Raw genomic sequence first — 144,179 nt, forward strand, 5'->3', positions numbered from 1 at the left:
TTTGTAAAAAAAAAAAATAAATTATCTTGCTTGGAAAAAAACAGGCAATAAACAGGACACAGGTGAATTTATGAAAAGACAAACAAAAAATTAAGCAAAATTGGTTTGGTCTGTGCATACTTCTACTCAATACTACTCTGCATTGCATTTCCTCTGTTTCTTTCTGCATATAAAGAACTACATTATATTAGTCTGTAGCTCTTTTGGTATACATGCTTCTCCAATTGATCATACATTGGCAATGTCCCTTTCTTGTGTGCTCATATTTTGTAAAAAGACAGGATTTACATTACATATATGCATAAATAAGTATAAAATCCTGCAAGAGCTGGAAAATTATTTGGTATGCCAAAGAATAGGATGTACCTAGGACAAAAAAGTTCTACTTTTATTTTTGTCTGCTGTCCTTTCAAATACCTGTCTTCAGAAGATGCATTTCTGGTGTCTGTATTGCTCTAGATGATCTGATGTGTTCTGTGCCACATGAAAATTCCAGCTAAATACCACTGATAGAGTCTTGGGAAATCATGTTCATGTCTTGGAACTATGCCAGTGTGTTGATAATACCCTTGAGACAATGAAAGTATTGTAATAAAGAATGATGAAGGCTGAGATGATAGGAAGTGACTTTCACCATCTCACTGTCTCATATTCCTGATGTAAGACGCTTGCCAAGTGAAGAGAAATCTTATTAGAATGTGTTGAAACGTTGTATTTGGAATGTCAGGATAGCAAGGGTTCAAGTCAATGTGGGCAAATTGAACCTCATTTAATTCTCGGCCATATAAGATCACAAATTCGTAAGACAGAATCCACATAAGTACCCACCTTTCTCTGGGTATATACTGCAGAATTTATAAGAGGGAACTGGCAAGACAAGTCAGATTGAAGGCATCCACTCACTTCTATCATGAGGTTTGACAGCCACTTGAGCATGAGCCAACACTGTGCCTAGGTAGCCAAGAAGGCCAGTGGCATCCTGGCTTGTATTAGAAATAGCATGGCCAGTGAGAGTAGGGAATTGATCAGCATTTGTAAGGCTGTGTGTTGCATTCGGTTTTTGGGCTCCTCGTTACAAGAGGTATATTGAGGTGTTGGAGTGTGTTCAAAGAAGTACAATGAAAATGGTGACAGATCTAGAGCACAAGTCTTATAAGAAGCATCTGAGGGAACTGGGAATGTTTATTCTGGAGAAAAGGAGGCTCAGGGGAAGCTCCACTCTCTACAACCACCTGAAAGAAGGCTGTAGTGAGGTGGTGTTCAGTTGATTCTCCCAAGAGGCAAGTGACAGGGTGAAAAGAAATGGCCTGAAGTTGTGCCAGAAGAGGTTTAGGTTGGATATTAGGAAGAAATCCTTCATAGAAAAGGTTGTCAGACACTGGAAAAAGCTGCCCAGGAAAATGGTGGAGTCGCCATCCCTGGAGGTATTTGGAAGACCTGCAGATGTGGTGCTGAGGTACATGGTTTAGTAGTGACTTGTCAGTGCTAGGTTAGTGGTTGGACTTGATTTTTCAAGTTCTCTGCCAAGCAAATTGATTCTATGACAGTCATAGAAAAGCCAAAGTTTTTTTTTTTTTTCTTTTAGACTCATAAAAGTGTAGGAACTGGTGTTCCCCTCCACAATGGCCTTTCTTGAGGGAAGAGTGCCCAAAGCTCTGCCTTCTACCTGCTTGCCACAGGGCAAAGCTGGTGGTTAGCTCCATCAAAGGCTGTAGATATGACCATGTTCTAAGTTGACTCCATGTTAATTGCTAGGGCTAGAGGGTGAAGCAAACCACTCAGGAATTAATACAAGGCCAAGACGTGCATTCTACTTAATCATACGTGCTTGTGTTGCTGCATTGTATGGCAGTGTGTTAAATTGCTTAATTTACCTGTCTGTCTTTGCAAGTAGAATCATCTGAAGTAGTGAAATGTTAAAAATGTAGTCTTTCAAAACATATGTAGTTTTATTAATAAAGAATAAATGTGTGTGAGGGCTGGTACATGTCAGCTGCTTGAAAACATTGCTTTGCTGGGTATTCAGATGATTATCAATAGATAAAGGGACTCAATTTTTAGGTTTAATGTGAAAGATAATACATGCACATCTAGGATGATTTGAACCAGGCTGAACTTGTTATCCACAAGATTTATGTTCAAAACTAATTTGTGAAACTAGCGTAATACTTTTCTTATACAAAGGAGGTGTGGTAGTAAAACATAAGGCCAGCTGTGATGTAGCTAAAGATGTCAAAAAAGACTAGGCATCTCAAAGCTTGCCAAGTAAAATCTGAAATTCTGTAGATTTTAAGCAAATAAGAATTCCATATGCGTTTTTGATTTAAGAAATATTTGTATTTTGTCAAAAAAAGTTAAAACTGGGTTCTTATTATGCAGAAGGCACGAACTCTTCAATGAGTTCTTCGAGACAAGCATTTTAAATTGAGAGCAGGCTGTGGTTTTTTTTAAAGTTAATTGTTTTTCATACACAGAACATAAATTTCTGTGTAAGACCGAAGTACGTACATGCCCACAGAGATGAAAGACTGGAGAGAGATATTAGCATTCTAAAAGTTTATTACCAGAATGGGGAAGATGCTAGTAGACTCTCTACATTCTGTTCTGTTTTGGACTGCAGCGTCTAGGAGCTGCATAAAGATTTGTGCTGGTTTTACAACATTTCCTCCAAAGTAAGTTTCCTGGAGGGAAAAATGTTACCTAATGCAACTTTTGCAGAACTGATATAACCATCTAGAAAGGCTCATGTGTTCTGAGGCAATATAACAATCCTTTAAACTGGGTATTAGAAGTAACTGATGGCTAGAAGGTTTGTTGTGGGGTTTTCTGTATGGGGATTTTTCTGATATTTTATTTTTTCATCAGGGTATGTAGGTGGTATGGAATTAAATATTTTTGATTAGATAAATATCCTAGGCTTCAAAGTACCATGAAAATATAAATTGTCAAAATAGGGCTTTTTAAAACACTGAACTTGGAACATTATGGAGAACAAGCAGAACTACAGAAAGGTAGAGGAAACAATGCTAATGTAATGGGAAAAACAGAACAAACCCTCAACTTAATATAAATGGTCAAAGATATATAAGAAAGATGAGATATGGAGTAAGATCAAGAATGAGGATATGCATGCAGGAGCAGGATGTACTGATCTTTCAGCCAGAATGGGGAGGGTGAGCAAGAACTCGTGAGTCGTTTTTGGCACCTCTGCAGATGGACAAGGACAGAGAAAGTGCATGTTGCACGGTACAGCACTGACAGGTCAGGAAGAAAGAGTACATGCTGTGCGTGGCTCATGATGGGAACCTCCTGAACCTGAGAATGCAAGCTATCTATAGTGAGCATAACCATGTTCTTCTCATGACATTTGTCAATCTCATCCATCAATTTATTTGGTTGTGTGCCTGCTCTCAGAGGTTATGTGAGTGATGATGCTAGAATTTACTGCCTGTCTTTTAAATCTTAAATGACCTCACTTATCCAACTAAAAATACTTATATCAGACCCTTGGCTCTCTGCTCAAGAATGTTGTCCCTTGCCACGTGGTTCTAGATTATTGCTTTCTATTCAGATCAGTGTTACTGTGGCAAGAAACTATGTGCAGCCTGGCCTGGGAACTCTGCTTTTTACTCGTGAGCAAGAGTAAATTGTTATAAACCTGCTACTAAGCATGTGTAAACTAATTTGAAGAGTCTTGTTCACCTGGGTTTTTTATATCTGTAATCTTTAGGTACATTTTGCTTGACTTCATGTTTTTGTTTAGTAGTCTTCTGAGTGATTCATACAGCACATAGATTAGTACAGTTTAGGTTGTTTTTATAGCCCCAGCATTTACAGTCATAGAAAGAAATAGAAATAATAGATGGTAGAAATACAATGGTGGTGTGTTCCACCAAAAAAGTAAAAGATTAAATGTCTGAGGACCATCTTGTCCTGTAATTCTAGGTCTTTATCTAGAAATCCAGGGATGTTAATAGCATCTTCATCAGGTTCTCTGTAACACTTGCAGTTAAATACCTGTAGAATGTAATTAAAAAAGCTTTAATTGGTTTTTAATTTGTTACAATTATCCAGAAAATTAGTTTATTTTGTCTTGGCCCATTTATTTATTTATTAAATTTTCAGTTTCCCTTTCAGATTCCCCCTCACCACCTCCCCAGTGCTCCTGCCAGACCATTGCCTGCATCTTGCTTTTGGGTCAGTTCCACCAATTGACTTGCCAGCATAATGGGGTCATGAGACTCTGCCAGTGATAAAACCATGTTTCTCCTAATCTGATAACATCTGTGAGGTTAAGGTGTGCTTTGCATATCATGTTATCTAATTTTGTCAGTGGTAGGTTGACTAAATACTAGTACATGTTTCAAAGATATCACATAAAAGTGAGATTTTTCAGTGGAAAATTGGGAAAACAGTCAACACATTGTTTCTAGGAAGATAAAATAAACTTCTTGTCATGAATTCCTGATACCCTATGTGCTCTGTATGCTGCTGAAGCTGATTTTACAGCGGGGCTGTGATTTTGCTCTTCAGGTATTTATCTTTGCAGCACTATTAAGTATTAAATACATACTCTGCAAGCACTGTTGTAATTAACTGATGAGGATTATTACATTTGGAATTGTTGCCAGGCAGCTCCCCTCTATGTTAACAGAAGGCAAAATGAGTCTGGCTGCTAACAAGCTCAGCTGATTGCTTATATGGAGGCTGGGAGTAGATGGCCATGCTTGTTTCTACTATAATGGGTTTTGTGTAAATGTGAAAAATACCTGAACTCAGAAATTGAGAAATCCTGGATGTTGATTGATAGAAATATGCTAATTAAAATGTATGTTTAATATTTAGTGGGAAAAGGCTGAACTGTAAATGGCGGTTCAAAAATGAAAATAGTCCAGACTACGATCCATGAAGACACATGGTCTTTACTCTGCAACCCTTATATGTCAGATCTCAGTGCGAGTTATAGCAACATAGCAACACATAAATTACACATTGGTAAATTCACAGAATTGTTTAACTGGGTGACATGTAAACATGAGTAGCACTTAATAGCTGAGTCAGCTTAATATATGGGTTTGCCCTTTCACCTTCATTTAGGTGAAAAGGCCAATTAAAAATAGAAAAGAGGGAACATTATACCATTAACAGTCTGGCTAACTAGGAGGCAAGTTTAATGTCACATGTACAATAGTCACAGAGGGAGCAGGAAGAAAAGCTCTATTTGATACCTGTAGGTATAGCATAATTCTGTGTACAGGTACCAAAAGTAAAAAGGTGGCTCATGGATCTTTGCTCATGTAACCAAGCATTTTCAGGCCCAAGTCAGCACAACATTGTATGAAGGCACCTAACTAATCTAACATCTCTGCAAGGTGCTGTGCTGTGCTAACGAGTCATGTTAGCTTTCTTAGTTCTTCAGAAATGCAGTAATATGTTTCTTTCATGTTCTACAGTAATGCTATGAACATGATCTATTTTTGTCTTGCAATGTCTGGTATTTTACCTAAAGATCTCATTCCTAAATGTGGGATTTGTCTCCCTTAAAAAAAGGCTGAAAAGTGATCTATAGTTATGAAAGTAATGCAGCTATCAGGTCGTAAATTGTGAAAATTCACCTCTTTGGAGCTCTTGGCTTTTTGTAATAACATCTCTCTCCTGTTAAATAAACCTACTGTTTCCTCCTGCAGAGACCTTTTTCTTGGAAAAGTAGAACTAGCTGATGTAAGAACATCATGACCTGGGGGCATCTGACTGCTTTTGAATACCTGAAACTAACAACCAGACACAGATGGAGTTTATTACACTGCTTAATCAAAAACTAGCATGCAAAACCAACATATGAAATGACTTGCTAAATGAAGAATTGCAGTCTTTCCTTTTTCTTTCTAAAAATGTGATGTGTTGCATAAGAAATCTAGCTCTTATTTTTAAAGAATAAATTGCTGCAATGAAGTGTAGAACATGATTTCTTCTCTGTACACAATCTGGATAGCACTACAATTAAAAAAAATGTAAACAAGTCACTCTTTAAAACTTCACTTAGAAGTCTTGATAATATCTACAAAATATCCCAAGAATTTTATCATTGCTTCCTGTTCTCAAATGAGACTTTTTCAAACATGAGATACTAATAAATGTCATTACATGGCAGAAACATATTGATTTCAGAATAAGTAATAAGCATCTAGAAAGCTATTTTCAGCAGTATTTTATTAAACTGCATGGATTGCATGTACTTTTCACACAGTAAAAAGATTAATGGGAACAAAAAAGGATTACATAGAATTTGAAAGCTGACAATGATGTAGTGATGGAATTTCTTTGGTTTTGAACTATTTTTTTTTTTTGGTTTTACCTGAAACAGTTATAAACTGAATTTTAATGTAGATATTGATAATTTTTGTGCCCAAAGCACGTATCCCCAGTATTTGATAGGAAATGGAACAGTCTATGCTTTGTCGTCATGATGAATTGGACAAGAAACAGCATATAAATTACAAGAGACAAAGTTAAAAGTTCAAAGAGCAGAGAGATGAAACACCTAAGAATGCTCAAAAATCTGTCCAATTTCAATCCCCAGAAATTTCTATGGAGGTGTTAAATGACATCTGCAAAGAAAGGGAAAAATGATCCAATAAATTCTCTTCTAGCTCTGTCATCTATGATTTCTTAGCTCAGACTGTGTAGCTGTGTAGCCTGAGGTACTCATGTAAATCACTGATGGCTTTCTTTGTCATAAATGGATGGAATTTTGTGTATTTGTACATGTACAGACACATCTATGTATCTCTAAGTGTGTCAAATATATTGCTAAATGTGATTTCACTTTCTGCAGGAGTTACTGATTGTTACCAACAAGCATGTCGTCAGTAGTGCTGCCGTTTTACCAGAGGAGGCACAAGCACTTTGATCAGTCCTATCGCAGCATTCAGACAAGATATGTACTTGAGGAATATGCAGCAAGAAAGTAAGTGCCATGGTTTCTATTTTGACTTATCTAGTTCTTAGAATAAGGATATTTATCCTAAACCTTTATCTTCAAAAGTTGTGCTCTGTTCAGAATGACAGTTTGCTGATTCTTTCCATTGAGATGCTTCTTTTTTACAGTGTCCCTATGTAAACATAGCTAGACTTTCTAGCTCTGTTGCAACTTGCCTACACAGACCTTTCAGCTCAGGATCTGTTCTGTTTGTCACCTCCAAGTTGGAAAAATCTTTGTTTTTAGGCTCCAATTAAAACTCTGACTTAGGAAAAATTGGCATGAAATTTATTGTAAATCATAGAAACGAGTTTTTACCTATTTTTACACATATGACATGAGGATTTTCCTTCTCCTTGAGTTAGCTATTCCTAATTATAGTTTTTGTCATTCTATTACTTTTTTTTTTTTTTTTTAATTAAGGCTTTAAATTCTCTTACATTTTAACCACTAGATACATGTTCTTTGTATCTCAGAGTCTGGAGCTGTGAATCTTAGTTGCTTGAGTATCTCTGTCCTCCCTCCTCAGCAATTAAGATACCTAGTTAGCTGTGTAGCTTGTGCAGCTTTCACAGGGGAAGAAGAGAATTTATACAGAAATTTTTGTGCAGAACAGAAAGGCAAGACTATTTAGAAATAGGCAAAGTTATTGGGATTCTGTGTGATTTGAGTACCCTCGTGGTTCACTGAAATGTTATCAAAGCACTTGAGTGATTGGAGACTGAGATAAGTATAAATTTAATAGAATCGAATGAAATAAAAATGCCTGATGGTCCCCAGTGACAGATGATGAGCATTAAACCCTGAAAGGATGAGAATCAATACCATGGTGCACTCTGTGAGGAATGTAAAGTAGGTTTCTCTTCTTCCTCACTGAACAGTGCTCAGTCATGGCATTCTGCACAGTTAAAGTAATTACTTTGACTTTTGTGAGTTCATGTTTTACCAGAATTGCTGGGTTATAACAATGTCTTTTATATTTGAAGGGCTGCTTCCAGACAGGCTGCTTATTATGAATCACCTGGCTTGGGAAAAACGACATGTCGACTCTGTGCCAGGAGAGCACGTACCTTGGCTCATGAAGCAATGCAAGAATCCAGGAAAAGGTAAAGCACTGCTGGTCCCATCTGACCTGCGTAGTGGCTGTGGTCCCATTTAGTATTGCTCTTTTGCCAGGGCCCTTTTCAGAGCTGACAAGACTAGAGGCTTCTCTGTCACTGATCTTCACTAATCTATTTTGGCTGGAATACTAAATGACTGAGTATTGCTTTCAGTCTCATATTTCAACTTGGAGTTGTTCTCCTAATCCCCACTCTGACCCCTGAACACAGCTCTAAAACCAAAATAAATTAGAATCTGCCTGCGATCCAAAATGCATTTTTGAAGAGGTCTTCTGTTCTTTTCGAAATTTCTCATTCAGATCAATTTAAACATTTTGAGGTCATAATATCAAGAGAACTTACTGTCACGTCTCTGTTACAGCCTTGATATGAAGTCCTATAGTAAATGTGCTGGTGGTAATATTCCCCTTAGTGAATTTACTGTTTCTTCTCTGTTGTGCTCTACAGTGATTGCACCAAAGACATAGACAATTTCTACTGCAAGAACAATGTCTTGCTTGTAGAAAATGTGTTGCAAAAAACATATACATCCACATGATCCTGGTACTTTGTTTGTTTTGAATTATATATGCTGGAAACAGAATGTTCTAGGAAAATCAAACCAATCTGTATAATCTATTTAAAAAAAAAAATCTTAAATTTTATCAATCTCAAGCTGACAAACCCAAAACCAACCCCCAAAAAACCCATAGAAGATTAAGGCTAATAGTTAAAGTACACTTAAATGGTGCAAAGAAATATTTTAAAAATACCAGATAAAGAATGTATTGATCTTCTGTTTACTGAACTTCATGCAAATCTTCTAATTTACTTCATGGCATGTTGGGCTTGCCATATTCTATAATGATAGCCATGATAGGAATGTCTTATATTCAAGTGCCTTTTTTTTTGTCATGTGGACAAGACACACGCTAGCATCAGGTGCTTGCTTGAATCAGTATGAATACAGGACCTTGGGATAGCTCCTCCTAAAAACATTCACGAGTTGAATTTTTCATAGGAATTCTGAAAAATCTATGGAGTCCGATTTTCAGGATACAATCCACAAATTTCTCTAAACGTTGTCTTTTCCTGGTAGTTTCTATAGTACTTCCCACTCATCATTATCAGAGACAGCTTTTTTTGGCATGAAGCAGTTCATCAAATCCCTCTGAACAACTCGGTCTGTATCTTTCAGCTGACAGAGCCCTTGGAGCTAGCAGAGCTTCCCAAGTGCTAGAGCCAAGGGCAAGAAAGGTCCAAACCTTATCAGGGTGTGAACAGGTACAGAACATACCCACACTCCGCTGCCTTCTTGTATCCATGGGAAGGGAAATTAGGGGTCAGAAGCAAGCCAGGCAGGTTCTTGATCTCAGTTACCAGAAGACTAAGGCAGTGGGGTACCACCTCAATGTGACCTTGCCAACTTTCAAGATCTGAAGCTTCAGTGCAATGTATATAGGGGAAAAGAAAATGAAGGAAAATTCGTATTAATTTCTTGTGTTCATTAGGACAGGCAGATAACTCTTGCTGATACAGTTTCAGAGCCCTCAGTTACTTAAAGCTTCATATTGGTTACTCTTACCTGGTATTTTTTTCTTGTCCTACAGGACTCATGAAGAAAAGACTCATGCAAGTGAAGAGAAAAGGATCCGTTTTGCCAGTGAGTTGTCTGCTTTGGAAAAAGAGATACACACAGCCAGGCACCGTGCTAGAGAACATCTGGACAAACTTGCTGTACAAAGGATGGTACAGTGCTGAACCTTTTTGTTACTATCCAAGCAGAATTATAAGACATACTCAAATTTAAACCCATGTTTCAATTGCCAATAATGATTTAACAGCTTTTAATTTAAGAATAGATCATCTACCACATTTGAGTCCAGTGCTAGATGCTCTAGATACTTTTCCCATGTTTAATAGGTAGAAGAAAATATGGCTCTGGAAAGGCATGCTGTTGAAGAAAGCATAAGTCGAGCTCCTGAAATTCTAGTGCGCCTGAGGTCTCACACTGTCTGGGAAAAGATGTCTGTGAGCCTCTGCTTCACTGTACAAGGATTTCCCACCCCTGTTGTACAATGGTAAGAGACTGGCCTTTCCTAGCCCTCTAAAAATGTTGTTAAGCTTTTTTCATTTGGAAGCTATGGCATAACTGATAAGTGTCACATACATAATGGCTATGTTAAACCCCCTTTATAATCCTCATAGATGTGCAGGATTGTAGCAGTTGATACTGCAGGGGAAGGAGTGGGTGGACAGCTTGCTGAATTCCCCTGAGCAGTGTGAGAAGCAAACTTGAATATTTCAGAAGCCAGGCTGTGGAAGGCATTCCATTCTTTTTGGCCATAGAATTCCGTGATGATGAAGCTACTTTCTAAGCCTGGGCAAACCTGCACAGCACCATTGCTGTCATGAGTTGTGTCTGTGTTCACTCTGTGTCAGCCTCTGTTGAGATGGACATGAATGGAACATCCCTGAAGCTTCCTTCCTCTCCAGAGAAGTGCTGTCTGAGTATCTGAGAGTCCCAGGCTGGACTGGATCTAACCTCAGGCACAAACCTGTTGCTGCTTCTCTTGTTTGTGCTGAAGTGCTTTACTGTGATCCAAGACAAAGTTTGGTTCCTACCTCATGCCAGGGGCAGTGGACTCTAAAGTTCAAGTTACATGCCATCTTCTCTCTACCTCACTCCCCTGCTCATCTGGTTTGGGTGCATATCTCACTTTTTTACTGCATTGATAGTCCCCCCCTTGCTTTCACAGCTCAATGTATCTATCCATAATCACAAGAATACTCTTTGTAAGCAAAGGAGACTCAGAAAAAGTGCTGATCATAGTAAATGATAACTGGATGCAAAAATCTAGTGAATTAATGCAGTGAATAGTATCTGATATTAATGAGTTAATTCTTTTCTTCATTGTCAGGTACAAAAATGAGGAATTGATTACCCCTGCAAGTGATCCAACAAAGTACAGAATTGAAAGCAAATATGGAGTACATGTGTTGCATATAAACAGGTAGATTCTTCTGGGGAATGCAGTTTTTATACTATACACAAAAGTGTTTTTTTTTTTAATATCAAATAATTTAAAATTCACACAAAGGCTGCAAGAGTTGTTAAATTCAGCACGCTCCTCTCTTGGTACTCACATTTAGACTAGAGAAGGTTCACTAAGTATGTGAATATTAGATCATGAAAAATAAATTAAAATTAGGATTTTCTATTATTTAACTGCAGCAATCTACACAAATATAGAAAAGAAGAGCAAGTAGCTGAAGTAATCATCAAGTTTCTTTTTTATTAGAATTACATCTCAGCATTTAAAGTGGAAAAATGTGTATTTCATGTTTTTTGCCATGATGAAGCTCATTGAGGTAAGCAAAACATTTAGCTGGTCAGGGTAAGGATATCTAGTGACCAGCGTTTATTCTATTATATGTTAGATTCTGCTTACATTTGATCTCTACCTTTTTATTCTCCAAAAAGTACGGAAATGTGAGTTTATTTACTAGAAAATTAAAATATTCTAATTTAATTTTATTTTTTAAAATTATGTTAATGTTGTGGTATAGAAAATGCCTGGGTAAAATGGCTTCCAAAAATTAATCCTGTACTGTCCCAAGCAATCGCAATATTTCATGTTGTATGTGTCTTGGTACAAGCTATCAAACCTCAAAGAATAATGAGAACATGGCTGTGGTATTTAAAAAGAAAATTAATATCTAGAACAGACACACAACCTGCCTTTTTAATTCCCCTGAAGCACGAGCATCAGCTGTGTTGGAACAGCTGGAATTTTTGTGGCTAACTCTTGGTTAGCCAAATATCTCATCTTCTACCCTGTCTCCGTCAGTTAGCAGTGGATGCAGCCTTGAGCACAGACTTGAAGCAATAGTGAAGAAAAAAAGTGCATCATTCCTTCTGCTTTTGGGAAGGACTACTTACCTTTTGTCATCCTGCAACAAAGTCCGGCCCAGCTGTTTACCTTTCCAGAGGTCAGGGTGGGAGAAGCATCCCTGAACAGAAGCTGACAGCAAGAATTACTGTTATTGCTTCTAGGGAATGTTTCTCAAGGAGTAGCAGTGCTTATGAATACTTTTAAGATACTCATAGCCTTCTACTTCCAGGCCAAGGATAACCTGCCGACTGCTCTCTTTATTTGTGACATGTCTCAACTCAGCTGATTCTTCCTATCAATATATGGAGATAAAACCATAAGGTTAAAAGATAAAACCAGATTTTTCTCCTGCAGTCTTCTCCCTTATCACAGATACAATGGAAAATGCCCTCTTTTGGATGGTGTGAGTGATGGTCAGGAGATGAAACTTTGGTCACTTCTTGCCAGTGAGTGATTGTGGATGTGTTTATTCTCTTGGTTGGTGTCCAAGAGCAACTGCTTGGTGAATTCAGATGCTGGCTATGTAGTATGTAGGTTCCTTCAGTGACATTTTGGAAATAAATGGCTTTTTGAAGAAATAAGAATCAGTGTTGATGCTGCCTTCTGAGCATCTGTAACCATTAGGCTAAAGAACACTAATAGCTTATATCCCCTTGGTGCTTTTTTTCTCATTCTTGTGGTGGTCATTAGTCATGTAGACATCATCCACAATCATCTTTGGGAGTGCTCAGACCCAGTCATATTTATTCAGCCATATCACAGAGTTAGTTGTTTGCTCCCACATCAACCCATTATCATGCACTGTTTACTAGTCCCAGACCTGTATGCATTCACACAGGCTCCCTTGTGTTCTACCAAGCTGCCATCTTCAGGCACTGTTGCTCCTTTTCTCCTTCATTCTGTCTGGCAGTGTGGTGTCTTTGCTACCTGAAGATGTCTATCTCATTTCCTCAAGGTTTCCCTTCTCAGCTTAAAATATTCCTAAGGGGATTGTAGACCCAAAATTATGATTTATTTACCATAGAGTTATAGATTTTATTAAATTAAAATTTCTAACCTTAATTATATTTCTTTATTGTTAATCTGTTTTATTTCAAAACTTGACAAACAGCTGTATTTTTCTGTCCCAAAAGACAGGAAATAAACATGCAGGAAATGGAAGAATGGTTTGTTAGTGTCTTACTAATAATAGGTGTTTCTTGTATTGAAAACAAAGAATGTACAGCTAGTGGTTAAAATACATGTATTATTCACTTTTTTATACAAGCATGTGTCAGTTAACTCTGGATCTTCCATACATATCTTTGTGCACATATATTTGAAGTATTATTTTTATTCTGGGAACCACTGGGATTTTCTGCCTATCTAGTTTTGCTCTCTTCTCAGCTGTTCATACCGAAGTGCTGAGCTGATGTCATCTGATCTGCAGCCACTCCGAATGGCTTTGGAATTTCTTGGCCAGTTTTCTTGGTGCTTCAGTGTAGCTCAGGGAGTGAACTTTCCCTTCTGATGGAAGCATGATATTTATTCCTATGAGTATTCCTTGACACCAGTGGAAAAATTCTTGAGGTACCAAACCAAAACGTCGCCTTGTACTCTAAAGTAGTAACTGGACGCAATTCCATCCCCCTCTTGTTTGCTGTCTTCCAGGGCCCATAAGCCTAACAGTAACTAGATCATTGTCACTTCTGTCTTGTTTTTATGATCATCTGTGCTCAATTTACCATATTTCCTGCACACATTCTGTGCCACCATTATCATATAGTGCTTCTTTCTTGCTCCTTTTAGGCTTCTTGAATTGGGAGGTTGAGCTTAAGGTCTCCCCTGAGCAGTAAAGAGAAGGTGCTGGAGTTTCATTTTATTTTTGGCACAGCTCATAATTATAGGAGAAGATATATGACCCGCCTGCCCTGGGATACTGGTTCATCCCATCTTTCATCTCACTTCTGATAGGTGATTCAGACTACACTGTGAGGAGTTCTCTGAGGGAAAGCTACTGGTAGTTGAAGTGGTTGATACATGTCTGAGAATGTGAGGGTTAGTTTAAAATCTACTTCATCCCACTTAATTTAACTATGCATAGGCACATAATACAAGAAAAGATTTCTGTGTCAGAGGTAGTCAAGATAAGGGTGCCCCACTGCTTTGTAACACAGCTGCAAAGTGTTTTCTGCTTTAGCATGTATTTTAGGGATTAAAAGTCATAATGTTTTGAATATCTTAGCTACTACTATTTGATTTTCAACTGTTTTTTGATTTTTGTTTACTATGATGTCTCCTTAAGTGAATCACTTTGCTTTATGCAGTTGTGAATGACTATGCTACATTACCTGTTATACTGGCTGGGGCATAGAGGATGCAGCAGTATTGGGAACTGAATGGGGACATTTCTGACTCCTGTCCCTGCATGCACAGGCAGGCTGGATGGTGGAAGGAGCAGGGAGGGGTGTCTGATTTTCCAAAGCTCTGTCAGAGTGATGTGGCTATATCTCACCTATACAATGCTTAAAGTTTGACAGCACTTTGTCTTTTATTAGGGCCCTCTCTCTTTCCTGTTTCATGAAGTCATCTTTTAATCAGAGCCTTTAACTGCAGCAGAGGTTTGTGGCTGCATCAGTAAAAATGTGTGGCAGAGCCAGCAGAGTGCAGTGTAGTACCTACTGCCAGTAGGCAAAGCCAACCCTCTGATCAGGGGTCTGCTCCTCAGTAGCACTAGCCTTTCTTTAGAAAATAAAATAAAATAATAATAAAATAGCTTAAAAATTGAATGAACCTTGTCTTTTAACTGTCCTCATTTAACAAACGATGCTGTGCAGCCAGCATAGTGCTATTTTAGTTTGATTAGGCACAAAAATCTTGATCTAATTTAGTCTGCAGCAGTAGAGGGTGAAGCCTCTCCTGTCTCCTGCTGTAGGTAGGAGCAGAGCAGAGGCATTGCAGCAAGGGCAGTCCTCTGGTGCAGAAGATACATCTTTTGTGTGGGTTTGATGGGGTGGTAAACTGCAGGGTGTCACAGGTATGCAGGCAGCAGACATGATGTACTTCTGCTCTTCTTTTCTAGCTGAAATGCAAACTACAGCCCCCACATGAAATAGTCTGTGGTCTTCTGACCTGTCAGCCACCATCCCCTATAAGCTGCAATAATTGGGAGATTGAGGAACATCTACCTCTCAACAGAAGTCTCCTCTCCAGTAAAAAACCAAAAACAAAACCAAAAACAAACCAACAAAAAACCAAAAATCCCCAAACCCAGCAACAACACTTAAACAGATAAAAAGAATCAGTTAGATTCAGTTTGACTGGAGAATCAGTACATGAGATGGTAATTCTGTAGAGTATTTCCATGTTTTCAAGTCCCATAGCTGTAACATGGAAAAATTTAGATTCAAAGGAGGCAATTTTAACTCTGTAATTTACTATATTCCTTTCCTTATTCTTGACATGCACTGAACTGTGTTCTTATTCAGGCAAAACTTTTATTTTACTCTTAACTCCTGTGTTTAAATCTACAGTAGGCAAATAGACGAATATATATATTTTAAACAGATGTATCTGTCTGGGGAGCATTCCTCATGCAAACATTAGTACTTCATAACCTCATGTGGATTCAGGGCAATTTAATTTTCACAAAAGTATTAGTATCTTGGGACAGATACAGATCTGCACTTGCTTCATACTATCTAAATGGACTCTATGCATATTTTATCTGACCTTTTTCCATTATGATCCAAGAATAACTGTTGGAGAGACCACACCTTCACTCCTGGGTACTTCAAATACTGTTTCTAACTGGTTTTGATTCAATCCGCTTTACAGTGCAATTTAGGAGACCTGTGGATGCTAGAAAAAGCCTAGAAGTAGATAACTTCTAGGATAGTTCTCAGTTTGACTGTTCTGGCACGAAGGGGAAGTCAGGACCTTATGTGACTTTTCACCTTGTCCAGCCTTCTTCAGAGTGGGTATTATATATACTATCTAGCTCTTACCTACTAACTCCATACACTTCTAGTATCAGATTTGAAGGGATTCCACTGAATACTAGGTTTTCTAAGATGGTTTGTTTTTTCTCCCAGAGAGCAGAGTTAGAGATCATTGTGAGGAACTGTGAAATGCTTTCAAATCAATGACTTCTAGAAGATGGGTAGAGTTGTTAGGACCTCTTAAAGAGCAGGAACTGCTTGGCCTGACAAAATATTACCTGTATGTTCATAGTAACTTTAAGTACCTTGTTTCTCTTTACAAAACCAAAGGATGTTACAATAGAGTGTGGTCACTCATGTGGTCAATCATTTGGTCAGTAACTTCTTGCTTTTGTTCTTCCTGAGAAAATTAGTTGTCCTTCCATCACTAACTTTTGTCAAATAATTGCTTTCAGATATTGAACTTCAGAGACTTAAAAAAATGACGCTTTTTTGAATCTCCTGCCTGTCCTAGAGACTTTTAGGATCTTAATCTGTTTTATTTACCTTGCAGACCATCATAAACAGGAAAAGCTCATAATTTTGCTGTTCCTTATGAGAACAAAACTGAGGGTATAGAGATGAGCATAGATATACTTTTATTTGAAAAGTTAATCAGGTATTTGCCATTCTGCTTCATTTTAAGAAGACGATTTTATTTTCTTACACCTCTGAATTTCTGATGCTTTGAATCAGACTAGCACACACTGGGGCATTGTATTTGCTCAGAATACATGTTGCTATAGTTTCTGGATTATTTTTGTGCCACCTGCAGTTAATGATAAATCACTTTTCAAACTCTGTTATTCTTACAGAAATGAGTTTTTATTAACCTGTTCTGCTAGAAAATGAAACAACCCTGAGAGCAGATGAAGACTATTTCAAAGTGGCAGTCAATGAGAGCTAACCTCAGTTAAGATTTACAGATATAACAACAATTAAATCTTGGAGTACTAAAGTTGGTTTTGATGGAAGTGAAGGAGCCTGAAGTAATGCTTTGTTTATATGAGGGAATGGCCTAATCCAGCAATGGTGGGGCAGTGTTCATCACTCATTTATGATAAGGGTGCTGTGTGCTAAGTTATTGCCAGTGGAGAGATGGATCAACAGTTCATCAGCAAACTCAGTATGACTCCCCCAGCACTTGCCTGGCTGGGTGTAAGTGTGCACCATCCTCCTGGAGGGTCTAGCTCACCCAGGAGAAACCTGGATAGGATGGCAGAAAAACACTGTGCACCTGCATAGTCTTTGGGCAAGATGATGAGCAGCTGGGAGGAAGGCAGGAAGCCCTTAAAGGACACGTATCTGGGGACCAGGCCTGCGTGGTATATTATGGCATATACATTCAACTAGTGGTAAGGAATGGCTTTAGTGGAATCTGCCTGACATAGTGAATTAAAGACATCCCCTGCCACAGCAGCCTTCTGGCACTGCTCTTCAGAGCAGGATTATCAGGACTTCCAGGCTGTTTTCTGGAAATCCCTCACTGTTTCCTGAGCTGTCTGGGAACATTTTTGGTGAGCTGCCACACACCAAGGCACGTCAAGGGCTGTTCTAACACATCAGCACTAGGGTGACGAAGATTCAGTTTCTGGGGACAAATGATTTAATTCTGTTTAACTTACTAATATGCAATGCATGTTATACACTATACACTATGTACTATTTACTGAATATACTATACTTACATCTAGTTAAAGTAAGGATGTAGTGCAGAGTGCTGAGAACGTTTTACAGTTCCAGTACAGTTAATTCTACAATGCCCCTTCTTGTAAGAAATGTTTGAGATGCCTCATTTGTTGTTGCCTTATTTTGTTATACTGAGACACTGTGCTGGGTTGTGATAAATGTCTGAACTAGGTACATTTAGGTGTAGAGACATCAAAGCACGGCTTGGTAAAAATGTCTGTACTGCAGTTTTACCTTGCTTTTGGCTTTTCATCTCCTAAGTGTTAAATAGTGTTAAACTGGGGTAGTAAAAAAACCCTATGTTATTTTAAGAAGTTAATGTGAGAACTATTGTCAATTCTGACAGCTTCCAAACAAGTCCAGAATCAGTTAAGAACATTTAAAAAAAATACTTATTGAAAACAAACAAGCTTAATAATATTGAGCCTAATATTTAAAAGCTTCTAAATTGTTTTTCAGATCTTGCCTGTCCAGTCTGTAATAGGGTGCTTAAGGGCTTCAGATCCAACTATAGACCTTTTGATTAAGTGGCCTAATTTTAGGATTTACCCCTGTCTTTGAAAATTAGTTATATGATATACTTTGTGTTTTACTGCATTTTGTGAAATGTGTGGCTAAGAAGTTACCTCTAGGAGGAGCTATTAGTCCTGTGTGTTTAGTCAGGTAAATCTCAATTTAAATGAGTTTTCATCAAGTTGTGTTTTAGACCTTGCAACACAGATAGTATTCTTTTTGTGATATGACATTGTCCAGAATATATACAAGAGCTGAAAATAGGTCTTTGATGTGCCTGTCACAGGTGCTACATACCCCCAAATTGGCTTTATCTTATGCAATTTACAGCAAACACTTTTACGTATTCTTTTTGCTCCCACATGTGGGATATATGCCCTCTTAGAAGACAAGTGCAACCAGATTTCCATCCCTTTCATCTGGCAGTTGCCAAGAAGAGGCAAATTTGTTCTTCTGAGAGGAAACTTAGTACATGCATGCAGAACATTGTATCTCTTCACTGGAAATTTCTGAGTGGCCTCCTTTAAATGCACTACTAAATGAACTATGCTGGAAGCAGGCTTTAATTGTGTGTATTTAAAACAGCACTCTGATTAGCTGATGGCTCAAAGTAATAGAAATTCCAAGAAATAATAACTAAGCTTGAGAGTCATATTGTAGAATAGTTTACTAAAGGAGAAGTTCATGAAAAAGCTCTTGAACTGGACAAATAAAAGGTTTTGTTCATTCAAAACCAAAATAGTTTATTTCATTAGGGTTATAATGAAATATAACCTAATATTTCATTATATTAGCAAGTTTCTGAAAACAAAGTAAATTCTGATTTTATTTTTCTTCGTTCAAGTATTAATTCTGAAATGTGTAATTGAAATATTCTCCATTTTCCAAAATTGTTTCTTGATCTAGACTAAGTTCTCTCATCAAAACTGAGGATCTACATTTTACAAAAAACCAAGTCCAAATATGATAAACTTTTTTCTAATTAGTATTCACTTAAATTGATTAGAAACACAGCAAATATGCTTATCTTAACTATAAATTTAAGAAACTGCACTGCAAATATATGTATTTATGCATAGTTTAGTTTGCTTCAATTTTATGTCAATAGTTCTTTTTACAGACCCCATTTTGAATAAGTAAAGAACTGGGACGTCGAAGTTTGTACCTATATCTTAACACTTGGCCATATATTTGCTAAAGTAACTTCCTTTTCAAGGAAAGATGTAGTAAGTGAGACAATCCATAACTGGGTCCTATTATGCATGAAGTAACTTTTTTCCATGATTTTTCCTTATATTGTCCTTGCATAATAAATATCTTTTCTCACACATGCACAAAAATACATATCAAGACAAACCATTTATACCCATAAGCAATTTCAGACATTTTCCCTGGTTTTATGTGCTTTCCTTTGCCTAAGAGATTTGAGAGAGGCAAAAAAATGCCAGTATCTTCCTGGGGGGAATAGCCATAGAAGGAGGAATTTCTGTAAGTATCTCATGTAATTCTCTTCCATGTCTCTTTCTTAAAATATGTGGCAGAAGGGCAAGATGGATTAAGAAGGTTACATATAGAAAGAGAACAGCCAACCTGACATCCTCCAACAACCTGCTTTGATCACTCTCTAAAGGTCATTTACAGTTTGCTCAAGTTAATGCAGCCTGTGTGCTAAACTGTGATAAAACTTCAGTAAAAATCAGTACCAGCTTTCTGAATGTCTTTAATCGACATCTTGTACCGTGTGACACCAGTAAAGAGCTTTATACAAGTTCCTTGGTTTGTAATTTCAATCAGTAGAAGAATTTGTATTTCAGAGAATCATCTGTTTTCCTCTTTCTCCTTTCCAGAGCTGATTTTGATGATTCTGCTACCTATTCAGCAGTTGCAACAAATGTGCATGGACAGGCATCAACTAATTGTGCTGTGATTGTGAGAAGTAAGTCCTACTTCGTGATTAAAACAAGAAATAAATATGATGGTCATGTCATTGAATTTTTGTGGTATGTTCATTTGTAGGATTCAGAGAGGATGAAGAGCCTCATCCAGCTGGCATAATGCCCTTTCACTGTAAGCATTTTTTTTCTTATATAATTTATGCACTCTTATCAGAGTAATGTTTTACAGATGAGAAAATTGGATGCTTCCGTCTTTTGGCTTCACTTTCTAAGCATTCAGTTATAATAGGAGCTGTCCAGGTGCTTTGCTTCCCCATATACATTTCAAGATCAGCATACAGTGTAATAGAGAGATCCATTCCCTGTTCAGATTGGACAGTAATCTGTTGGTGCCAAGTATAATTTATTTACCTAAGAATGTTTTCATTTTCTCATGCACAGTGCCCCTGTCGTATGACATTTGCTTCACCCACATTGATGTCCAGTTTCTGGAGAAGTTTGGAGTCACCTTTGCAACTGAAGGTGAAACACTGACCCTGAAGTGTTCTATGTTGATCACCCCAGACCTGAAAAGACTACAACCTCGTGCTGAGTGGTACAGAGACGGTAAGTAAGTACATTGAATAAAAGCTACCTGGAAAATGCTGGAGGAAACACTGAAGGCACAGGTGCTGACATGCTTAGAACATGAGATTCTTGGGATTACATTTGGAATAGAGAAGATAAATATTTCTAGTTAGAATTTACAGACCTGCACTCTTTCACTTAAGTGACTTGGTCAAACTTTTCTTGACCACACACTTACAGCATCAGGAGGTAATCTCCTATGATCTAATAACACAATAGTTAGGATGTTCACTAACTAAGTGAAGATCCAAATTCAATCCCTAGGTCTGTCTGTGATTTAGAAGTGAATTCTGTAACTACTGAGCTGAAGGGTACTCACTGAGCAGTAAATTAACATTCAAAGTACTGGTGTGTGTAGGTATGGACCTTCACTCCCATCTTGCTCCAATATTTATTGTGAGGTTTATGTAAAAATCAATGTAAAGTATAGTTGAGAAATAATTCTAGGAGCCATGCCCAAAACACATACCTTTGCTCTTCTGTTTAAGTGCCATCCATGTTGGTAAGTTGTTTTTTTCTTGCATCTTTACTCAGTGGAAAAAATGCTAATCCAGGTGAATCAATATCAACATAAAATACTGAAAATAACATCACTGAAGCATATCACATATTCTGGTAGATGGCACACAGTCCCTACACAAGTAGTGTTTGTTCACCACACCAAAAAAAAAAAAAAGTATCAAAATAGAAAATTAACTACTTAAAGTTTAACAGATAGATGTTTATTGTTGGTATTTAGATCACTATTTTTTTTCCAACCACAATTTCTATGAATTCTAAACTAAATATTCTGCCTGAGGATTTAAGGAAAGCCTTGCTTATTTGTGAGTTGTGGGATCTTCTCCCAAAAGGACTATGTTTGAGAATGATGCACTCCCAAGGTTGCTGTTTGAACAGGTTCCAGTCAAGCTGGCAGAAATTCCCATACCTGGCAAAATGTAATGCAGAAACAGTAAGATTAATAAAGGAGTCAAGAAAATTCAAGGTTAGGAAGATCAGGCAAAGGATGCTTTTATTGCTGTTAGTTATGCCTTTTGATTTATGTGCGTCATAATTTTACACAGATTTACATTTTTCTCTCTGTGGATACTTCGTTGTGAATAGCCTAAAGTCTAAGGCTCAATCTTGAACCCAGATTCTGTTCCCATTGAAGTGTACAGGTATTTATATTCATTATAAATAATTGCTCACCTCACTCTGAGGTGAACCATGAATTTCGATTGTACCTTTATTTCATCTCCTATTTGGCCCAGTTTCTCAAGATGCCAAATCTCTGAAATGTTGGGTTTGGAATGGCAGTTACAACAATCTGCTGCTTTTCAAGAGATGCCTTCTGTTGCTCCACTTTTCATCCAATATGAATTTTTCTTGCATTGTGGATAGGTGACCAAAAGCTTATGGCCCTCACGGTTTAACCTATCATAATGCAAAGATAACTCCCTTTTGATATGTAACAATATTATACTCTTTGTTTTCTCCCTTATTTCATTTAAATTTACCTTTCCCGTGAAAACCTGAGATGAAAAATTGGTCTCTTTAAGGCTAATAGGCCTTTAGTAGTAATTCAGGTATGCTTTCACCCCATTATTCTACTTATCTTACAGGAAATAGGATGATGCAAACAAGCTTAGATTTGTCCTTTATTCCATGTAAATGGATCACAATATTTCCAAGAGGTTTACAGGTGTATCCACTGGCAGAACTTCTTCCCACACACAGTAGGAATTCATGCACTACATTATGTGCTACAGTTTTCTGTGTTGAGTCTCCTGAGAGCTGGAGGCACTGCAAAAATGTAAGCAAGGAGAAGGTTAATAAATTGTTCTACATCTTGTGCTTTAGGCGTTCTGGGGTTTTTGAGATGCAATACTTATTTCTACTCTTGTGTTAAGACAAACTGTATTTTTCCTAAAATTTTTCAGTTTGTGTTAACTGAATAACAACTAAAGCCCTGAGACTGATACGTACGATTTATTTCTAACAATTATACACAAGGGAAATATGTGTTTATCCAGCATTAATAAGCTTCACACAAGTGAACCTCACTAAGAATGTCTACTGGAGTCCCAGGGGCCTGTAAGTCAGCTGAATCAAATCCTCTAAAGTAGGTTGGGATTTGACAGACATGGTTATGATGTTTATAATACATGGCCACCTAGACAATTTCAGAAACTGAAAGAACTGAATCTAAATACCTCAGGAATGTATATCTAATCTGGATATGAATTCAGCTAGTAACAGAAGCTTTCAGTTACTGATATCTAATGTAATATAAACATTACAATGTTATATGCACCAGCATTCTACAGTCATTTATGTTGCAATCTAGAAGAAAATAATTGAACATAGAGGAGAAAATCATGAATACAGAATGTAGCTGAAACTTTTGCAGACCAAAATACATGATGAAAATAAACTTCAGTGTATAGTATATCCCTCTCTTTATATGACTTTTCAGCAGAGTAATGTTTTAGGGAAATTATCTCATGTACTGAAAACAGAATGTGAGTCTTGAGTCACACTGCCTCTGAGGGTTAGTCTCCTGCAGGATCATTCTTCAGTAAATTCTGGGAGAAGTGGCAGAATGTAGCACATGAATAGACTGGAAATTGGACTGCAGTACTGAGATCTTGTAACTGTAATATTATTGTGACAGAAGGTGCAGAAATACCTGTTCTCATCCAACTTCTGAATACATTTGTGGTCTTCAAAATTTACTCCTCCTTGGCTTGTCTAGAAAGTCATCCCTCCAGTCTGCATTAAAAAAGAGAGCTCCTGCTTCCTTCAGGAATCTAGTGGGTATTTGGACTTTTGTAAAGGAAAGTTTTTCTGCTTTTATGGAACACAACTACTTCCAGTTGTACCTTCTGGTCTCAGCTACACATAAAGGGTGGAAATGGATGACTCTGGTCTTAACAGACAATCCAGGCTTGCCTACAGTTTCTATATATTCAGACTAGAGTGTCTACCATTTCACTCAAGCTTGGAGTCTAAATAAGTGACCTGCTTTTCAGATGCTGGTCGCTCAGCCTTGCTTTTTCTTCAGGATTTTCCACAGGACTTCTGCATTGGTTAAAGTTTCTAGGTGAAGGCATTTTCTAATTTCATTTAAACTGCTTGATGTCTCTTTACACAAAGTCTCATTGCCTTTGTGACATGCGTGACAGAAAGGGAGCATGCAGATTTTCTAGGTGAGGATCTCATGGGAAGGAATGTGACTGAATTAACTTTGTATGCCTCTCAGAAAACAACTGTTTGCTTAGGTGAATAAGTAATTTACTGCTCTAAATTTTAGTAGTGTGTCTTTCACATGTTTTATCTGGCAGTGTGTCATTATATTACACCTTCTTATGCAATTCAGCTGATGAGAAATCTGATTCTTTTGCAATTGTCTGGTCCAAAGTGTATTTAAGCAACAGAATGATACACATTTGTAGATATCCAGCTCCTTTAAATACAGTTCTCCTGCATTAATTACAATAAGTTAGGGACTTAAAAAGTAATCCAATCAATTATTAAAAAGGGTGATAGGAGGTAGTCCCTTGACTAGCATAAAATATCCTGCTGAACTTTTTGCTCCATTTTCACTAAGCAATTGGATTAATTTGCATTAATCATGGGTCACCACCTCTCACCTGTGAGAGATTCAAATTTAATTTTATTCACTGCTCAGCAGGTATGCATTTAAGATTTAAATTTGGTATATATCTAAAGCAGTCTTCTGATTAAACTGAACTCTGGTCTTTAAACTTGGAGAAAGAAATCAAGTAATCTGACATTTGACCTGAACAGGTAGCAGCACGTATTAAAAATGAAACAAAGTTCCACCTTGCATTCATTATAGTATATGGCAGGCTTTAGCGTTATTGTTTCAAAATGTGGATATTTTTCTTTGTCAGTGTTGGAAAATTACAGTGATAGAAAATCTGTTGCTGGCACTGCATAGGGTAGTCTGAGACTTCATAATCTCTAAAATTCTCTATCAAATAAGTTTAGCTGCAGATTACTCTGAGTTCTCACAGCACCAAAGCACCATCACTGCATAAAGCTGGCATAAAGGTTAGTTTGTAGCCCTCATTAGCTCAGAGTTGCACCAGGGCTAGGTTGTTCTGGCCACCGTAGTGATGTGTTTGATGGAACTTCTCTTCCAGACGTGCTAATAAAGGACTCCAAGTGGACAAAGCTGTATTTTGCAGAAGGCCAAGCAGCTCTTTCCTTTACCCATCTGAACAAAGATGATGAAGGTTTATACACCCTGCGCATGGTTACAAGAGGTGGAGTGAGTGAATACAGTGCATACCTGTTTGTCAGAGGTAAACTTTTCATCTGTCTCGAGGGGAAATTAAAAAGAGCAGAAGAAATGTTAGTTTTATTAAACAACCTGTGGTAGTTTTAGGCTGTAGCTTTAAATATTTTTCACAGATCTTGAACAGAAAGTGGTAAAATGTAAATAAATCTCTGTTGGGTACAAAAAGGAAAACAATCCGTTGGAGAGATAACAAACATAAGTTAGTAATGAAAGCAATCTTTCTCTCTTCTTGCTTCTTTGGCTCTAGTTGTTGCTTCTCCTGGCTTTACTGACGTTGACTGCATTGCTTTTGTTGTGACTGGTATTAACAACAACTTCTTTTCTCTTTCTTTTGTCCCTTTTGTGTCCAACGGGTGTAAGGAGGGGAGTGGGGTGGGAGAAGCTAGCATCTCCCCTGGTTTTTGGCCAGGGGTGTTCTTGTGATGTTTGTCAGTTGTAAATACCTGTAAATATAATAAATACTGTATATTTTGTACATATTCATTGCATTTCATTGTATATTGTAGTTTTGCTTGTAAATTCAGCTTCATTTGCTTCCAGCTTGGCTAGTCTGGCAAATTTTATGTTGGAGGGAATTTTCAACCCTGCCACAATAACCCCATGAAGTAACTGCAGTAAAAAAGAAATTAATCCTTCTGGTATTTCATAGTAATTTGATTTATTTAGTAGTTTGCTAGGAAAAAAAAAAGTCAACTTACAGGAATGGGGAGCTTCCAGCAAAGCAGGCTTCTGAGGGTATTTTCTTGTGATGAAACAGCTTCATTCTTTCTTTGCTATCTCTTTCCTTGGTAGGAAAGAAACATCTTTGCATACTAGAAGTCATCATTGTGATGGTTTTAGATCTAAAGATTGATAACTGTTAATGAGCCTTGTTGGGTAGTCTTATATCCTGTGCCTGGTCTTAGGAAGAGGTATAGAAAAAAAACAAAACCAACCACCAAACAAAAGGAATTTGCCCACTATGATACCAGTCACAGTCATCTCAATAATCAGATAAAAGAAGCAAAGTTAGAAGTTAGCTCACTTATAAAAGGCAGTTTTCACAAGGGATGTGGTGAAAAAGAACTACATTTTCCTTCACATTTACATACACAACTCTCAATGAAGTGAGAGTGAGCTTCCACATGCACCTCTGAGCAGAACTTAGCTTTTGCTTATTTTCAACTTTCAGTGAAAAAAAAATCTGGCTGAGAAATTATCTCTTAATAACACTGGACAAGAGCTTTGGTGGCTAACTGGACTATGCTAACTGAAGCCGTTGGAACCATAGTAATTTTAAACCTTGTTCTTCTTGAAAATGTATTGGAACATATGTGTCTTGCAGAAGTGTCATCCAGACAGTTTGTGTGAAGTGGAGTTGCTGAGATCATTTACCTTACAGGACTTTTGCAGAGGCTGCATCAGCTTTTGCAATGCATCCTCAACAAGTCACTCTGTCACAATTTTCTAACTCTTTTTATTTCCCAAAGACCTTCTAAGAAAGAAATTACCCAGGTGAAAAAGTCCCACTAATACATAACAACTTTCCTAGAAGTTTTCTGCTGTAGTGATGGGTCAATTTTTAGGTACCTCTCTTCCATTTTATACTATGTTTGACCTCCTAACTTGCACAGGACTTGAGCTATGTCCTCTGGATTCTCTTAGGGTCCTCTGTTGGCCTTCAACTTGCCTTTTTAATTGTGGGCTGTGATCTGATACTGAGTACCAATATCAGCTCAAGATACTTGATTTATTTTCTTCGACTACCTGTTCTTTACTGAGTACCAGTTCTTTACTCTGATTAGTAAGCCCCTGAGACACAGCTTTCAGTGGGAAAGAGCATCAAAACCACATGGGGTAACTTGGCTTTTAATTGTGAAAAAGCCTAAACTGCTTTTCTGCTTTCGAAAGTACTACTGAACACTTTTATCTGTGTGGTATTATAGACATCATGGGCCTGATTTGGTTAATGTATTGAATTACTGTGTGATTAAATCTTTGGGCTTCCATTCATATACACGAATAGCACAGTGAACTGAAAATCTTCTCTTTTATCTTTATAATAGATTTCAGAGAAGTCAGACAAATCTGATTTATTTTTTGTGATCCAGATGCTGATGCACTGATCGCCGGAGCACCAGGGGCCCCCATGGATGTTAAATGCCATGATGCTAACAGAGACTATGTTATTGTTACCTGGAAACCACCAAACACAATCAATGAGAGCCCGGTCATTGGATATTTTGTTGACAAGTATGTAAACATTGGGCTGTGTTTTATTTTGTTCATTACTAAAAACATGTGTATAATGAAGAACGTAAATTACCATGATATCCTTCGGTATGTGAGTTCTTTTAGATATATTTTTACGGACTCAACACTGGAATTCAGTTGCCTACTGTTAAATTACTAGACTGTTCCCTGGCAAACTTTTAGCCTAGATGATCTAGTGCCTTCCTAAGTAATTCTGGGCATAGTCTAGGATTTAGCAATGGCCAGGGGCCATTCCCAATACACATTTTATCAAATGCTAAAAATGTTTAATAGTATAGATGTGGCCAAATCAGAGTATGAGCCTGGGTAATTTTTAATTATAGATGCCAGAATCCATGGACATCTTGAATCAGTCTCTAATCTGTATACTACAAAATCTGAATTCTAAGAGTTATTTTGTTATCTTTTTATTTCTGCCTTAACTGTGCTACATCAGAAGCCCATGGCATGGGCTTCTGGGAGCCTGGTAGTTTATATCAGGATGGTAATCCTCTCTCCTCCTTTCTCCTTTGCACTTTGCTGGGGTTTCACCTCAATGCAGGCAGCTGGGGAACAGGGGCTCCAAGTGCTGTTTTTGTCATGTCTCTTCATCTAAAACACGTGCTTGTTGCTTGTAGCCAGAGCAAAACATCCGATCCTTAGTGTCTGAAACTGCTAGTCAGCAAAAACATTACCAAAATGTATATTGCTCTACATTTAAAGCAACATTTGCAACTCATTGCTGTTTGCTACCCTGTAATCTGGTGTAGTTGAGTAAGAACTGTCTAGTAATTGGTGGAAAATGTTGATTTATGAGTGGGAGTCAGTATGAATAAATTACCTTACGCCCTGAGGGCTCTACTGTTTGTATCCAATTTGTGGAGTGCATAGATCATGAGACTATTTCACCTCTTTTGTGTATAAACTGCTCAGCTAGTGCTTTTGACATTTTGCTTGGATTACTGCAGTGCCAAGGATCATGACCCTATTTTTCCTGGTACTGTCAAGGCAAAAGACAATCTTCTCCACAAAAGTTTGTAGTAGTAGGACACAAACCAAATATGTACATACAAAGAAGCCAGTATGAGGACATTACTATGCTTCTTGATGACTCCTACACTCTGTGTCCCAACCATTGTTGGAGGGAAAAATGCAAAGATGCTTGCTTTAAAATATAAGGAAGCAATAGAAAATATTAGGTGAATGTTGCAATTTCAGCATAGTCTGTGGAGATGCATGTTGAAAACTGAATAAGTAGTTCTTCAGAAAACAAGGAAGAAAACGAAATGAAAGCTAAGAGAGTTGAAAAGGTCAAAAATCATGCAAGAAAAATGACCTTTGCAGTTGCAGTATGAATAAATATGAATTAAAAGGGAACTGGTTGTCTGATCAAAGGAAAGAGTGTATAAAATGGCTTTTGTTAGAGAGGGGTATGGTTTAATTCCTCAGCTTGGAGAGGATGACTTCTGTGATTCTGACTTGATGCGTACCAGATGATATATATTTATTAGGTTATACTGATAAATACTGTCTTCTGCCACTCCAAGATGTGAAGTAGGTTTGGAAAACTGGGTCCAGTGCAATGATGCTCCTGTGAAAATCTGCAAGTATCCTGTGACTGGTCTGCAGGAGGGACGGTCTTACATATTCCGTGTAAGAGCCGTGAACAGCGCTGGCATTAGCAGGCCTTCCAGAGTCTCTGAACCAGTTGCAGCTCTTGACCCTGCTGATCTGGAGAGAACACAAAGTAGGTTATTCAAGGCTGAAGAGATGTTGAATATTTGATTTAAAAAAAAAAAAAAAAGGTCTTTATTGTGTAGGTAATGTAAGGAGAAGAGTTTGCTTCTTCCTTTGACTGAATATCTCACCAATTTCAAGGTGGGGGATGTAGTTGGAATGACAAGGTTCATACAGACGATTTGACAGGACCTGGGAACTCTCTTTGCTATGGCTGATTTTGCTTAGCCTTGAACATAGACAGTCATTATTACAGAGAACAATGTTTTCAGAAGAGTTAGCCCTAGAAGCTTGTGTCATTTTTACTGGGAGATGGGCCCTCAGATTCTGTAAACTTCCATGTGTGTTGGTAGCAACTTTTGAAAAAGCTATTGCATGCCTGTTTCAGTTAAAAAAAACAACCAACCAAAAACCACGTGTCAATTCACTATCTTACACGCTCTCGTATTTATCCATGTCTTTTTCTCCAAGTGAAGTGCTAGTAGTGTCACAAAGTCCCCGTGGTGCAGGCTGAGGGGTCTCTGATATAGTGACAGAAGGAAGAAGCCAACCTATCTAATGTACAAGCTCTTTCTGAAACCTGGTCTTCTGCTGAAGGCCACTGCAAACTGCAGAGAAACCTTATGAGAGCTTCTCCCTGAACAGAGTAAGGAGGCTTTCCATGGGGAGTACTCTAACTGATCTAGCCCTGTCCTAAAGCCATGTAGAGAGTCCATATATTGTGTACTTGCACATTTTCTGTTTAGTGTGTTCCTTTTACTCACAGGAGAATTAAACTTGTTATAAAGACTGCAGACTGGCCCAATTTTGCTTCTAAGTCTAAGCTGAATATGCTGTTTCCATCAGCTTTATGGTTAATTCCTATAACAAAATTTCTGCCACATTATTGAATCCATCTCCCGTGACTCTAATTCTTGCTTTTTTTAGCATATCTTTAAATAGTCCTGTCTTATCATACTCTATTTTCCTATGAAAGGGAATGAACCAGTGTACGACTTTGAGTTTTCTCCATCTGGGGAAAGATTTAATAACAAGTTTATAGAAATGAAGGTATGTGGGTTTTTGAAACAGGTGATGAGTAATGATTTGCAATGTTTGTAAATAGACTAAACCAATTCAAGAATCTAACTGAATATTTTGATTAACAGCTATTCATATGGATGAAGGGCGAAAGATTGTGATCAGGAAGGATGACCTTGAAGGTAGGTAGCATTTCTATGATTTCATTCTATCTGTTTATATTCCAGGAATATAGCATTGTAATTAGAAACACAGTTTGAGAAGGAACCTAATATGGAAACTTCATACTAATAAATAAAGATATACTGCCTTGCAAGGCTGAGAGAACAGGAGTAAAAGGTGGGGTGTAGAAGGTCAGAGAACATAGCACTAACAGCACTACTTCCATTACGTCAGAATCACGTTATAGGATCAGAATACAAATGTATTTTGTCTCTTACTTGTTTGGCTTCACAAAATGCACTTTGCTCTCAGGGTTTCCTAAGAATTATCAGAAGCATCAAATGGTTACTCTGGCATAAGCATGAATAATTCTTTTTGGATTTCTGTTACTTCAATGTGTGTATTTTATAAAGGAGTATGAAAATCCAAATGCCATTGTTTATATAGATCGTTACTTTTATCTGTAAGGTTGGAGACCATTTCTGAATGATCTCATAGATCGTAAATGGATTTCCTTTTTTGCACCAGATGACCTTCCATTCTGGGAGAGCAGACTGTACTATCATAGGATCATAAAAACATAGAATTGTTTTGGTTGGAAAAGACCTCTAAGATCATCAAATCCAACTATCAACCCGAGACCAGCAGGCCCACTAAACCATGTCCTGATCTGCTATGTCTACATGTTTCATGTGACTCCACCACTTCCCTAGGCATGTTCCAATGCCTGACCTCTCTTTCAGTAAAGAAATTTTTTCCTAAATTTCAATCTAAAATTGTCCTGGAGCAATTTGAGACCATTTCCTCCTGTAATATTTTTTAGTCACTTGAGAGAATAGACCAACACCCACCTCATTACAACCTCCTTTCAGGAAGTTCTAGAGATCAACAAGGTCTCCCCTCAGCCTCTTCTTCTCCAGACTGAATAACCTCATTTCCGTCAGCCCCTCCTCACACCACCAGTTCTCCAGACCCTTCACCAGCTTCATTGCCCTTCTCTGGGCATGCTCCAGCACCTCAATGCTCTCTTATAGTGAGGGGCCCAAAAGAGAACACAGTATTTGAGGTGCAGTCTTGCCAGTGCTGAATTATATCATGATAGGTTGTTATAAATTATGCCAGCTTTGGGCTGTCCAAGGACCTAGGAAAACATGTTGAGTTTCAGTTATGTGAAATCTGCTGGAAATCTTTTGACTTTATGCATGTGTGAAGGATTAGAGACTATAGCCTGGAATGAGTTGTCCAGGGAGGTGGTAGGGGCCCCATCCCTGGAGGTGTTTAAGGCCAGGCTGGATGAGGTGTCCCTGCCCATGGCAGGGGGGTTGGAACTAGATGATCCTTGTGGTCCCTTCCAACCCTGACTGATTCTGTGATTCTATGATTATTGTAATTTTCTGTAATTTTGTTAGCAGTTTTGTCTTGAACTCGGTGGATTCATGTGCCTTTCTTAAAGAAAAAGTGTATTTGCAGGAAATTCAATGGAGAAAGCACTAAGAGAAAATAAATTTCCTTTGGATATGCCAGTTTTCTTCAATTAAATCTGAATTTGATTGTGAAGTGTATATGACGGAATAACTTCAGTGTGCATTTTGATCATGGTTGGCCGTACAGATGTTTATAAACTGTTAAAACATCATTTTCAGGAGTTAAAGAATATTATAGAAACATTTGGTTGTTTTTTTTTTTTTTTTAATTGTGAAATCCTGAGCATTTAGAGGATATATGCTCCTTGATAACCTGAGAAGTGGCAAAATATACCTTAAAAGAACAAAACTTTTTGTTTTCTCCATTCTCTATATGTACATATCTGTTGAGTTACTATTTCTGACCTATTACCAAGTGGAAGCTTGTTCAGAGCTGTGTAGCTATGCCTGCAGTGCTCCATCATAGGTTCAAGCTTCTCTTATCTGGAGCTGCTTTACACCATTGTACTTCCTCAGACAGTGAAACCAGCTTCTTTTCACGCTGTAGTAAGTAAGTGTGATCTCAGAGGACCGTGTTGAATTCCTCCAGCTTGGCCCAGGGTATGCAGGTACCACCTCACGTTTCTGGTGACTCTGTAGAGTGAGTGGAGAGAGGGATTTGTTCAGGTCACAACAACTGGTGGAGTCACCAGAGGGCTGGTGACATATTTTTGTCTCTGATCAACAGTTTTTAGAAGTGTTTTAGGCTCTATAGCTGGTAATACCATCACGCTACAGGATACATTGTTAACAAGTTCTGGGTGGTTTTTTTAATGTATTTCTTTTCTGCCCTAAGTTGATTTTCTCCTTACTCTACTTTCTTTTCACATATCGCCTTCTAATCTAATTTATCATAATAACCGAGATCTGTTTTGTCTTTGATCAAAAAATATCTGTTTGAATGTAATGAGCAGGTTTTTTTCCCTGTGGCATTCTGCCTAGCAGATAGAAGTAATTCAAAAGTGAAGGAAGTGTGAAAATGCACAGATTTTCTGGGGGTGTGTTTAACTTTTATTGAAAAAAATAACAAGCTTTCAATAATGATCCTTAATTTCTCACAGTGTAGTTGAAGGGAGCAAGAGAACTGCACATATGATCTCATAACTCCTAATAGCTGAGTGCTGCACAGCAGGACGGAAGTTCAGAAAGATGAGCTGTAGCATGAGTGCTGACCCAGGAGTTAATCTGTTGAACACTTTGCTATGTTTATTCCTCTTCCAGGACATGTTCAGATTCCAGGTCCTCCCACCAATGTACACGCTTCAGAAATCAGTAAAACATATGTTGTACTCAGCTGGGATCCACCTGTTCCCCGTGGCAGGGAGCCACTGACGTATTTCATTGAGAAGGTACCGTACTGTACAGTGGCATTCATTGCTGTGTGCAATTACCTTCAATCCATTTTTAGAGCTACAGAATGAACAATAAAACTAACACTTTCTGAGCTCTTGTAGGATTTGGTAATGGGATGTTAGAGAAGCATGGACAGTCAACTGTCTTATTACGTGATTTAATGAGCACTGAATTTCAAAGCCTTGGGAAAAGGATGCCCCTCTGCTATTTGCTTACTGCTCTCTGAAATAAGAACAAACTACATGTGTAAAGGAGTAGTTTAATGGGAAAGAAACATCTTAAGATTTTGCAGTCATACAGGCAAGACTGGCAGTCTGGAGCCTGCCTGTAAGAGAAGTTTCTGGTATTCCTGCAGCAAAGCAAGGAGTAATGAGTGTCTCATAATGTCAACCTCATTTTTCTTTTTGCAGGCACCCTCTGCTATATTCTGACATTTCCGATCTATTCCCTGTAAGGTGAGAGGAGAGGCAGATGTCTGTTTCAGGTTCACTGCTCTCTGGTAGTCTCCATGACTGCCTTCCTCTTCCCTTTGACTTGATAGGGGACTTCAGTGATCCCAGTAGGAGAGGTTTCTTCTCACATCTAAGCTAAGATAGCTACTTAGATACATCGATGTCTGAGACAGTTTCCTAAATTAAGTATGTTGGATTGCAGCCAGAGGTCATAATCTTTCCTCCTTGCTTGAAACTTTACTCAGTAAGTAAATTGGGCTTCACACCTGACCTCTAAAACTCTACCATGCCAAGCTATACTTAGTTTTTATGAATTATGCCTCTAGCATAGGCCCCCTCTTCATGACCCACAAAACACTAAACTGTCCATAAACCAGCCACATATTCAATTTGTGTCTTGAATATTGTGACAGATTTTTTCCAGTGCATTTTCTTTTTCTTCTTATGTCTGTTCATTACATTCCTCCAAAGTTAAATTTCCAACCAACCATTTTGTCCACATGATTCCGCTTTTTGCAGCCCCCATCTTGTCTTTTATTTCTTAGTCACATCAAAATTTCCACTTCAAAAGACCTTTATAACCCATCTCTACATTATTTCTCATCTACTACCTGCTGGATGTTGGACCAATAGGTGTAAAGTTACTGGTTAACATTTCCAGCAAGCACATCCATTTCACAAACTCCACCACCTTTCACATTCTAAAGAAGTAATGAAAATCTCCATAGCAATAAGCATCTAGTTTTCTTTCTATATAGTAGAATAATGTGACTTCCTTATACTTATTCCCAGTTGCATACATCTGCTTTTATCTATAAGATATATCAGCATGCTGAAGTAAAGATTTTGAACCAGCTCTAAGCATGAAAATTCCTTGTTCTTCCCAGAATAGGCAGAAATAGCCTAGATAAAATCTCATCTGTATATTTCCATTGAGTGGACACCTACAATTGGATAGTTGAATTTCTCTCTTAAGTATGACTTGAAAAAATATACTTACCTGCTTGTTTTTCAGATATAGCTTTATACAGCTCAAGAAACAGTATAGAGCAATGACAATGATGAACAAACAAGTCTTAATTAAATGCCAAACTTCCTAAAGGAAAGTGAGAATGAGGAATAAAAGGTTATTATTAGAAAAATCCCAAAAGTTCGTTATACTAATTAATACCCAAATCTAGAATCTTTTTGCATATAAATAACTCATATATGAATGCTTGATTTTTACTTCCCATAGTCATCTGTTAATTTAAAAAAGCACATTTTCTAATTCATTTCAAATAAATTGAAGTCGTGAAGGATAAAATGCATTTTGGAAGGCATCAAGCAACACAAAATGGAAAAAAGTTCTCTACACTGTAGAATAAATTGTAATGTTGATTCTTTCCTCTGTGACAATAAAATGCAACAATTAATGTTTTCCATACCAGAAGGTAAAATATGTGGCAAAATTATGTTTATTTCATGTTTTTCATCTTTTTTATTATGAAAAAAATAGATTTTTTTTTTGATAACACTAGGCAAGTTCAGCATTTATGAAAAGATTTTGATGTATGGGCTCTACCTGTTTATATTGTTATTACTTATCTAAAGCAGACCTCATTATATACAGGTTATTTTCCAAGCACCCAAGAACCACTGCTTCTTCTCTAAGAAGTTCACAATCTACTGAGTTTTGCTCCGAGTATTTCTGTTTCAAAATGTAATATACAATTAATCTGTATGCACCTTTCTGTGTTTGAAGGGATTTTTTTTAAAGCTGTTTACTTGTCACTTAGGTTTTTCTAAAATTGCTGCAAAATTCCATGACTAAATTTTTGGGTTTGGTCAACGGTTTATCTGTGAACCTAACAAACAGCAGAACTCTCTCAGACTGCTGGTTTGCTGGCTCTCTTCCATGTAGAGTTGTGATGATTAGCTCAGCTGCTCTATTGAGACTATTCAGAAGTAATTATTTCATTTGATGAAAGCTGTGGGAGATATGACCTTATTCAACAGAATACGTAAAGTAGTGAGTCAAGTAACATCGCCCTACCTACTTTTCTGCAAAGTTTGGATTCGGACTTGTTTGCTTCATGACAAACCTTTGTGTGCTCAAGGGAGCTTTGCAGGACATGAGGGTAATTCTTTTGGGACCAGTCACAGCTGACAATCATGGCCCTAACTGAAGGCTAGCTGTATGTACAGGTGTGAATACACCTGAATTGAAATGTAGACAGGTAGGGAGACAATGAGGTATTAGAGTTTTTTGTAGAGTAATGAAATGCAGGAGCTATGTGAATTTGCACATGTTAAAGAGAGGCTTTTCAGAGCGGTCCTTCTCTTGTAGCTCTTAAATAAATTCATAGCAGGATACAACAATGCAACATGTTCATTTTTTTGACAGTTCACAGAAGTGATTCACAGATTTTTTTTTTTTTTTTTTCTTTTGTAGTCTGTGGTTGGCAGTGGAAGTTGGCAAAGAGTCAATGCTCAGGTTGCGGTAAAATCTCCTCGCTATGGAGTGTTTGACCTTGCAGAAGGAAAATCATATGTTTTCCGAGTCTTGTCAGCAAACAAGCATGGAATCAGCGATCCATCTGAAATCACAGAACCTATTGAACCACGAGATACCGTTGGTAAGGCATTAATATTAAATACAATTGATATTTTACAAAATGGAAATAAACAACTCTCAGTTTAATTACACTACTGTAATTACAGTAGTAGTAATCGAATTGATTTGTATTCAGTACTATGAAGGAGTTAAAGACCAAGAGGTTAAATTTTAGAAAAAAAGTAAAATTTTCCTAATGATCGTGTCCTTGCTGAGACAAATAATTACTAAAAAGTTAAATTAATTTTAGTTATTTATTCTTTAGAGTGCTCTGTTAATGGAACTTGTCAGAAATAGGACAGTACAGGCTAATCTGTAACTTAGATAATTATATTATCTGGCTCAGGTAATTATATACTACTGAATTCCCTATAGTTTCAGCTAGATAAGGTAGCCTTTCCTTCATTTTTTAGTATTCTAAGTTGAAAACTACAGCTGGTACAGAACTCCTGTGGTATGCAGATGAACAGATTTCAGGGACGTGGGAAGATACATCTCCATATTTAGCGGTAACTTTCCAAATGAAAATTAAGTGTTTTTATCACTTAATGAAGATGAAGGGCCACATTCAAAAACGCAAGTGTAAACTTAGGAAGTAAACCAAATACTGGTTTTGCAGTTTTGCAGATGTCACATATAACAGCCTCATGTATTGACAGCTATCACCTGAAGAGCGTATTTGTGGGAAATAAAAAATATTTACAGTATCTGATATACCATAGTTTGCCATAATTTTAAAAACCAGAATCGAACACCTTTAGCTTGATCGGTAACTACACACGGTGAAATGGATTTGATGTCTCATTAACGCACATATTTAAACTAGTCAACATTTCCCAAGGTAGAGAAGAAAAATACTGCATTTATTTCACTTAGTACAGAAAATAGTCCATTCCTTAGGGTTTAATGCAAGATTTCTGAATGAGTTGTAGCTAAAGCAGAAAGCAGAAGATGCTGTTTTAAAGAGAAACTGCATGAGTATTTTCAGAGATGAAGTTTACTACCTGAGCTAAAATGCATTAGACACACATGAATCTTTTTAGTGGCCTACATATAGCACCATTTGACTATCCTGAGAGTAGCTGAGACAACTTCATGGGGATGGCAGTCATAACACAGGAATTATGCCTAGCTTTCTCTCTTGAGCAGAAAATAGAGGTCTGATGGGGTATCCTATTCCTAGGCTATCCAAAATGACAATTAATACACCATTGAATTGAGTGACAAAAGAGAATTCAGGTTGAGATTAACATCTTAAAGTAGGGGTAAGGACAATGTCCACTCTTTACTGGATGTGGAAGGGAATATAGTAACAAAAGATGAGGAAAAGGCAGAGGTACTTAACGCTTTCTTTGCTTCAATTTTCAATAGTAGGATAGGTTGTCTTCAGGACAGCTGGCCTCCTGAGCTTGCAGGTGGAGACAGGGAGCAGTATAGTCCCCCTGTAATCCAGGAGGAAGCAGACCAGCTGAGCCACTGGGATCCCCACAAGTCTGTGGGACTGGATGGGATCCATTCTAGGGTAATAAGAGAACTGGCAGAGCTTGCCAAGCCACTCTCCATCATTTTTCAACAGTCCTGGTTCATTGGGGAGGTCCCAGATGACTGGAAGCTGGCCAGTGTGATGCCCATCCACAAGAAGGGCCAGGTGGAGGAGCCAGGGAATTAACAGGCTTGTTAGCCTGACCTCACTGCCAGGCAAGATTATGGAACAGGTCATCTTGGTTCCAGTTCTGGCCACTTTAGTCTAGGGGGATGGATATAGAAAACTGGAGAGTTTCACTGGATGGCAACCAAGACAGCCAGGAGACTGAAAGCTGTGATCCATGATAGGAGGTGGAGGTAGCTGGGTTTGCTTAGTTTGGTGACTCGCAGAGATGAGGGTGCCAAACTAGTCTGAGCAATGCCAGATGACAAAAAAAAAATCCAGTTTAGTGTTGGTGATAATCCTACTCTGAGTGATAGGTTTAACTAGATGATCTTCAGAGATCCCTTAGAACTGATATGTTTCTGTGAAATCTATCTAAGTTTAGTTGGACACTTAGCACTTAAACATTTTCTTTAAGTTGTCCTGAAAAGTTGGTCTTTTCTGAATTGAGGTTGTCCTTAACTGACTGGAAGGTAGTGTTTCTTAATACTTGTGATATCATACCTCTACAGCTTACTTGTATTTCTTACTAATGCAATAGTGCTAAGGGGGTATAAGCTATGCATAAATCTCTTATTGAAGAGAAAACATTTGAGGGAGAACTTTTGGGAAATTTTATCAACACTGATACTTGAAAATATGTTCTCCTCTTACACACTCCTCAAAGGATCTATATAAAATCAGACAAGTGGTGAGTTTCACAGCTTAGACTAAGTTTACTCAAAGTAAACAAATAGAAAAATAAATATATTTATGTAGCTCATATATATAGGCATCCAAACTTATAGTGAAACAAATATATTAAAATATATATCATATAGCAACATTAACATTGTAGGAGAAGTCACAGCTGTAGTGACTAAATACAAAAAAAAGTATGGAATATTGCATCTATGTTGGCTTACTCATATTTTTATGTATTTTATAGCAGTATATGTTTTCTCTCTTTTTCTTAGTTGTCCCATCTGCACCTGGTCGGGTTGTGGCCACAAGGAATACAAAAACATCCGTTGTAGTTCAGTGGGATAAACCGAAACAGGAAGAGGCTTTATATGGCTACTACATTGATTATTCCGTGGTGGGATCCAATCACTGGGAAGCTTGTAACCATAAACCCATTAAATATAACAGGTATTGACAATACTTCTGTATTTTTAGGGAGGTTTGAAAACTGCAAGACTGTGTTATGTCAATTTATGTGCCAAAAACCGTTACTGTCATAGAATGTAGATGTTAAATATAAAGAAAAGCAATCTGCAGATTCTCAGACTAAGCTATGCAGATTGCAGGGCAGATCTTCTTTCTCTTTCCCTTCTTATCTCTGCAAGGAAGATTCCATGACTTTGAGTTGTAGAAGCATCTTCTACAGACATAATTCTGTGTGTCTTGGACATGAGTAAGCATAAAATAAGTGCCTTAAAGTGTGAATTATGTTATGGGGTAAACAGACTGATGCACATGGGGAAGGATATAAGGAGGAGGGGGAACTCAGAAGCTTTCCCATGGTCCACGGACATCAGGGCAAAAACGCAAGTTATATCTGCTATAAGCATCGTAGGGAAAGTGCTTTGGCTGTTGACACTACTGTGCAGGAAATCCTATCCCAGAAACATGAGGGCTCCCTCACCTGCTACATCTCTGGAAAAAAGACAGCAGCTCCTGTTTCTGGTTCCCTTCTCAAAACACTAGACCTGTCTGCATTTCTGATGATTTCTAATCACTCCTGAAAATATATTTCATTATGTGGCTCTTCAAGTAAGTGCCTTTGTGACAATCATGCTTAATTCTGTTGTAATCTCTCACCCAGTGCAAAGTGTAGACATGTAATTTAGATTTTCCTGTGAGTATATGACAAGCACATCATGTTGTTTAATATATTTTGTCAGTTATTGATTTTTAAGTGACTTTGTATTTTTCTGAATCTTTTCATCAAGGAAATTGATCAAAGAAAAAAGTAGAGACTACTTCTTGGTCAAAAGAATTTAGAGAGCACAAAAAAGAAGAAAAAACCCAATTCATTTGTCATATGTCAACACAGGGTAGTTCTGACTAGTCTATCTGCTATAATAATTACCTGCAATTCCAAATCAAAACTAAAAAGCTATTTTTGATAGTGACTATGAAAGTACAATTAAAAAATTTTCCTAGACTAGTTCAGAATTTAGCAAGTTTAAGGAACTATACTGACTTATTTCAGTCTACCTGGTAGATCAGCACTAGCAGTTTGACAAGTACTGTGACCTTTGTTTCAGTGTCCTATGCAATTGTACTGCACTACATCATATTGTTGTATTATGATTTCTCTCTTGGAATTATTTTTCTTTGTGGAGCACTCATGAAGCTGAAGTTTTCTTACTGTTGCCAAGAACAGAATGGTTCCTCTAAAATATGTACTAATACACGATGCTGTTTTCTTAACCCAGGTTTGTTGTTCATGGTTTGGAAACTGGAGAGCAGTACATCTTCCGTGTGAAAGCTGTGAATGCTGTAGGATTCAGTGAAAACTCACAGGAGTCAGAGGCTATAACAGTACAGGCAGCCCTTAGTAAGTGTGATTCTATGCAAGTCGACTTCTTTTCTTGAATGAATTACACAGTTTTAGCAAACAACTGCTTTGGTCTCATTTACTGCAGCAGTACCTTTTCCAGCCCTTCAGTGCTGTCTATGCTCTGGCACGTGGCTGTTCTAGAGAAAAGTCATTGAAATATTGAGTCAGATTCTATGACCAGGTTGCCTTCTGCTCTGTGGCTCCAAGAAAGAAACTGTAAATCTTCATTAAGTTAGACAAGGAGCTTCTGGGTGATCTGAAGTAGTGCAAACCAACTCAGCACAAAACAGGAAACTAAATTATTGTGCAGCTGAACCAAACAGAAAATTCCCTTTGTTTACTCCAGGTTGGAGCACAATGTACCTCCTTCGGTAGGTAACTGGAAAACAAAATCTCAGCACGAGAACAATCCATTGTGCAAACTTCAGTGGGAATGATACATTCTGAGTGAAAAGCTGGATAATTATTTAGAACAGAAAATACACAGATCTGGGCTGCTATGGTCCAGTTTTCCTTTCTGCATAGTTTCAATTTCACACTGAAAAAACTTAAATGCAACACTTTCCCCCCACTTGAATGGCCTCCGCCTGTGGGAGATGATCACTGATAGACATACTTGTCAGAAATAATGTCTGTAAAAGCTTCATAAATCAAAATGGCTATTAGAAGATAAATTTAGATGAGATGTGATTGACAAACTTACTCTATTTGTTTTATTTTTTTTAGGATGAAGTGTGTGTCATATCTATCACCCTTATATCATAAATGCACCTGCACTTTTGATTTTTGTCACTGTGTTTTCAAGATGAGAGTTGTATGGAGTATGTCACAAACACAGAGCACATGTATCATACACACAGTTAATGGGATCTGGAAGGCTTGTGTCCGTTTTGGTAGCCTTAACAGGAATTTAGCAGGACTGCTTATGGGTGACTTACATTAGCATGGATAGTGTTATTTTAAGGGCATTTATAGGAGTTTGGTGTGGTCGTTCATATGTACCAAGAAGTGGTAATAATTGAAAAGGCCATTCTTTATGGCTTTCTGGGTATAACTACATTTGAAAAAAAGAACAGAAGGCCAGATCTGCTGATTTCTACCTGTTTTCATGGTAATCAGTACTACAACTACAGGATCAGGGGCTGTATTAAGGGCTTCTGCTAACGTATTCTCTTCTAAAAGAGATAAGTCATATTATCTCAAGTTATGTTGGTAATTCAGCTGAAACTATCAGATACTTATGGGAAGGAACTTAGTACTGCATGCAGCACAAACAGGGTCATGAGAGGAGTATCTTCAGGCAAGCTTTCATGAACAGATGGTAAACAGTGCTTGTTAGTAGTAGGGATGTGAAAGTTCAGGAAACTGTTTTCTGATCTCTAGGAAGATGCCTGGGTGATGTTTCTGCTTCTGCTGCTAGTAAACTCATGCAAGTGAACTGATGATGGAAACGTCTTTTCTGTATCAACATAAATTAAACTGGTGCGTTACCATTTCCATACCAAAGATCATCTATTCCACCTTGTTATCTCCAGAGAGCACAGCACACTAGGCAGACATTTCAGAAGCTCCACATTTTATATTTGGAAATAAAATTAATGTTGATTAGCAGTTTTACTTTGTTACCAATATGTAGCTGATAGCAATATGCTGCAGGAAAAAAACAAAAACAAAAAACAACAACAAAACGCAATACAGAAAACACTAAACAACTTCTATGCTGCAGTGGTTTAGACTCTGTCCTAACTTTCAAAATACTTTTCTCCTTATAGCTTGTCCATCATATCCTCATGGTATCACGCTTTTGAACTGTGATGGTCATTCCATGACCCTTGGCTGGAAAGCACCAAGGTTCTGCGGAGGTTCACCAATCCTTGGTTATTATATGGATAAGCGGGAAGCTAACCATCAAAACTGGCATGAAGTCAATTCTTCTCTGATTACCCAGACAATTTATACGGTTGGTACATCTTATTTTTCTCAAGTTGATTTGTACTGTTTCTTTGGTTTTGGCAGAGCTCTACTTCCCTGCAGAAAAATACTTAAATACTTAATATAACAATTTTAATAACATGCAGAGAAAAGATTGAAGCAGGACAGACGACCATGCTGTCTGTAGAACTAAAGATTCATAAATTAAATAGAGACAGGCTGAGAACAAATGGAAATGTCCCTGTTCTTACTCTCAAAATTTGCCTTTAGCTGGAAAGTGAAGTAGATTAATAAATGTAGCATTATGCCTTATCGTCTCCTTTCTAGCAAACCAGAGTGATGGTTTTAGTTTTTAAATAAATTACTTCTGGTTGTGCTTACAATGTATTCGTAGTTTCTTGAAAGAGAAAATGTTTGACATGAACTTCCATGAGGAAAGGTTAGGAAGATAGGAAATAGCAAGTAATTAATCAGTCTGATGCTTGTTAAAATAAATTAATCAGATTTTATTCCCAAACATTTCTTAGAATTATTTCTGCAAGTCAGCAACTTTCCTATAAACTCTGGGCAGAAGAAAATGTTTAGCAGATATTTGACACTAAAGTAGAAAATAATGCTGGAGATGAGCTCAGGAGGAACATTTTATTCACAGAAGCAGCCAGCAATACTCATCTTGTGAGTTTATAGCTGGCATCTCTGGCAGAGTAGATGGAGCAGGTAAGATAGGCATGAAAGTCCAATGCTAAGCAATGTTTTCTAGATATTTTTCTTTTTTAAATGCATTTGTAGACAAATGAATGGTGTAAATGAATGGGAAGCCATTCAGAGTTTAATGAATTGGATATTTAAGTCTCAGTCCTGCCAGTAACTGTGCCTGAAGGTGCATCTTCATACACTAGCCTGAATGACAGAAATCTGAAATACTGATGGGAAATAAAAGCAAGACAGTTTTTAGCACCACAGAATACTTTACAACATACTGCAAGCAGGGAAGGCAGTGAGATATATATCATGGCTCTGGGAAATCATGAAAGGTTTAACTCTCTCTTGTGAAATAATTCTATGGGAACCTCACAAACATTCTTTCCCTTAATTACCTAGGATTTCTAAAACATTTTGCAGGCTGAACTGTTATTATCTCTTTTAAACCATACTTTATGTCTGTCTTTCTTCAGGAAATTCTGTCTACATTGTATTAGTGCCTGACTTTTCCTAGCTTACCTTGTTTGATATAGTGTTGTATTTGCTGCTACCCTATCATGTGTTTGTCAACATCCCATCATATGTTTCTTACCATTAAAAACATCACACCCAGATATGCTTTTATCTGGCATTTCCCCACAAATATAGCTCATTAACTCATGAAAATCTAAAACTCTTTAGTATTTCCACTAGAAGTTGTACCTTCAGCTGCCTCTTGCTCTTGAGACATATGATTAAGTATAAATTTTGGGAACTTAGGTAGTGAATTGAGGTGCAGAAAGCTTATGTGTTATACTGTATTTACCTCATCCAGAAGTGAAATAATGGAAGAAGGCTGCTATCATGAGGTGCTCAATATGTCAAGAATCTCATGCCTTGTAGCATGGAATCATAGTGCTTTGGGTTGGAAGGGACAGTGAACGAGCCATCTTTAACTAGATCAGGTTGCTCAGAACCCCATCCAACCTTCACTTTCCAGGGATGGAGCTTTTGCTAATTCCCATGGGCAACCTGTTTCAGTGTTTGATCCCCCCCACTGTAAACAATTTCTTCCTTTTATTTTGTTTAAATCTACCCTCTTGTTTAGTTTAAATCTACCTTATCTTAGTTTATAAGCATTACCCCTTGCTCTTGTCTACCTTGCCCTCAAAATCAGAAATGGTGATGTGGTGATGAATTTGTTAGGTAAGTCAGGGTTCATTTACTGTGGATGTTTCTGGAGATATAGCATAGCTTCTGGTCATTCCATTTCCAGTCCTTCCTCACTTTGTAATGGTAAGGTAATATTAAGAGGAAGACCCATACAAGCTAGAAAAAAAATACTGTGAGAATCTTTCCTAGAATTATGCCATCACACTGCAGAATTAACTTGATTGGCTTTTTCTTTAGTTTCCTGTTGTTTTTCTTCCCTGTTCAATCAATGACCTCTTTAGACCAGCCACCATTGGAATGCTTGCTTAAGAGAATAGGTTATGAATAACCATTCAAAAGCAATGAAAGAAGGTATTTCATGTTGGAGCACTCACTTATAAGTATCTGCTAGTAGTCAATCATTGAATGGGCTCCCTAAACCTTTACTCTAACCTTTTACAATGTCTCGTGCCAATATATTTAGCACTATTAGTCGTTGGGTGATGTGGCTGTAACCCAGCAGCACAATGTAGATCTCTGCAGTGTGTTTGGTTTAAGAGTAAAATCCTTCCTCCAGCACAGCACTAAGATCTAATAATTAATCAACCAATGCTTATTTTTAAGCATTTAATTTACTAAAAGAATATAATTCATGACTTTTTATGAATTGAATTGTTTTCTCAAAAAAGGTAGAGGATTTGACAGAAGATGCCTTCTATGAATTCCGAGTTGCTGCTGCAAATCTGGTTGGAATAGGTCAACCTTCAGATCCCAGTGAGCATTTTAGGTGTAAAGCCTGGACTATGCCAGAGCCTGGTAAGTCTATTAGTTTCTCATTAATTTCAATTCGATATAGCCTCCTTAAAACACAATCAATGTAATTATTGAGCCAAACTCTGCTGGATGTCTTTTGGGTGATTTCTGCCATATTATTTACTGAGATTGCTGTTTCTTCCAAGATCTTTTAAAAGTTACCTCCACATCCCCATTGATGATATTGAATGTCCTGGGAAGTGGATGACCTTTACTTAGTTTACTGAGATTCTCCTTATTTTATCGTCCATATCATCTTAGAGCAGAAACTATTCAGACTTTAGTCCATGTTTTTATCTCTGTCAGTCCTTCACCCCCAGCTCTATAAGCTCCACTTCACAATCACCACCTGTATAATATAGAGGCATCTCTGAAACCATAATTGCAGTCTATTAAGAATATTCATGTAGTTTCAGACTCCAAAACTATGGTTATACATTTTTGGTTATAAATAAGACAGAGCAGGTGTATGTTTCTTGCCACAGACACACAGAGCATAGTGTAGCTCACAGTTTACAGCTGGAGTCTCTGAGCCTCAACCACCATGCCCTTGTTCATGTGTTTTCCCTAGATTGTACTTAGGTGTTACCTGAAAGATTATTATTAGCCAGGTGTTAGAACAAATGTGCTAACAAACATAGAGCAGGAGTGACTCTGCACTGCTTCTCAGTTTAGATTATCTGTAGTTTAGTGGTGTAGATTTAGCTGAAGACTGTTAATTGCAAGTAAATGTTAAGTAAGATATATTTTAAATTCAGGACCTCCAACGAAAGAACCCAAAACTTTAGTCTACCTATGTGAGCATATAAATTTGTGCCTAAATGTTTGACATCAAGGGAACTGATTCTCCTTAGTAATGGTTGAGCTCTGTAAATAAACTATGGAAGGGTATTTGAAGGTGCTTTCTGCTTATTTCATAACACACTTGTTCATACCAAGCAACAATTTTGTCGATAACACAATAATCACAGAGTGCATCAAATTGGAAGGGACCCTCAAAGGTCATCTTGTGCAACCTGGTGCAGTGAGCAGGGACACCTCCAAGCAGATCAGGCTGCCTAGGGCCACATCAAGTGTGATGTTGAATGTCTCCAGGGACGGAGCCTCAACCACATCCCTGGGCAGCCTGTTCCAGTATTTTGCCACTCTCATTGTAAAGAACATCCTCCTTATGTTTAACCTAAATCTACCCGCTCTAGGTTAAAACCATTGTCCCTCATCCTATCTCTACAAGCCCTTCTAAACAGTCCTTCCCCAGCCTTCCTGTAGGCAACGTTGTTTCTGTTGTCTGGTACTGATTTGCCTTAGAGTACTAGCGACAAAGTCATAATGAAAACACAAGTGCATACTACCTTAATACATTTCTACCTTATTTTTCCCAGAGTACTTTAAAATCCTACTGTCTTGTTAAATCAAATTCTACTTATGACATTGAGCTTCGGTATGCAATTAAGGATCCATTTTAATCTTTTTTTTTTTTCTTATGTGTCATCAGGAGGCTGTCTGACACCTACTCACATCTGTTTCATGCCTAAATGTTCATGTTATTTTCTCAGCAAAGAAATAAAAGAAGTCCAAACCCTAAATCTGTTTTTTAGTGATTTCAAAAGGCAGGATTAGCATAAGGCAGCAGGAAAAATTCAGTTTTCTTTTTTATGTTATACATGAAAAATAGTTCTTGCCTGGAACGAGAAACAATTCAGCAGGATCAGGGAATCATTTACTAGGAAAGACTCTCAATTATACTCTTATTCATCTGCTTGCCTATGTGCAGTGGGCAATACCTATTTAACTGACAGATTTTTACCCACAAAAAAAGTTCAGGTTCTTTGAACAGTGTCTGTTCCTAATCTTATGATTACATTTTAAAAGTTTTTCTAATAAACCAGTTTGTTTCTTGTCTATAGCACACAAGCTGGAGACATTATTTGAAACAACCTTTTTTTTCAGTGCTGGGCAGAGAAATGGTAATTTCACCTCTCCCACAAGTATTTGCCTGCTTACAAATCCCCTTCTATTTGTCTTTTTAATAAAGCACAACACTGTTATACTAAGTTCCAGATTTATTTCTTTTTAATTCTCAGATTTGTTTCTGTAAAACAGCCTGTCAGAGAGTTGTTCTCCATGTTTTCTAGCTAAATTCTTCTGAGTTCATATTTCTCAGTTTCTGGAATTAATGACTTGGCAAATCTGTCAGTAGCAAAATGTTTAATCTCCTGACCTTAACTTCGTTTGTGTTAATAACATTTTCTTATGGTCTTGTAATATTTCGTATAAATGTTTCATCAGTGGAACAATTATTTTCCTTAAAAAAAGTATTTATGATTTATACTCTCTACAGTGTTTATAGAACATCACTGAAATTGCCTAGTGTGTAAACAAGCAAAGATTATCCTTCATTTTAAATTACACATAAAGAAATGAAATAAAAGGCACTTTCAGGAAACAAAGAGAGTGAATTTCCATTTTCATAATGAACAATCCATCCTTTCTACTCCTTGGCTGGTTATATTGTTCTCATTATGAAACTAGTTGGACAGAGAGTATCAAATTCTTCCTGCTCAGCAAAAGCCACCACAAGCAACCCCCTCACACCAAACTTGTTAAAATATTTCACAAGCACTTTTTAGAGTATGTTTTTAAAGTACAGCTTAGCAATAATGAAAAGAAATAATTGATATTTAAGGCTGGAAAAAGAGGTTGACCCTTTTCCCTGACTTTCTAAAGATACTGAAGACTAATGTAATGTGTCTGTAATATACTCCAAGTGTCAATGAAATATTCGTTCACCTTTTGATACGGAAGGGAGATTTCCTTAGAAAGGCCAAAACCTTTTACAGGATTTCCAGTATGAGTGATGGATTTCTCACTCAGAGCCCATAATTATTTCATCTTTCTGCAGAACTCTAGTCTTACCTATCTATGTGAGCCTCTATGAGTTAGAAATGATAGCTAATGAATTATTTTACATGACTTTTAAACAGATGAAGCCCATGGTCTCAAAATAGAATGTATTTCATTGCACATTTTCTCATATGGTGAATCTGCCAGTGGAATTTGAGTTATCTGTGAATATACAGACATTTAGGTTGTGATTTTTAAAGACTGCTGAGAGAAGGCTTTAGGTTCCTTAACAATTACAGTCTTTCCATGTAGTATTTATCCTCATAAGGTCTGAAACAGATACTTATGTTGCTTTTCTGAAATGTGCTTATCCACTATGGAGAAACACTTTTGCGCTGTATTTTTTTTTTTCTCCTGTGTGTTTGCTGAATATTATCCTTTACAAATTTCATGTTCACTCATCACTGGGTAACATCATGTCAGCTGGAATGACAATCAGGATTATATGCCAACTTTTTCTACTCAAATTGTGAGACATGTTGAAGGGAAAAATATTATCTTGAATTGGACTAAACTGACAACACTGAGAAACATCCCTAAACTTGAAGTACTTTTAGATTTCCTTATTCCAAATTTAGACCAAGCTTCCAACTACAGAACTTGGATGAATGTCAGTTTTCTTTCATGGGTGTGTTCACCATAGTAGTATGATAGACCTTTTTATAATCTACTGGTATAAATAAATATCAAGAGTATAATAAAAAACCAAATACTAGAAATTGAATGACATTGGAACAGTTAAGTGAAGGAGAAGCAAAATGTGGAAGGGAGAACATAACCTGGTATCTGCAAAGGTGTGAACTTTCACTTACTCAGAGCATTAGGATGTTTTGTTGTAAATAGTTCCCTCTTAAGAAGTTCTTCTTGGCTATTGTTATGCACCTCACAATGAAAAATTATTTGGAAGCCTGAACCAAAGTCCATTGGTGCCAGTGGCTTTTGGATTAGTCTGAAGGACCACAGTTCATTTAAATCAACAAAAGATAACCCTCCTGATGCTGATGTATGAACCTGAGTCAGGCTCAGTAAAGCAACTTTGATGTGTGGCTGGTTAGCTAAATAATAGACATGAAACCTCTTTTGAGGTTTGAAATTTTTTACCTAGATGGATTTTCTACCTGAATAACATTGCCTTAAAATGGTGAGATCTAGCTAAAATTGTATGCTTCAGAATACTAATGCCACTCACTGCATAAATCAATTACGACTGTATACAGCCATGGAGGGGGAAATGACCTAAACACCACATATACTAAGTTTGTTGTAAAGGATGAATTTTATAAAAGCAAACACTCAAGACAAAATTCAAGGGGTGCATTTCAGCCCTACAGGACCAGTTTGCAAAAGTTTCTTATATGGAAGCGAACTTCCAATAACTGAAATATTTTTAGGTCCTGCCTATGATCTGAACATTTGTGAAATCAGAAGCACGTCGCTGGTTCTTCTGTGGAAAGCTCCTGTGTATGAAGGCAAAAGTCCTATTACTGGGTATTTAGTAGACTATAAGGAAGTAGATGCAGAAGACTGGATCACAGCTAATGAAAAACCGACTTCAAAGCGATATTTTAAGGTAACGTTTTCATTAATGTTAACTCAAAACTGAGTTCTAAATACATCACATGAAGTATAACAAAGATGTGTATTTGAACTTAGGCTTTTACTAACGTCTTCAAGTACAAAAGAGCTTAGACTGTTTTTTACGTTGGCCTTTGCTTTTTGTCTTGTTCAAGGTCACTGATTTACATGAAGGTCATACCTATGTTTTCAAAGTTCGTGCAGTGAATGATGCTGGGATAGGCAAGTCATCTGAGATATCTGAACCAGTGCTTGTCGAGGCACGGCCAGGTAGTAACTATTTTATCTCCTCTGCTTCTAAAATATTGAAATACTTAGAAGTGAATTTAATCAATCTGGTTTGATATTATAACACAGGTAAGCATTTCAAGACTTAAGAAGCTCTTAGCTTTAAACCTTAAAGAAAAAAAATCATGTGGATACACAGGGAGTGTCAAGACTTTTTTGCTTTATTTGCTGCAGTAAATATTCGATAATTTAATTTTATTCTCATGAACCAAGATGCTACTTCCTGTGACTGAAAATAAATATGAAAACACATTCACTAAAGCTTTGAGTAATAAGAAAATTAATTTACTTTAATTTTTAATATCTTGTCACTTGGTTTTGTTTTATAGTATTCTTTTTTTTGGTGTAAAGTAAGAATCTTGCTAGTATGTGATGCTAAATCAGCATATGGCATAAACATGCATTCCAAGTAAGATCTGTATCTCTTAGTTAAGGTGGACAAGACTTTCATGGGCTTTAGCAATTTTTAAATTGCAGCTTCAAAAAGAAATGCAGCCTTAACATCTGAACTGATTCCTATTTTGCAGGAACAAAAGAAATCTTTTCAGGTGTGGATGATGAAGGTAATATTTACCTGGCTTTTGAGTGCAAAGAAGCTACAGATGCATCTCATTTTGTATGGGGTAAATCATATGAGGAGATAGATGATTCTGATAAGTTTAAGATTGAAACAGAAGGAAATCAGTAAGTCATGCCAAGTCTATAAAATTATTAGATATTTGTCATGTTAAAATTCTCAATACATGAGAAACTTTGCTAATTATGTATCTCTTTATTCTTGTTTATAGATCTAAGCTGTACTTCAAAAATCCTGATAAATCAGACTTGGGAACATATTCTATCTCGGTTACTGACACAGATGGTGTTTCATCCAGCTTTGTTATGGATGATGAAGGTAAGGTCCTTACTATCTCAACTCTTCATTTTATCACTTCAGCTGCACTAAGAATGTAAGGATGTTGCTTTAACAAGATTTGAATACATTGGGTTAAATTATTCTTTAGTTTAAATTTACACTAATATTGCTTTATTTCATTGTAGCTATTTGTTTCATTGGAATTGCAATGAAATTGCTTCACTCTAGCTTTGGTTTACCATTGAGTGGTGCTAAGGTAAAAGGCAAAAGAGGGGACTTTGCTATTTTTAAAGAGCACAAAAATTATTTTGGCAATTTCCCAGTCCACAGATTGATTGCTATGCCTATTTCCTTAAATATGAAAGTTCTCTCTACTTACCTCCTAAGTAATTTAAGGAGGGAAGATGAGTCTGAGTGTGAGTCTGATAGAAGACAGAACTTTCATTACAATGTGAACCTCAAAGTGAGAGTTGGAAATAAAACCACGTGCAGCCACAAAAAAAATACAGTTCTCCAGGACATGGATTGGTTATGTGGAGTCTTAGTCATTACCATTGTTGTATTTTCTTCTAGGGAAGCTAAACTTGTAATCCTTTTAATTTTCCAGTGGATACTGTAGGAAAAGGCATATGCATTTGATCATGAGAACTTCTCATTGTCCTAGTTTTGAAGCATCATTCAGAAACCCATCTGTAGGTCTCGACACCAACAGTCCTGCCTTTGAAGGCTTTTTTTTTTTTTTTTTGTTGTTGTTTTAGAACAGCATTGAACTTGTTTCCCATCCCACACTTAGACCATACCTTCCCTGGTCATATCTCTCACTCAAAATTATGCTTTTATTTGTAAGGAATCCCTGCACAAGAGTTAGATTTTATATCTGGGCAATAAAACCCATTATTTCACTGCCCATTTAATTCCTCAAATGTTATAAATTCCCAAATAATTTTACTAAATCCTCAACCATGTCATAAATCATCACTAATTTCTTCTGGCCTTCTGATTCACAGGTTACCGTGAATTCCAAATTTACAGATAATGTTCATTTTCCAAATCTTTAGTAAAAATTAAGGCGCTAAATAGAGTTAGTATGAGAATCCAACAAATTGATGTCTAGACTCTCTTGCAGCCTTCATAAGGATTTAGTGCACTAAACAGATCTTTCTGTACCCTCTTTGGACTAATCTACACTCCATTTTGTATTCTGCCACAGTAAAACAAGGTCAGAAAGGAAGTCATCAGATCATGCTCTAGAAGCTATTGTCTCCCATCTTTCATTCGAATCACATAATCTAAAATAGTTTTTGTTTCTTGTTTAGATTCTTAAGTTTCTTAAATCTTATTTTTCAGTCATTTTCTGAAGAAAGATGGGTATTTCATACAAGACTTGAGATTATCTGCTGATATGTACCTTCTTTGTATTTTCTGACTGTATTTTTTTTAGATAAATTAAAGCATTAATGTTATATTTTTCTTTTTTTTTTTTTTATTTCAGAGCTTGAGCGTTTGATGGCATTAAGCCACGAAATAAAGAATCCAAGTAAGTTGAAGATCTGAATCTATTTGATACTTCTAGAAGGAATATAATTGCATACTAATGACTAGAGTTTCAAAAAGGTTCTTCCTGAGACAAAGGCAGCTTCTTTTTTTTCATAGGACATCTCTCTTCCTTAAATTTCCATTAATTTAGAGGAATCTTAGTTTGCATCGAATAAAATCATCACTGCCTAGAACTCTTCTCAAGTTTAGATTTTATAATAGGTTAATACTAGTCAATTCCTTAATGTGTAAAGTATAAACTGGAAACTATTTTTTCCCTTTGAGAAATTCATGTAAAACTCAGCCAAAGACTGCATTAGATGTCTTTTCTTTGCATAAAATGTATTCTATATCCAGCATTACACAAATAACAGGGAGATATTAACGTTGTACTAGATGATCCTTTTTCTCACAAGGATTCATGCATTATTGACTTTTGATTGCTTTTCTTTCTGCAGCAATACCTCTGAAATCAGAATTAGCTTATGAGATTCTTGATAAAGGAGAAGTTCGTTTCTGGATTCAGGCTGAAAGTTTATCACCAGAGTCTACCTTCAGATTCGTTATTAATGACAGAGAAGTGGAAAATAGTGATGTAAGTGCATGTTCTGAAAACACCTGAAAGAATTATCAGTCTTTAACCTCTAGTTCTTTTGCAGCATAAATTTCCTGTTGCAGAGTGAGCTTATTCAAGCCAAAAAAAGAAAGTCAAGTATAACCCTCAGAAGTTTGTGTTCATTTTGGGTAGCTAGATGGCCAACAGCCAAAACTGACAAGAAATTAGACTTGGACCACCCAGAGATCTTCTGAGGCTACTCCTCCCAGTTTTACATTACATTCTGGCAGGCACTTGCCAGTGAAGCAATGGTCATAGATGTAAAACTTTTAGATATCCCTTTTATTTTTTTTTCCCCCCAAAGGTTTGGCCAAGACACTAAATGGGCATTTGAAGGGCTACACAAAGATAAAAGGGCAGGCTACCATCTTGCTGCATTTTAATAGCTCTAAGGCAACATTTCACAAAAAGTGACACAAAAAAAGTGGTCAGATTGGGCTGAGAAGAAAGCAAAGGACATGCCTTTGCTGGGCTGGAGTCAGGTTCACAAAGTGTAGGATTGGAAATATTGTTTTTTCTCTGTGAGGAATCCAGCTTTAATGAAGTTGTTCGAAAGGTTTGGTTTATTCACAAAGATACAAAGCCTGGTCTTGGCCAGAGAAGCTTATGAGCATTTTTATGCCATAGAAGAGCATTTACTTGAACTACAATATTGAGAAGTGGAAGAAGTGTTTCTGAGTAAAATACTTCCCTGGTTTTCTTACTTTAAAAAACAATAAAACACAACACTGAAAATTTAAATATTACTGACTAGGATATATTGAAATTCCAATATTATGTCTCAGTAGCTTTAGAGGAACAGAAAAAACTATTTTTAGTTTGCTTATGTTTTGCAAGTTTTGACATCAGAGAGAATCTTGAAGTGGAGCTGCATTATTTCACCTTTTTAATTAGTAACCCACAGGTGACATTTACATTTGGAGACTGATGATATTTTTGTGGAAAGTCACATAAAAGCCTAGTATTTATGGTGCTCATAAAATCATTGAACTTCATCTTGCTGCATAACAGCAATAGTTAGAAGCCTAATTACACTCTAAAACCTGCCTGGAGACTGGGTTACAGTCACTGAACATGTTCAATAGACCGTTATGCTGGTGAATTGTAGTCTGAATCTTGACATTGGCTGAAGTGATAAATTTTTTTCTTCTAGGTCCTAATAAGGAAGAATTTTGGTAAGATTTCAAAATAATCTGAAAATGGAATGAGCTGGGCCCCATTTAATCAGCTGTCATTTTAATCTTTTAATACTTTTTTTCCTTTATTCAAAAGCAAGCAATAATACTACAAAATTTCAAGTGTGATAAAGGATCACATTAAAACATACATCTTGTTCTTCTGTTTCTGGCAAATCTCAATTTAACACTCTCCCTGAGAACTCATGAAATGAATGCAAGTGTTGTCCTTGACTTCTGTGGGCAAGAGACTGAGAATTTGCATTTGCACTTTTTGATGGTTGGTGAAGTCTAAAACATTTTAACCTTCCTGGCCCATCTCCTCGGCTCTTACAGATGAACTCTTACTCAAGTAGTTTTTCTACATAACTTCCCTATTAATTAAGTTTTGTCTTAGTATTTGACATCGAATCTTTCTTTGAACTAAATATGGCAAAGTGCATGTGCAAATTACATGAGCATTTTCCTCTGTTATTTTATATGAATGCTACACCTCAGTCTCTTCCTTCTAATTTATTTAATAAATTATCTTAATCATTCTGTTGGCTAGTGCTTTGTTAATTCCATTATCTTTTCTCTGTTTTCATTCTTCAGTTATCCCATTAAGATTTAAACTAGTGCTACTCATGTATTTGGAAGCACTCGTAATGAATGATTAACATCTTGACTATATCTATGCTATTACTGGCTTGTCCAACAGTGAATCTGTTTCAAGGATGGCTGGGAGATGTCCCTCAAAAATGAAGCAGATTTATCAGCGGGATCAATCCAACTAATTTTGGTCTTGTACTTAAAGATTCTTCCACTTAAGGAAGTGATCCCAGAGAGTATGTGTGGGTTTTTTACTATTTTTTTCCCCTTCCATTTCTCTTCCCATTTTCCAAGATTATCTACCTGTGGATTTAGGCACCTTTTTCTATCTCTGGAGTCCAAAAAAAAAAAAAGATTAATCCAAACATTCTTTGTCTCCTTTTAACAGTAACAGAGTCTGTAGTAATTTGCTTCATAGTACTTGTTCTAGGTGGTGACATTTACCTTCCTGTCCCATCATGAACAGAATAGTAAGTGTGTGATATCCTTGCATAAACTGAAAAATATTCAGTCAAGTAACTTCTGTAGATTGAAAACACTTTAGAAATTTTTAGTTGAGATTCCAACAGCACTTTAAGTGGGACACACTGTCTTCTTGGTTGTTACTCACTGAACGAAAGAGGATGTTACTTTAATATGAAGTGGTTGTATCTAAAATTGTAACTGCAAATTTGAAATATACATTTTGCAAGTATTGTCCAAGATTTGCTTGCAATTTTCTATTTTCTTGACAATGCATGCCAATAATTTATTATTCTGGAATACTTAATAGAAAGCAAACACAAAGGACACAAACAGTGAATAACTTTAGATTTGAGCTATTTGTTTTGGGGTATTCTGCAAGCAGAATATAGAAGTTTTGACAGAATTCTGGTTTTAACTTTTTTTTTCCTGGACTTAGTTGATTTTTTTAATTCCTAAGAGCTTCCTTGGTTTTTCACAAGTTACTGTTGTCATGGTCTTGCATTTCAGCATTCTTTGAAAAGAATACCTAGGATTAAATGAACAAATTATTATACTCTCCCTAAATCTCCCTTTCTTTAGTGAGAAAATAAGACCAAGTACTGAGCTGCCATATGTGTCTCAGGTATTTAATACTGATGACTTTGATTTGCTAGGAAGCATTTATTTGAAGACCCACATTTGTGTCTACAAATGTAATACCCTCAGATATTTCTGGACTCTGCTAGGAATAGCGCTTCAGCTTAGCAAAACTCCTTGTTCAATTTAAAGGCTGGCTGTGTAGTCTCTTCTTCAAACATGCATGGTGCCATAAACTATTACTTTTAAATCCAAACCTGCTGGATTATGATGACTCAAGGATTCCAAATGCAGCTGCACACAAAGGTTTATATCATCACTATACACAGAATTTATCATCACCAGGATCTTGCTGTGCAAGAGTAAATACAATCACAGCCTTGTTTCCACAGTTCACAATGAAAACTATATGAAAAACACCGTGTGGAGTCAGGGATATAAAATGTGATTAATTCAATAGAAAATCATAAACAGTTTACACTATGCTAAAATTATTTGTTCATTTCAGAGACATAAAATACACTGTGACCGTTCGAATGGCATTATAGAAATGGTGATGGAGCAATTTACAATTGACAATGAAGGTACCTACACAATACAGATTCAAGATGGAAAGGCCAAGAACCAGTCTTCATTAGTTCTCATTGGAGATGGTATGTTCACTGAAACTTTGATTCTGATGAAGAAATGAATTTCGATTTCTGTGAGTACTTTTGTGAGTAGTCCATTTTTCATTTATCTTTTCTAAAATTTAGCATTCAAAGAAGTTTTGGCTAAGGCTGAGCTCCAGCGAAAGGAATTTCTCCGGAAGCAAGGTAAGACAGTGAAGGTGTCTTTAGGCCTAATTTTCAGCTAATGATGCATCTCTAGTGAATAAAAAGTGCTTCCAACTTCCAATGATTGCATTAGAAGATGAGTGTATTGCAGTTTGAGGAGATGTTAAACTCTTGGTGGATCTTAATTTTCAATATTGTCATATGGTGCATGAAAATTGTGACAGAACTTTCACTCAGTAAAGAAATAGTGGAGTCGTTACAAGAGATTATCTTTAATCAATATTAATGAGAATTGTGCCTACTATAGGTTCTGATCCCACAAAACATTTCAGCATGTTTGACTTTAAGCATATAAATTGTCCCTTCCACACAACTGATTGATGAGTAGACAGCATAGTGCCAGGCAAGGAATATTAAAAATCTTGTCCTCTGATTCCTGTCCAGGTAAAATTCCAGGAACAAAATGTGTATTTGCTGCACAGTTTATATATAGTTGTATACTTCTCAATATTGTTTACAGCTGAAAGTAAGAATTACTATAAGCTACCTAATTCAGAATTCTGTCCCCGTGAAATCCTTAAAAAAAAAAAAAAAAAAAGTGAGCTTTAGTTTGTAGTTTGCACTTTTAGGATAAAAGCAATATTATTATTATTATTTATTGCAAATAGCTTATGTAATATTCTCTACACAAGTAACATAGTTCTGCTTTCTGGAGGGGTGGATTTGTTAACATAGATTTAGGAAAGAATTTATACCATTTACAGCATAAACTCTAAGATGTTTCAGTTCTTAAAACTGAAAGACTGGAACTTGGTTATCTCCTAGTTCTGGATATTGCAGTTATGGAGTCTGGTGCTGCAAATGTTCAAACATAAAAAAATAACTGGCCTGAGTAACCACAAAAACTTGAAAAATGCTATATATGCCAGTATTTTTTCTTAAGGATATATATACACCATCAACCCTGGAGGCATTTTAAAGACAGAGAGATGTGGTGCTGAAGGACAGGGGTTAGCACCTGACTTGGTAGAGTCAGATAGTGGTTGGACTTGATCTTAAAGGTCTTTTCCAGCCAAAAAAGTTTGATTCTATTCACAGGATTGGAAACTCAGTAGGGAAAAGAGCATTTCTTGTTCTGCTTCTAACATTTAATACATTTTAAAATGTTATATAATTTAGAGAGATAATGTCTGGCATGGGATTTTTGCTTTGAAGATTTAATTAGGTGTTTGGTACATCTGTTTATTTTCCACTTCCCTTTGCATTGAATACATTATTTGCACACTTGTTTGTAGCTACTCTCTTTCTTTCCTGTGCTTAGCTGGCAATTTGGCATAAACATATTCCGTAATCTAACTTATTTCACCATTCAACATCTTGGAATACTACTTTACTTCCCATACAAAGAGAGATGAGCCTCAGTTTTCTAAAGCAGTACTGTAGACACCTGGGTCAATATAGTAAAAAAATTACTGCAGGATTTTCTTTCTAATGCATGGGTAAATTCAGGAGTTCCCTCTCATCTTTCTGGTGTAAGGATGTTTTAATTGTCATCTTGTTTCTCTCTTTCACTGGATCTGTCTGGTACTCTTCATTCTACAATGTGTGCATGAAGATGTTTTTGTTTCTTAGGTCCTCACTTCTCAAAGTTTTTGTACTGGAAAGTTACTGAGGAATGTGAAGTTTTACTTGCTTGTAAGGTGAGGAAATATACTTGAAATCATTTGTTAGAATGTATTGACTAAAAATTGAGGTAGGAAAATGTGAGGAAATATTTTGACATTTTTAAAATGTAACATTTCATATGAAAACTTTTGTAATTTAGAAATATTTAAAAAAAGTTTCTGATTTATTTCAGCAGTAGTCTTCAGTAAAACAAGCAAAAATTTACAGAACGTTTCTAAAAGTGATAGGTGATTCTTTATTTTAATTGTAATCCATAAAAATAATTTGAAGTATTTATTCTTTAAAGGTCATTCTTCCCTCCTCAAAAAATAGCCACAAAATCCACAGTTCAAACTCTTTCCTCATTGTTCTCTGATTTGGAGGTTCCTTTACCAAAGCATCTGCTACTTAATCAAATGTAACCAAACATGTAACAGAGAGTTCTAGAATTAAAATTATAAAACATGATTTTTATTATATTTGGATAATGACTTTTGAATCTTAACTAATGCTAATGTTCATGGAACTCAGAATATCTTTTGCTATTATTATCTTTATATGTCACTCTGATATATTTTCATTTTTGTTGCTCTTCTGGAGTGACTAATTAGAGGTCTGAATAACTAAGTTAATAGAATTCAACAGGCAGCAAATTCTTCCTCATTGCCTTTTCCTGTAATATGGAGACTTTTGTATTAATTTTCTTCACTTTTGAATAAGTTTTGGCTTTTAATTAGACTAACTTGAATCATTAATTATGAGCAATTTACATGCACATTTATGGGATTTTTCTTCTTTTTTTTTTTTTTCCTGCTCGCTAATTAGGAGACCTTTAACTTCGATTTTATTCCCAGCAGCACAGACCTGGGTGGTGAAGCTGCCTTTCTACACGCCCCGGGTTGAGGGCTCAACACTCATTAGCTAACATGGTAGCTGTGTTGGTGCTGAGCTGCATAGCTGGAGCGCTTTATAAGCTCAATGTGCGTTTGCTGAAGGCATGAACCCTGCTTAGCCTTTCATTTACATGGGGAATTAAACGTGCTGAACCACTTACAGTAGTGTTAATTCTCTACAAATTAATCTGAAATGATCCTTCTTTTCATTGGCTGTCAAGCCTGTTTATACCAGGCTATACTGAAATTGAAAGACCCAGCACCTGATTTTCTGCTTTTCACCGGGTACTTTTTGTTCGTAAGGTCAGAACATTTTATGTAAATGGGATCTAGGATGTGGGCTCTTTGCACACTCATCATTTTAACTATGCCATTGACCTTACAAAGCTTGTTACTGCTAGTATGTGACTGGCCATTAGGTTCACATGGGACTACTGTTAAGGCCTGTTTAACTGTTATTTGTAAATAGGAAGAGTTTGAACAATAAAAGCCTGGATTAGTTCTACAAATATCAGATATCTAACATGTGTGGCTGCCCTGGGATATTTCTGCAGTAACAAAAACATCCATGGGACAATCTCTGATTTTCCAGGCCATATCACAGCTCTCTTCTAGGCTTTGTTTAGTGCTGCTGTGCAAAAATAATTATGGTTTCTTTTAAATCTTGAAAGAACTACTGGTAAGAAAGGGCTTTTTACTTTGACTTTTTCAAAGGTTATGATATGAAATAGGATGGTTAGGAAAACAGGCCAACTGGAAGCTTGTGTAGGGCAGAGGATTGACTATATAATCCAGGTTCATACCAGTAATAAAGAACAAATATAGACTGTGTTATTAAAAGAGTGTACAAAAATGCACATTACCTCATGTACCATTAATTATTTTTATGTGATTGGATTTGGATGTCTTTTGATTGACTTAGTATTTAATCCTGAAAAAGCTGGGAACTGATGACCTTGTTCTTGGTATTGTAGTCTTAGGATGCTGCTGGGATAGTTTGTCTGTCTGAATGATAATCGGGTAATGTTTGCTTTTTATTTTGTGTTTATTTTTCTTCCAACAGCAGTATCTGCTATTATTTTTTTCCTCAAGTACTTCTAAATCTCAGAACACTCAGAAGCTACCTGCTTTTGCATAACATTGAATCTTATTAGTAGTGTATCTATTAAAAGCAAGATTTTTGGTGTGTGGTTAAACAGTGAAAAGGTAACTTTTCGTAGTGAATGCCACCATGAAATAACTTCAGCACTGCAATTGGATGTGTCTGAAAGTCAGTTTATTTATTGTCAGATGGAGTGTTAGCAATCTTTGAGGGAAAAGTTGTTGAAAAGCATTAAGGGTTTGTTCCTTCAGGCTATGTTCAAATAAATTTGCCACTCATGTCATATGACTACAGGAATGCCCACTGTAGTATCCAGTGAATGTAAAATGCTGATCAATTTTCTCAAGCAAGGCATTGCTTTGGGCCAGGTTATGATCTCAAATGTTCTGTCAGAAATCCATAGCTCTTGTCAGAAATCCATAGCAACCACATTGGTTGTTAAGCAGTAATATATATGGTCAATTTGAGCAGGTTTTATAGACGTGTCCAGTAATCAATATGGGAGGCCCTTTTGTTTGTCTAATCATCTCTACAGAGAGTTTTCATAGAGCTGTTCATCTACAGAATGACTTCTCTAGTATGAACAGGCCAGAGATTGGTGTGCACGTTTCCCTCCAAGCAAGCCACTTGAAAACTATTGCAGATCTGTATAAACTTCTGGCTGCCCTCTATCCAATTTTTTTTTTTTTTTTAAGGAGACTTTTTAAAGCAAGTGCCTGAGGACTGAGAACTGTGTCCTACCAGTTCTGTCCTTCTACCAAAGCCACTCTTACTGGGAATTCAGGCTGTGCAGAAAAATACTGTGACATTTTCGTACTTTCAGAAGGGTACATGGGGATAGTGATATCAAGTAAATTATAGTGTTTCTGAAAGAGAGAAAAAGTAAAATATATTGTCAGGGATTTTAAAAAGTGCTTTTAGTTTCTTTGAAATTCAGACTCTGAGGTCATTCATCCAGCAATATTTTAAGCATCACAAATACACAATTTACATTTCAAAATTATAGCAGTACCTGAAGTATAGCTGTAGTCTGTTTATGCACTACTTAGATGAGCTGCTGCTGCTACAGCAAAATTCTGGCTTTCAAGTAACTTCTCTGCATTTGCACTAAGGTGTTAAGCCTCTTTTTGTTGGGAGGGACTGCAGTTTGTAGGATTTCTCAAGTTTTGTATTTCCTATAGGACACAAAATAATAGGAGAAAAAAAAAAAGACACTCTGGTGAACTTGCAGTTTAGAAGACTCACGTGCTTCCAGAATAGTAATTTCACTAGCTGTCTGCAGTTTAGACCTGAAGGACATTGCTTATTGGCTGAAGCATTTCTGCTGCAAATTGGCTGAAGTATCTCTAAAATGGGGCATAATTTCTATGTTGCATTCCTCTAGAGACATGTGGCAAACACAAAAAGTTAAAGGAGAGTTTAGCAGCTCTAATTTCAAAGATGCCTCTCACAGGTATTTCTAGTCAAACTGCCAACACATAGCAAGGGTGCAAAACTCTGAGGGAAGAGATAGAAAAGATTGACTTAAAAAAAAAATTGATAAGATTCTAACATTGCAAGCTGTATACTTCTGATCAGTGCTCTGATACAAATAAATACCTTAGGACTGATACTTGCTTAGTAGAATATGGCTGAAATTTTATTTTTTTTCCATAGTTTTATTTGACACAGTATAATAAAAAAAATGGACTACTTATGTTGAAATTACTTGTGCTATTACCTACAGTGTGATTCTTCAGGATGTAGCTGTGCTCATGTGTGTGTTTTGTTGTACAGGTTGCAAACACAAAGAAGGAGACTGTTTTCCAGTGGTATAAGGACAGTTCTGGGGTTGATGTTGATGAGGCTCCTGATCTGCAGAAGGAAGAATGTCACCTCAGTATTCCTAGGGTACAGTATCATCTACTGCTTTGAAATGACAGCTCCTGCTTGACACGCTCTAGGTTTGCCAGGCAGTGCATTAAACCATCTATAATGATTTCTGTGAAACATTTTAAGAAAAAAACATATTTGCTGCCCTTCAACTAAGTGGTGAGTAACTAATGCTCGTAGAGGGGTATAATTTTTGTTATCAACTCGAGACAGTTCATGCTTAAGTGCTTCAGCATCCTTAGGTAAACTCTATCTTGTTCACTGTTATTGCTCCTTAATTTTTCAATTTGTTCAAGCACCTCATTTCTGACAGTGTTTTATCACCTAAAATGAATAGGTTTGTGGAACTTACTGAAATTTATCTTTATCCAAATAGGATAACCTACCAGGTGTCTGAAGCCCTAGCCTGTGTTGTTGTTGCCTTTGCCAGGTGCCAAAACCTTCCCAGATTGAGTTTTTCTAATTCCATCATAATGTACATTCCATTTCATTGATTTATTTTATTGATTGGTTTCATATTCTTCTAATTTCCTCCCTTCATTTTTGCTTACAAGAAGACACTGACTTTCCAGTGGCTTCGTTTTTCTTGATCAGAATTTTTTTGGGGGTAGGTTGGTTTCTGCTTGCTGTAAATTGCTCTTATTATTTGTGTTCAGTGATGTGATGTTTCTACTATGATTTAACTTCATGTGGACTTGTATGAATCTACACCTCAATTAAATAACTGTCAATCTATAGATAATGATTTATGTATTTTCATTCAGGTATTAAAATACTCCCCTCTTTGCAAAAAAAACCAAAACAAACAACCAGACAGACAAAAAACCCCAACCCAGCCAACCCTTTACTGCCTTTAATGCAGTATTGTGTTAGATTTTAGAATGTAAGCTCTCTAAGGATAATGAATTCATTGTTTTCCTAGCATAGATATAATTTGAGTACAGTTGCTGCTTGAATGAAAGCTAATAGTTGATATTTGGACAGGTAAAGGATGTAGATCTATTGTCATATTTTACATTGATTTAAAGTAATTGTTTTTGATGAAGAAAAATTGTATTTCTAAGGTTTATATCAGTTGAGGTTATCCTCTCTTACATCTCACTATTCTACTTATAATTTCTGCTGACCAGGATGAATCCTATTTGTCTTTTTGGAATACCATTTTTCAAGATAATTGAACTGAAATCAGAGAATATGTTTAGGCTTAAGAACTAATAGCTCCATAAAAATGCAAGCCAATCACAGTTTCTGTCTCATCTCTGGCAAGATTACTTAACCTGAATGTGGCACTATCTATGTTGCTTGATTTACAAAATCATGCAGAAGTTGAGCAAATGTTGTACTTTTGTCAAGTTTGTCAGTAAATATCTTGTGTTTTCCTTATAGCTGTCCCGCAAAGATGAAGGAGTTTATAAGGCATCTTTATCAGATGATAGAGGTCATGATGTGTCTACTCTTGAATTATCAGGAAAAGGTAGTATTCTGTTTACTTTGTTGAAATATTGATCTCCACATGTTCTCAAGAAGTGTCAAAGATCTATCCCTGCAAATGGCAAATTAGCAAATTTTGTTGGTGTCCTTTGCATTTCTGATAAGGAAACCAAGATGAGGAATTAATTTACTACTTACCATCAGAAGGAAGGGGGTCAACAATCTCCAGGACAGCAGGATTCCATCACACCTAATGGTGGCTTAGGAAGACAAACACTGTTATTTCTAAATGAACACCACCCTCCTCCCCACCTTCCTCCCTTCCCCAGCCTTTATTGTTGAGCCTGATATTGTATGGAATGCCTCTTGCTCACCTGGGGTAAGCTGTGCCAGCTGTGTCCCCTCACAAGTCCATATACCCCTAGCCTGTCTGATCGTGGCACAGTCGAAGGAACAGAAACTAAAAGGCCTTCATGCTGTGCAAGCTCTGCTGAATAACAGCTGAAACATCCCTGTGTGTTCAGCGCTTGGTCACAAATCTAAGACACACCACCATATGAGCTGCTATGAAGATAAACCCAGTGAAATCTCTGTACCATTTTTGTCATGCTCAGATCCCACATATCCTCATTAACCACCTCCTCCTTTCCTGGCCTTTGATATATACACAGATATCATTTACTTAGTCTATGAATTTTCAAGTGAGGGATAGCTTGACAGCTGGAATAAACAAAAGGCACAGTAATCCTGCATTTTATGCTTAGGCCTCCTTCCAGATTGCAGAGATTGTACTTCAGGTATGGCAAGATTCTGCTATGCTGGAAATGTACAGTGAAATGGCCATTTGGAGAATTCACAGTGTCTAATTCTGTGGGTCTAGAGGGCTTCTAAAATGTCAACCAGTAAAACCACAAGAAATGAAGTGTTAAATCAAACAGTGGGGCCACAACATGATGTAGCCAGCCTTGAAATGTAAAGGATGAACAGAAGTTTAGCGTGAGCAGGGCCCTTTGAGAGTGCAGATTGTATGAGCCAGATTTAAAGCTCAGTGTGCACTGGCATTTAAATAAAGAGAAATGCAAATAAGGGTAAGAGAAGTTTGTCTAAAAGGCACCAACCATAGGCATTTAAATAAGTTTTTGTATGTTACGAGATGTCGCAGTGAGTTACTGTAATTATACGTGTGTTTAAATTTGCTCAGTAAAAATAGCTAGCTTGCTTCTGAGTCTGAATGATCTGTTGCCAAGATAAATGATTTTTACTTAGCTTTAATAGATCTTCCCTGAGCTTCTTGGCTTAGGTCCCACCAACTACACCAAAGTGAACCTGGATTCATCTCAACTGCATATAGACAATTGACTCAAGTAATGAATAGCTTTTGCTGGATCCTAAGGGAGGGAGAAAGACATGTTCAAAAGTTAACTCCATTTATCAAAGATCTCAACTTCTTTTTCTTTCTCTCTATTTTTTTTTTTTTTTAAATCAAGTTGGGCAAGTACCTGAACTAAGAGGCAGAGATGAATATCAGACTGAGTTCTTAGCTGTGGTTTACTTCAGAAAGCTGTATCATTACTGGATAGTTCCTCAGGCGTTTTTCTTCTTCATAAATTCTAACCATAATTCTTTTAGAAAAAACATCTCATTTAGACAGTATAGGTAATATATCCCCACTTTCCCAGATATCTGTAGTGTAAAGTGTATATAGTATGTAATTCATGTCCTCACATCAGCAAGTCAGTTGAAGCATGCCGGAGTTTGCAGAGGATTATAAAGTGAGTCATGATTCATTTTAGCAGAGATAAAATATGTGTCAATACAGATCAATACAGACTAATCATACAACTAGTGTTTTCTGAAAGTCATGCATTTCACTGTGTTCCCTATTAATAAAAATTCTTTGCCCTTGAATATGCATTCTTCAGACTAATTTTGGAGTCCTTTCTTTCTCTTTCTTTCCATCTTACACAGTGATACTGAATAGGACTCTTCTGTTATGAAACAGTTTCCTACTCCACTGCCCTTGTCTCCAGGGTTCTCCCCTTCAAACCAACTCATTTCTCTGATATTTCAAAAAGCTTTATATGACATCTGGTTTCTTTCACTTGCTGTTGAAGGGGTTTACATTTGTCAAATGCAATCCTACAGGGAGCAGGTGAAAATTGTTTTTACCTAGAATGTGATAATTTCTCTTCGTACTCTCCTTTGAATACAAACTACCCAGTTTTAATGACCTTTTATTATTTTTGACCTGAGGGATACAGAGATTTGACAGCAGACAGCTGACTCCATAAACAGCTGAGATACAAGGATACAGCACAGAATTCATATGCTGTTGCACAGTCTCCTCATACCTGTTGCAATTTGATTTTTTTTGGGTCTAAGGATGTGAAGATTTCCCATACTGCTTTAATTAAACTGAACATAAAAAAGCTGTATTATGAGTTGTGATTTTTTCCCCCCCCCCCTTTCTTTTCAGTGTATGATGATATAATTCTGGCATTGAGTGGAGTCAGTGGTAAGTAAATGAAGTCTTGGATTTTCCTGTAGGTTTTTTTTATGTTAAAGTTATCTGAGCCTAAGGCAGACAATTTTTATTTTAAGTGAGAAATATCTGGGAGTCATGATGCTTGTATTACTATGGACATATTATTAAGTTTCTGAATAGACAGCTGACCCTGCTAATTAACACTATTAAAATAGAACCAAGTATCATTCCACCTGGCTTGTTGGGTTTAGATTCTGTGACAAGTCTTCCTGCTTCCCAAATGAACGTTTTTTACAAAGAGAACAAAATTTTGATCCTGCTCCCAGTGAGAAACTAGGAGTCATTGCACTGAAAGAACAGAGGTTGCACAAGAATAGAATAAAATTTTCGCAGAGTTAGAATCATGACACTTCTGTTCATGGCAGTTACATAAACTACTTATTTCACAGTGGATCTTGCTAGTCACAATGTTTGTGTATGACAACAAAACTCTAAGCTCATACTGAGCTTTAACCTGATATAAATCAGAAGCACAAGCAGTTGTCTGTGGTAGTTGAGAATCATGATCAAAGCTAGATTTAAAAAAAAAATAATTTTTTTGGTCCTGATATACAAGTAGTCCATTTGACAGTTTTCTGTTTGTTCCACTACCCTCTTTGATCTGCATATATTCTATTTTACATAGGTAAGTCAGCTTCTCAGCTGAAGATCCTTTGCACTGAGGAAGGAATAAGGCTCCAGTGTTTCTTGAAGTACTACAATGAAGAAATGAAAGTCAACTGGTCTCACAGGTAGATGAGAATATTTTTTTAAAAAATTATTTCAGTTTTTATTATTTATGATTTTCTGTTTATTATTCTGTGTCATTCATTTATTAACTGGATATTAATGAATTTCTTTCCAGCACTTCATATTCTCTTTTCACTGATACATATAGTAAAAGAAATGTTATCAAACTTCTCCAATAAAAATCAGGAGGGCTGTAAGAGCCAGGAAAAAAGAACCTATAATATTCTTGCCTCTTATTCAATGCAAGACTGTTTGTCTTTCACTATGTTATCTGGCTGATTCAAAGACAGCAAAATATTCAAGCGTAGTTTTCTATTCAGGACTGCCCTTTTCTTTAAATGGATGACATTCTCCTCCAGCAGTGGGTGAATACCAAGGATCTGCTTTTGCAGTTTAATAAAAGCCTGTAATAAGAATGGATATTTTATTTTTTTTTTCTAAACAGATTCAGTCTTAAGTAACCCAAAATACTTTATTTCTGTTCATTTTCTCTGAAAATATATTCAGCGTGACACAGAATATTTTGAGAACAGAACGCCGAGCTGAGAATATAATCAGAAATGAGCTCTTAAGTTCCCAGTAGTATACCACCCTCATGTTATAATAATATTAATCTTTTACTTTGGAGGCACTCTATTAATCTCTGTATTTACAGCTAAATGTGTGTTCAAATGCTTTGCTGTGTCAGGCACTCACTTATTTGAAACTTCAGGTAAGGTTTGGATGGTTTTTAAAACTCTTCAGGTGGATTCATCCTTCACATTCCTTGATGGCCTACAAAGATGACATACAGTGAACTAGTGTGTCTTGGAGAGGAAGAGACTGGTTTATCAGTGTGTTCTAATTTCTCAATGCTGTCCAGTCCTTAATTTCTGTGAAGACAGCAGCTCAAGAAAAGTTCTGAAAGAATGTGCAGCTAAACATGTAACTCAAGCTTTGTATTCAGTATTTTCTGCTTCTTCTTTCAGTAAATGTGTTACCAATATGATGGAAAGGCAAAGAAAAATATTTTTTTCTCCTCTGCCTATATCTATTTGAATTGTAAAAGTGATTTAGTCCATTCCACCATCCAGTTCCTAGAAATAAAAGATTAGATAATGGTACGTGGCTTATATGGAAATAGCAATGTGTATATTTATATTTCATATAAACAATTCCTCTTCTACTAATATTTCAGATTATATAATGCCTTACTTATTGATTATCTTGAAGATCATTAAACACAGATAAATAAAATTTCTATTCTTCCCTCAGTACAATGATTATAAGCCAGACTTTTTAAAGCTAAATCGAACTAAACCAATAAACCAAACCAACCAACTTCCTTCAACATCTCAAAATGTCCCTGCTCTTTCAAATGGGGTTGTAGCATATTTTTTTAACTGGAAGAAATGAAAGGCTAGATGATCCATGTTGTGGTTTTTTTTTTTTTTTTTTTTTTTTAACTGTTGTCTGCACATCATGAAACATCCCATGTAGATTTCTAGCTAGCTTTGAATTATTCACTGTACTGCATAGCAGGGAACATAATAGGAGTCCTAAAGCCAGCATGCATGATCCACTCATGGCACAGTGGTGAATATTATATGTAGTATATTCTAATGTATGGTAGCTTCTATCCAGGTGTCTAATTTGGTACGCTGAACTCAATGCCTTTATCTTTCATAAAGGGAAATAGTAAAAATTCCTTTTCCTCATCAAAGTAACTCTCTAGCTATGAAGATAAATTAGCCCTGTCTGGGCAAATAAAATAACTGATCAAAGAGAAGCTAATGCTGACTTTATCTATTAAGAATTCCAGCTAAAGATGCTTGGAGAGGAAGTTTCTTTAGTTAATGAGTGAAAGTGGAAACCTCTCCTCAAACCACTGGAAGTGGTCTGGTTTGTAAGCTCTCATTAAATAACTACTTCTATTTCTACTACTTGTGACAGAATACAGAGCAAAAGAACTAATGTTCTGAATCAGTGACACATTCCTTATATTCTTAGCTTAGGAACTGACAATAAGTCAATATAATACCACTGATTTTTAATCTCTTCTTTATTAATTATCTGCTGTTTAGAAATCGGCTTCTTGTTTTGTTTGTGGAAAAAAAAGAGGAAAAAAAAAGAAAAAGAAGGTGTGTTTTGACTTGAAGCAAGAACAATAAATTCTATGCAAAACATTCATTTTTTTTAATTGATTTTTGAAGTTAACAAAAAGATAAACATGTTTACCTCATCAGAAAATGTTTACATCAGTGTGTATGATGTGTACCGAGGTCTAAAGTTATATAACAGCTGTGTTGTGTGTGGAAAGAAGGAGAATGGGAAGAGGGTAAACAAATAAATCTTTGGAATGAAAGCTCCAGCTAATTTTTTTTTTCTTTTTCTGTTAGGGAATCTAAGATTCATTCTGGTGAAAAGATGAAGATTGGAGGTGGAGAAGATGTTGCCTGGCTGCAGATAAGTGAACCCACTGAAAAGGATAAGGGAAACTATACTTTTGAAATCTTTGGTGAAAAGGAATCCTACAAACGCACACTTGATCTGTCTGGGCAAGGTATATTTATATGGGGTGACTTTTTATGGATTAAATTGAGTTTCCTGGCAACAATCAGAGGAATGACAATAAATCCAGAAAGTCTTTGGTCAGAACCTTCTGTAGTTTACTCGATGATCTTTTAAGTCTTATATCTGTCACCACCAGTGCTGTTGGGTTTCAGGGGTTTGGTATCATGTTTTGCTACTGTGTAAGCCTGTTAAGGGTTTTAAAAGAGCTTTAACATGTTTATGTCTTTAAATGTTTCTACTGAACCCTAAGTGCAAGTCAGTAATGGACAACTCTCTTGAATATTTCAGCTTTTGATGATGCATATGCAGAATTCCAGCGGCTCAAGTAAGTGTTACATCTTTTGTTTTTCAATGCTGTGACAACAGTGTCTTTACTTATAGAAAAAAAAGAAATCATTAATAATTTTATGTATTTCTCTTCCTCCACAATTTTAGGGCAGCTGCTTTTGCTGAGAAAAGTAAGTTTATTTTACATTTTATCAAAGGTCTCCTACAATGTAGACTAGTGTTCTAAAACATCTGTCATGATATGTTACCATAGCATTCTGTGGCTACAGAAATCCCATTAGCACATAATACAGCAATAATAATGTTAATTTGTCAGTTTGTTTTTAATTCCAAAGGAAGACCACTAAAAATTTTACGTATTTTGCAAGCCTCTGCTCTTTATCTTCTTGTGTCTATAAAGGTTTTGAGTTGTGAGCTTCTGAGTATCATACAAGGAAATAATGCTACCTTGTAAAGATTCTAATGGTGCTGAATATTGGGATTTAACTATCAAGTACACAATTGCCTTGTTGGACAGTGATTAGATGTGGACAATGGGGAAGTTTGTTACTATATGAATTCTTGTACTCTGATATTAATTCCCCTGATAATGACAAGACGTTTCTGCCCACAAAGAGAGTCGCAGAACAAATTTTTCTTTGCTCTTAGATACTACTAAATTGCTAAAAACATCCTCCTTGCTTTGCCCAAAGCACAAACTGTCAAGCTCAGCAGTAGCTTCAAAATTATTGTGTGTATTAGTTCAGAATGCTATAACACAACCTCTGCTAGAAGAGTCTGAAAGGACCCTAAAGAACATTAAAAAGAAATAATGTGAAATACCACCCAAAAAAAGGTATTATTTTATATTTAATTAACCAGGGACTACAATTTTTGTAAAGAAAATCCAAACAGAAGTTGTGACACCAAGCTTAAAAATCATAAAGAAATGAGTAGTTTTGAGGTCTAAACTTCAAATGGTCCATGTGCTTCTCTTTCACTCCTAGATCGTGGTAAAGTCATCGGTGGTTTGCCTGACGTTGTTACTATAATGGATGGGAAGGTAAGGATAGTGTTTATAATGAGTCTGACTGACTGGTGAGAGGTTTGCTTTGGTGGCAAAAAGGGAGGGAATGCAGATGGTTTTGTAGAAGCTGAAAGTAAAAGATAGATAATGTAAGCCACCTAATAATAGTAATTTAGTTGAGACACATGCAAACTCTAAGTGAGCATAGCTTCCATAAGCTGAGAATACAGTTGGAGGAGGCAGGGTCTGAATCACATGTTAGGTAAGCAAACTCAGCCTCAAGAGATGCTGATCTTGTGCTGAGTATGTAGAGGCTCTGAATTAATTGCATAGTCAAATCTCGACTGACTTTCAGCCATATGCTGAGCAAAGCAGTTCAAGTGAGTCCAGACCTGCCATATATAAGAAACTGAAGAGGTAGAAGGCAGCAGCTACCCTCTAAGAGACGGTATATACAAAACCAAAAATTAGGTCTCATTCTCCAGCATGAAAGACCTAAACAGTTATGGTTGGTAAGAGTAAAGGAAGGTTAAGAACTTAGCTGGGCCAAGGAGCTAAACTTTCCCCTCTTCCTGCAGTTTCAAACCATCACACCCATTAAAATATATAATTAAAGGGGATTGAAGGCCAGGGAATATACTTTTTTTTTTTTTTTTTTTTTTTTTTTTTACATCAATGATAAATAAATACTTAGATGCAAAGTCAGAATTGGTAAACCTTTGCCAGGTCCCTTCCTAGGGCAGCTGAGTGGTAGAGATGAAATTTCGTGAATCTGACTGACTGGTGTGCTTCATTGGAATTTTATTCACAATGGAGTGGGATTGCCTGCAACCTCAGTTCAGACTTTCTGGATATTAAGACAGAAGGAGAAGACTGTTAGGCTGAGATGCTGTTAGGCTAGGAAAGATGAACCCTTTTCATCCTTCCCACACAGACAGCAAGTTCTTGTCCCTTTCTTCTGAAACAAATCTTCTTCTGTTGGGTGCCATGTCCTGCCCTATGAGGAGAAACTTGGGCTTCAGAATGGGAAAAGAACTTGCTGAAAGACAAAATGGTAAAAAGAACAACAAAAATCTGCAGCATTGTGCACACTGAAGAGGAATTACTTGGAAATTATTATCTAGCACTTCTCATAGAACAATTAGGGAATGCCTAATTGTATGGTCATTAGAAGTAATTTTGAGTGGTTCATATTAACTTGTGCCTTATTATAAAAAAGAAAATAGGCACTATCATGAGAAGAAGCCCCGCAAGGTCTATTAAATACAGTGTTCCAAATAAAAATTTTTCTTATAACCTGTTTAAAAGCCAGCAAATTGGAAACCAGGAAGTTATACTGAGAATAGGATCACACTCTTCATCCCCTGTGTTTTTGTATGCTTTCTTAAGCCATTGCATTTGACCTTTAAAAAACCTACATGGACTTTCATTTTGACTGACTATAGCAGACAACTCATGAGCCAATGTGACTTAGACTATCTGCTGGCTGCTTACGTCCCTTGTACGAAGTGCACCTTTAGAGGCTACAGCTGTGTGGCTCTGTGTGGAAAACTGGTTTTTTTGGTTTGTTTTTTTTTTTTTTATCACCAAAAACTCTTCCACACACAACTCTTCCAACTTTGTGTTGGCCATTTCCTGGATATTCAGGAGCAGTCTCTTTAGAGAATGTGTAGTCCTTGAAATGGATGCTGAAAGCTATTCAGCTCTCGCTCCAAGATGATTCTCATCCTGATGCACTCCTCTTTGTCTGTAATGGGTGTGCATATGAGGTGCCTTCTTACTCTGGCAGTCACCTCACAGCATGAAAGCTAGTATTTTAGAAGATTAGGTGTAAGCCACTCTACAACCAGCATCTTAAAACAACCTAATTGTAAACAAACAACTTGGTGAAGTCAGGTCTGCCTGGTGCAGAGCCTGACTGTAGTTTCCTCATACAATCATGTCCTAAAACCTACAACCTTAAATTAAGGAAGTACTATGCACTGTTTCCAGAAGTAAAAAGATTCACAGGAGACCTAACTGTGTGAGAATCAAATAACTGAATATGTGAAGAGAACATCTCTGATTCCTGAAATCAGGCAAACCAAAATGAATCACAAGGAAGAGAAAAATTAAATCACCTCTAAATTAAATATGATCAAGCACTATGCATGGGTTGTCTAAGTACCATTGTGAGAAGTAATGGCACGAAGAAACCCCAAAGAGCATATTTTCCTCATGCAGTGGAATAGTGGAGCTACACAAATATGTGGACAACAAGGCAAAGCTTTACTAATGCTTCTTAAGAGAGTATAAATAATTTTATGTCAGATCTATAATTTAATACATTAGGAAAGGTACTCAATGACCTAAAATGACTGGAATATATCTGTTCTCTAATTTTTTTTATTAGTAAATTACTAAATAATTATGAATTATTATGAATGAATTATTAATTGTTCTTTAATGAGGTCACTTTTGAGGGCAAATAGTCATGAAATGTTGAGTTATGGAAATAGCAGATTTAAACTCATACTATTATATATCAGTTTAATTCCCCAAAAATTTGAATATTGTTTGCATCTTTACTCATTTTAATAATTTATAGTAAGACTTGCTCCTGTAGGCTATTAGTTAACTCTACATCCTACATGTTGTCATTTCTTTAAGAGTACCCACTCACTTAGACTGTCACTAGGTTGTACTCAGCATGTCAGTCTTTCCTCTCTGACTTTGGAGTTATTGTAGTATGTAAATGACTCTATTGATGAACATATGGCACTTAAAATTTCTCCGAGTTGTATTATTTCCTCTGGGCTGTATTAGCTGGTTTAGCAATAATGGTTTAGTGGTAGTAGTGGGATTGAGAGCTCAAGGCGAGCGGTGGGACTTGATGATCTCAAAGGTCTCTTCCAGCCTCTACAGATGTATGATTCTGTGACACCTACTCAGTCATTGTAATTCAGGAAAAATATTTCATAGAAACATGCATGGGTGGACACAGAAGTACTTTCTCTGCTCTCTTCTGGGTCAGGATTTGGAGAAATCTGAAGGGAAATGTGAAGGAAAGGGAATATAAGGAAGCAGTTGTGGACAAAGTAGACACTAATCAATGAAATTTCTTAAATGATTCCTTCATCTATTCTGTCATCACTATATGTATACCTAAATACACAAAGTTTACATACATGTACATATGGTGGTCAAATGAGGCTCAGCAGTAACTATATAAAAAAAATTGGCAGAGCAAATGTGGACATTTTAAAGGCTTTTTCAATTTCTGTTCAGTCTTTGGGAAAATATCTCAAATGCCAAGATGGTCTACTAGGTCATTTCAGTTATTGTCTGAATACACTATAATGCATGTACACTTTTACAACACTTGTATATTCTTCTTTGGTAGATGTTTCCATTTTTCTCATCAACAGCACCTGGAATCAAGGTCCAATGATTCTTGTAATGTACTCTATTTTTTAAGTGTCTTGTTTCTTGGTGGTTTTTACCATCTCAAGAAATAACCTCAGGAGGCCTTAGAAAATATTTGCTCAGTTCTCCTCCCTGCTGTGTAGACGGAAACTTCAAGGATGTTTTTAGTCCTATCATTACCTGAACCTCATGTCAGACTAATGGGTTGTCAGGATTCTCCTGCAGGCAGGACTGAAATGACAGTCCAGCTTACCATCTACAGACACTGTTACTCTGAGGCTATTACTGAATCCCAGTCCCCAGTAATATGGTGGAAAGAATGAATCAGAGAAAAAAGTAAAATACTAGGAACACTACTTTTCAGATCTCAAGAACATGTTACCTGCTTTATTTTCATTAACTAGGAATATGAAGTGCCTGAAAGCAAAACTGAGAATGTTTGGGTCAAATAAATCTGACTGATCCTCTAAATTACTTCTGTTTTTCTCCCTCAGACGCTGAATCTGACCTGTACTGTATTTGGAAATCCTGCCCCTGAAGTGGTTTGGTTCAAGAATGACAAGGCCTTTGAACTTAATGACCACTATGTGTTTTCACTGGAACAAGGGAAATACGCCAGTTTAACAATCAAGGGAGTAACCTCAGAGGACTCAGGCAAATACAGTATCCATGTCAAGAACAAGTACGGAGGGGAAACAGTGGATGTCACTGTAAGCGTGTACAGACATGGTGAAAAAATGCCTGAAATTAAGCCTGGCCAGATTGCTAAACCTAAGCCAATACCACCATCGGAAGAAGTCCTCAAACCTTAGGGCCAGGCAAAATCCAATAATTAGATTGACAGTGTTTGACTAACAAAATATAACACATGAGCTGCAGTTGAGATATTCCCACAAGTAACTAATTGGTATGGTCCAGATGGAAACAGTTTTTAGGAATGTGCTGTAGGGAGGTAGATGTGCTGTGGTGCTGTCTACATCTGTAACAATCCCATTTTGAATACATGTAATAGAATGGGACTTGTAAATAGCAAAAAGGGAAAAGTCTGCTGAAGGTTCCCGTACGCAATGGCAAGATGCACAATCCTACAGTAAACATCCATTCCCCAGCCCTCTAGGAAAAAAACAACCACACCCTCAGAGAACAAATGTCCTATCAATGGGGGCGGTGAACTGCAGTTAGGTTCACATTCAGAGGGGGTTCCTGCTTTGTTCCACACAGTCACTTTGTCTTTGAAGCCCCTGATCATGTAAAAGTCTAGTGGATATTCTCTATTTAGTAGTGATACTGCTGTTTCACAGTGTGTTTTCATTTTCAGTGGACTTTCACAAACTTTCACGGTTTACTCATTGAAGCATAGGTCACATGGTTCTATTTTGTTTTTCTTGCTTTGTGCTAATAAAACTTTAAAAGTCACCTTTGCTTTTCATTGCTCCAAATCACACTTAACTAGTTCTATTTACTCTCTTTCATTGTTTAATTATTGCTTATTGCACAATTTCACAGCTGGTAGCATGCAGACTATCGACTTTCAATAAAGAATGCAAATTATGGTTAATCACAGTCACTGGATGGCACTTGTGACATTAATTTTACTCTTTACAATACAGACTGAAATATAAGCTTAAACTGGTACCAAAAGACAGGCCCACAATTCAGTTGCTTAGGATAATGATGTCTTTGAGTTTCCTTTATCCAAAGTGAACAACAGAGCTCTTCTCTGTGTGAAGATATGTCTTGCTAGGCCAAGATTTCAGTATGTGCTTATCACCTAGGGACTCACATACCTGCCATATAACATATGACTGAATGTTTCCAATGCTGCCATCTTCAGATCAGGTTCCCTGTTCAATAAATGTCCATTTATTGACCTAGATGAACCATTGGAATTTGTTAAGAAGATTCCAGCAAAGAATTCTAATGATAAGTAACACTGATAATACAAATGTCCAGGATCCAAATCTCCTCTCTTGTGACTTCTCCCTGTCTCTGGAATAAATGCAAGGAAAAGGGAGCATTGTGGGAGATGAGAGACTGGATAAGGGGAAGCCTGGAGAAATGGCCCTCAGCAAAATCTTCACTAGAGAAACTGGATGAAACTGGCACAAGTATCAGAATTGTAACCTGTATTTGGGGCCAAGGCTGAAAGCCAGAGGTGAGTCACTAGCAGCCTTTGAACTTAAGTGTGGAAAATATGGATATAATTGTTCTGGAGGGGTTTTGTGTTGTCATTGTTTGGGGTGTTTTTTTTTGTTTATGTTTGTTTTATTTTTTGCTGCTGTAGTTGCCATTTCTTGTGATTTTTTTTTTTTTTGTGTTTTTTGTTTGTTTTAGTTTTGGTGGGGTTTGTTTGTAGTTTTTTCCCAAGTAAACAAACTGTGAAAAAAAAAGGCAAACCAAGAGAATGAAGAGTTTCTGAATAAATTTTTATGTCAGTTTTTTTTTTTCCTTTTTTCTTTTTTTTCCCCTCCTCATCTAAGTGTCATAAACCTACCATTATTTTGTCTGGCAAACAAATACTTCACTTGATTTAAAAAGTGATTTATTTTTGAGACAGATGAAAAGCAGAGGAAATGAGAAGCCAATTTACAAGCTGTCAGATACAGTAGGTTGGAGCACTCATCTGTGAGACAGGAGAGCAGCTTTCCCCTTCTCCCTCCTTTCCATCCATAGGGATTTGAGCTTGTATCTCTGATCACCAAGGAAATGTACTAATCCTTTGTTTTCCTTGTATTTGGAAGTACTTTTGTTTATCCCTTTTTACTTCACCTGTGTGGGCAGAAAAAAGACTGACAAAGAGACTAGACCTGGACATCCCACCTCTCATGAGTATGTGAAGTGCTAGATTTGAGAGGGTTTGTTTCCCTCTTGTTCTTTATCTTGGATTTTAGTATTAAAGGAGGGATTGAGGGTGTGGAATGATACATTATTTAAGAACTGATGCAGATGGCTTAATTATAGTTTCAGATTCCTCAAGTAAGGCCTGCAAGCCATTTTTGCTACTCATTGATATCTGTGAATAGTTATGATAAAAAACAACAGGCTAGATCTGTAAAGAAAGTAGTCTTTAATCTCATTTTAATAAAAGATTCTTTGATTTTAAATGAACAGTGAGTTTCTGTTTAAGTACAGTATAAACAACCAGGAACCACATTGCATAGTGATGAAAAATTCTTCTTTAGGGTGTAAAATTCTTGTGGCTATGGAACTACATTCTCTCTCTGGTCACTGAGCAAAAATGTCTGATGGGGTTAAAGACTCAAGAATATGATATTGCTGTTTAATTACAAAATTTTAGGACAGAAAGCAACACAGGATTTATCCTCCAAATATCTATCAAAGAAAATATTTTTTTTTGGTATGAATCTGTCTTCACAAACAACTTCATCAAGCCTCTCTATCAAAAAAACCCCAAACAAACAAAAAACTATCCCCCAAACAAACAAAAAACTATCCCCCAAACAAACAAAAAACTATCCCCCAAACAAACAAAAAACTATCCCCAAAACAAAAAAACCCCAACCCTGCACCCCACCAACCCTTTTCCTCTTTTCTATTCTAATTTCTTATTAAAGACCTCTAAGGTTTTCAAAATCTATAGCAGGTTTAAGAAGCATCAGAGCCAGTCTCCGTAGCATACAAAGTGAGTATCAGCAAGGATTTAATATTATTCTTATCTCTTTCTACAGTACACAGGTTAATTTTAGCTGACACTATCAAATTATTGCATGTTATGGCAGCTTTTCAGAGGTATCCTTGGGCACAGGAGACAAGGTTAGTCTCATCTCAGTTGTACCTTTAGCTGGCCTTCTTAGTTAAGCAAGCGTCACTTATTTCCTTCCAGGCAAACAGAAATAATTTATTATGACAGTTAATCTTCTGCTGAAGTACAGAAATTATCATTCACAGGAACACTGTATTCAAAAGACTAAGGACTTCCTATAAGCTGTTTCACATTTTCCAGTGCTCAGTGTACCTTTGATTCTTTTATACACATTTAGAAATCTTGTTATCAGTGCTAGGAAATGAGTTGGGTTGACTGTCTGAAAAAGACTATCTTTTCAGAATGACTGTGCATCCAGCTGCCCAGAGGGGCAAGAGACTTGGATGGATATTATGCAGTTAAAGAGTATTCTCTGCTATTCAGTTCAGTTGGAATAAATAATGAGGCATATTAACATCTGCCCAGACCTTTCACCAAAGTGGCATCAGCATTAGTTTTAATTAATAAATATTTTGAAGGAGAGTAAGAAGCAGGTAAGATTTGCTGGGGAAGGTCTGATACCAAATGAGTCTCCCCACACTAAAGGCGAGGGAGATTGAATACTGGGTGTAAATTTAATCTGTTATTTTTACAAATCCAGGGGCCCATTACAGTGAATTAACTATTTCTATGCTTAGGAAGAAATGCTTCTGTTGGAATGATTTTCTGTCACACTGGTGAGTTTTGGGTTGTCTGAGTTTCATGTCGTGCTTTTCTAGGCTGTGCTGGTGTGAAATGGAGCATCATTGACTTGTCATGGGAGGAAGATAAGATGTCAGCCAGTTGTGCTGATAGGCCAGAGTCATAGCTGTGTCTCATGCATAGCTGTGCATGTTGGCATTCTGCTGTGAGGCTTTTTTCCCAGCACCTGCTTCCTTTGAATCAGCTTTGACATGTTATTGTCTATTTTCTTGCAAACAAGTTCTGTGAAAGTTTGTCCTAAGGCCAGTTTAAAGGTACTTTTTTAATGAGGAAAAGATGATGTTTTTATGACAATATTTGCTGCTACTGTAATGCTTTTCCCAGCCCATAAGGTTCAGTTGCATCCCAGAGCTCAAAATCTTGTTCATGCTTCATTAATCTGCTCTTGTACAGAGACAGAAGTTCAGTGATAATATCACCCTAAATGATGTTAATGCACAGAGAGGTTTTAAAGGAAACTTTTGAAATATAAAAAGGCAGTGTTTTCTCTTTTGTAGAACTAAGAAAAAAAGCCCTCTAGATGGCACCAGAAGAACAAGATAGAAACGAGCAGATCTTTAAAAATTCTGCCAGCTATAGCATATTCATCATTTTGATTCAAACACATCACTTAGGGAATAGGAGATTATTAAAAGCATTATACTTATGCCAGGGACAAGGACAGGTCCAGTAAATGGCTGTTTCCCGGAAATAGCAGGTGATTTTGCAAGCAATAACACCGCCTCTTAATCTTTTCATGACACACTTTGGGAGGTTAAGCATGCCTTGTAAAATATTGCACGACTCATGTTGCAGCAAGTTTCTCCTTAGGATAAGAAAACCCCAGCATATTGACTATATTTATAATGGGAAATTTGAATTTGAACTCTAAAGGTAAACCTCTCAGACATAGCAACTTCCACAGGTTTTGATAACTGTTTCTAATGCTGCAAGGCACATGCCCTACATTTTTTGTCCAGTCTCTACAGAGGGATGGTCCCATTTGAAATTAATGGGAGGTATGGGAGCAGAGAGTGTGGGGTCTGGTTCTCTCAGCACTGTCACTGCAAGATTCAGTGATGGCAAGACCTGTAAGAAACTAGGAGTAGCCTTCTACATTAATATTTAATTCTTTGTTGGAATGTGTAGTAACTCAGTACCAGCTTTGTCCTTGAGTATTAGCTCAAGGTTTATCAGACTGCTATGTTTTAGAAATAGTGCACTTGACCTCACATAATTTCCTTTATGAACATTTGAACTTCGTGTGGGTGCTTTAAAGGACTGTTAAGTTGCTTTTTAAAGTTAATGCAACTTCATTTTCTGTTAATGTTGCTTCACTGTTACATTAATAATGTACATTTGAAAGTCTGATAGGGAAAGGAAAATTAGACACCCCACTGCAGTAAAAAGTAATATGGTTAATGCTGCAGCTAAAACTTTTTCCATGGTATCCTAAACTATCCAGCAGAGTTGTCCCATGCAGGTTTCACTGGGTAGCAGTGTCGCCCAAGAGGTAATTTGCTCTCCACCCTCTGTGGGAAGTTGTTATCTATCTAATGACATTGGTGTACAAAGCGTGTGAAAGAAAAGCAGATGGAAAGAGTTACAACTTCTGTTAAAGACAGAGTCAGTGTAGCTCTTTACCATTTCAATTCAGGGCAAAAAATATGATCAAAATTTTAGTCTGCTGACTTAGTTACTTCCTCTGGACCATTTTGAATGAAGAAGTTCAGTAAAAGCCCATCCAATAATTGTAAATCAACCCCAAAGACAGCCCCCTTGACTGCAAGATCATGTGTGAAAAAGAATCTCACATAGTTGTGTGCTGCTTTTGCTGTCTGGGAAAAAAAAAAAAAGCCTTCCACATATGAAAATGGCAATCAACCTCCTGCATGGTGCTTAATGGGAGCTAAAACACAAGATGACTCCCTGGCTGGGATTTATGAGGCCACATGCAGATGTCTCTATCTGAGCTAATCACTGAAACTCCCTTCTTAGAAAATGGAGACAAACAAGTAGTAGCAGGGCACAAGCCATGTCATTCTAATGCAGGCATCTCAAACAAATGAGAGGAATTGTGTCTCTTCTTTCCACCAACTCTAACGAGAGCTTAGCGTAACCAGTTTGAATGGAAGATATCTGCATGACTGATGTTTGAAATCTGGTCTGATAGTTTCTGTACTGTTTCTCTAATTATCTCTTTAGTTGGAAAATCTATTTACAGAGATGCTTCATTATAGATGGGAATTTTCCTATGTTTTTACTAACTGGCTTCCTCTGCTGAGCTCTTGTATTTTGAAATCTTTGATGGCTTCTCTGGTAGCCATATTATTTTGAAATCTCTGTGCAAGCATTTGCTGACTTGCAGTAGCCACTTGGTCCCAACTTTTGATGACACTTGCAATTTATTTTTTCCTACGACATTGTGTCAGGCCTTCTATTCTTTTAAATGCATAAGTCTTCATCCCAGTTTCCTACTGGATGTGATGTTGCTGTTAGTGTGGGACTTGTTTCTGCCTTTTCTTCTCTCACTGCTATCACTCTGTGGCAACACCTCAATCAGTAGCTGCTGTAAGTCCTTTTGCTAAATCTGTAACATGTGTTATGCAGTTTCTCTATCATGCTGGCCAGGAGGCAGAATTCTGTGGTTCTCGTATGCCAAACTTCTTTCAGTGTGCCTAAGGCAGCTCAGCGACTGGGCAAAGCTCTAAATCCTCTTGCTGCTGGGCTTGAACCTATCTGCTAGCTGTCTCTAAGTAGTTCCTAGTAATCTTTCTGCTGAACTCTGTTACTCTAGATTTTGTGGTTTCTTGGTATGATCTGTGTTTCTCTGTCATTCAATGTGCTGTCTTTAATGGCAGAATCTGCATCAGTAAATAAGACCGTGACAGGCTTGATTATCTAGTCCTGCAGTCATCACCCTATACAAATCACATTAACCTTTTCTAGCAGCCACCACAAAGTGTAATGCTATCTGAACTGCCCACAGGAGACAATATTTACTCACTCTAACTTCAGATCAGGGGATATTTAGCAGTGTGTGAGTTGACCTGCACAAAAGCTTTGCTAAGCTCAGTCTGAACAAATCAGAGTTGTAACTAGTTAAGTTCAGGTCTGATGGGTTAGCCCTAGTTAATTTACTAGCCAAGATTGTAACTAAATTGTCCAAGCACCAATAATCACATGAAATGTATATGTGATAGCATCAAGATTTAGTGTCCTGTTAATAAGTAAATAATTGAGCCTAAGTGGCCTACCATTCTCAGAATCACTTTCAGCTAGCAAGCCTGTCCTAATGAAAATAAAATTTTTTGTTCAGCTGCCTGTGTGTCTCTGTACTGTTGGTAGCTGAACTCAGCATTTCTAGCTCTAGATGCTTTACTGTACATGATGCTTATTTATCAGCATACACCACTGGTTGTCTTCCTGTTAATTTTTGGGTACCTTGGGAGAAAGAATGTGTTATGATTAAGTGGCACAGTAGTACTTGAACTCCTCTGTAATGTATGCAGAACTTCGAAGGCTTAGACATTAAACCTGCTGATTTTCTTCTTGGCTTGCAGATAGACCTCCATGACATGTACAGTAAGCACCTCTGGCATCTTTTGCTGCTAAAGGTTATATTCTGGCCTTTCAGGAGCAGATTGTGCTCTTGTGAGACCTTTCTCCTTATGTTAGTGTGAAACTTATGCTGCTTTAGTCTGGCATTTATGCCTGGTCAGTGGACTTATAGGTTGCCTCAGGTTTGTCTTTATTCTCCAAGTGTCACAAGTGGACTTATTTCTCTTTGCCTGCTTTTGTGGTCCTTTTAAACACTGTTACATTTTATATGCACAGCTCTCCTTTTATTTGTTTCAGGTAGCTAAATTCTTATAGATCTTATTCTTTTCAGGCTTGCTCACCTAAAGTAAGTGTGTGTCCCATCCTGTTGCGACTGCCTCAGGTGCCCCAATGCAAATCAAAGAGTATCCATTGCAGACCTCTCTGTCTTCTGCATCGTTATCTGTATTTTAGTCCACTTAATTAACTATGATTTTCCATCTTAGAAACTTATCTTGTAATGCTGAAGACTCAGAAATACATTCTCCATCACTTTGAGACTCTGCATGACGCTTTCTGATGGGATTTGGTCAGACTTCATGTCCATCCCACACCAAAATGAAAACTGATATGACTCTTCTATTCTGAAGAACACAAATAGTAATTCCCTATCCATCTGAGCACAGTCTCTTTGCACCTGACAAGCCTTAATTGAAAATGCTATAGGCCAATGACTTTGCAGTAACTGTGCTCCCAAGTCTCCTCCTGAGGCCTCAGAATGTAATTACAGATGCTCCACAGGTATTTTAAGATTGTCAGCTTCCTTATCTTCATATTTATTCTTTTAGATGATCTTGTAATTTGATGTTAAAAAGATAGAACAGAGAAAGTCTGAGTGACAAAAGAAGCTTTTGTCTTCAATCCAAGAAGTTAAACTAGTTGAGTCACTAAGGGATAGCCAAATCCCTGAGACTTGCATTTTTTTCATTTTCTGGGAACAATACCAGCAATGATATCATCACACCTCCCCTGCAGATCAGCTTAACCAAGGATTGCTTAGCCTTCTCACAAGAGTAATTGCTAGCATGAACAAAAGTCAGTTCACACCTCAACAATCTCAACTCACCAGATGAAGACTCTCACTTTTATTTATCCTAATCAATAGAGTAAGTATAGTACATTCTGCAACATACACGTTTCTTGGTCATGGGTAACAGCAATTATCATATCTTGATAATACCTTTGACAATGGTTCCTTAGGTGATCCGAATCACCCATTTGTGACAAATTGAAAGGAGAGGAGCAGGAAAGGGGATCTGCAGAGGAAAATTGCCTCTTGCTGCCCTGTTGAAAACCTGTCTAAATCTAGCCAACTTGGCAAGTTGTAGTTTGCACATGAGTAGAGACTTCCTAGGGGTAAAAGTCTCTGATAGTTCTTTGCACACACGTCAAGCTCCAGCTGACAACAGCTTGCCCTTTCACTGAGATAACTCTTCTGGGATGTCAGAGGCAGTGCCTGCTTTCCTTCTAACCAGATGCTGCAGTGAAGAGCATCTTTTCTTCCTCCTGCTCTCCTGTAGGGTTTAGGCAGGGTAGGAAGAGGGATATGGATGAAGCTGTTGCAGAGCAGGCAAGGGGAGATGTTTGTGGGAAGCCTGGGACTGTGGGAAGCTCAGGGAGAAGAAGGGGGACTGAGAAGATGATGTGGAGCAGCTGAAAGAGCAAGTGAAAAGCACAGCTTCAGAGAGCAGGGAAAGAGACTACAAGGAGAAGCATGTGCTAGAGGAGAATGCAATGTAGGAGTGGGGCAGTCAGGTCAAGATAAGTACCCAGATACATGTGTGGGAAACTGGCAATAGTAACATGGAATACAGCTGGATAGGAAGGCACAAAAACAATGATAAAAGCATGGACTAGATGACACGTATTTTGCTCCAGAGCCTGGAGATCTGTGTATCTTAGATTAGTACATTTTGTCAAAACTCCTGTTGATTAGCCAAAATTATTATTGGTGGCAGCTTCAAAGGGAGCAGAGCATGGCAGGCAAGCAGGATAGCATGTCTGAATTCTAGAGGATCAAAAGATCTGAGCAGTAGGATAGAGTGACAGGAAGAGAAACACTGGTGAGAAACTGAAGGAAAGATGCTGCTGTAATTGGGGAAAACCATGCCAAACCACAAGTCAGGGTGACACAGAAAGGTACCAGCTACAAGAAACTAAAGCAAGACTGATTATAACACTAATCAGAGCATGCAGGGAAGAGAGAAATGAAACATTCAAGCTGGCAAGCTGAGAAAAGAGATTAAAAGTGGGTATGTTCCTGGCTGTTGAGGGTATTTGCAGTGGGAGTGTCAGAATTTCAGTTCGCTGAAAGCGTTAGGCAGCAGAAGACACTGGCATCAGAAGCAGAGATGTGCGACTGAGCTGCACAAGAAGGTTTGAGCTAGTCAGATGAATGTAACAGTTGTTCTTTTAGTTATGACAGATGTAACCCTGAAAAGTTCTGATAGGCATGTGAAGACTACTAAGCTCACTAAGGGAATCAGATATATGATTCTAAATAAATAAATGAATGATATCAGATCCACAAACTTACAAAATCTTGATCTGAAGCTTTCTGGTAGTTAAACCTGTCCTCTTCTCTGGACCTCTGAACATCACTGGACCTACTAAGCTTAATACATAGAGTGATCTGATTACGTTATTCATGATGAGCAATGGGGGACACTTGTATCTGAGGGGGTGCTAGTAAGGAATTCCTTAGTTTGCGGAGCTTCTTCTCCTTACCAGCTGTCCAAACACTATAACAGAACTACTAACAGTAAAAAATAGTTTATGTTTGTGCTACACAAGCTGATTAAATGTTATTTTCTGGTTGACTGGTAGTAGGATGTATCTCAAATAGGGCAGAGCAGGAACTGCACAGCTATCAATATTCTCTTTGCAGTCATTCCATCTGTCAAACTGCATACGGCTTTCTGCTTTGGCTTTACAAAGTCAAAATCTTTCATAGAAAAAATAATAAAAGATTTTGTGGCCTGCCAGTTTCACTGATGTGTTCTTGGTTCTCTGTACTCAGCTCCAGTGACACATTGTGGCCTTACTCTTGATGATTATGATTCTCTTGATCTTCTGGTGTGGTAGAAAACAGCCCCCAAGAAACTAGCAAATATTTTTCTCAGCTGTAGAGTACCTTATTTTCAACATTTTCATTTGTTTTCATTATCTTGCCACTGTGGCCATGAGCTGCTGTGTAAAGGTTGCAGCACTGCATTTGCAGAAAACAAAATTGTGCTTTTTTGCTGCCACTTTCTTGTTTTTAAACCCTGCTGGGTTAGACTTCTTTATTTTATTGAATAATAATGTATGCTTCAATTATAAACCTGCATTTGTTTGGAAAACAAATAGAAGCTACTTCATGTAGCTCTTATTTTCCTTTCATTTTTTTATTTTGTTTTAATTTTGTTTTGGTGGGTAATCCTAGACAGGACAGGAGCATCACTTTTTTTCTTTTCAGCTTGTTGTTTTTTTGCACAAAGATTTGATTGAGTGCATAAACTTATTAAAGGCATGAGTCACATTTGAGAAGTTTGATTACAAGTGGTGCAATATTCCTATTCATCCCAGAACTGCAACATTTTTGCTATCATTTACTGGAATTATATTTTACAGTTAAAAGCTTTAACAGACTACTTCCCAGAAAAATAAAATTATGAGGACAGGAGAGCAGAGAAAAGGTTGTGTACTTCAGGCATAAGAAATATCATGAAAGAAATATCATGGGCAAGTTAGACTTTCTGGAAAAAAAATTGAAGTTGTGAGCTGGAGTAAAATTAGCAAGTGGGAATGTAGGAAGCTCTGACAACACAACCTGGTAAAAATAGATTTTCTGTAGCTTGTCCCACCTGTTAAAATTTACAGGAAATTTGAAGAGGAAATTGTACGAGTGCTTAACTTATTTTTTTCTTTTATAGTGATTGAGCCATCCTAAAATCTTGACTTCTCTCTAGGATGTTCTTCCCTACAGTTTCACAGAGGCAGCTATACATACAATTCCGGAAACAAATAGGGGATTTTGTGTCTTGGTTGGAGCAATGTTCATGAAAGAACGCAAAAAGAGCACAGAATGAGTATATCAGCAGTACTGAAGACCATCTTTGATTCAATTGCTTGCAACATGATTAACTGATTAAAAAAATCAAACCCAGGGGAAACATCCCTCCTATAGCAGCTAGCAGAATTCAAACTGGAAATAAGTAGCCGATTTTCAACAGTGAGGATGAACTAATATATGGGAAAGAGCTTTCAACAGCAACTGAAATCAGAGAACCTTTCTGAATAGTAAATTGCAAAATGTTTAATAGTTGCTGCTAGCTTAGCTTGTGTTATTTCTTATACAAAGTGATCAATTATTTCTTTTTTCCTGCCTTAAAATTCTATAAAGTAATTGCAGGAGTCCCACGTAAACTTGTGTATTAAGTGAAACCTTGCTTCTTTCTTCAGCTCATGGATTTAGGGACAAGGTGTTGAACAAAGGAATGAGTGACTCCGCCATCATGAAAGATGTACAACTCCATAACAGTAAGAAGTAATGGAAATGGGAAATTCAGCTAGATGTTTCTGTAAGGCATCTCATCCTTTACTGAGGAAGAGAGATGAAGCTTTTTCAAGTGTAAAAGATACATGACAAGACACAACTTTTGTTGCAATCAGAGGTGAAGTTCATTAATGATCATGAATGGAGTGCGACTCCTTGTATATCATCAAGCTGAAATCTTGAGTCATGAGCTTGTCCTATTATTGAAATAAATGGGGTCATGTTATATGACATGTTCTCGGGCACTGGGAAGGTTTGATCTGTGATAATTCTGCTTATCAATCATCTGGTTATTCATATTTAATCCTGGCACTAAAATATTCCTGTAGGACAATGTTAACTTGTGAGCTCTTTTTGTTCTCTTGTGAGTCAAGAAGTTAAACTAATTTGATTTTGTTCTCCATTTATAATGTAGGTGGTTGATGAGAATAAGAGAGTTTACAGTAGAGTCTCATTAAATCATTGTGCTTTTCAGGAGTAGGACAGTCTGTCTTTCAAGTGGTATTTGTGATGTGGAACTGATAAAAGCCACCCAACAACCATGCTAAATATGTAAGTGTTCATTAGTTTTGTTACAATAACATTCAAATTTCTGCTAAAATTCATGGCTGAGTGGTGCTAGAAGTTGCGCAAAACCCACCAGATCCCTCAAAGAGATGTGGTGTTGCCAATGGCTGCAATTTTGACTGCGTCATCTTATAATTTAGGCTTAGACTGATGTGAGCATCTTAGTTTTAATTTAAAATATAAAAAATAATTTCTAATCCTGTGGTGATGCTCTAAAGGTTAAGAATGTAAACTAGAAAAGGTTAAAAAAACCGAGAAGGCAGTAAATAGAGGAATTTACCCTTTGGGGAAAATAAGTGTCAAGTACATTGAACACTTCCCAGGAGACCTGATCTTATTTAGCCACTCTAACCAGATCATCCACAAGTGTGGCTTCTCCAGGTGCATTCAAAGAAAATCATCCAGGAGTGGGCTGCTACCACTGGAGTAATTTGGAAAACTATCTTTTAAGGAGTCTCTTTCCTTAGCACCAGCATGGAGTTAGGAAAGCACTCCTTAAGGCTGCATGAATGGTCCTTATTACAACTGTATCTTGCTCCACCTCACCGTTTTTCCTTGCGATCCTTCCCTTCCATGAAAGAAGCAAATCCATTTTTTTAGATTAATTCCTACTCCTTGATTGCTGCTGAACTGCCTAAAGAGAGTGAGGTGCTGAAAGCAGATGTATGCTGGATTATTTTTTCTGATGGGCCACCTGAAGCCCCACTAGATTGGAGATGAGCATCCCTGGGTTATAATTTTATCATAAGCCTGAAAGCATTTGTCTGATAGCTAATTATGTATGAACAGTGAGATGAATTTCACCTTCAGTTCTAATTAAGATTTATTAGAAAAGAACCTTCTGAAAACCAAACCTAAAACTTCCCTTCATACAGGAGTCTAATATCCAGGCACATCAATATACCTGTCTGAGCATGAGGTATTCTTGATCATGTTCACATTAAAGCCTACTTCCTTGAAAATACAATAATGTAATGTATGATTCTAATGTTAGATAAATAAGAACACACTTATTTATCCAACAGAATATTCTGTCCTTTTCATTGGTGCAGTTTGTGCCTGTGCTACTCTAAAATAAGCTTTTATATGTTAACATAGTTGCTACAAAATATCTCTGCTCCTGGCAAGAGAAATACAAGCCTTTCTTCTTCATACTTTTTGGAATAAAAATAAAATTCTAGAAATCCTTTCACATTAAAGCACACCTTTAGACCGGAAAAGAAGGTCTAGGATGTGCTCATTAAAAAAAATGCCTAAATCAACTAGTTTAATTCTTAGGTTAAACCCCTAACTTTCCAACATTTAAAATGACCATTTACAACTCATGAAACAAACGTTCTTTTAGCTTAACTGTAAAGACAAGGATGAGAAAAGAGCTGATTTCTTATCAGAACAGAAGTAGAAACACTCTTCGTCAAAAGGATGTGTTAAATGTTCTCAACAAAGGTGAGAAGCATACATACATAGGTGCCAAAATACGGGCTAATGAATATTTAGCCATGTGTGGCCTCTGTGCAGCGCTGTAATTCATGAATTAAAGAATGGCATCATCTTTGCTGAATCCTAGAAATGTTAATGAGGCAGTATGCACCAGTCATAACTACTGCCACTATCGAGCGGCCATGAAAATGATTATCTGGTAAGATATTGGAGGCAGAGCTGCTGTGCCCTAAATTCTCATGGAACTCTTCTAATTTACTAACTTCTCACGGCATCAAGATTTTTAGTGTGTCATAGCAACCTAGGAACAGATAGAGGAGTAGGATGCCATCAGGCAACAGTCATAATGCAAGCATAAGTGAAATGACTCTAAAGTTAATGATCCAAATTCCTACACAGTGTGCCTCGCAGTTGCAGTGAACTTGGGGGAGGCTCACAGATGTTGTATGTTACTTCGGATGCTATTGCTGTGACCCTAGACCAGACCAGTGGCACAAGTTACAGTATTTTAACTGCTGCTGTGAGTGGTCCCGAATGGCTGTTGTGATAGCCATGCAATGCCAGTGTCACATTGAGTTCCTGTCATTTTATTTTTGTCTTGTTCTGTTTTGCTTTTTCCTTTTCCTTCCTTACTCTGGCTGCAGGGTTGAAGGTAGTGTGGGATCTCTCTTACTAGAAAATCACCCCACCCTGAATAATCTTTCCATTGCTGCTGGCCCTTTTAATTCAGGAAAATACTGTAAGTCACAGAACTATATATGCATCAGGTCAGAAGGGACCTCTAGAGGCCATTAGTCCAAAGTTCTTCCAATAAGCAGGGATATCCCCAACCAGATCAGGTTGCTCAGAGTCCCTGACCTTGAACATTTCCAGGGCTGGGGCCTTCAGCACATCCCTTGGTAACCTGTTCCAGTGTCCCACCACCTGTATAGTAAGGAACTACTTCCTAATCTCCAGCCTAAATCTAACCTGCTCTAGTTTAAAACCAATGCTGCTTGTCCTATTGTTGCATCTTGAACTCAAGGGACAAGCTAAGGCAGTATATTTTCCCTTGATTTGCATTTGTTTCTATTTCACATTCTATTTTATTGTAATAGCATGGACTCTAATTTTGCCTTAATTGTAAAGCCCAGATCCAAGAAAATTCCTTTAATGGTATAAAAACCCCTATTCACCTGGGTAAAAAAAAGGTAATTGAAAAGCAACGTTATTGACAAAATTATCCATCAGGGCAGCAGCATCCCTTCTGCAGTTTTTGCAGTGTGATGATATTAGTGTATGTTAAAGCTGCCTGCCTGCTCTGCTGCCTGCTTTGTAGTGATAAGCATTATCTATTATAATGCAGGGGCTTTTGGTCAGAGCCTTGTATGTTTTGCAATTTTGTGAATATACTTCCAGATCTTCAGGTTTTATCATCTACAAATAATTGTTACAGACAAACTATCAGAAGTTAATCTGGTTGAAGAATTGAAAAAATACATATCTGCAGCCAAGGATGCCAACAAAGTTTGGAGCTAGCAGTTGAATCATACAAAACTGGGACAGTCCTAGCAAGGAACAGCCACTGTTCATCTCTTTAATAAAACCCACACAGTTTAAGCCACATCTATAGAATTAATGGGGTTTTGGTGAGCTGTCACTCCCTGGGGATAATAGCCAGCCTACATGTCCAGATTTCTTACATTCTCCTTTCCTTATCCTGGAAACCTAAGCTGCTGAAGTCCTTTTTACATTGCCTTCATCTCTCTTGATTTTTTTTTTCCAGTGCAATATGCTAAGAACTTTCATAAAGCAGTCACTGTATTAGGAGACAGAAACTCCCAAACCCTGGGTAAATGTCAGTGCCGTGGAGCAACCTTCACCCCTGAAAGGTCACAGACTGCTGTTCCAGCTTATTGTGGGCCAGTCAGCAAGCAGCCAGTCAAGCATATCGGTTCAGCATAATACCACATTATTACATTTATCTGGCCAGCATTAAATGAGCTGCAGTTCCATGCTTTGTTTTCCTTGACTTTGAATGAAAGAGAAGGCTTTCACAGGCCAGCCTAGAACTATTCATTCAAAGATTAGAAAAAGGCCATGATATCTGATAGGGGATTTAGTCTGAATGGAAAGACCTACCAACAAAACCGTTAGCCTCAAACTCTCACCCGGCTTTTGTGTAATCCTCACTGTTTACATTTGATAAATAACCTTAAAGTTACCTGATAGCACCTCAGTTGGTATGAAGCTAGGGAGCCCCTGGGACAAGCTTGCATCTGTGTGAGCCTGCTTCTTCCTGCTGTCCTGAGCTAGTATCTGCAAAAAGCTGTAATTCCTGCTCCCTTTTATTTTGGTTAATTTTGGGTTTGGTTTGGTTTTGTTTTGTTTTGAGGTAGAGGGGAAAAAGAAATTTCCAAGTGGCAAATCCCAGAGGGAGAAATCTGCTGCTTGGTAGTGCTGGGGCACTAACTCAAATGCAAGCCCTCTCTTGAACTCTTCTCTTTAGGCTGTCCTGTGCTTGGCATACTGGTGTTTGTAGGTCATTGGCAGGCCTAAACAATAGGCACCACAGAGCTTAACTTTTTTCATTCCTAAATTCTTGTAGTATGTTATATTTTGTTGATTCTGAATGGTTGCTGTGCTTGTTTGAGTAGTCAATGATAAAAGACTTTTTTTTCCCCTTGGAGGATTATTCTGTCAGATTATTGCACAACTTGGAATCATAGAATTATTTTAATTGGAAAAGATATTTAAGGTCATCGAGTCCAACCATGGTCTAACTCTATAAGTTTTGGTGCTAAACTATGTCTCTCATCACCACATCTGTGTCTTTTAAACACCTCCAGGGACAGGGATTCAACCATTTCCCTGGAGAGCTTATTCCAGTGTCTGATAACTCTTTCAGTGAAGAAATTTCTTCTAATAACCAATAGAAACATCCATTGATGCAACTTGAGACAATTTCTTCTCATCCTAACCTGTAAAAGTTTCTGAGGCTGTGGTTTTTCATAGGTGAGCCCATACTCTGCAGGGTGTTACAACTTTACTGTTTGCTAGGGCAGGCTGTTGAACTCTGCCTTCGCATTTCTGAACATTAGCAGAACATCTAATTTCAGTTCTGCTTTAGGGTCATGCTAAGTTGCCAATTTAAAACAGTGGCTGTCATGTTGACAGTTTTAATTTGTTGCACTTGATATGCTAGTAGGCTTATTGTCTGTTCAAAGCAGATTTTGTGGTTCTGAAAGAGACAGTTTCTGTATTTGCTCAATGCAATGCAATTTGTACCCGTATTGCAGTTTAAGACATCTCCTTGAGGGCAAGTCTAATTGAAGTTCCTTGGTTTCTCACAGCAATCATAGCCTTTTCAAACTGGGTTTCTTTTAATCTCTAATGCTTTAAGCTTCTCCTGTACAGGCCCACTCAGGTGTAACATTTTCTCTGAATCTGCTTGACCACAGCACTCTAATGTTTAAAAAGCACCTGATGAGCTTCAAGACTGTCTGATTCTTAAGAGAATTTATTTGCTGTTTATTAATATAATTGCATGTAAATTAAACTATAAATCTAGCTCTGAGTCACCTTTCATGAAGTTGTACCTTAACTGGACTCCCAGCAGAGCAGGACAGAATTCAGTATGGATGTGAGGACCACAATCTGGATCTCTGTCATTCAGTAGACATTTAAGGGGTAATATTTCAACAGTTCCTGAGCAAGACGCCTTACTGGAACACTGTGCAGACCTGTGTGTGTATTTTTTCATTGGGAAAAGAAATATTTCTTGTTGGTTTCAACAGTACACAATGAGTGATGAAGGGGTAAACACTGGTATGCACTTACACTGGAATTAATAGCTTGTAGAACAGAGGGTGGGGGTGGAAGTTTACATGAGAGTACATTCTCCCATGAAAAAATGTACACTTGTATCGAGTGCTGCTTTAGATTTTAAGAAAAGCAGGTAGTGCCTGGCCTGAGAGTTTTACCTAGATTTTTGGTTTAATCAAGATGGCTAGTGCTTGGTGTTTGTGGTTCTCTTCTATATCCTAAACATAAACCAAACTCCTTAAGGTATAATTATTTCATTATTAATTATCTAGTGGCCTGGAGTTTTCTTGGACCTTAGTGCAAATTGCCTTTTAACTATATTTTGGTTTGTGATGAATTTGCATTGTAGGGATATATCAAACACTTTTTTTAGTTTCCAAATAAATAACTTATCATGCAAAGATTTATTCTCAGCAATTAATGAGCTATTTTCCCATTCAGTTTTTCATCTAAATACAAAGCTTTTTTTTTGTGTGTGTTTTAGAAATGTTTGAAGATGAATGTGCCTTTTACTGAATAGCTGTCAGGGAAGCAAGAAAGACTGGTAGGAGAACCAGAATGTGTGTACCAGTGACATCAGCTCCCTTTATCATGAGCAGTCTTTGCAGTTGGGAGAAACTTTGTCCTTGGCTTCCTTTTCCTTCCCCATCAATGCCAGCAGGAAAGGTTTTTAGTAAATCATGTTACACAGAGGAAAGGGGAGGACAGAGCCTGTAACAAGAGATGGTCATGACAGCTGGCAAGAGAATTGTTTCTTGCAGTGCCGTCACAGTGGTATGTTCTAGATGCAAAATGCTATCAGGGCAAAACAATACTTGCTTCTCACTCTAGGCTTTTGGTCGAGTAAATGGAAGATTTACAGGTTCTCTGTCTTGTGATCTCCATATGCTGAAACATTGGTCTGGCTACTGAGTGAGTAAGGCAGGAGGCTATTTATTGCAAGTTGCCTGTAAATTGTACAAGGTATGTTTTATTGTCTTTGATTTGGAGGTGAAGATATAGGACATAAAATTAAGTGATTTACTTGTGGGAGCAAATACAGCCAAAGCTGGTAACAGTGGCAGAATTAAAGCATTTCCACTGCCTAGTTTTATTATTTATGTTTTATCATGTTGCTATATACAAGGACACAAATTAATTTTTCTTGCAAAATAACTTAGGATAATAACTCAGTGCACTGCAAAACCTCTGCAGATGTTTTGCAGTGGCTCAGCATTAGCTTCATCACTGATTATGAATTAGCTGATACTTAGACATTGTAAAAACCCAGCCTAGACCCAGATCAAGAACTAACACAGAGCCATATGCTTCTACGTTAATCACACTTCTTAAGCAAGTTCAGCATTCCAATATTTCCCTAAGTAGTAATATAGTAGGGAGAGTATTTTAGAAGCTGCATGGACATTGTGGACAAAATTGCCATGCAAAGAATCATTATGCTTAATCCTTAATATAAGATGTGCACAAAGGTCCAATTATACACCATAATTTTGCTTTTTAATTTCATGTCTTTTTATTTTTTTTTTAAATTGGCAATATTTTCATCCCATATGTAACATTATCAGAGTCTCCAGGTTTCAAATTACGCATAAGGAAAATCTTTTTCTATGCAAAGCTAAACTTATAGTACTAAAAAGACACAGATTGAGGAAGGCTGGTTTTATTGCTTGTAGATGTAGAGGTGTGTAAGGAAACCATATTCCCTCAGGGCTGATGACCTTTGAATGTACTAAGTGAATTTCTCAATAGAATATTAGCATTCAGGTCAGGATCCTGAGGATACATTTGGATCTTAGGATTTCTTATAAAATCCTGTCACATTGTTAACCAAAATAATGGTGTTTCATTTGGTTGGTTTTTTTTTTTTTTTAATCTTAATCATAGTATACTAGAAGTGCATGCAACTAGTGCAGTTTAAAAAATCATGTTATGAAGTATCAGGATTGTTCTGCCTTGAAGCAGTCTGTGAAGATTTTGTTAAGCTTTTTGCTTACATTTGTCATGCTGTTAACTGATAGTTAGAAGTTTGCTGAGACATCTCTTTTATGTTAGAACCTCCCAAATGCAGCAAGATCTGAGGGAGAGCTGGTGTGTACTTATTTCCTTATCAAATCTTCCAGAAGATTTAAATTTCTCATTTATATCAACTTCTAACAGGAAGAATACTCCTCTAATGAGTGTTCTATACCTTTAACACTTAATTTGCTATACTAATCCTGCCAATACCATAGATTGTGAGATGACTGAGTATCAATCATCAAATCCCAGACACTGTAAGGAGTAGATTGTTGGGTTTTTTCCAGCAGAAAATTGAAAAAAAATATTTTCTAGAAAGACTCTTTGCTTTAACATAGTTTGCATAATCCACAGCTGTTTTAAGCCACTGAAACCATTAATGATATATATGTTCATTAGCGTGCTAATCAGCATGGCTTTATTGGGTCAGCACACCAAATTGTGGCATATATTAGTTTGTTTGCTTTTAAAAGAGATTGGATTGGAGACTTTATAGTCAGAGATGCTAACTATAATAAAATTTATGAGAGTTTACATCAGTTGTTGACATTTTTAAATCCATAGTCCAAATTTATTAATTGAGCTCAACAGCAGAGCACCATATTCAGCTTGCTGTTGACTCCTACAACTTATTGAGAAATGATCTTCACCTTATGCATCAGAATCAGTTGGCAGAGGACTTTTCTGCTGCAGAGGCATCTGCATTAAATTAGTACCACAGCTTAAAAGGGAACAAAATATTTAACATGTTATTAAAATTGAGCAGTAAATCTTTCACTTTAAAAAAAGAGGAGGAGGATGATATTTCATTTCTCATCAGGTAGGGAACTAATTAGTCTCATTCTAATTAATACTTGGGTGATATAGAAGATGATTGATTCTGTCTAGATTTTAATGCTTTGAACATATAGCAACAGGGACCATGGAAACTTTTAATTGTTTGTGTTTGTGCTGGCACCTTAAAGTGTGAATATATGCACAGTCAATGATGTATTATTTTTTGCTGCAGAGATAAGTGTATGCTATTTAATCACTTTTATTTTCACTGTTTATAACTTCAAAATAACAAGTCTTGGCCATGTAGAAAGCATGTTGGCCACTTACATAGTTTATAGATGGCTTTTAAAAGTGTATCCAAACTGGTAATTAGAGAGCAGAAAACATAACAATAACAATGACACGTAACGTTCAGGCTCAATTTAATATGCAGAGTCTGAAAACAACTAGCCAGTCTCCATTTTGTACAGCCAGTCCCATAAAGCTACCACTTCCTCAGCTCCTGCTAATTTCCCTTCTTTTAAGTCTGGTGTTTGAAACACCACTCCCATACACCAGCAAACTGTGACATAGGCTCACCAGGGCAGGTTGTGGAGCTCCAAACTATTTCGTCAATAGGAGCAGCTTCCATATGCTCTGAGGAAAGTGCTTGTCCACAGGCTAGCATAATATGCTGGAGTTGTATGAAATCAGACCAAGTGTGAAACAGGTTGAACAAAGTTGCTTGCTGAAGATGGTATGTAGCATGGTGGAGGAGAAGGGTAGTGGCTTAAGTTCAGGAGCTTTTGAGCAATGTCTTGGACTAGTCACACCTATATATGGCGTCAGTGGTAGGAGGGTGCAGGAGAAGTAGTTGTACAAAAAGAGATGCATTTTGTGTTGTTTCAAACACAGACCAGTTACTAGTATCTGCATTTTTGGGAAAATATTACTTCCCTTTCCAACCTCCTGGACATGGTGATTGAGGAAAAGAGCTTGCTAAGCTGAGTATTAATTTACCTTAGTAAAAGATAAATCTGTTTATCTTGAACAGGTGTATATTTTAAGCTCTGTCATCTCTATTGTAGGTTAGAAATTCACTTGGCGGCAGAGGAGCCTTTGCCAGGAACAGAGGGCAGATTTCTGCAAAGAAGGATGCACAATCTATTTCTTTTAGTCAGTGAATCTTGATCTTAGAGTGCTGTCCTCTCAGTTTCTCTTCATGAGCTTTCTGCCTTTGTCATTTTCTGCATTTCTACAGTGTCCTTTATGCCATTATATTTTTTCTTTTTCCTTCCTTTTTTCTTAATCCAAAAAGAGGCTATGGGACTGTATTCCAAGGAACTGGGTGGAAATCAAGTGCAAAATCTCATGCACAGATTTCCTAGAGGGTGAGGAGATACAGGCAAATGGAAGTTTCTTGGTGTCATCAAACACTGATCCACTGCAGACTGCTGCAAGCACTGGACCACCTGCACCAGTGGCTTTCTTATTTGCTGTTCAGAAACGTTTCCTGGCACAGGTCACAGCAACATATACTACAGTTCTTCATTGACTGCCACTGTGCTGGCCTGCCGCTAAGGGAAGGGACTGATGAAATCTGGGCTTCGTGCAGCCAGACTCTTCTCCTGTTTCACATACAGTCCTCTTCTACAGGCACATGACCTGCAGAGGTAGAATAGAGATGGGCTGCTGCTTAAACATAGCTGCCCTTTGAGGCAAAACTGCTTTTAGGCAATAGTGCTGGGTAATCACCTCTGTTCAGTGTCATCTTTCCAAAATCTAACCTGTCTGAGGCTTCTCTGTAGGAGACTGAGAAAATAAGGCAAAAGAAATTCACTCATCCTGAAAAATAGTAAACAACCTAATTTGACCAGTGTATAATTGAACGATGTTCTCTAAGCATTTTCTGACCTTAGCTTGTAAATTAAATCGATCCCTGATAAAGATATATGTGGAAGTCTGATACCATTACTTTACTTGTTCATACTCCTTGCTAGAGAATTAGTTTTCTGCAACAAAGCATGTTTTCTGTACTGTTGAATTACATCCATCTTAATAGGATCTACCTTTCTTAGATATATGCATTTATTTGAGTGTGTGGCTTGCCTGCTTGAGAGAATTTCTTGAATTATGAAAACAAGAAAAATCTCATCTCCACAAACCACTCTATGATTTTTATGACATGATATAAATATTAACTGAAGCGTGATTAATTCTCAAACATAGTAATCAGTAACTATTCAGGTTTTTACTTCCTCTGTAGTTTATGAAGTGGCAGTAAATCTTACAGTGCTTTGTTGGCTCACCTGAATGTGGGAAGGGAGTATTTCAGTGAAATGGGTATGAAACCGCTGTCCTGTCATTTTTCCAGTTTTTCTGAAGTACTGCTTTTGCAGACTGCATCTTGAATGGCACCAACTGTGAGCAGCTTGTTGCTCTGTGATGAGGCACTTTGCTTTCTTGGACTGAAAGGGAACTTCAGGAGCCAGATCCTCAGCTGGTGTGAATATATGAATAGTGCTGAAATAAATACACTGCCATTTAGGTTGCCTGCTGAGGTTCCCTTTCGTTCCCTTAGAGTGATGTGTCATCTCACCGACGTAACATGGCTGATGTTAGTCAAGATGATGATACTCCCAAAGCAGCAGAGCTTCTCTCACCATAAGGGCAAAGGGGCAGTGGTTCTTTATCCAATTAGTTCTCTCTGCCACTGAAAAGTTATTCACAGGCTATTATCTCAAGCAAATCACAATACCATGTTTACTTCCAAAGCAGAAAGCAATAAGCAGTTACTCAATGGTATATCAGTAAATTGAAGACAACGAAATTATGGTAGTTTATCTTAGCTGAAGGTCTGCACTAGTTTTTAAGAGTACATTTTTAACATCTAACCAAGGCTTAATTTTTCTTGTAAGATATTTGCAATAGAAACCAACTTATTTTCCTGGTACCCACCAAAGGAGTTCAGGCATCATCGTGTACCATATGTAACACTGGGCAGGAATTCTGTTATGCTGAATCTAGAGGTTGGAGCAGAGACAGCACTGAACAACAAATTGGAGAGAGGAGGAGAAAAAAGAGTGGTCATTGAACAATGTGCAGTAGAAAGATACTGAAAATTACAGTCTCCCATCCTGGAGATATGTAAAAGCTCTCTGTACATGGTCCTGGGCAACTGGCTGTTAGGTGATCCTGCTTGGTAACACTAGATGATCTAAATCCCTTTCCAACCTCAAATGTTCTCTTTGTGTAAATAACAGATTCAGTGATTGAGAATTAACAAAAATGTGATGCTGTTCTACTGAACAAAACACCACCACCTCCATATCTTCTTGTTGCTAGGGATGTAGAAACATTTGAAACACTGAAGTAGCAACAGTCATGACACATATTCCTATCAGAGCTATAGAAGTATGTATATACAAAAAAATTACCATTTCCTATCTAAAAGACAAATTAGAAGAATATCCTATGTTATAAAAATGGCTTTGGTTACAGCTAGTGATCTAACATAAATGAAGTAAAAATAAACGTGGCCTTTTCCTTCTCCTTTTTTTCTTTTCAGTCATTGACTCATGTAGCTAATAACACATTCAAATGGTATTAAAAGCTTAATGGAATTTACTACCCGTTGCATGCAAACTTTCATTCCTGAATTCTTTCCTCTTTAAAGATGTCTGAAATGAAATTAAAGAAAGATGTGAACAGTCTTCCAAGGCTCAGTTCGGATATGAACATAAGCTTGCTAGGGAAATATTTGTTTAGTAAAACAGAATGCTTGCTTAAAAAAAAAAAAGGTTAAAAAAGAATTCCCTTGTTCTTTACTGGTTCATGTATTTTATTTGGTTGTTTTGATATGGTTAGGGGAATAACTGCTATATTTTTTTAAAACTAATTTGGTGGGTATTTTGCATCTTTGTCAACTGCTTAAAAGAGAATAAACTGCTATTGAGAAGAGGTAAAATAAAGCTACAAGTGGCCTGATTCCATCTCAGTTGTTACCACAGGAGTTGAGTTCTGGTACAAAACCACTATACAATCTACCACATATATCTTCTACATGAATCTACCACAGTAAAAGTAGATGTTGGTAAACCACAGTTTAATTATAAAAATATAAAATGTGAGTTTGTGGCTTTATAGAGGTATAGGAAATGCAGTCAAAACTTAACAACAAAACCTTTACCTTCTGTGGATCTCTTTACAGAAGAACATCTTTGCAATACACCAGATTACAAGAAGCAAGAATAATTTTTGTGCTGTAATACATGTATATTGAGATATGGACTAACCAAATGCATGGAACAGAAGGTGAGTGCAAAGAGGACACAGAATAGTTGACCTTGCACTGCAGAATTAAGAATTTGAAGCTGGAGAGACAGAAAGAGATGGGTGTGTAGAAGAGAGTGAGAAAATCCTGGTTCATCCTGCACACAAATAGACATTGTGTGGTCTAGGTTCTGGTAGCCATGTGGAAAAAGAAAACTTAAAAAAGTATTTGAAGGAAGATAATATAGGAATTAGGATAATTTCTTCATCATTTTCTGTACTGACTAATCAGTCATGGCCAGATAAACTCGATCCTTGCTTTCCTTTCTCCTAAGGCTGTGATTTCTCACCATAGCTAAACGTTTTGTTCCTCAGTATTTCATGGCCTTCAATCAAAATCATGTGATTGCTAAGCATATCTGCAGAGCACTGATTTTCCTGGAGTTTTAATTTCAGGAATATTTTTCCCTATGTATCTGTGTACCTCTTTACACTAACGTACACTGCGCATTCTTATCCTTGTAACCTTATCCTTCACAGAATCAAGCAGATTTGTTTGTGAGTCCCAAATGACAAATTTCTGGTATGTACAAATCTACTGTGAGTGGTGATTCTCCCTCTGGAGGATTGTTGTGGTTTCTGTGGTCTAAGTGGGCTCCATAACTTTCCCTTTCTTTGGTCTCATTGTCATGCTTTGTAGACTCTAATTTAATCTTAAAAGCATTTCAGTTTTGTGATCCAGCCAGCATACCACCTGGTGCTGATGCTTACCTGGGCTGCTGTGTGAGTATCTATCATCAAACACATCTTTCTGTGGTCAGTCTGTAGTACAATCACAAAACAGAAGGCATGCCAAAAGGTTTGTAGGAGAACTACTCTAATTTTGTAGGTCCAGGTACAAGAAATAAACCACTTATATGTATTGTTTACTATACGCAGTACCTAAAGATAATCTCTTGTGGTGTGTGGTTTGAGCCTTTCAGAGTGTCTTTTCCTAAATATGCCTTTTCTTTCAGTCAAACTTTTCCTTTTTCTTTTTTCTCTGTCTTTCTGTTTGTCTGCTTGTTTGTTCATTCATAGCTGATCAAATAATAGGAACAGATTCTTTCTGCTGCAAGAGCATATTCTTATAGTTCCTTTCCCAATTCTGTAGTTTTAAAAACCGCGCTCATATTTAGTTTCTATGGGATGTCTAAATTGCAGGATTAAGTAGAGATTAAACAAACTGCTTGCAAGCAGTTTGGCAGCATAACAAAGCTAAATGCAGGATAATTTACTCAGATGAAAAGTAGAGTATGTTAGTACAATGTATTGTGGGTGATATCTGAAATTAATTTTACCACAGCTCATCTGCTTTTAATGTTTTGATTAAATTTAGACAACAATGGTAGATTTTGCTTTACTTATCTTGTGCATGCAAGTTTTACACAGGTAGGTATCTTCAAAAATGTACAAATCCTTACAGTCTGCTCAGCCTAAACAGATATTATGGTATGATGCACTGAACATGTGCATGGTATTTGTGAGTTGAGGGCGATGTCTGTTGCAACAAATTACCTCCTTACATTGAATTCCTCTCCCTCTGCATCAAATTAAACATCTGAACCATGTTGCTATACCTCACAGAAGCAACACAGGACTACACAGTATTTTCACAATGCTTGTAAATAGATGATATTTCACAGTTCATTTGGTCTGCTTTTTTGCAAAAAGAGGCCTGTTACCTCTCCTTCTGTCAGCAGACGCTGTTGGGAAGAGTTTTCTTTCTGTCCTGTATTTAAACACAATGATATGACCCTTCTTTTGATCTCAGCCTCAGAGGTCTCTCAGCCTCTTCTCATACATCAGATGTTCCTTATGCTCCAATGACTTAATAGTCTTTACAACTCTGTGCTGGATTTGATCCATCACATTCATACCTTTCTTGTAGAGAGCCCGTCACTGGATAATCCAGATATTGCTTTAGCAGTGATGAATAGAGAGGAAGGATCCTCAAATGTATGCTGGCTGCCCTTTCTAATGCAGTCTAGGATGCTTCTATGCTTCTTTACTACAAGGATGCATTGGCAATTTACGGTTAATGTGCTGCCCGGGACTCCAAAATCCATCTCTGCAGAGCAGCCTTCCAGCTAGTTGAACCCTGGTACGTACTGGCGCACGGGTTTGTTCCTTCCCAGCTACAAGACTTCTCACTTCCGGTTGTTCACCTTGATATCCCTCTCTGCTTTAGTCTTCCACCTATCCAGGTCATTCTGAATGTCAGCACAACACTATGATTCAGCAGCTGCTCCTTCCACTATTTTATCACTTGTGGACTTGCTGAAGGTGCGTTCTTTTCCAAGATTCAGGTTGGATATGAAGCAGTATTGGCTCCAGTTCTGATCCCTGGGGTACACCACTAGTTATTGGTCTCTAACAGGAATTTGTGTCACTCATCACCACTCTCTGGACCCAAATGTTCAGCTAGTTTTCAATACACCTCACTATCCGCTTACCTAACCCGCACTTTGTCAGCTTGTCTGTGATGATCTTGTTAGAGGCAGTTGTCAAAAGTCTTGCTAAAGTGAATGTAAACACCATTGACTATTCTTCCCTCCTCCTCCAAATTTATCACCTTGTTTCAGAAGGCTATTGATTTGGCTAAAGATGAATACCCCTTTGTTGACCTAAGGAGAAGATGATCCCTGTATCCTTGTGAACTACTCCTAGTCACTTTGTGGGTGCAATCTGTTGGGCCCCAATGGATTTATCCTTCTCCAGTTCATTTGTTCAGGGGTACTTTGGATTTCCTAATCCCACCCTTGCAGGTGCAGCATCTCTGCCCCATGCAGACACACTGCCTCAAAAATAATCAAAGTTAAAAAAAAATAATTTGAATATAGAACTTAACAAAAATGTTTAGTATCTAAAAATACAGTTATAGCCATGTAGTAAGAATTGGTTTTGTGTTATGTATTTTTATATTGACAGTTGTGTGGTATCATATAATTTCCAGTGTCATACCAATTAAAAAGCTTGACCTATAGAAATAACAAACTCCACCAGATGAAGTAAAGGTTTATCTAGTTCAAATCTCTACATTTACTCTTTTTTTACATTGTAAATAACAGAAGTCTCTCCTTGGACTAACATTTTTATTATTTATTTATATGGCAATTTGCTTTATGATGATGAAGCAACCTGTCAGCCAAATCCAATCATGACATGACTACTGATGGAGGAATAAGGACTGAATATTCTCATATAGTGATATAAATTGCCAAGGTAAGTGGTCAGATGCTAAAAAAAAAGAAACTGCTGAAAAATAAGTTCATTCAGGTACGAAATGCAGACTATCTAAGAGAAGTGAATGTAAATAATGGAAAATAGGGCTTCAAGTTAGCATGAATAGTCACCTCCCCATGTACACTTTAATGCTGGGGACAAGAAGAGTTCACGTGGTTGTTGTATAGGTAAAGAGTAGAAATAGAATCATGAGCTTGCCTGTAGTTGCACTGCTGTTAAGGTTGAAATTATAATCCACTGCATTTGCTTCCCTAATTTAAGGGATATATATGGAGACAGCTAGGAGGAAGACAGGCCAAATGATCTATGAATTGCAAAACAATGTAAGACCTAAGATGCTCAACCTATTGATCTTTTTGAAAAGCAAGCTGAAAAATTTTTCCACATAAATTAATCTGGCAGATGGAAATTTTCTAACATTCTTAGAAAAAGTCAAATCAGGATTCAATGTTGTATTGATTTAAGTTGTCTGGCCCCACTAGCAGTGGGATAGGGCTACTTACCCCTCACCTCCCCTAGTGGCACAGAGCAACAGAGTAAACTGGATTGTATGCTCTACATCATGCTGAACACAATGATCACTGCATGACAGGAAAGGGTTTGACTGGGGTTTATTTGACTTGTAATTTTATTGTTTGTAAAGTTTCCTGATATGGTTTTTTTGTGCTTCTGTCTCAGTTTCCAGAGGGGGTCCTTGTGAAAATGGGCTGTGTTAACCCAGGACAAATGTCTGGAAGTTAATGTTAAGCATAATCAGCCTTAAGGTAAAATGAATTTTCTGGGACCCTGAAGTTCTGCTGTACTCTGAGCTTCTTTACCTCTTTGCTTGTGCTGAAGTCTCATCTTCTGTGGAGTGAAATGCTTTAACATAAGGTAGTAGAGTGTTTTGTTTTTGTGCTAATAAAAGGGTTTCTGGGTGAAAATAAATGGTGTGTGATATCCACAAAATCAGCCTAGATGATTTGAAGATCCCCGAAGCCTCAAAGTCTATGAAGCAAAGGAAGGTTAATCAAAGTAGCACATAAAAACACAATAAAGCCCATTCCTTTAAAAAGGTTATGAACCATAGGATCCAAATATAAAATCTGAGTAGCTGTTGTACACTCCCCACTCCTCCCACCCTACCAGTAGGGATCAATGTTTATGTAGGTAAAATTTCCATGAAAGTCATCATCCATTTACATATGTATTCACAGGACTAACTCACTAGTGGCTGGTATATCAGTTTAAACCATCAACCCACACCTGCTCAGTGGCTCTTCAAATGACATGGAAATAAACCTCAGAAAATCAGTGATATTAATACCAACTTTTCCCATATCAACAGTCATAAGTATGTAGAAAGTTGTGTTGTTTGGGTATTTGTTAGTAAGCAGGCAGTTCCCTGTAAGGCAACAATATCCAGAATTTTAGAAACTGAGGTTTGTAATTAAATGTTAACTTCAATTGCCTTGCAAATCCCTCTGCTTACATGAGCACTATAGATGATGTATATGTAAAGGCAACATAAAGAACTTATGTGACAACCGCTTTCTCTTAAAAACCTGCTTTCTCTTCACTAGCACTATCCTTACATCTGAAAATCTTCAGGTTGCTTCTCCCTTATTACTGCAATTTTGTGCAGGTTGAGGATATGGGTGTCTTGAAGACTTAATTACAAAGGTGCTGACAATATGCTGAAATTTGTATTTCCTTTACAGGAGAATTCAAGATTAGAGACATCCTACTGCTTAGAAGTGGATGATTTTGTGGTTTTGACTCTGACATAGATTTTGGAGAGCTAAAGCTTACAATCCCCAGGTAAAATTAGGTAAGTGACCTGCAAACATTTAGTGTCTTTTTTTTTTTTTGTTGAGAAGTGTGGTTCAGCAGTGGAAAGGAAAACAAGTACAAAAGTCAAACACTGAATAAAACCCCCATCACTTTTGTTCTTTTATTTATGTTGCTTTAGGCAGTCACTAATGCTTTTTCAGCTCAGTTTGATACAAGAAAATATTTCACTTGAATAGTTTGCACATTATAAAAAGCTACACAGAAAATAGAATATGTAAGTGGAGGAAATTATTTTGTTTTCTATCCTTCCCTATGCTTATAGATGACCTGTTTTGGGAGAGGAGACTTAAAGCATGTGTATTTATCTGTAAGGATGGTAACGGCACTTCAGAGAAAAGAATCACTGACTGAAATTTGTTTCCTTTTTTTTTCTCCAGCCAAGGGTTATTATACTGAAAAATATATAAAATGTTAAAAGAAGTGGAAATGTAGTGAAGCTACATGATCTCCTAGAGAAATTCAGGTTGTCTGAGCAGTCTATCCTATCTGTAAATCCAATGAAGATGTAGAAATAAGTTATTTATTTACTTATTTCCAAATGATTCTATAGAAACATAGTTTGGACTCAATTTTCAGTATATCCTGACTTACACCAATAGTACTGGTACCTCACAAAATACATCTACAGTTACCACTTTCTTTTAAAGTTTTTCTAAACTGCTTTAATTCCCTTGTCATCTTGCACTTTCCTCACCTGTTCCCCAGGACAGTGTTTAAACAATGAGGAAATGGTCTTTTCTGGGTAGGAATATATTGCTGACTACATCAAACAGCTTCAGAAATGAGAAGCAGAGCAGGGAATTTGGACCTGCATGAGATTCAGGCCTGTGTTACTGACATTGTAGTTGAACTTAACTCTGGAGACACACTTAGGTGCACTCTTCTCTGCCATATATTTCACTGGGTATTGACCATGGGTCCTTATAGCCTTATATTTCTGAGATGCTTAATTCTTTGAGACCATTGAGAAAATAACAGCCATCCAACCAAAGCTGAGCATAATAATTGTACCCTGTGATTACATCTTTTTGCTACTTTGACCAGTAGATGTGATATCAAAGGGTATTTCTGCATGTACAAACTTCAACATGTGAGTTGCCAGAGCAGTTTCTTGCATGCTTTTGAGCTAATACTTTCTCAAATAACTCCATGGTTCAGGGTTAACATGAGTCATGGATCACTCTCTTTAAACGACTTGTAGTCAAGCTATCTTATACTGGAGGATGATTTAGTAGAAAGGATGAAAGTTATTTTGCCTAGACTAGTCTCTCTTAAAAATTGTTTCTTGACACATCTTTTGTACTAGTAAAGTCAGGGTCTTAAGTATTCTCTCTGAGTCAAGTCTTGTCTACAAAGACCACTCAGGGGCTCTAATATTCCTCATCTAAGACTGATTCTGTGCATTGAAAGAGAAGACAAACAGATGATCACAGACGACTATTTGGAAGCTCCAAAGATTGCAGAATGCAAGCAGAAGGTAAATATCAAGGGTTTATTGCCAACCATGGGTACTGAAATTATTCTACAATGTTTAAATAATGACAACAGAGTATTTATTTTGCTCAGGGTATTTCAAAATTGTTGAACTGTTTTCAACCATGTCACACAAAAATACCTCGGGCAGAAAGCAGAGGCAGAAAATACCATTATAAAAGTTTGAAGTTTGGTAAATTTGAGTGTATGTATGATGGTGCCTACGAGTTTGTTCCTGCCTGAGAAGGTGCTGGGAGGCTAGTTTAAGGTTGGAGATTGCTCATTGCTGAGTTTGACTCTTCTGCAGCATAAACACATAAGGGAACTGGAAACCTGGAGCACAGCTGAGACTGTCCTTATGAGTGAGTCCAGCTGCAGCCTGTAAGACTCATAAACACTTCTGCAAAGCTTCAGAGTATGCCAGCAGGAATCTACATCTCTTTCTAACTGCTTTCCAGCCCTCCCTCAGCTAAGGTCAAATGTTGGAATATAAAGCATGCAGGCCCTGCGGTTTTGATTGCTCCAACAAAAAAATGAATAAATGCCTCTAATACTGATTCTAAGATGAAAAAAAAAAAAATCTGATCTGAAAGAAAGCTATCATGTTATTTTTAAGGTGTTTTAACATTTCATTAGATAGAGATATTTTTTTCCTAAAAGTAATTTTTTGAAACCAAAACAATGAAAGCAAATACTTTCTACCACAATAAAAGTTTTCAGTTGTGGCTTTCCTCAAAATGTTTTGTATTCTTTAAAACTTCTGCTCCCTAAATTTATAAATAAATTTAAAAACACATTTATAGCTGTTAGCAACTAATTTCTGAATTTTGTTCTAACCTTTAGTAGAGATCTACCAAAATAATACACTCTCTGAAGACGTCATAAGCAATCTGCTTCTGAAATTTTTCTTCTGACTTCTTCTGTTCATTAAATACATGACAGTGCTCTCTTACAGTTCCAAACTATAAAGACAGGTAAAGTTTGTTGGTTCTGGTTATTTGCTAGAATAAAAACCAGCTGTTCAATTTCTGTGTGGTGTTTACAGTTAGGCACACACATTTAGAATCAGAAATAGCAGTAATAGCTCAAGGTACAACTGTAAAGTAACTGCAGATACATATTTATTTTAATTATAATTACCAGAGGATTACTGTAATGACAGAGAATTAATGTATGTGTTTACACCATACAGAAATTAAAATTAATCACAAGGTGCTGAATGTTGACATTTGTCACTCTCTGAAAACAGATATATTTTTTTCCCCACAAAAAAGCACAAATTATAGTTTGAGCTGTTATGCTCAGCATGCTGCAGTAACACCTGACCATTTAATCAATAATTTCTATATCACTTGTTCAATAAGGAGAGAAGAGAAAGAAATGAATCACATAGAGCTTTGATAGTTTGAAAACTACTAATTCAATGTAATTTCAATTCTAAACTTGCCTGCAAAGTTATCTGAGAAAGAAGTGCAAGTTTCCTCCAAGCCAATGTACCACCTGCCGCCCATAGCTCCACTGCAGGGTCCTGTTGGAGATTGTTCTGAAATGCACTGCAGTAGAATGGAAACTAACTGAAGCTCCTTAAATGAGATTTGTGAATCAGTTTGATTTTTTAAATTACTTTTATTTAATATAGGAAAGACCTCTCATTTCCACTTGCTCATTATAATTTAAAACACCCCAAACCAACGTCTGAACAATGAAACCAAGTCTACTAAAAATATTGAAACCAAAAGTTACTTGCTATGAAATTCAGTTAATGTCATGGCACTTATTGTGCATTTGGGAAAGATTTTTATTAGTTCATATAACCTGAGACAATGGTGATTACTAATTATCACATAATTAGAACATAAAAGTTGAATGTTGATTAGGTTACATTTCTTTTAAAATCCTTAATGAACCATAAGACCATTTAAAAATTTAATATTCTTGCAACCAGATGATTACTTAATATCTTAACCATCTTTGTCAGTGTGCTAGAAAATAGGTCAATATATAAGAAAATATTATTTTTATAATTACATCCATTTTCCCCTTAAAAGGTTTGCATTAGGAAATGTCCATATATAAGAACCAAGCACTTTGTATATAAACCCATATCATAAGTTACTTTAGCTGTCAGCTTATTGTATAATGTGCACACAATATGTACTTATTTCAGAGTTTAAGGGAGTGTAGAAGGACAACCAATAGGTATTGCACTACTATTTTGTTGTCAAATTTTGCTTCTTCTGTATTTTTACTTAGGCATCAGAGAAGATGTTTCAGATGAGATTGGACACATTGGAGCAACAGTAGGTTTTGTCCATACTTCTGTTGTTGAATTTGATTATATCAACTAAATTTATGACCAGATCCTTTACTGTGACATTCTATGAAACAACAAAACAGCTGTCTTTTGATTAAGGTTAGATCTCCTACATGTCAATTTTATGTTGATCATTGTAGCTGGGAATCATGTCCTGTTGTGAGACTTCAATGTCTTTGCTTGTATTGTAGTATCAAAGATTTCTTTCATATTGCCATAAAATCTCTATTTTTTTTTGACAAGCATTTTATGATGTTTCATAGTACTTCTAGGAAGTTTTTATCACATAATTTTTAAAAGTTATTTGAATGTGCCTTTTAATTTGAATGTGCCTCTCCTTTGAGGTATTATGTGGGATATAAAGTGATAAGAGAGTTTCTGGATGGTCTTCTAACAGGTAGAATAAACAAATAATAATAATAACAATGATGAAAATAAATCTCCATACATTAAAAAAAAAAAGTCTATACCCTAAATTCAGTAACATGAAATTCACTCTAATGTCAGCCCCCAAACTTTTAATAAGAGATTTATGTAAGATTAAGAATAGAGAAGGGACTCTTTCTTCGAGTGTACTGATAGGATAAAGGATAATGGTTTTAAACTGAAAGAGAGTAGATTTAGATTAGATATAGGGAGGAAATTTTCTGTTGTGAAGGAAGTGAAACACTGGCAGGTTGCCAAGAGTAGCTGTGGATGCCCTGCCACATCCTTTGAAGGCTAGGTTGGAAACGGCTTTGAACAACCTGCTCTAGTGGAAGATGTCCTCCTGGGAAGGGGGGTTACAACCAGATGAACTTCAAGGTCCCTCCCAACACAAACTACTCTATGATTCTATAACAACTTGTGTCATTACTAATGATAGGAACTAAAAGGTAAACAGATATAAGAAACACTGAAAAAACCCACAAAGTTGAACAAGGTTGCAGCTGCTTGTCTTGAAGTATTCTAAAAAATTTTACCCTGTTCTTCAGTGACACAGCTCTTGATGTCAGTAGATATTAATACTGGTTTAATTGCCAGTCAAGATATTTTAGTGTAAATTACAAATGGTAAAGAACAATAATGAGAAGTGACTGCAAATTGTACTGACATTTTATATTTAACTAGCATTGTTGTTCAGATAAAATTATATTATGTTATCTGCAAGATTTTATAATGCATTTTTAGAGCTTGCTTCTACACTAAAATGCTCTACAAAGCATAATGTGGATATATTTGCTTTAACTCAAGATGGGTAAATGCATTGGTCAGTGACCTGATTTAAAACCCATTGGATTAAAATTAAAAATATATTCAAATCAAATAGCATACCCAAGTTTCAACTAGTAGTATAGGCTTATTAAACTGAAATTAATAGACTAAGTAATTATTTACAAGAATTACATTTTCCCCTGCCCCCCATCTAATGACAACCAAATAATATTTAAGACAAAGTAAGGTACTGTTTGTGAGGAAAACATATTTTTAACACTTTGCACTGACAGTAGGTATCAATGTTCCTCTGGTTTTTAATCTTTTAATGCAAATTATTCCTGCACTCTCAGGGGTTTTCAGGCATTTAACACCTATGGATTTAGAAGACGAGTATTTAAATTCTGTAAAGGTCCTGGGCTTTGATCTGATTTAAGGAAAGATGTGTCTATGTAAGTGTGTTGTGTGGTGCAATCAGAGGAAAGAGGTCCTTACATCCACACTACTTTGAGAGTTTTCTTCTGGAGCAACTTGAGAGTGCTGCTGTGGACTGGATACCCATTAGCAACTAGAAAATGCTATGTACATTCAAAGTTTAGTTTTATCCAAAAGTAATTGAGTTTACAGACTCCCAAACTCCTCAGCATATGAAACAAAGTGTACTAAGTAAAAAAAAATGGAGAAATTTGGTGTGAAGTATTGTTTGAAGTATTGGTGCAGTATTTTAGATTAAAAATATAGTATAGTCTAAAGACAATTATTACAATTGCCAACTCTGTAGACATTTATTATAATGGTGATATGGAGATATTCTCTTGGAGACATGATGAGGTGAATTTCCAAGGGAAACAGAGCTTAATATCTCCCAATTTAATTTTTATTTAGTCCTTAATATATGAATCTGGCTGGAAAGTGAAGAATCGTTCCTGAGGAAAATAATTCTGAAATTTCTTCTTGTTAACCACATTTGTACTGAAAACATGTAACAAACAATATGCCACAACTGGAAAAACCTCACAAATCCAGCTGCTGTTTTCCCTACTTGACTGACTTACCACTGTGAGGTACCATAAGAACTGGAAGTTATGAAAACCAAACTTTTAACAATGAAAAGGTTTGAGTTTCTTCTGCATCCCATGGGCTAGTACTTGAACTTATTTATTGTTCTCTGTCGTGGTGAGATCACACCTGGTGTACTGTGTCCAGTTTTGGGCTCCCTGATACATGAGAGACAGGGATCTGCTAGAGAGAGTCCAATGGAGAGCCACAAGGATGGTTAGGGAGCTTGAGCATCTCCCCTATGAACAGAGACCTGGGGCTGTTTAATCTTGAGAAGACAGAGGGGATCTGATCAATGTCTATAAATATCTGAGGAGTGGGTGTCAAGTGGAGGGGGCCAATCTTTTTGGTGGTGCACAGCAATGAGACAAGGAACAATGGACACAAACTTGAACATAGAAGGTTTCATGAGGAGAAACTTCCTTACAGTAGGGTGACAGAGTACTGGAACAGGCTGCCCAGAGAGGTTATGGAGTGTCCTTCTCTGGAGACTTTCAAAACCTACCTGGATGCATTCCTGTGCAGACTACCATAGGTGTTCCTGCTTTTGGCAGGGAGGCTGGATCTCTGAAGGGCCCTTCCAACCTCTAACATTCTGTGATTCTGCTCCTTGCAGTGGTAAGTGCATATACAGGGGGTTAGGCTGGAGAGCTCTGCTGGTTGATTCTGTCCTCAGAGTTTAAGCAGCTGCTAATCATCCTATTTGTTCCTTCCTTCATAGGAAGAATATGAACCACTACACTAATCTCAACAGACTACAGTTCTAGCTCTGCCTTAATATACTCATCTCATCTCCAGGCTTGAATTTTATGCAAAATTTCAGGCTGCTAGGCTGCTGGCATCCTCTAAAATACCACAGGTTGGCCCATCTGCCCCCTGCACTGTGTCTAGCTGTTGCCTAATGGTCCTGGGGGAAACGAAGCTTCCCCTACCAGGTCTTTCTTTGCTTTAGCAGCCTGAAGTCAATGATCTTGAGGCTGAGAAGGAAGCTCAAGAAGGTTGCATGGAAGTTAACTGCATGTAAGTTTGTGGAGTGCTACCTTTATTGCTTTTCTCACCAAATTAATTCTTCTACATCATAAATACTTCCGAAATGGCTTGATCTCACTGCGCTGCATATGAGGTCCCAGGGATGGAAAGTTTTTGTTGTAATATTATTAAACTAAATTTACTTCAATCAAGATAAAAATAAAAGGTTTGTGATATACAAATTGATTTAATGTTTCCTCTTTGCCTCAGTTCAGCTACACTGGGTTCTTTAGCATTTATTCTGGACAGTTTTTCTGAATTTATTTTTATTGTAAACAACATTTTAATTTTATTTTAAGAATGTGTTATTCACTCGAGAAATGGACATGTTTTGAGTTTACTTAAGATTTTTTGCAGCATTTGTTTTTCTATGATTTATTTTTCTGTTTGTATTTAATTTCTATTTCTAATTTATTTGGGTTTCTTTTCAATATATAATGTTTTCTTCTTTGCTTTTTGAATGTCTGTAGTGGTCTAGACAAAATGACCTCTGTGGGAGATTCATACCTCACTTTTTTCCCTGGAAAGGTAAGTTCCTCAAGTAGTGCAAGAATCAATTCATTTTGCCATATGAGTAAATTTACTGACAGTAAAATCAAATTATGCCTTTGAGAGCATGTTTAAATTTTTATTAAGTAACTTCTATAATTTAAAAAATCCAGGATTCAAAAAGTCTTCATGGTCTCTTTATTGGAAAATAGGTTGCCTAAATCCTTCATTCTGAATTGTTGTTAACTGGGTGATGTTGAATACTTTCTTAAAGAATTCTCCAACTCCAAGGGGAGGGATGTTCTATTGGCTTAGTTGTATGTCCCAGATTCCTTTTAAATTCCTTGTGAATATTCTGAATGACTGGGTGCTTGGAGAGCAAACTGAATGCACTGAGGTAGCCCTGACGGATATCTATGTATATTGTTATGAATCAGAAGAGATTCTGCTGGAAATGACAACTGAAAATAAGTAATACTAGTAGAAAAAAACAGATCATGGGTCTGAATATATAAATTTAGATATTAACAAGCAAAACAAACAAATGAACAAAACCCCAACCAACAAAAAACCCCCCAAACACAAAACAAAACCATAAAAAAAAAGGGGGGGGAGGGAGTGGAGAAAAATAGGTGGGGCTAAATCACAACATCAAGGATTTTAGGCACAAAGGATGTAGTTTTATGGAGGCATGTCAAACTGCAGCTAACTATTTCACTGGAATAATCTCTCCCCTACTATCTACACAGTGACTAGTAAATATAAAAGAAGTTAGCACATACTGTCCCCTAGCTTGGATAAACACTTTAATAAATTGCACTCCATTTTAAAGTATTTAAAAATCTGTCCCATAAGCCTATGATTGCCTAAGGAGTCCATGTTTTTACTCTCTAAACGCAGCCTGCATAGTGTCCTCTCTGTTCTGTTACAACACTTCTAAAAAATTTTAGCTGAAGAATACACAAGAGAGATATCAGCAAAATCAGCCTCCTATCCATATATCACAGTTATAATGTTCACTCTCTGTCTTAATCGTCTAAGCATCACTACCCTGGCTGTCCATTCTAAAAACAATTTATATCCCATGTTATTAATGTATTTTTATTGTTACCATCTAACAAAGTTCCAGTTAGGCTCATAATATCACAAATTTTTCAATATGCTGATAGCTGGACAGGCTTTAATAATCCTTTATTAATGAGCTTATATCCATCTTTATTGGTCTCCATAAATCCAAATTCAATCTCTTATTTAGCTTATTTCTACCTTGAGTGGACACTTTGGTTTTGTCTTTATTTCTGTCAGACTCTCTTTACACCTTTTGTTGCTTTATATGACCGTGTTCACTTTCTTTGTTCTCTGTTCTACTTTGAAAAATGTTCTTCATTAAAAAAAAAAAAAATCCACCAACAAAGAGCCATTCTCTATTCAAATTCTTTCAGTATATAAGCTGTTCATTTATAAATAACACCTTGTGGCTTATATACAGCTTGTTTCTTTCTGCCATTGTGTCAGGATTTATAAATCAAACATATCCTGAAAGGTTTCTCTTCCCATCTCTTCCTATGTTCTCCTTATTTGATGCTAGCATTTACTCCTCTGCTTTCTTGATGCTAAACACACCTTCTCTGAGGGACTTGTCTTTATAGTACCTCAGCCTCCTACATATTTTATTCTACAATAGAGAATGGACCAAATCCCACTGGGCTAAATTCAGAATTAGCAGCATGACACAGCTTAGCTTGACATGACTAAACTCCTTTCCTGGTTATAGACATGTCCTTACTGGGAACTGCCTACATTGCCTGAACTACATCTGGGCATTTTATATATATATATATATATATGAAATATATATATATGTATGTCAACTGGAGCAGTCACAGAAGTTTACTACTTGCTAGTGGCACACTTTTAGGATGTTGTGGAGACCATTACTGAGTCCTGTTATTAGAAGCCACAAAGCTTTTTGAAAATGAATTACATCAGAGCAGTGGAAATGGCTTTATCCTGTAACATTTTGAAAACTGCTGCCCCTGTGGCACTGGCTGCCCTCTTCCTTTACAGAGGTAGATGCTGTTAAGTCAGTACAAGGTCAGGGTGAAATGTAAGGCAAAAAGGCACCATTTATTATTGTTACAGCTTTGTATTTCCTCAAGGAAAAAAAAGGCCTGCAAAGCTGGTGATAATTTCTGCCAGTAGACATTTTAAATATTAGTGTTTAAGTCAAAGAATAACGGAAGACATGTCACTTGCTGTTTTAAATTAAGAGTAGGAGAAAATTATCAGTGATTTTCAGAGGTGAGTTGAATAAGGCAAATTAGAGTGCTGTGGCAGGACCCTTCTTGGGAATAGCTACCAAAGAATTTAATTGGATGAGAGGAAAGCAAAACAAGGCAAAATAACTTGGAGGGGGATTCAGTTACTTGTATCTGCACAGAAAGACCAATGACATAGAAAAGCTTACAGTAATGAGGAGTGAGAAAGTATGTAGTCAGTCAATTTCCTTGTATTTTAAGCCTGTTAATTGAAAAAAAAAATCCAATCTTTTTAAAGAAAGTCATAGAGTTTTTCACAGTATTTAATTTTTTTTTTCAAGGAACCATGAAAGTTCTCTGGAAATTTTGAAAAGGGGAAAAAATAAATGTATATTTCATGTAGAAGATGAATACATTTCTGCAAAAAGGCTGGACAGATGGGCAGAGTCCAACAGGATGGCATTCAACGAATCCAAGTGCCGGGTGCTCCCCTTTGGCCACAACAACCCCATGCAGGCTACAGGTTAGGGTTAGAGTGGCTGGAGAGCAGCCAGGTGGAAAGGGACCTGGGGGTACTGGTTGACAGGTGCCTGAACATGAGCCAGCAGTGTGCCCAGGTGGCCAAGAGAGCCAATGGCATCCTGGCCTGCATCAGGCATAGTGTGGCCAGCAGGAGCAGGGAGGTCATTGTACCCCTGTACACAGCACTGGTTAGGCCACACCTTGAGTACTGTGTCCAGTTCTGGGCCCCTCAGTTTAGGAAAGATGTTGAATTGCTGGAGCATGTCCAGAGAAGGGCAATGAGGCTGGGGAGAGGCCGTGAGCACAAGCCCTATGAGGAGAGGCTGAGGGAGCTGGGACTGTTTAGCCTGGAGAAGAGGAGGCTCAGGGGAGACCTCATTGCTGTCTACAACTACCTGAAGGGAGGTTGTAGCCAGGAGGGGTTTGGTCTCTTCTCCCAGGCAACCAGCACCAGAACAAGAGGACACAGTCTCAAGCTGCGCCAGGGGAGGTTTAGGCTGGAGGTGAGGAGAAAGTTCTTCACAGAGAGAGTGGTTGGCCTTTGGAATGGGCTGCCCAGGGAGGTGGTGGAGTCACCATCCCTGGAGGTGTTCAAGAGGGGATTGGACGTGGCACTTGGTGCCATGGTTTAGATAGTCATGAGGTGTAGGGTGAAAGGTTGGACTCGATGATCTTTGAGGTCTCTTCCAGCCTTCTTGATTCTATGATTCTGTGATTCTATGAAAAAGATAATTTTATCGGAAGGATAAGATTTCCATATGTGATCCAAAAATCCTGTTATAAAATCTGAAAAAATGCCTTTGGCTATCACTGAGAACTGCTTATTTTCCATTAAAAAAGATTTTTTTTTTTCCCATTATGGGGAGCTTTGAGCTGATATTTGAATTTAGCACCTTTATTTTCCCTTCTGCCCCCACACCAGTTGCTCATTAGGATCTCCACCACTTCATTCAACCACTTCCATTTCTTCATGTCTTTGAATCAGCGTATTTCACACTTTTCCCTGCTTAGTGAAATATTTTCTGAAGTACTTTTGAAGTCAATCTCTCTACATTAATGCATTTTCTGTTCCATTCTACCATCTGTCTAGCTAAGTAACTATTTCCCAACTACTTTAAATCTCCATAGTCCCATCTGCTTTTCCCCACCATTGACTAGGATTTCAAATGCTTCTCTGTCTCCTCTCTTCCTTCCTCCTCTTCCCTGCCAGTTTCTTGCCAGACGACATTGTTGAAATACAGCATGACTTTATTCTCACCTTCCTTTCCCTCTGTTTTCTTCCTGAACTCCAGCTTTCCTTCTTTCTTGCTGATCTGCATAGTTTCTACCAGTTCTCCCTAAATTTGTTCTTGTTCTTGTGACTTCTCTTCATCTCTGAAACTATTTTGCACTTCTCTTACCCTTGGCTGTATTTTCCACATAACTTCTCACTACTTTCTGAATCTTTAACTTCACAGTACAAAAGGGCAGTCTTTCCTCTTTGAAAAAATATCCCATCTTAATCTTAAATTTTCTTTTCATTTATTGCCCTATCTTGTTCCTCCCTTTTATTTACTTCAAGCTCATTAAACACAGCATTTACTGCTGCAGCCTGGATTTTCCCATCTATTTACTCTCAATTTCTCCCTTGCATTCAAGGGTAGTACTTTTGCTAAATCTTTTAGTGACAGTGACATTTTAGCAAAATCTCAGACTTCTCCAATATAACTTCATCATCTTTGACCTCTACACTGCCTTGTATTTTGTTCGAAATCTTTTTTCTGTCTTTGCTTCTGTGACTGATCCCACTTGTGTCTCTCTTTCTGCCTGTTTAATCATTCCTTTAACATATATTTTAGAAGACCTTCTGTATATCTCTGCTTCCTGTGGGTGTCCCACAGGTCATGGCCTCCACTCTCTTCCTTTATTTAAACTTTTTCTCTAAATAACCTTATTTATGTATCAAACACCTTTGCTCATCTATCATCTTTGTGCTGGCCCTTAGATTTAGGTTTCTATACAAGTACATCTTTCCTTCTCTGCAAGCTAAAGCTAAATAAAACTACAGCCTTAGTCAAAAGGCTATGAATATTTTAAGGTATTTCTTGCTCATAGATGCATTGATTCTGGGGGAAAAAACTCCACAATGACATGCAAAGACATTTCTACAGAAATGAAATACACAATAACTTGAGCAAAACCAGTAACAAATTGAGCTTTTATTATGTTCAGGTCTCCTGTTTTTGCTTAGGTCTTCGAGAATTATACTCTACTAAGAAAGTAGAATAGCAGCACACTGTAAATTGTCAAAAGAAAGTACAAGAAATTTTACTATAGTAGTTGTCATTTCACATGATACTTTTGAGGAATGATTTTCAAAAGACCATTTAAGTCTTGATATACAAATGTGGAAAAGTGAGTTCTTCGGGACCGTAATTCCAAGGTATTCACAGCTTTGAGTAGGAATCAGTTGTGTGTCACAGTTGTGCTCCTGCATTCTGATGGCTGTTCAGATTTCACAGGTATTCTAGCAGCTCCTTCAATAGGACATTTGTCTGAAAAACAGTTTTACTGTCTGAACCTGACTTTCTGTTTTTATTTAAAAACAGTGGGCAGTGAGAGAGAGCTTGGAAGGAAAGAGGAAGGAGAAGGAAAATAAAGACAACAAAGAAACAAACAAACCTTCTAACAGAGGAAAGGAATAAGATCACCCTTCTATTAGTAAAAGATACTAAAAAATCTTTTAAAGTAAAAGATACTAAAATAATTTTCAGTAAAATATACTAAAAAAATATATATATAAAAATAATCTGAAAAATAAAAAACCTTAGTGGAGAAAATTGCTCTGAATTTAGACTCATAGAATGGATTGAAAGGGATCTTCAAAGATCAGTTAGTCCAAACCCTTTACCTCAACCTCCACCCACCTCTCTTTCAAATCTTTCACTGAAATCAGAGTATCAATGTGTATCCCAAAGGCTTGTTGAGCTGAGAAACATGGAATTATATTCAGGAATTTGTGAGGCAGGAAGTACAAACATCAATGCCTTGGTCATAATCTTTATATGGTGATGAAAGGAGATTATTTTATTAATTTTACATTACACATTAAGAGTTAATGTCAGAGATGGAGAAGTTTCATTAGTCTCTTTTCATAGGTCATAAACTGTTAATTTCTCAGTATTCACAGCCATTGTAATCATCAGAACGGAGGTCTCTTCTGATCATGGTATGACAACTGATATCTCAGCATACAAAAATAATCTGGATGTTTCAAAGAAAGCTCTGAAACATACGGCTGCTCTACGAAAAAATGACAGAGAGCAGATGGGAGGTAAATATATACAGCAGCTGGGTGGCACACCAACTTAGCTTAGGCATGTAAATATATTTGCTGATTCATTAATTTTCTTTATATTTTTTTTTCCTTTTTGCTGCTGATAGAAATAGAGATGAAAGTATGAGATAGTAATGGAAAAACATAGTGGTTTTTATAGCAAATCCTTCCCACACGCAATTTAAAGGTGTATTAAATTTTATTTAAAGATTTTGAAACAACATTTATTTTCAGAAAATGGCAGATTAAGTACAGATTTTATTGTCCTGTCCCTTTCTCCTTAAATCACAAGGCACTAAAAGAACTTTCAGTGAGACAGGATCAGGATTGCTGAGAGATTACCAAGTTTTTAGTAGCTAGAGTGCATATTCTTTTAAGAGTTACTGACTAAATGAGGTTGTGACTCAAATTTTGAAATCAAGCCTGACAAAGTTTCATCAGAATATAGAGAAAGCCACTCAGCAATTCCTAGATCAAGAATTAAAAAAATTATGTTTGATTTCCAATTTTTAAAAAACATGTGACCTTGAGCTGCACTCAATATTGGCAGTTTCAGTAATACCATTAATGTCACAAGAAAAAAAAATAAGGTGTCAAATACATCCTAGAATATGGTCTAAACCACACAGAATTTCAGAACAGTGAACAGCACTAAATAGAGGTCCCATAAAATGATTTGGCTCAGCAAACACCAGATGTTCAGAATAAAATGCTAATATTAGTTTAGCCACTTTAACGTCAAGTCCTTGTTAATGATGTCCCCAGCTTGTGCTCAAATCGCAGAAAATTGAGGACTATCCAAAGTAAAGTATACTACAGATACTTTTCCTTCTTAATACTTTTTGTTAAACCAAGAAGAAAGTAATAACATTTATGTGAACTGTGAGCTATAGGTGCATATCTGCTCGTTTATGTATTTAACTTCTACTGCACTATTATTATGGCAACTCTTTTTTCGGCACTAGACGTTTATGGTCCCAAAACATTATTAGACCATGGGTTTTAGCCTGCCTTCTCAAAGAATAAACTGTAAGATATAGTGGTCATCAAATAGTACTGTTAAATTTCTGCATGTATGCAGCATTTAAATATTTACAGAATCGTGGAATCATTTTGGTTGGAAAAGACCTTTAAGATTATTAAGTCCAACCATTATGATCGAATTAAGTGGAAACCTGGGCCTGAGATCTAAATATACCTTAATGTAACCCAATTTTATCTTTACTGAAGCTTTGTTTTTGAGAGTTGTCCCCTTCTTGCAATATTAGAGTACACAAGACTTTGTATTGACCAGGGTTACTGCAGCAAAACAGCTTTGTTACTCCTTTACCTTTAGTGTAAATACAATGTGTGCATATTTCTGAACATGTCTCAAACACACAAATACTGAAACCAGATGCAAGATGAAGCATTGTTCTTGCCTTGAAGGCTTATTTTTCACTGATCTATGAAAGCTATGAAGCTAGTTCAAGAAGTTCAAGTGAATGATCAAATTCCTGCTGAAAAAATGACAAAATGCTGAAAGAGAATGTGTTAGCTGTTTCAGCTTTCTTTGTGCATTCAAGAATTGTTTGCTGAGCAAACATCAAGAAAATCAATATGGACACTGGCTGTTTGTATTTCATGTAAATTAAAATGCACATTCAGTTCAATATAATTAATCAAAGCAAGTACGTTCTAGTTTTACAAAATCTTAAAATAATCACCACATTAACTGTCACACAAATTTTCTTGTATCATAATATAAGAGACAATAGAATCCTCTTCATTCTCTTTTTAATTCTAGTGCTTACATTTGGGCTCTTCACAAGTAATGATCCCCAAACCAGTCAGCATTCCAGTTTCTGTTTTTATTCCTTTTGCTTGTAGTCTGTCAAGCTCTGTGCCCCAACCCAGTGCACAAGAGGAGATATCATTGATCAGGCTACAGAACATAGAGCAAGGCTATGCATCTGCCTGGTCCTAGGGCTTCAGTCTGGGTCCTGGACACACTTTCTGGGGACAAGAGAGATTCCTTTGAATATTTCTAAACTAAGACACACAGGTTAGGTTTAAAATAAAATCCTGACAAAGATGACTGATTCTGATCTTTCCTTGTTTGACAACCTGGTCTTTTAGTATTTACTTAGAATTACAATAAACATTGCCCTTACAGGTAAAAATATCTAACTTTTCATTGCTTACTGAGCCTAAAACTATATAAAGAAGTTGACTTTGGCCATATTTTTGTCCTTTTACGTCACTTCTAACCAATCCCATTCAGATATACATTTACTCTTAAGCCTACCTGAAGCCCTTTGGTATTGGCAATCTGAGATATTCTCTATTCCTGTAAGATCTTGGTGTCTGCTCAAATTTAACAAGACTCAGGAATACCTGTTTGTGCCAGATGAAATCATTCGCCCTTCAAAGCATTGTGTGGCTGAAAGATTTTCCTTTATGATAATCCAGGTAATGGAAAGGAATATTTACAGTTGTACTGAAGAGGCAAATAAAGTAGGCAACAGGATTTAGAGAACAGATAAACTTTCCCACACCTTAAAGCCAAATCTCCTGCAATATTCTTAGGAGTATCAACCAAAAGAATGGAAAAGTAATGAATAGGGACAGCCTCCTCGTTACTGAAGGGCTTCTTTGCTGTTAGTCACAGAGATAACTCATGTGAGTAAGAAACAAATTTCCATTGGACTTCTAGGAAAATCTGATACTGCATATTGCCCAAGCAAGCATCTGTCTCACAGCTACGGTTTTTACTTCTTGAGTTGCTCTGCATTTTATATTTGAAGAGTTTTCTTAAGAATTAATGTCTGCTTTTTGCCTATTTTTTTTTTTGAGATGTCCATATTGTGGGTGTTCATGAAATTTCTTTGCTGACACAACAGAAACTCTTCATTCTCTGACAATGAATACTTCTACAGATGGAGTTGCAGGCAGACTAATTATAATTCCAGTAGCAAAGCTCTTGATCCAGACAATTTACTGCATGCTACATGACTTTAGAACCTAAATATCTGCCTTTACAGAATAAGATCTATTCATTAAAAGTCAGACGTTTATCTTGCCATGTATTTTGTATTAAACACCCTGACAACCACAGAGGCTTTTTAAATTTTCTGGAGATAGATTTTAATAAAAAGTGACTTACTGCCATTAATGAAATTCCTTCTGCTGAATGAATTGTGGAGATCAAAAGTGCTTACTTTGCTTTTATTGTATATGTTGTCATCCACATTTAAGGCTTACTTACTCATCAGAGTGGAACTGAACTTGACAAATTTCATCTATGATTTAATGCTTATGATACTTAGCTGACTTTTCATAATGTAAAATGTTCCAGGATTTTAGAAACACCCAAGTAGCTCAAAAAGGAGTCAGAACTCACTCAGAATCAGCAGATACATTCACTCCTGTCTAAGCAGGTATCTTGGCTGACACTTCAGGCACAGATCTCCCATCCAGCTGACTCCCTTTCCTGCTTGTCTACTTTGTCCTCAGCCAAGAGGACCAGGGCTGAAAGCAGATACAGCTTTTTGATAGTGTACTGTGGAAGGAAGAACAAGTTATCTACAAGCCCAAAGCAGTTTTACGTTTTGCTTTTGTATTGGGAGAAGCAAAGGCTGCTATCCAGTCTTTCTTTTTGTTACTGTCTCTGGCAGAGTAGGTCTAGGGAGAAAAGGCTGCTGCTGAAGCTATGTTGTATGGCCTTGGAAGAACAGGCCAATACTGAGGTAGAGTCAGGAACCTTGGGAAAGCTGCAGGAGGAGAGGGAGAAATTAAACTCCTGAAGTGATCAATGCGTTTAATGATACTGAATAATGATACAAAGCAATACAAAAAATATGGACATGTGCATGTTTTGGAATTGGGGAAAGGGAGATTTTTGTTGCTGAGCAATGTAGGAGGGTGGCAGGAAAATGAGAGTTTGGTGGAAAGAGCGATGGAAGCCAAAATTTACCTTTCATTATATGTGTGAATGTGAGTGTGAGCCACTGTCACACACATTGCAGGTTAGCACAGAAAATTCAGTGTTACAGATACATAACTATTATAGCATAATTTTCTAAAGAAGACCTTATTTACATAAAAGTTTGGTGATTTTCACTCATCTTATTGGAAATTTTTGGTCTTTCAAAATTGGAAAGACTAATCACTGAGTGGAGATCACAGAAATAATATATTTCCCCCCACATCTGAATTAAAACGTTAAAACTCAGTGGATTAGGAATATGGAATTTGTATGGTCATAGACAAGACATATTCAGTCGTGCATCTTCTTCCAGGAGAAAGAAGAGAAAGTTAGGTTTAAATTTTGTTCCCTGTTGTTTTTCAAGGATATGTGTAACCCCCCCCAATTTCAGTATGAGTTAAAATGAAACCTATAGTATGTCTATGAATATACTATCACAGCTTACAGAAAAAGAATAAACTGAAGTTACAGTATCTTAAAAGAACACAGAGAGATTAACAGACATTGGTAAGAATCACACACTTCAGAGCCTGAAGTTGAGGATGGCTTCACTAACAGGTCTTACTGCCACGTGAGAATAGGCTGACTTGGAAGGTGCTGTGAAAAATGCTCCCCTTCACCACCATTTGAATTTCACTGCTGTGAACAATGGTGTTACTAGAAAAGCTACTTCTATGGGAACTCACTTCAAAACTTGTTTCAACAGAAAAAAAAATTATTTCCTCCTACTCAGTGGTGTAATATTTAAAGAAAAATGTTACATGATTACATGCCAGAGTCATCTGGAACAGATACCTGTAGATGCTTGGTTTTGGCAGACCATCACTTCCTGCAGTCATTTATCAATATTCATTCTGAGCTGAACTGAGCTGTGTACAAGTCTCTTTAGCAAGTGTGCAGCAGCTGACTGTATAGGAGGTGCAACTCTGTTGATATGTGTAGGCCAGGCAGGCTGTTATCTTGGTTATTGAAGATGAGGAAGCTGGTTCCTGGTGGCGGTTGACTGAACAGGATCTCCATTTCATTCCTTCAGCCTTTGGCAGGAGATAATATGTAACTTTTGCACACTGCTTTCAGAGATGTTCTACCTCCATTCAATGCAGGGCTGCTTCCATACAGGAGAAGAGAAACCTTTCTTTCCAGGCATTGCCAATTTTGCTTTCAATGCCAAACTCTCTTTATCTTGCTGTGTCCTCTTTTGACTTTCACCAAATATTTTCTCTTTATATGCTCATAAAGGATTGGAAAATGAAGGCTCTACACAACTTTCTTAAAGAATTTTCATCACAGTTAAATAAACCCTAGACATTTGTTCTTTCACCCTGAGCCACTGAAAACAAAAACCGGTGTCTGTTTTCTAATAGGCTCGAGCATAGCCTGTGTGCCCAAGGGAGTTCTGAAAACCTGAGATTTTTAATTTGTGAAATATGTAAAACTGTAATTAAATGGAAGGTTGCAAATTGCTTAATCAGTATTATTTGGAGGTGTGTTTTACTTCAGTGTAAATCAATGATGACAGTTAGTGGGACTCTAGATGACAACAAGGATCCAGCAATTTATGAGATTAGGACTCAAACGAGGTACCATAACTACCCTGAGCACCATTTTAACTGTCCTTGAATTTATCTTTGTCCTGATCTAGAAATGTAGGGACACTAGAATACTACTCTGCCTGGACTTCTAATGGTCATATAAACATCTAAAGAGATCCTGGAGGGCATAATTTCTTATCTCATAAATCACTCAGTAAGAACTAGATAATGCCAATTTGCAGGTTTGGGGTAATCTTAAAGCTGAAATATCTAATCTGCCTATTTCCTACTATGGCTCTCAGTAGTGTAGTCAACTGCTGAAAAAAATCACTATTTTGCATAGTTGAGAATATTTGCAGAAATCTGTATTTCAGTTCTCATCCACTTCTAAATTTATTCTGAAATAAATCAGATTTAGGATTTTTAATGTATTATTAATATAATACTGCTGCATGCATAGGAAAATAGACCTCAGCACATTATGGTGCAAGATAAAATACAACTATTTTTTGTAAATAATGTATTTAAAATCTAACAAAAAATAGTGTATAAGCTATATTTTAATGTGTCTTTTCTACTTACAGTCTCTGCCTACCAAATCCTTTCAGGTATTATAATATTTCATTAACTAATATTTCTAGAAGATTTAGAGTTGATTTAGATAGAGATTTAGATTGAAGATAGAATAGATTTAGAAGATCTAGAGTTGAGTTATTACATTACTTCAGTCTTTTAATAAGTGCAAGACAGCCATGGGAATCAGTCTTTAAATGAAGGAAATGGAAATATGATGCTGAAAGAGGAAGAACAGTAGTGACCGCCTCTCAGAAGAGAAATAATCCCACATGCATCCTCACTACCAAAGTAAATTAATCCTCCTCACCCCTTGCTGTCAACAACTGTGAAATGGAAAGAACATAGATGTCAAGCAAAAGGAAGGTATTTAGAGAAGCAGAGCAAAAGGAAAAGATGGAAATGAGGAAAAGAAAAAGACAACAATCTTTGGGCCTTCTGCTTTATCTTCAGATATGAAGTACTTCTAAACACCAGAATTCTCCACCTTCAACAGCAGAATGAATGTTGTTCTGTACTCCTACAAATATACTTAATACCTTCTCTTTCTCTAAAACAAAAAATAAATGGTTGAAATGAGGAATTAGGGACAGTGAGTGCATAAAAATATAATAAAAAACAAAACCATTGTTACAATTCTGTAGAGAAGCAGTCTCTTCAAATTTAAACAAGTGCAACTATAATTAGAAGAGTAGATTACTCTTCTAAGACAGAAGAGTAATTTCTATTTTAACAAACACAAGAAACATTTTATGTACGATATCTTGTGGAAAATTGTAAAGATAAGTAAGAGTCAAATTGCCAGAAATGAGTGTGTGCAGAGTTTTATCCTTAAATAGCCATATAATTAGTAGAGAAACTTTTAAGTATTTCCTGAGTAACTAAACCAAAAACATGTCTTTAAACTCCCACCTCCAAGAATCAAATACAATTTTGCATTTTGGAATGTACAATGTAGACAGTTTGCAATGGAATAAGTAGTCATTTGCACATAATACACATCACTGTGGTGAATTGTGTCAGCACATACCTTAGAGGAAAATGAAGCATGATACTTTGAGTGAAGTGCTTGAAAAATCTCCTTACTTATGTACAGATTTTCAATGCACTAGCTCAATGATCTGTCAGGTTATTTCCCTCCACGAAGGTTGTTCTTGCAATCAGCTGAAGCAGAAAATGAATGTTTGAATTGATGTAGTTGCGTTTTTGTGGCTTGCTTTAAGCAGGTGATTTTAGAATAAGATTTGCTTAGTTTTAGCACAGCTATTTGCAAGGAAATGTAACAATTAGTAAACACATTTTTTTTTCTTGTAGTAGTGACAAAATTCTCTCCTTCATATGCCTTCTGGCATTCCCATAAATGGCTAGAACTTGGATTCTATTAAAAATGATAGTTTTTTAATCTCAGAACTTGTCTCTAGCACATATATTCAGATTTTGCAGACCTTCAGCGTCCTACTTCTGTGTGATAAAATAGAACTTTTGCCTCTTGCTTTGCACCTTGATTATTGATGAGACTGATATCTGTTTCTATGACAGGATGACCTGACCATCGGATGAGGGAAAGGCTGTGGATATTGATAACCTAGACTTTGGAAAAGCCTTTGACACTGTTTCTCACAGAATTCTTGTGGACAAACTGGCTACTCATGGCTTGGATGAACGCACTCTCTGCTGGATAAAGTACTGGCTGGGTGAACAGGCCCAAAGAGTGGTGGTCAATGGAGTTAAATCCAGTTAGTGGACAGTCACAAGTGGTGTTCCTCAGGACTCAGTGTTGGCACCACTTCTGTTTAATATTTTTATTGATCTTGATGAAGACAGAGTGTGTCATCAGTAAGTTCTCACTGTGAAGACATTCCCCACGCTCATAACACTTTCCAGCTGCCCAGTGGTATCCTGTGGTTCCCCCTGGGTGAGGGCATTGCAGGATTCATCTCTGGGACATATAGCTCAGGTAATGGTAGAGCAGTGAGCCTCGAAGTGGCATCACTTCTAAAATCTGTGGTGCTGATGAATAAAGCATGTATAATTTTGCCATTTGTACCCCTTTAGTAATTTCCAAGTCATCAGCATGCTTCATTACTCATCTTGATAAGTATATGAATTCTGCCTAATTCACCCATAAAGAAATTGATAAATGATTTGACATTTTCCACAATTCTATTTTTAATGGAGTTTAGAGATGCATTAAGAGCATTCTTTTAAATATTGGCTGGGAACAAAATGCAAAGTTCAAGGACACATTGTGTCAGAGCACAGGAAGTACACATAACAGAACGATAATCCCTACTCCGGAGAATTCATAATTTGAGATTAAATCAAGTGAACAAAACAGTACAAGGTACATAGAGTAACAGAATCACATTCAACAGGGTTGTAAACCAGACGCATTCATGTTTGGAGGAAAAGCAGGACAAAGATGTGTTTCTGTCTTTGCATAAGTAAGATTGCCTTGAATCCAAGATTTGAACTGCATACATTCTCATCTTGACTTTTCTAACCAAATTGTTTTCTTGAGTTTTGGACCCAAAGGACCAGACCACTCAAAAAGAGTAGACACTAAACTGTTTCCTTTATAAACCAGTACTCTGCACAGAAGTGCCAACTGAAGGTGAACACTCATAATACAAAACAGAACAATAAGCATTTTTGCAGCAAAGTATGAGTCAGAGAGTCAGTGAGAAGGTAGTGGAGTTGTTTTAGATTGCCCGTACTTACAGTCATATATCCTTATATGCATAGCAGGCCTTCACAAAGCTTAGTTAAGCACATTAATGAACATTAATTAAAATGTACATATCCACCCATCCAGCACTACCTCTGGAACCACGACAATGTGGATCTTCAAGCTCTGTACAGGCTAGGGAAAGGCAATGATATTAACAGTTCTGCAAATCCCCCCAAAACAGCTGTTAGAGCTATGTTTGTATGGATATGAAGCAATGGAAAATATTGCACTGTTATCCCTTTAAAAAGCAACTTTATTAACTATAATAGCTAACACATTAATTATGTGGGTATGCCATCAATCCCAATAGATATGATAGTGCACAGTGGAGCATATTCCAGACTCCAAGATGTCAAGTCACCAACTGTCAGCAGGCATCCCTGCAATGACAACAGTGGTCAAACAGTTGCTGCGCCATATTGCGGATCTTGACCTATTATATACCGATATGCATCCTGCCACACAGGGCCAGTATGTGTCATGAGGCAGACAAAAAATGCCCTTTGGTTATATAATTTAAAAGCACCACTGCACTTGCACTGTGATAGAAGGGTGGTTGTCTTGTACCCTTGAGAGTTGTGACTTCATTCTTCTCTTCATGATCTGCACAGTGACCCCCCGGGCCCTCCAAGGTCCTTTGTGGTTCCAGTGGCTCACAGCCAGGTTTCATCATGTGGATGGGGATCCATTTTGCTACATACCTCCTCTAATCTCTTCCTTTTTAACCTTCAGCTATTACATTACATATAGTCACAAGACAATAGAGCCTTGTCTGTCGAGTACATCTATGGCTCAAATATTTTTTCCATCATTAACACAATAGCCTGTTTTCTTGAATGTGGGGCCATTACTGGCATACTAATTTGATGGGAACAAGTAGGAAGCATGCCTGACTATCAGTGTTCATCCAAGCTACTTAAACATGACTGTGAATATTTGCAGAAGGAATAGGTACTTCCAAAAAGAGGTTCATCTTGTTTTAAGAGACCTAATTAATATGCAGAATGAGCCACCCAAGAAAAAAGGTGAGAATTAGAGAGTGAGAGACATGACTTGATTAAGACCACATGCATTACGTAGGAAAAACACAGTAGGATTTGGCACTAAATGCAGGAATAGTGGAAGTAATAGATCGTTTGTGTTTAGAAAGTAAGTTTTCAAATAAACCTAGACAGTAAACATTTGTCAGTTAATATTCTAACATTTTCTCTTCCAAACTATTTTTTCTTCCTGTATTCTACTCTATTGTACTTAGCTTTAATGGGGAAAAAAAGTGTTCAACAGCAAGGTAGACATGAAGTGTTCTTGTTTTATACTCCCTGAGACCTGGTGCATCAGCACTGTGTACTAACATGAAATAGTCACACAACTAAAGTCACATGTCAGTGGGACCACTTCTATCACTAAATGCTGCTGGATTTCTTTGAAATACGTTTAGTTCACTTACCACCACTTGCTCAGGCCTCTATAAAATTATTTAAGGAAAACCAAAATAAAGAAGTGCTTTACTTACAATGTTTCCTTAAAAGTACATCTTTTGCCTTAGTAAAACTCATTTCAGGGTTTTTGTCACCTGGATAATGTCTTTTACTGCACAGAGATTTCCCAAAAGCCACTAGAACTTTGACAATAACAAGCCAAAGTGACAAAAAAGTACTCAGTTTGAAATTCATGATGCAGCAAAGGAGAGGTGCCGAGCCATCTCCCTTGTTGTGAAATGTATTATTGGCATCTGTATTAGGAAGGCCATTTCCATCTTGCTGGACCACCAAGATATTTTCTATTCATGACTAAATTAAGATACTAGTAGTTTTTTTCTTTTTTAATTCAAAGTGAAATCTGCATTCAACATATCAACATCACCACATGTTAATACAAAAATAACCCAATTTTCCATCCAACTTCTGAGTTTTATTGAATCTTCCTCCACGTGGGTTATCTTGTTTTTCTGTTCCATCTCAAGAACTATACTCATTCTGTGTCTTCTGAAAACAGGAATAATCTCTCTGATTTTAATAACACATCTTTCTAGTTTTTCTTTATTTGTAGTATTTGAATAGACACTTCCAACTTGGAGAGGGTGAAAAATGTTACTGAAAAGGGGGAATAAATTGCACCCCCATCCACTAAATAATAGTGCTAACAATCTCTCCATCTCTCTGCATTATTTAAAGGTCCAAAAAGCCAATAGAAGCACTTATTGATGCTTATGTCTAGAAGGTGCTAAACCAGGATTTATCCTCAGTATTTATTATGAAGGAAACCACGAGAGGAAACGATTGCAACACTTGACATAAAAATTCAGCTTCTCGATGAATATACAGCTAGTGAATATTCTAGAGGGTTGCACAGACCATTCTGTAACATAGCTACACTATGAAATAATTGCATTGGTGAGGAAAGATACACAATGACCAGGGATCCAGAAGCTGAGTACACAAAGCTGAGCTTTGCCTGTGGTATTTTTCATTTTGGGGTAATCTACAGCCTCAAGGTATTTTGTTGAGATCTGATCACATACTGTGGTTTCTTAAGCTCTTATTCAGAAAGCATACATTCCCCACCACCTATAAAAGAGAGGAAGCATATGTGCAAACACAAGGGAAGCAATAGACATGACCACACATGGTCAAATTTATTTTTGCCTTTTTTTCTAAAGGTTGAGGTCATCTCTCACTTCAGAAGAGTCAAAAATTTCAGAACATGTTTGAAGTGTTTGACCCATGTTTCATCATAATGTTACAGGCAAACAAATGTCTTCATTTAGGAAGGTGGATGGTGAAAGAACAAGATGTTTAATTTTATCTTAAAAAAATAAAAAAGGGCTGCCTCGTATCCTGCCCAGAAAAACTTTCTCAGGTTATGAATAAACAATCAAAGTAAGGCAAAATTTCATAATAAATGAAAAACAGAATGAATCTCAGCCATCTATCTACCTCAGAAACTCTTTATCTCCAAAACAGAACCAACTTCTATTTTGATGAGGAAGTACCCTGTGGAAGTTCAGGCATACAGAATAAAAAGATGACTCTACCTTTATCAACCACTGTTAATTATCTCCTAAAGAGATCCTTAAGGTCATCATAACCTACTCAACACAAACTACCAAAACTGCAAGACAAAACAGTTTCATTCCTTCAAGAAACCTGCTCCATCCTTTTGCTAAAACCCCCAGTTGTATTCTTTGCATGTCAGACAAAGGATCAAATGAAAAAAGCATGTTTTATGAAATACATATCTGCAAAACACAGCTGTAAAAACCATGTAACCGTCTTGAATCATACATATCACATGTTTGCTAGTATGCCCTTATTCTTGAAGGGTAATCTGAATATAGATGGATTAAACGTGAATACTACAGACATAGATACATACCAAATTATCTGTATAAAAATTATAGAATCTCTCTTAACTTCATACTGTGATTTACAACTGCTGAAGCAGAAAGTCAGTCCCTGTGAAAATGAACAGAGAACTAAGGTTGTTTTGCATTTCTATAGCAGTCACATTTGTATGCTCTTCAAAAGAATGAAAATATTTAAATATTCATCTCAACATAGAAAAATTCTGAAAACAGGATGACATAAAATGAAAAACTGCTTCCCTTGGAGAAGAAATTAGATCCATTTCAGTGGTTATTTAACTGTTCATAGGAACAATTATCCTTCATGACAAAGGACTGCAAGAAGACAAACCAAGTTAGGCTACCTTTAGATAAGTAAGACTAACTACAGTTGAGCTGGAGAGTTGACTGCTACTCAGGGTAAAAAAAGGCTGATGATTAAATATTTATTAAAGTCTCTTGACTTCAACCTCAGCATTCAAATGGACTTATTTCACGGATCATGATAAATAGATTTTCACTGAGTCTATAAATCCTTTAGAGTGAACAGGAAGAAATTTTGCATATGTACAAAGTATGCTTTCTCTTGTATATGAGAATTAAGAAAGCCTTCCTACTTTTTGCTAAGAGTGAGTAATACAAAAGCTGTGGTCTTAACAGCCTACTTTGTAAAAATCTATAAAAGAAAATAGTCGGATAGATGACTATCTAGAATATCTTATTTAAAGAAAATACTTTTGTAGTTTGGTGAAACTTAAAGTCTCTTGTTAGCAAGTGAACCAGGCATGTTTATATCAACAGATATGTTGACCTTCAAGAGTATGTTACTTTTGCTTAACTTGCAAATGTAGCTGAAAGTAATCGATGAACTATTTTATTTGAGGGACATTCATGAAGCTCATACTAACTAATAGCTCATATTAGTACCTCTCCATTAAGAAGTCTATTCTAGGAACCAGAATTGAAAATGTTAGATATTTTTCATATGCACCTTTTACTGTTGAATTTTATGAACCTAAATATATATAAGCAGTAATGAAAAGTATGTGCCATACAGTGAGACGAATATAAAGACTGTTTTAATTTTATTTTATTTTATATATACATATATATATCTACTTGTTACTCCCTGCTCAGTAGCTCATTTTGCTGACCTGCATAGAATAGCTCCAAGAACTACAATATTTTTTCTAATGGTGTCGAAATTAAGCCTTTGAATTTTTCAGTGTTTTTCTCCTTGAACACAATACATAAGGACAGAGTTTTTCAATAATCCTATTACTCGGTACAGAAATAGGCTAGGGCTAGTCAAGTCTTTGATACTTTCAACTTCCAATTAGTGACTGCATTTCCTGCATAAATTTGGAGAGTTATATTTATCAAACAAGAAGCAGAAACACTTCACACCTTACAAGAAAGCAGATTTTAAAGTTATTATGACTGATAAATGATATTAGTCAGTGAAATCGTCTTCTCCCATTACATGTTGTAAAAATAGAATACCTTGTGCTTCTTTAAGATAACTTCTTCTCTGAAATGACTAAGTAACCAATGAGAATACCTCAGATGATAGCTTAAACTGTTATTAACTTCTTTACTTGTATTTACATGGCTGCACATCAGTACAAGTTTGGTGCTGTTTTTTTCTTCCAACTGGATTTAAATTTGTTACAGAATTTAATTTATGACTAGAACTTGACAAGCACTGACCACTTTAAAGCTCTCATCCTTTCTCTCAGATACTCACAGTCCTAATTTTTTAGCCAGGAGTTGTAAAGTCAGAGATCTAGATCATAAGTAAGTGTATGTATGAGATAGAGATGAGAAAAGAATCTATAACAACAAAATTCTCCTATTTATAAAGTTAAGTATCCAAGTACCGAACACTTCATGCATTTGGAAGTGATCCTTTTAACTTGAGAGGCAGCACTATAACCTACTGGGGTAATTTTTTTGATTTGTTCATTAAGATAACAAATACAAAAGTTATTTCTATTAGGATAAAATTTGGAAGAGAAAAAAAAGAAAAAAAAATGGCACACATAATGAACATCTTGCTGAAGCATTGTTTAGCATTTGTGCTCTTAGAAGGGTTTTCCTAAAGTAATATTCAAAGTACGCTTCATAGAGCTTGTGATCAACATTTGTTCTACTCACAAGAGAACAGGCTAAGTGGGTGCAAGGTGTGCAGGTTTGGCAAAGGGGAATAATGGACAGAAGGTCAGTAAACACAGGGGAATCTTTGTCTGCAATAGAAATGGGGCAAGGACATCCATATCAGAATTTACCAAAGGTTCAGAATAGTTTGAAAAACAGAAGAAATCTCTTCAGTGAGTGTTTTCATTAGTGCGACCTGTTTCAATCTCTGCAGAAAAAAGGGAGTCAGGACCATATAAGCTTTGTACTGACCTACAGGATATTGTTCTGTACCAATGCCCTGTTTTATGCATAGCATGCACATGATAACATCTTTTTGTTTGCAGTAAGAAAAGACACATTGAAAGGAATGCATTGAAAAATAATCTGGGTTTTTACTATTTGTGGTGGGCTAGCCTTGGTTAGCAGCCAAATCCCACCTGTGAGCTTGCTTATACTCCCTTGTTAGGATGGGGAGGGGAAAACAGGGAGACAGGAATGAGAAGGGCTGTGGGTAAAAAGATTATCTAGAAGTCCAGTACTGCATTTTTGAGTGTTGATGAGCAATAAGGTTTCAAGACACTGTTTTATTCTAAAATGATCATATCAAGTATGTGTATCCTTAACTTGGTCAAAAGGGCATTACCTACAGATTTGCCAGTAATGTCAAGCATAAATGACCTCTTTTCCTTCCATTTCTTGACTTCTGTGTAATGTTGCTGTAATGCTTTAAAGCCATGGCTGTTTTACACAGCTGTAGCTGTACTTCTGTGATGGCTACATAAAATTTTTCTATAGCTGTTCCAAATAAAGACACAGACACTGTATCTTTCTAAGGGTCTTTCTAAGATACAGTATCTTCCTTTATTTGGAATTATTGCATAATTACTTGCTCCTGATTAAGGTACCATCATCTATTTGCACAGCTGGCACAGGTACTGGTGAATGATCTGAGAGGGATGGAGGTTTATGCATCGTACAGCCCCAAGACCAATACAAATTCAGCCCTAAAAAGTGTGTCATCACAGACAATTGTCTGGAAAGGATCCCTGATTTATTTGAAGTCTCAGTAAGGCAGTTTAATTGTCTTTTCTACCTCAGCTTGGCTCAAAAGCTTTAACTTCCCACTGATCATTTTTCTCTGATGAGTAGCTCCATAGATTTGACTTGCGCTTCTGATGGAGTGTGACACCTGGAGTCCCAGTTCATGTCTGCTCATGGAAAACTGGAATGGTTTGCTGCATATTTGTTATGTGAGCAGAACATATTCATGGACAACTTCCTGGAATAGACACTAATTTTGTTCCCAAGAATATATGATGATAATTGCTCATCTGATCATAGTGTTTGCAAACATATCTAATTCAGAGACTAATAAGTTCTGCAGAATTTGAGAAATGTGGAGTTGGAACCTCTGTCTAGAGAGGTAATAGGAAGGGAGGAGGTAATAGGTATTACTCAGTGATACAGAAATGCTGGTGAACTGTAGCTGAAAGAGCATGGCCATTTCCACCCCACCTGCCTCATTTTCCCTCTTTTCCACCCAAATCCCAGAGCACCTGGGCTCTGTTGTAGTCTCCTCCCACCACCACCACCCACCCCAGGTGTGGCCACTTTGCCCTCCCCACCCACTCTCCTTTTTAATAGCCTCCAGGAAAGGCAGAAGCTCTAAGCTGAGCCCATCTGGGCTGAGGAGTTCTCCTCTCATTGCTGGTGAGTCCCACATGGTGCACACTGGGTGATGGGGGAACAAAGGCCGGGGGGCCTGGTGGCCCCCTGGTTAGTTAGGAACAAAAGTGACAACCGCTCCAATATCATCCACGGGTGCTGGCTGGGCCTCCTTACTGGGACTGTGTGATATCTTGGCTGGTTGCAAGTCTTGCCCCAGGCTCTGGCATGGGTGCAAAAATGGTGGTAGTAGAGCAGCAGCTGTTTAGGCAGGGGGGTGGATGGTAGAGCAGGAGCTGCTGTGGACATTTCCTCATGAGGAATAAATAGTATGATTATGACTCCGATAGATTCTCATATTGCTGTTATACCAAAGCGGTACATGCTTAAGGACAAAGGATTTCTACTTAGAAGTAACTGAGATTTCTTTCTTAATTTACTTGCACTACAAAAATAGAAGGAGTTGCATAAAATCAAATCATTTTTATCTGATACTTGTTAGACAAATGGAAAATTTATTGATAGATCTGCTTTTAAGAGGGGTGACAGAATAGGTATAGGCAGGAACTTCTCATGAAAGTTGCTATGGCAAGGGTTAACCTTCTATGGGTTAAGTGTGTTGTGAAAATGATCTTCTAAGCTAAATTACTTGTTTTTAACACCAGAAATGCATTTTGTAGCTTAGCCTATTCACCCTCAAAAGGTAAATCTCTGGGGAGACTTTATGGCAGCCTTCCAGTACCTGAAGGGGGCCTAGGAGAAGGATGGGGAGAGACAGGGGCCTGGGGTGATGGGATGGGGGCAGTGGCTTTGAACTGGAGAGGACCAGATTTGGATGGGGTGTTGGAAACAGACTCTTTGCCATGAGGGTGGGGGAACACTGGAAGGGATTGTCCAGAGAAGTGGTTGAGGACCCACCCCTGGAGGTATTCAAGGTGAGGCTCAACAGGGTTCTGGACAACCTGATTCAGTTGAGGGGGTTGGACTAGAAGACCTTTTGAAGTCCCTTCCAACCGAGACAATTCTATGATTCTATTCTATACCATACTACTGAGGTGATGCAATACTCCTTTCTTGGCATCTGTCACAGGAAACATGGATTTCTCAGCAAATCTGCTCAATGTCGCTCATGGGTATACCAAAATTTTATCCATCTGTCTATAGTCTGAGAAGTGCCCTAGCTGTCCTCTGCTACTCACAACCTACTTTTAAACTCAGTCTAAACTGCAGTTAACAGAAATTATTGTATCAAATAGGGGACTCGCATCCTACAGCATCCATCAGTTCATCAGTATGAGTTTTTATGTGTGATTCCGTTGCACTTGAATTTCTGAACCTAAATTTAGATTCAGGGAAGAATGTAAAAGCCCCTTTGTATAGACACAGAGATGTTTTCCATACGGAATGCTGTAAATAGATGTTACATCATTTATCTTTCTCAAAACAGTTCTGAAAGTTTGCAACCTCATATCAGCCAAGTAGACAAATCTGATAATTTCAAAGCAGATTGATTAATGTAACAGGTTTGGTTGAGCTTTTACTGTGATAAATGTTAGTGTCTGCTTACCTTATTAAAATTGGGAGCTCAGGCATCTAAGAAATTTCTCATTACTCAGAGGATCTCACAGCCTGATTGTCAGCCTCTAAAAGCACAATCCTAACTGGCAGAGTGAAAGAATTTTTCTAATTGTATTGACCTTCATATGTTAGTGGAAAGTAACACTAGCTTCAGGATGCAGAAATCCTTAGTGAAGAAGTCTCAAAGGAGAATTTATTCTGCAGCTAATCAATAATGGGGATTTTCCTCAGTGAATCACTGGCAAATTAATGGCTTTGAAAAGACTGAATACAATCTTTTGTATGGTGTGTTTTCAAGGAATTGGTCACTCACTAGGACTTGCACAGCCATATCAATGTTTGGTTTTAAATGTGCCCATGTTTTGGAGTTCGTGGAGGACATCTCTGTGTGTTTACATTACTCAAAATTATTAAATGCTTTTTTTAACTTTATCAGACTTAGCTGGAGCTACATATTTACATTAAAGATGTCAAAGAATGGGATTGTAGAATCATAGAATCAGTTAGGGTTGGAAGAGACCACAAGGATCATCTAGTTCCAACCCCCCTGCCATGGCCAGGGACACCTCACACTAGATCAGGCTGGATCATTCATTAAAGCTGTTAACTTTGTGAATCTGATGCAGCTGGAGTTGCAATAATCAAAGGGATTTCTAGTTGAACATTGACATCTTCTGCTGCATGCTGTAGTTCTCTGGGGAGCTAGACATGTAGTTATGCAGACAGTGGGCATACGTGCATGTAGTAACTCTGACTAGGGAGCAAGAAGCCTAATAACATACCCAGGAAATATTCTAAACTAGTGCAACCTCTGTATGGGTCATTTAAACTCTCATTCTAAAAAGCAACATTGGTACACCCAAATAAAGCAGGTCTGAAGTACAAACCACTAGCCTAGGCTTCATTGTCATGAGAGTGGTGCCACCTGCAGAGGGTCTTTCAATCTCTCATGTGGAAAGAACTGCAGCATCCAGACACACAGCAACACTCCTAAACTGCTTGTGGCCTAAGTAGAGGTACTTTTCAATTAGATGGGGAGCATACACACATGGTAAATCACTTTAGCCTGTTGAAATTCTGGCCATGCTGGTGAATCAATTAATACCTTTTCAAGAGAGTAGAAGCAAAGTAAGTATGACAGGGAAATTGTTCCATCCTGTGCCTTTCATACCTAGTTCAATGAAGTCTGAGTCAGGTCATTAAGGTCTGTAAGTCATCGCTATTCAGTTATGTAAATTAAACCTCTGGTCTAATTCCTGTTCCTGGTGGGCAGGGATGCAGAAGCTTATACTAACTGTTACTTAGTGAATAGTTCACTGTCTTGAGAGTTTGAGTTTACACTGTGTTCCTAGAGGACACTTTCCTCAAAAATTTATGTGAGTTAAAAATTTAGGCAAAAAATACGGTTTTGCTGGAAACTTTCAGGTCAGAATATATAAAAAGCATGATGGGAAGTTATGTGACAGGGATTCTGACAGATTTATCCTGTATATCCAGGATTATCTGATAAGACTATAAACCTCATTTGCAAAATGATCAAAATTGATGATTAGAAGATGGTTTCTAGACATTTAAATGACCACTTATCACTTGAAAAGAATGAACTTGCCTCAAAAATGTAATTGTAGTTCTTCCTTTAAGTTTTGCTCTTTGTGTCTGACAGCATACATTACACAATGCTAAAATATTTTAATGAAAGGTAAATGTAAGACTGAGGGGGGAAAAAAAGTAAAAATCATCTAAAAATATGTAGTCAAAGATGCAGCACCTTCTGTAAAATTTCTTGTTCTGCATTAAATAATGGCTACCCTAAACTTTACACAAAGAATAAAATTGGTAAACTTGGTTATCCAAAAAGTGTTTATGGTGAACTCAGATATGGTAGCTTGTGTGTGGTGGTCTACTGCCCTGAGCTGAAGAAAATAACATTGGGCCTCTGAATTGAAAAAGCCATGCTGACAATCATTAAGGATAATGAAAGAATCTAAATGATGAGATAAGAGGAAGTGATGTAGTGAACTAGCACCTGGTAAAGAATGTCTGGCAATAAAGGATTAGAATGATATGGAGTTGGAGTAACTAGCATACACAGGATTAGAATCATAGAATCAGCCAGGTTGGAAGAGGCCTCCAAGATCATCCAGTCCAACCTATCACCCAGCCCTAACCAATTGACTAGACCATGGCACTAAGTGCCTCATCCAGTCTTGTCTTGAACACTTTCAAGGGTGGTGACTCTACCACCTCCCTGGGCAGCCCATTCCAATGGGCAATCACCCTCTCTGTGAAGAACTTCCTCCTAATATCCAGCCTATACCTCCCCTGGCACAATTTGAGACTGTGTCCCCTCATTCTGCTGCTGGTTGCCTGGGAGAAGAGGCCAACCCCCACCTGGCTACAACCTCCCTTCAGGTAGTTGTAGACAGCAATGAGGTCTCCCCTGAGCCTCCTCTTCTCCAGGCTAAACAACCACAGCTCCCTCAGCCTCTCCTCATAGGGTTTGTGTTCCAGACCTCTCACCAGCTTCATTGCCCTTCTCTGGACACGTTCTAGTACCTCAACATCTCTCTTGAATTGAGGAGCCCAGAACTGGACACAGTAGTCAAGGTGTGGCCTTGAGTGTGACCAGTGCTGAGTACAGGAGAAAAATAATCTCCCTTGTCCTGCTGGCTACACTATTCCTGATACAGGCCAGGATGCCATTGGCTCTCCTGACTGCCTAGGCACACTGCTGGCTCATGTTCAGCCTACTATCAACCAGCACCCCCAGGTCCCTTTCTGCCTGGCTGCTCTCCAGCCACTCTGTCCCCAGCCTGTAGCTCTGCATGGGGTTGTTGTGGCCGAAGCGCAGCACCTGGCACTTGGACTTGTTGAATGCCATCCTGTTGGACTCTGCCCATCTGTCCAGCCTGTCCAGGTCCCTCTGCAGGGCCCTCCTACCCTCCAACAGATCAACACCTGCTCCGAACTTGGTGTCATCTGCAAACTTACTGATGATGGACTCAATCCCCTCATCCAGATCATCAATAAAAATATTGAATAGGATGGGGCCCAGCACTGATCCCTGGGGGACACCACTAGTGACAGGCTGCCAGCTGGATGTGGCACCATTCACCACCACTCTCTGGGCTCGGCCCTCCAGCCAGTTCCTAACCCAGTGCAGAGTGCTGCTGTCCAAGCCACAGGCTGACAGCTTGGCCAGGAGTTTGCTGTGGGGGATGGTGTCAAAGGCCTTGCTGAAGTCCAGGTAGACTACATCCACAGCCTTTCCTACGTCCACCAGGCTGGTCACCTGATCATAGAAGGAGATCAGGTTGGTGAGGCAGGACCTGCCCTTCCTAAATCCATGTTGGCTGGGCCTGATTCCTTGGCCATCCTTCAGGTGCGCAGTGATTGCCCCCAAGACAATTTGCTCCATGATTTTCCCTGGCACTGAGGTCAGGCTGACAGGCCTGTAGTTCCCAGGTTCTTCTGTCCGTCCCTTCTTGAGAATGGGTGTCACATTGGCCAGTTTCCAGTCTTCTGGGACCTCTCTGATACGCATACATGTCTAGTCTATTCCCTACTCTCCAAATCCCTGAATTCAAATCGTTTTCAACCCACTTTAAAGCATATATTGTTTGGGATCTATGTGTTTTTCTTCCTCTTTCTGTGATACTCTAGCTGTTTATAGCCCTCCAGCCAGTTCTTGACCCATTTCAGAGTGAATCTGCCCAAGCCACAAGCTGCCAGCTTTGCCAGGAGCTTCTTGTGGCAGACAGTATCAAAGGCTTTGTTCAAGTCCAGGTAGAATACAACAGCGTTCCCTGATCTTTAAGGTCCCTTTCAACTCAAACCATTCTGTGAATAGGCTTCTCAAAGATTTGAACAGGCTGCCCAGGGAAATGGTTGAATTGCCATCCCTGGATGTAGTTAAAAGCTGTCTAATTGATATCAGAACTTTCACACTACAGTAGCCAGATACTTTCTGCCAAGACATTGCTGCATTTTTGCTTTAATTTTCAATCCATCTAAACTGCATAAAGATGTGAATATACAGCTTAATAAGCAGACATTTTTCATGTAGATTTATGAATGAATGCATCAACATTTCTGGAGGAAGCTAATGGCTGTAAATTTGAACTAATACCACTTCAGGTTTAATGATCCACAGGTTTAGGGAGACACTAATCCTTTACAAGGCTGGAATTGCTAAGAGGGGGTAGAGACAGAGGTTGTTCAGGTACAGTATAGCAGTGTGAGTGCAGAACAAATAGAGCCTCCTACAGCAGAGCACCATCAATCACCTTGGCATGCCACAGAGTGATACAAGGGATCTGTTTGCTGAACAGTAGGATCTCAGTTATGCCACCATGTGATGTAGACAGACAGAAAGTAGTACACTGCATTATAAGACCATGTTGTGTCCTTCCCTGAAGGAGGAAAATATGAAATAAAATGTAGGACTGCGAAGGATCCTCCTATGCCAGAGGAAGCTGTTTTCCAGCTCTAATTTAGGCTAACTTATGCATGGTTTCAATCCTTCAAAAATGTTACCCCAAATTTTACAGGGCAAGTCTTCCAGTAGTCTCTTTAAAAACAGTAATATTCCCTGTTGGGATATTTGTGCTTACCTCTGGATTCCTTTGTAAGATGCATTACAATACTCCATCCTTTTAAGTGTGAACTTTCTTCCATCAGAAATATTTCAGTCAAGGGCTCTAATTAGGCACATAGGCATTTGTGAAGTTAAGATCTTTGAAAGGAGGAGAGATTCAAAGATCTCTTAGCCTCTGACACTAATGTAGAAGACAAAAAAAAAATAATATTTTGAGGATTGTTATGAAAGCTTTTTCTTTTTTAACCAGCACAGTAAGGATTGAAATGGAAAGATTTTCTGTGAAAGGGTTAGAGCAAGAAAGACATTTCTGTCAAAGAAAAGGTTACTGAGAACATATTTCTAAGCAACCCCAGGAAATTTTAAAGAAAGAAGTTAAATCCCAAAGAAATTGGTAACCAATTTAGCCCTTGCTGAGTTTTGACCAGAGAATAGACAAAAACTTATTTTTGCAGTCAGACTTCACTTGTCTCTACATGAACAAGAAACCAGAATTCCTTCTACGGTGCTTTAGTCACAGTCCCTGATCAAGAGCCTCTGGCAGTTGAGCAACTCCCCAGGCATAACCATGGCAGTTAGAACAGGGAGAGAAAGAACTGCACACTGGGGAGGTGAGGGCTATGACAATGTTTGTTTTGGGTGCTTTTAAGGCTCATTACCCTGTCATTCAACACCCCTTAGGCCCAGTCTAGTTCTGACATCTTCTGCAAATAAGTTTTTGAGAATATGAGGAAATCTTGCTGTTGGGAAAGTGTCTCTACCCCAGAAATAAGAAGAATGGTGTGAACTAGCTAGTTATGGACAAGATAAGCCCCATCCATATGTTTTCATTTCTTCATTTCATATACAAGTTTCATTTGCTGTACCACACTGTGCAGGGGACACTAACTTTCAACTTTTTGCAAGGATGCTATCAGCCCAGTGTACTCCCAATAATAGCAGCTGCAACGTTACCAAAAGAATTAAGGGAGTTTGCAGTTTGTGGTGCTTCTGGTGTTTTAACTGAAGAGCATGAAAACTGCCCCAGTATGTTTCAGCATGCTTACCTTTCCCTCAAGGCAAGTAGGCTGTGTTTGCCAAAACCTGTGTGCTTCACAACTAGGAAGGGAGTAAAGGAACATTACACTCTGATACCTGAACATCTGCCTCCAGTGTGCAAAAGCAACAGTGTGTATCCAGTACTAGGTTCTGTGTAGAGTCAAGATACAGCTGTGAGCACAGCAGATGCTGGAGTAAGGTAAATTCTCAGATCTCCTAGTGTAAACAAAACTAGCACATATTACTGTCTTAACCTGCTCTTTTTCTGTTTCCTATTGTCTAAGCCCTTTATTTGATGAAACTTTGCTTTTCAACCTTTTCTCCTTAGAAGTGATAGGCTCCAGTACCACACTAGTTATCCTTTTAGAATCCTTTAACACCAGTAAATGTCACCCCTCTAGACAGGCAGTGGTAAAGAGGTGTGTTTTTTTTTTGTGTTGAGAGCATGGGAGAAATAATGCAATATTTTATATAAAGATTGTTAATTCTTTCTTTAGATTTCAAGCAAATCACATTTATCTTCTGTTACTCTTTCAAACAGGCACAAATAGTCTTGGTCTCAAATAACAGGTTTTGAGCAAGTTTATGAAATTACATGCTTTCTGATTGAGAAAGGAAATAAGTCTGTTCCCTGATTATTTTTCTGGTGGTGTGGGTGTTTTTGTCTTTGTGGGATTTTTTTGGTTGGTTTGTTGCCCCTTCCTTCCTCCTCCCCCATGTTTACTTTCATAAATCTTGGGGAAATCTTCAATAGGGAGTCCTGGTTTCCTAGACTTTTGGCTTCAAAAAAAGTGAGAAAAAAAATTGTTTATGGTGAAGTAAAAAAAGAGTATGAAAAGTAGAGATAAAAATACCCATCATCCTCTAGAATTAATTTTCCTGAGTAATGGAACAAATGGCATGTTTGAATAGAAAACATATTTCTTATGAAAATAAATCTTACTTCAGGCAAACATTGTGCTACATGATAATCACTTGCTATTCTGATTAACATTACAGAAGGAATATTTCAATGAGGAATTTAAATACAATAGATTCATTTAGTACAAAAATTTAAACTGTCTTTATCCATTATAAATATTAAAAGGGAAATAAAGAGTTTATAATTCCATTTTTATTTTAACAGAAGAGGATCCTTTTACATGTTGTCTTTCTCTGGAATCACATTTCAAGCAGAAGATTGAGGTTCAGTATTTTTGGCAGTTGGCCTTTGATACATACAGTAAAGCCAACAGCCTTTCATTATTAAACCTCTGCCAGACTAGGTTTCATTTGAATAAATTGAAATAAAACACAAAACATGAAAACAAACAAAAGGGAGACCTGATGTTTATTGGCTGAAGACAAGACAAATCTCTTCAGTCATACTTGGCCCCTGCTCACTTTGTTTAGAACAGGGTAACTGAGCAAAAGCACTGTGGTAATACAAATGATAATTAAAGGCTATAAGTCATGAAAGCTAGTAAGTTTATAGTAATGAACATAAAGACAGAGATACTGGGTAAATCCAAAACGTGTCTGGCCTTTTACTCTTCATCCCACAGAGGCAAAATGGTGCTGAGACAAGGACATAAGGACAACAGTAGGGTATTACTCCACTTTTCACTCTAATCTCTACTTTCCAATCTGTAGTCTCTTTCATTCTAGGGTTTGTGTCCACTCTTTTATTGCACAAGAAAGAAATTTACAAAATGGTGTCCAGCAGAGTACCACTAAAGTGTGTAGAGATGCAGCATTCAGTTAATATCCTACTAAATTTGCCAGACTAAAGTTTGCTGATTTCTAACTGAGATGTGGAAGTCCAGATTCCTTCCTTGTAACTTAAGCCATTTAACTAATATACACACACTTCAGGACCTCATCACTATAGATTCCTAGAGATAATACAGTGGTCAGTCACTCTTCCCTCCAGAAGATGTTATAGCTCTTCTAAGATCTGCATTTAATTACAGGAATGAATCTGTACTGGATTTAATCTTGCCTGTATTTTTCTCTTCTGTGTAAGAAAATGAATAGCCACTGCACTAAGATTGCAGGATTGATTTCACTACAGAGTCTTTTGCACAAAAATATCAAAGTATCGAAATGAATACCAACATTCTTGAAGTATAAAATTCATCACACTAATCAAGAATTTTGACACATTATTTTCCTGAACTTTTATAGGCATTGTGGATAGAATTCTCATTCACCTACAAAATATACTTACCTACACCTCAGCCTGTCAGCTAAGGCTCCCTTTGTAATTAATGTGGCGAAATAGTAATTTGTAAAATATGATACCTCATTAAAATGAATTTTCTGTGGTACTTAATTAGCTAAATTGATGTTATTAGGTTTATTTTTGTGGGTTTATGCTCAAAATAACAAAGACTGGCCGCAATCAGAGATCTGAAAATAGTCAAAAATAGATTATGCCCTGAGCTGTTGTAAAAATTCTCTGTCTAAAACAACCAACCAACCCCCCAAAACCCAAACCCAACCCCAAAACAAAATCACAAAAACCAACATGTGTTGCTTACTTATTGTATTGGGTTTGGCTGAGCCAGAGGTTAATTCTCCCCAGTGCTGTGTTTTGCAATGATGTAGCTGGGTGTTGATAACACATGTGTTTTAGCTATTGCTGAGCCACTAAGCACCAAGGCTGTGCTTCACCAACATTTTCCCCCCAACAGTAGGCTGAGAGATGGGCAAGGTCTTGGGAGGAGATGCAGCCAGGCCAGCTGGTCCAAACTGACCAAAGGGGTATTCCATACCTTATGTCATCAGCTCAGATATAAAAGCTAAGTGAAAGAGGGAAGTGTGGAGACATTCATTGATGTCATCTATCCTCCAGAGCAACTGCTACTTGTATTAAAGTCTTGCATTCAAGGTCTGTGTTTTTTTTTTTTTGTTTTTTTTTTTATTTCCCTGTTAAATTGCTTCTATCTTGACTCACAGTCCTTTGGCTATACTTTTACTCTCCTTGTCTAAGAAGGGGAGTGATAGAGTGGCTTTGGTGGGCATCTGGCCCCCAGCCAGGGCCAAATCACCATACTTATTCAGGACTAGGGATTTTTCCAAATTTAGGGATGCAAAACAATACCCATCAAGTCAGAATGGCTTGCTTCTCACAAGTTTTCTTGTGTACCACTGAGAAAAATCTCATCTCTGGGGCTTATCTGATATATCTTGAAAAGGATTTTCAAGTTTTTGGGCCTTGAAA

At 37.3% G+C, this 144,179-nt stretch overlaps 1 protein-coding gene across 1 annotated transcript; it reads left to right on the forward strand.

The window, feature by feature from the left end:
- Positions 1-6,860: 6,860 nt before the first annotated feature.
- MYOM2 (myomesin 2) lies at positions 6,861-75,840 on the forward strand. Its single transcript, XM_054383898.1, has 36 exons — positions 6,861-6,967; positions 7,966-8,085; positions 9,690-9,828; positions 10,003-10,160; positions 11,001-11,093; positions 19,984-20,072; positions 20,153-20,203; positions 20,473-20,637; positions 24,810-24,971; positions 27,058-27,199; positions 28,747-28,946; positions 30,085-30,138; positions 32,803-32,930; positions 35,821-36,004; positions 38,587-38,761; positions 40,054-40,175; positions 41,951-42,138; positions 44,633-44,759; positions 49,052-49,230; positions 49,391-49,505; positions 50,051-50,207; positions 50,312-50,418; positions 51,872-51,916; positions 52,374-52,510; positions 55,847-55,991; positions 56,094-56,153; positions 57,747-57,814; positions 61,551-61,664; positions 63,033-63,120; positions 65,554-65,592; positions 66,248-66,353; positions 68,730-68,893; positions 69,193-69,229; positions 69,340-69,362; positions 70,179-70,234; positions 74,098-75,840. Exons 1-36 carry the CDS (start codon positions 6,861-6,863, stop codon positions 74,413-74,415), a joined length of 4,362 nt encoding a protein of 1,453 aa, XP_054239873.1. The 3' UTR covers positions 74,416-75,840.
- Positions 75,841-144,179: the final 68,339 nt, after the last annotated feature.

The sequence above is a fragment of the Indicator indicator genome, chromosome 9 (assembly GCF_027791375.1).
Source record: "Indicator indicator isolate 239-I01 chromosome 9, UM_Iind_1.1, whole genome shotgun sequence".
NCBI classification, from domain to species: domain Eukaryota; kingdom Metazoa; phylum Chordata; class Aves; order Piciformes; family Indicatoridae; genus Indicator; species Indicator indicator.

Coding starts and splice junctions, on each gene's coding strand:
- MYOM2 (XM_054383898.1), top strand. CDS start 6,861: ATGTCGTCAGTAGTGCTGCCGTTTTACCAGAGGAGGCACAAGCACTTT. Junction 50,208..50,311: donor ATTGAAACAGAAGGAAATCA/GTAAGTCATGCC, acceptor TCTTGTTTATAG/ATCTAAGCTGTACTTCAAAA. Junction 55,992..56,093: donor ATTAGTTCTCATTGGAGATG/GTATGTTCACTG, acceptor TCTAAAATTTAG/CATTCAAAGAAGTTTTGGCT.